Source organism: Parasteatoda tepidariorum, chromosome 1 (assembly GCF_982258835.1).
Source record: "Parasteatoda tepidariorum strain Cologne lab strain chromosome 1, Ptep-v5.0, whole genome shotgun sequence".
Taxonomy (NCBI): domain Eukaryota; kingdom Metazoa; phylum Arthropoda; class Arachnida; order Araneae; family Theridiidae; genus Parasteatoda; species Parasteatoda tepidariorum.
Window position 1 is genome coordinate 114,440,568 of NC_141755.1, and position 142,534 is coordinate 114,583,101.

A 142,534-nucleotide genomic window follows, 5' to 3' on the forward strand; every position below is an offset into this window, starting at 1 on the left:
GCGCTATCTATTGATTCATGGAGTACCTACATAGAATGGTTGATACCGAAGACTCAATTCAAACATTAAAATTCTAGTCTAGTAAATAACAAAAAGGAAGGAAAAAAAATTATCTTCCTTCACTGGAAGTTATGGATTTTTTTTTAATATATATGTTAAGGTGAATGACCGAAATCGGTGGTTGTTGACTTTCACCGGTGAATGTTGACAATCACATAGTCGCTTTGGTGAATGTCCGAAATATTTATTACATTCGATTTGATAGGAATTTATTCGTGGATATAATTACATTTATTCGATATTTTAACCCTACACTGATGTTTTTTTAAGGTTAAGTGCCACTGCTCGGTATATATATTTGCCCGATACTCCAAACACTGGTGTTTCTTCTAATCCATCGTCAATAAGTATTAAAATATAGAATAAATATAAATATATCAAATAAATATAATAATATCAACGAATAAATTAATATAAAATTGGATATAACAAATATTTCGGACATTCACCAAAGGGACTATATAGTGCCTTTGGGGAATGTCCGATTGTGACTGATGACATTCACCGGTGAGAGTCGACATTCTCCAGATTTCGGTCATTCACCGTAACATATATATAGAGCAGCATTTAAAACCAATCCAGAAACGATTTTGTTCTTGCATTATTACACTTTATATTGCTATGCATACTATTGTAATACATTTTTCTCGTTTAAGCGAATGAGAACAGACACGAATCAAAAGGGCTAACAATTCAAAAGGGTAATTTTTTTGTTTCAATATAAATACTTACTATTCTTGAATTGCACTTCTCATGACGAAAATGATCTATCGATTCGAATTTTATCTCACATAAATTTGCGAGTCGTTACCGGTTACCATATCGTATTTAAAAGGCGTAGTAAACCAACAAAAAACCTTCGAAAACACAAACGAAAAGCAAGTCACATTAGCTATGAAATGATATCTGTGGGGCTATCGCGGGCAGTATACGATAGGGGTAAACATCTTGCTGGCGAGTCGCCTGTTTTGCATCCGTATCATATAGTATATTATTTCTGGATCACTGACCCCTTTTCCCAGAATTATTTTTAAATATTTTTGTAATTACATACCCTAATCGATATTATCGGTTAAATTAAACTTTTTCAGTGTTAACACCGAAAAAGTTTTACTTAATTTACCCATTATTAGAATTTGTAGTAATGCTAAGACAACATGTTATAACAGTTTATGTTCAGCACAGCATTTTATATTTGTGCTGGTAAAGGTCAATATGAATAAAATTATATTGAGTACATAAATGACTTTCTCTAAATTTAAAATGTATCTGCGAGGCCTAGACTTGATTTTAAAACTTTTGTTCGGAGGTAAATGATGACACCAACACGAAATATTATTTTAATTACATCCACCAGTATATGATAATATACCTGCATTCAATATACTGAAATATATGTTCGAACTTATTATATATAGAGGATCAAGTTCATAATGAAGCAAATCAAATTCAAGCGATCTTGATTCTTCTAGATTCTAGCGTTAGCGTTGTCATTTTTTGTGAACTGATGATGAAACTTCTTTGAGTGTCACATTCCATTATAATTGAAGTATAAGGATAGAATTCTAATTAGCTCAAGGAAAAGGGGATAGTAATAGTTAATGGTTATTACTCAATTTATTTTAAACTAGATTTTCCCCTTAAATTATGTTACTTCATTGAATGACTCTACAGCTGTAAGCAAAGCATCACAAAAGCAGTCCCACAGGTCTGAGTTCCCTTGTTGTGTTGTTGTTGTTGTTGCTGGCCCACACGGTTAGCGGAGCTAAACCAAGTCCATGACTCCAGAGACTCTGAGCAAGTCTGTAACAAAAAGTGGATCTGAAAAGAGGTCCACTTTAGAGATATTTAGGCATTGAAGTATATGTTCAGGAGTAGCTTGTTGGTCGTTACACTTAGTGCAAACAGGGAAAACTCTTGAACCATTACTGAACAACATAGTTCTTAGGTGACCGCTTCAAAATCTTGATATAACCGTCTGATCCCGCCTGCTGCACTGAAGGGTCAGGCTGCCATCCCTTGTTGTAGACACTGTAATAAAAAGTACATTATTATTATCTCTTTATAACACATTTCTTTTTATAATTATGGAATGATAACAAAGGCCTTCGTTTCTAAGTAGTAAAGAGGAAGACGGTTCTTTTGTTTTTATATTGTAAATTTATTTACCATAAATTAAAACTATGCACCGAAAATAATTGAAATATTGCTTAAAATTCTCTAAAATATTTCTCTAATTTCTTTTTGTACATTTTCTGAATAAATGAACAGAAATTATAAATCATTTAACAATCTAAAATTTTTTGCTCTAAAACGAATCAATATTTTTTAAATAATATTTTTCTGCAGAATTAAACAATTCTATCTATATTAATTTAAAACTAAATTTTTTAAAATTTATAATTTTTTGAAACTGTAGATTGATTACAGAGACCTTTGTTTCTTATCAGTGAAGCAAAATCCAGGTTGTTGCTTTACTGATGTCTGGACATAAAAAAAGTTCTACTTAGTAGTAAACTGTTAAACACCTGCCTTAGCTATTAATGATCTCTCGTAGATAGTAAAAAAGGAGGATGGGTTAAATAAAGGGTTAATTAATATTGTTTCCTTCTGATATTTCCCAAATGTTATTTAATTATGATGCGTAAATGTAGATTAAATTCATTATAAAAACTTATAAATTCGACGTCATGTTTGGAAACAGAAAAAGTGTTCGAAAAAAGGTTGACCTGAAACTTCTTCTTTTCTAAATTGCTATAATACATCGATAAAAGTATCCAATTTAATAAAATTTCAAAGTGAAAATACAGAAGAAAAAAAATAAAAGCAGCGAAGTGATAAAAGAAAAATAAATAAAAAACAGCGTAATTCATATGAATGTTATAAGTTTGAAAAATAATATTTATTTTAGATAAGATTACTATACATAAAAGGTCATACATAATATTCTAACATCAGTATGGGAAAAAGAGATACTCCCGGAAGAATGGAAACACAGCACTGTTTGTCTTATACACAAAAAAGGAGACATTCTTGAATGTTCAAACTACCGGGATATCAGCATGCTCTGCACTGCATATAAAGTCTTTTCAAAAATTCTATTTAACAGACTTAGCCCCTATGTAGAAAACATCATTGGTGAATACCAGTGCGGTTTTAGGAAGGGCAGGTCTACAACTGACCAAATATTTTGCATAAGACAGATTCTGGAAAAGACCAGGGAATTTGGAATTGGTACCCACCACCTATTTGTGGATTTCAAAACTGCTTACGACAGTGTAAACCAGAAGCGACTCATTGAAGCTATGCGAGAATTCAATATCCCGGACAAGCTTGTACGACTCACCACACTTACACTGTGTAAGACCATGCAGAAAGTTAAAATCCAAAATGACTTCTCGGAACCAATGGAGGTAAAAAATGGTGTAAGGCAAGGCGATGCTTTGGCATGCCTACTCTTCAATTTGGCATTAGAAAAAATTATCAGAGATTCAGGAATCAATACCAGAGGACATATCTTTCATAAGTCTGTCCAAATTTTCGCTTTTGCCGATGACATTGATATCATAGCGCGAACACAATCTGACTTAAAGCAAGCTTTTCTATCCATGGAAAAAGAGGCAGAAAAAATGCATCTCACTATTAACCAGGAGAAAACCAAGCATATGCAATGCATCAAAATAACTGATTCTACAACTCACTTGCAAATTGGTGAATACAAGTTTGAAAAAGTAAACAGTTTTGTTTATCTTGGTTCTGCAGTCAACGTTAATGGCAATATCGCACCCGAAATACAAAGAATCAATAGTGCAAGTAAATGTTTTTATGGATTAAAAAAATATTTAAAATCAAACCTACTAAAAAGAGATACTAAACTGTTAATTTATAAATGCTTAATCAGACCTATCCTAACATATGCCTCAGAAACTTGGACAACAACACAGAAAGATGAGAATTCCTTGGGAATCTTCGAACGTCGGATGCTAAGATCCATTTTTGGGGGCAAACAAGTTGATGGTACTTGGTACAGACGTTCAAACTCAGAACTCTATCGGGCCCTTAGAGAGCCTGATGTTGTCAAATATGTAAAAATTCAAAGAATTAAATGGGCTGGTCACATCATTCGAATGAACAGAGAGCGTTCGACAAACATAATCTTTTCGGCTCAGCCCATCGGATCAAGGCCCAGAGATCGACCAAAGCTGAGATGGGCCGACTGCGTGGAAAGAGACATTTCAGTCTTAAAAGTCTCAAACTGGAAGACAACTGCCAGGCAGAGGCAGGCCTGGAGGAAGTTGATTGAGAAGGCCAGGGCCCACCCGGGGCTGTCGTGCCATTGAGGAAGGAAGATTACTTCAGTTAATGCAATTTTTAGTGAAAAATGTTCCTTCATTCAGAAAATTGTTATATAAATGAGATAATATCACTCTTTTTTTACGGATGATGCTATTTTTTCATTTCCATTAAAACCATTCAGAATTGCAAGAAAATCTGCAGAGTTTTTCTCATTAGTGATGCGAACAAATACTAAATTAAAACTAAACAAAAAAAATATGCAGGAAAAGAATTTTAAAATCATAAAATAAAAGTTTTATTTTAATTCAACAAAAAAGAAATCAAATTCTATATGATACACGAGAAACAATAAACTAAGACAATAACAACAATTAAACAATAAACTAAGAAGAATTAACATAAAATAAAAATAATTAAACTAAAACTAATTAAAAAATTCGTATAAACTTTCACAAAACTAAAATTGAAAACATGAAATAAAATATATATCAATAAAAGAGAAAGTAAATCATATTCTAACATTTAAGCAAAATTAATGGATCTATAAATGAATAGAAATAAATAAATTAATTAACTAAATAAATAAAATAAATAAACAAAATAAAATAAATAAGAAAAAAATTATTAACAAAAAGAAAAATAAATAAAAAAAATTATTATACTAATATTTTACTATAATTAATTGCAATAATACAAAATCATATACAATACAAATTTAAGAACTAATTTAAGTAAAACTTCAATCTAAAGATAAAAAAACTGTTGTAATTAAATAAATAACCTAACCTAAATAAATTAAATAACCTAAATAATAAAATTAAGTCGTGTTACAGCAGCACAAAATTACTAGAGAACTCAACAGTGAATTGAAACAAAACTACTTTTAAGTTTACTAAAAATAAGGGTAGAGTAATTAGAAGTATTTAAAGAAAAAAGTACAAGTGCACAAAATACTCTAGCTCAAAATATCACTTACAATTCAAAATAAAATTACATTTTTTGAATTAAACAATAGCACACAAATCAAAAATCTACAAGTAAAATAATTTAATTTTGCAATTGAACAAGATTAGCTAAAAATTTTAACAATATATTCTGACTACAACTAAAGTAATTCTTCAGTAAAACATTACAAGGATAGTAAAATTTTGACAGAACTAATAATTGGTGACAAATTTTATTTGTAGTAATATTCAATTAAACCTTATAAAACCTATAAAGTAACATCAACCTATAATAAAGTAAGAGGAATTCAAATTCCGAAAGTTAAGCAATTCAATTCTACCTTTAAATGACATTAAATAAAACTATTTAGAAATCGGAATACCAATTCTAAAGTAAAAATAATTTAAAAATCAGATTAAAATTTATTTTGAAAAAATATAAGTAACACATTTTGAAACTTAAACAAAAATAGGATAACAATAGATGGAAATAATAATAGTTCTATTAATGTAAACTACTTACAGTGAGTTGGAAAAAAAAGATATATCACCCTAAACAACTTTTGTTTTAATGAATAGTAATGCTTTAAATAAGCCAAATAATTAGTATATCTATTTCTAAAATATGTCATTAGACGCCAAAGTGTGTTTTCTCTTAGTAAAAATATGACAGATTTGAATTTTTAATTCTCAAGACACAAAGTAAAGGGTAGTCTAAATTTGGCACTGAAAAATAGTGGAAATGATAAATTATAAAAACATAAAGCACAAATTATTTATTATATTATTTATTTGGCAAAATAAAATGAAATTTAGTAAATTAAAGAAAAAAACGTAGAAAAAATAATTATTAATAAGTAATAATTATTTTAAAAACGAGTGAAAAATATGTCAAAAATATTAGAATATATAATCTTGTAAATCAAAAAATAAAATTTTATAGAAACTAAACAGTTAATAAAGATAAATTAATACTAATGGAAACTTATATTAATGGAGACTAATATTAATGTAAACTAATATTAAATGTTTTAACAGTAAACTACATTTAATACATAAATTAATGAAATAAAAAAAAGAGTTACTAATACGTAGAATACAAAAATTTAAGTATACTATTATTTAAATTCAAGTAAATCGAAATCTGAAAATTAAACAAATAAACATACTAAAAAACTAAAATGTAAATATAGTAATACTATTATAAACTTATGTGAAGTGTACTAATACTTAAATTAAATTTATATGTAAGTAATGTAAGAAAAAACTTTTGCATGCAAAAAAAAACATTAACATATTATTCATCTATCAAAAAATGCTGCAAATGCATAACAAACAAAAATGAAGGTATACGAGGTATTCATTAAACAATATAGATCAAATTCTACAATTTACAGTATATATATATATATATATATATATATATATATATATATATATATATATATATATATATATATATATATATATATATATATATATATATATATATATATATATATATATATATATATATATATATAAATATATATATTTTATACACAAAATAAAATTATTTAAACAGTAAAAAGGAGAAAAGGTTTAATATAAATTTATGCTTAAATTGTATAACAAAAAAAATGCAATTTACAAAAAAAAAACATTAATTGATAATAACTTATACTAAACTAAAATTAATTAAATATGAAAAAAAACGTAGTTAACAAATTAAAGTCTAATATGAAATATATATTATTTATACAGCTAAAGATAAAATCTGTAGACAGAATAATGTACGAAAAAATCAAAAATCAATATATGTTACAAAAGCCAAACGCAGATTATAGTGAAACTTTTGCATAAATAAAATCAAGAAAAAACTTGAAAAGGCATTAAACACAAAAAGAATTCTGTAAATAACTCAAAAAAGTGTATTAAAAAAACTCGACAATATTAACAGATATTACAGTTTTGAAATAATATTAAAATACGAAAAGATATTATCTAAAGACATGAAATATAAAGACAAAAATAATAAAATATGGATTAAGTAATAGAAAATCAGAATTTCGTAAATCACATAAAAAAAATTTTTGGAAGCTAAAATTAAATGAACACGAAAACTAATATTAATGTTTTATACTTAACATGTACTAATACTAAACAGAAACTTATAGAAAAATTAATGTAAATAAAACTTCAAAAATCATTAAAAAAATTACTAAACAAAAAAAAGTAAATTAAGAAAAAACTAGCACTATCGTAACCTAAAACTATTTTAAAAATTAAGGTAAGAAAAAACTTTTAAAAATCTTAAAATATAAGAAGGTGAAATAGTTTTAATGTGGCAAAAGAAAGTGATATTCTGTAAATTAAAAAGAAGTCTTCCAGAAAGAACAAATGTCCCTTTTTGTAAAGAAAATTTCACAATACTGTTAAAAATAAGAACGTATGTAAGTTCTTATTCTCAAAAGCTTCTTAAGCTTTTGAGTGATCACAAAAAATAAGGGGCCTCCACTAAAAAAAAGGGAGAATTGAGACCAATATTAGAAATAGCATCAAAAGAGTATTCCAAATACAAAAAAAAGAGCTTTTACACTCATTAAATTTAATTATAAAATAAATACAAAGCAAAAGACTTAAATAGCTGTTAGTGAGTGTTTCCTATATTTATTTCCAATTATTTTACACATTCCTATCAAAAGTTCTTTTTTACGCAATATCAAAAAAGTCGCGTGCAAATTTCGTAAAAAAAAAAGTAGTCGCTAAAAAAGTAGAAAAAAACATTAACATATTATTCGTATATCAAAAAATTTTGTAAAATCATAACATGCAAAAATGAAGTTATATGAGTATTACATTCATTAAACAATATGGATATAAATTCTATATTCTATATAATTCTAGATATAAATTATATAGATATAAATTCTATAAATTGCAAACAAAAAATTATGCATAAAAAATTAAACAGTAAAAAGGAGAAAAGTATTAATATAAATTTATGCTAAAATTTCATAACAAAAAAAAAACAGTTTACAAAAAAAAAAATTTTGATAATAACTTATATTTAACTAAAAGTAATTTTAAAAAAATATAGTTGACATTTTAAATTCTAATATATGAATATATATTATTTATAACACTAAAGATTAAAAAAACTCCATAGACAGAATAATGTACCAAAAAAATAAAAATAAGTAAAAATCAATACCAATGTTACAAAAGCAAAACACACACTAAAGTGAAACTATTGCATTAACAATATTAAGAAAAAACTTGAAAAGGCATTAAACACAAAAAGAATTCTGTAAATAACCCAAAAAAGAGTATTGAAATAACTCGACAATAAATTAATTTACAGCCATTATAGTTTTGAAATAATATTAAAATACGAAAAGATATTATCTAAAGGCATGAAATATAAAAACAAAAAAAAATATAAAATATGGATAAAGTAAAAGAAATTCAGAATTTCGTAAATTACATCAGAAAATAAAATTGGAAGCTAAAAATTGAATGAACACAAAAACTCCTGTACTAAAAGTGTACTAATAATGATAAACTGATACTTATAGAAAAATTAATTTAAATAAAACTTTAAAAATCATTAAAAAATATTTAAAAACAAAAAAAAGTAAATTAAGAAAAAACTAGCCCTATCGTAACCTAAAACTAATTTAAAAATTAATTTAAGAAAAAATATTCAAAAATATTAAAATATAAAAAGGAGAAATAGTTTTAATATAGCAAAAGATAATGATATTCTGTAAATGAAAAACAAAATTTACCAAACAGAGAAAAATGAACAAATGTCCCTTTTTATAAAAACATTTTCACATTGCTGTTCAAAATAAGGACTCATGTAAGTTTAAAGAAGCATTGGCGTGATCACAGAAAATAAGGGGCTGCCGTTAAAAGTAGGGAGAGTTAAGACCAATATTAGAATAGCTATGAAAGAGTAACAAAAAAAAGAGCTTTTACACACATTAAATTTATTATAAAACAAATACAAATCAAATGACTTATTAAAAATTATTTATTTACCTCAACAGATCTTGTTAAACTTAGAGCTCTTCTCCAAGGATGCAGATTTCTGTAAAAATAATTTTTATAAATGAAAAAATTATATTACTCTTACCTACAAAACAATATCATCATACAAAATGGGATAAATATATACGGTAAGGTAGATATGTAAAATAAATCAAATTTTTAAAGAAATTCTAATATAGACCTCCCTGCAAGTTCCAGATTATTTCCTTTACATGGCAAAATTTTCTCTCGATAGAACGAAATAATATAAACATCTCATTTAGATATACTATTAGATATCTCATTAGATACGATTAGATTTATTTTATGACCGTTGTTGAACAGTCGATCCAATTTTGGGTTTATGACTACTAATGTTTAACTCTGTAGCCTTGTTATTTTGAACCAATCCAGAAGACGAGGAAACTCCTGGAACAGTACCCCCAGAGGTCAGGGCTTGTTATGGGAACATGGAGGACTTTGTGACTCGACAGATTTAACGTGCATCGGTCACCAATTAATTCACGGGGAGTCTTCGGCTGGCGGGGATCGAACCCACTCTCTCTTAGACGTGGGACTACTAACCAGGCTATCCCAGTCCTGATATCATTAGATTGCATTATCTCATTAGATATCACTTGACCTTAAATATAGATAATTACTAAATATGGTTTTCTCAATTATAGGTAAACATAAACAAATAATTAAAATTCATGTTTACATTATCTACAGCCTAGAAACCTAGATGTAGAGACTATAAATTAACTGAAATATTCCTTAAAAACTCTATAAGTTTTCTAAATTATTCACTTTCCTCAGCATATATTCCTACAATACATTATTTTGATTAATTGCCGAACCAAAAGTCTTAGTGACGAATAAAAACATACAATCTTTTCTTTTTTACTGACTTTTGGTTTCCCATGACTTCGAAGTACCTTCAAAATCACGCTTCATAATATCGCTTCATAGGTTTTTCCGAACGTTCTTCGAGTTCTTTCAAATTTAAAATTTGGCATACTTTTTACCAATTTACGTTGCATTCATTTTCTTGGCCCTAAATTCTTATGCTCCTTTTGTAAAATTTAAGTGCCATTTATTGCTCATTTCTCTTGCTATTATTTTTTATTAGTCACTTAATTTCTTCGTCTTCTCCCTTCTACATTCAAATTTCTTCGCCCATGTCAATGTTCTCTTAACAGAAATGACATATTTCTTTCACTACTTTCTCCGTTTTCAGTTTTTACTATGGGTGTCTGATACCCACGTTATCAGACATCAGTTGTCAGGTATAAACAAGTAGAATCATCAACGAATTAATTAAAGAGTTACGGATTAATTTAATGCAATTGGAAATTACAATGGATTGTTTAAATATATAGATATATATATAGATATATAGATATATATATATATAGATATATAGATATATAGATAGATAGATAAGATATATAAGATATATAGATAGATAGATAAGATATATAGATAGATAGATAAGATATATAGATATATAGATAGATAAGATATATAGATATATAGATATATAGATAGATAAGATATATAGATATATAGATAGATAAGATATATAGATATATATATATATATATAGATATATAGATATATAGATAGATAAGATATATAGATATATAGATATATAGATAGATAAGATATATAGATATATAGATAGATAAGATATATAGATATATATATAGATAGATAGATAAGATATATAGATATATAGATAGATAGATAAGATATATAAGATATATAGATAGATAGATAAGATATATAGATAGATAGATAAGATAAGATAAGATATATAGATAGATAGATAAGATAAGATAAGATATATAGATATATAGATAGATAAGATATATAGATATATAGATATATAGATAGATAAGATATATAGATATATAGATAGATAGATAAGATATATAGATATATAGATAAGATATATAAGATATATAGATAGATAGATAAGATATATAAGATATATAGATAGATAGATAAGATATATAAGATATATAAGATATATAGATAGATAGATAAGATATATAGATAGATAGATAAGATATATAAGATATATAGATAGATATATAAGATATATAAGATATATAAGATATATAGATAGATAGATAAGATATATAAGATATATAGATAAGATAAGATATATAGATATATAGATAGATAAGATATATACATATATAGATAGATAGATAAGATATATAAGATATATAGATAGATAGATAAGATATATAAGATATATAGATAGATAGATAAGATATATAAGATATATAGATAGATAGATAAGATATATAAGATATATAGATAGATAGATAAGATATATAAGATAGATAGATAAGATAAGATAAGATATATAAGATATATAGATAGATAGATAAGATATATAAGATAGATAAGATAAGATAAGATATATAGATAGATAGATAAGATAAGATAAGATAAGATATATAGATAGATAGATAAGATAAGATAAGGTATATATATAGATAGATAAGATAAGATAAAATTCTTCATTAAGCCTCAGTTAAAACTCATTTACAACAACCAATTTGAAGTTTTTCAAACAAAAGTCAGCCTTCTTCGGTACTCAATTAAAATAAATTTAAAATTCAGATGGTGGTGCGTGTTTTTTCATTATTTCACAATGTTTCTTGTTTTTGTCTCTCTCACCAAATTTTATTCTTATAAGTCTTGATACATTTCACGACATTTTGGGTCTCAAAGGTTCAACAAAATTGTCTACTATATAGCATATTTAATTACTTATTAAATATTTTAAGATATTTGACTAAAAAAGTACGTAACATATATTTGATTTAATAACATAGTTGACATAAAGGAATGGATAATCTTAACGTATAATTTTTTTTTTTTTACTTAGCACATTGCATGTTTAACATTTTACATATTGTTTTAATATAATAGCATATTTGATTACAAGAAAGGATGGTGAATCCTTTTAGAAAAAGAAAGGTTCGGAACACAACAAAGCTTTTGGAAGGCCGCTACAAAAAGAAATTTATTGAAATAAATTAATAGTTATTTATTTCAAGCTGCAATTAATATTAATTTAAAGATGAAGTAAAACAGATAGAATATAATATTTACGTAAGATGTGTTTTGAAAAAACATTTGCAACGTGAAAGAATATGGCAAAAGGCAGCAGACATTTTCTTTTTAATTGCAGCAGATTTCAAACCCTTTTCTTTTTTTGCAAAACAAGCATGGTTTTAACTATGCAAGCCACACATACACTTAACGTATTTTTTTTTCAGTACGTGAGTTTTGAAATAAAAACCGCTTTTAAAAAATATTTTGATACAGCAGAACTACTTTAACTCCTTTAATATTTCAAATTGACACCTTACAATTGTAATATAGTTGAAACTTTATGTTTCATTTAAAAAGCAGTGGGGGGGGGGATACATTTGGGTCCTGGACAACAAAATGTGCAATCAAGCTCAGCAGTTCCAAAATTTTATTTCGCCGTCCGAAACAACTGCTACCTTTGTCATATTTTTCCTTCGTACTTATTTTGTTTTATAACCAACGTTGAACAGCCGACCCAATTTTTTAGGATTAAGATTACATTATGTTCGACTCCGTAACATTGCTATTTTGAACCCCATCTTGAAGACAAGGGAACTACTGCATCAAGTATTGGGAGAAATTTGCCTTCATGGAGGACTTTTTGATGGGACTATACGACATTTGCGTTACATGGAGAGGAAAACCACGAAAATCTCCCACGGTAAATCTGACGGAAAGGGGAATGTAACCATGATCCGTCTACCACTGAGGATATTTTATTTCACTGTGGTCGGTGGTAGCAGGGTGCGGAGTTCGAATCAACTGGGATCGAGCCCGGGTAACCTCATTGGGAGAAGAGAGCTCTATCCCCTGATCCACCCTGATAAGCATTGAACATTTTGTGTGGTACTATGTAAGTTTCAATACCAACCTTTCTAAAGTTTTATATCTTAATAATTGGATATCTGTTGCACAATAATTGTTTAATACATAGGTGCACATTAAAGTTATTGTAGCCCGAATTTTTATTTATTTAATATTTTTGAAAATATTATTAGTAACAATTAAGTATTTTTAAAATTCTACTTCTTATTTTAATTTGAAATTCAATACTTTTGCTTTGTACAACTTGGTAAAAATCTGACAGTAATATTTATTGTTCCTTCAAACATAAAAGAGCCCTACATAAAATTTTGATAAAGTTGCGGCCCGCCATTTGATTTGTGTTTTTAACCGGCCTCATGTAAGTTGGAAACCCCTGATCTATATGAAATAAAGCCGAAATTATTGAAACTCTTGATTGGTTTTCTAAAAATAGGATACAATAGTATCCTATACTTTAAGATCAATACTTTAAGATCAATAATACGAGTTATATTACAACTATTCAGTACCTATTGCAGGCAAACAGTTGTAAATTGTTATCAATCTGAAGATTTATTTAAATTCTTTTATGTCTCAATTAAGGCAGATTTTTAAACTTAAATAAAATTAAAGTGGTCGCCAATAATTGTCCGATTTCACTTTGCGATTATTATTTTTTTAATTTAATACTTTTAATAATTGCTGTTAATGCTTCTATTCATAATGCTTCTATTGGCCAAAAACCAAGAAAGCTAAATTTCCATGTTAGCAAATTTTGCAATCGTTTATTATTAAATTGCAGACAATTTAAGATAAAAAAATAACTTTGTGCTGACATAAAATAGTTTACTAATTTATTATTATACAAATGAATAAATACATCGATACTTAACATTTAGCAAAAGGTAAAATTAACAATTACCTCCAACTAGATGGCTGGATGACACTGCTAAAGATCTAAAAGTAGATAAACAACTGGAAAAAGTCGCCATGGACAGGAGACGTTGGAGGCTACGTGTGGTTGAGGCAGCCAAGGCCTGTAAGGGGCTGTCGTGCTGAAGAAGAAGAAAAAAATGAAGCTAGAAATAATATTTTTCTTCAGTTCACATAAGTGACAATTATCATGTGAAAAACTGCCTGATTTAGCAAATTAAAATTACTGAGAACATGCATTAACATTCCATTTCTCTTAAGTAATACTGTTTCGTGATTTATAGCAAATATATCATTAACATGACTTTTTAAAATATTCAGAAAATAAAATAAATTTTTACAATTGGAATTACTATGTTCATATTATAATATAATCTAGCTAGAGCCTTGTGAAACATACCAATGCCTGTGAAGTAGTAATATATCCTTGACATACAAAAATTGTTATTTTAGTTTGAAAAATTACATGATAATCAGCAACTGTTTTGATATTTATTTGATAAGAATTTTGCATTTTTTAGCATAAATAACAGCAATATTATTTTTTTAAATTTAGGATTTTGGTGCTGAGTTAATCAACTCTAATTCCAAAAAAATTTGAATCACATTTGAAATTATTGCTTTTGTTTGCTATATGTTCGCTCAATCCTTTATTTTTGTTTAGTTTCCGATTGCTGCAAATGCTTCATGTTTCACAAAACAAGCAAAAAATCCTTTAACAAGATCAAATTACGTGTAACGCAGCTTGTGAATGAGGGTGGCTCCAGTTGGGAAAAGTCTTGTAGTAATAGCAAAACTGACAGATTGGTGAATAATTTAGTCACATCTTCTAACATCTTTAGATAAATCCTACATTTTCTTCTTTGCAAGCACAGAATGCAAGTTTGTAATATATGCTCTACAGTTTCGCTGATGTTGCCTACATATAACTAATAATCGTCGATCGAAAAACAGTCACCTTTATAATAACTAATTTAAAAAAAACTTACTTTTTACAAGAATTGCGAGAGTTGATCTTAAAGTCGCGTGAATACACATTGCGATCTTGGATTTTAAAATCGCGTGAATATGAAATCACGATAATGGATCTTGAAATCATGTTAATATGAAACTCGATAGTCGATTATCTTTGAAAATCGAAAAATAATATAGCTAGTTTATTTCAACGGTAAAATTTTCTTAAAAAAGCGGAATATTTATTTTTTTTAAAAAAAGCGGAATATTTATTTTAAAAAAAAAAAGCGAAATTCTTAGAGAATCGGAGTTTTGATTAAAAGGCTGAAATTCGAGAGACAAAAGCGGAAAAGCGCATCCCTGTTTTATGTACAGTGCGCCAAACAGCAAAAATAAAAAAAGATATCATCCTGAATAACTTTCGTTCTAATGATCGGATTTTTTACAAGCTAAGCGTCAATCTTAATGGGTCTAGAGGAGGATTTCAAACATGCTAATTAACTAGTTTACGACTACTATTGTTCAACTGCATAGCCTTTAATTTCGAACCCAATCCAGAAGACAAGGGAACTAGTGGATCAAGTATTGGGAGAAATTTGCTCTCGTGGAGGACTTTTTGATGGAACTATATCCTCATTTGCATTACATGCAGAGGAAAATCACGAAAACCTCCCACGGTAAGCTTGACAGCAAAAGGAATGTAACCCATGATCCGTCTACCAGTGAGGATATTTTACTTCAGTCCTGGGGTCGGTGCGTGCCGGATGCGGTGTTCGAATCGACCAGTTGTCAATGGGATCAAACCCGGGTAACCTCATTGGGAGACGAGAGCTCTATCCCCTGAGCCATTGGGGCTCTAGTTCTAGTTATTAATTAATTTACAAAATCAGACACAAGAAAGTATTTTCTCTAAATAAAGGTATCTATATTTTTTTCATATTTTGATTCATGACCCAAAAAATGGGAGTGCAGATAAAATCTCAAAAAAATTGGGGTGCAAGGAAGCTATATTTGGTGCAGTCCTAAAATAAAACCAAGAACTTAGGAGGGGTAATTTTATAACAATAAACTAACTGTCTAATAGACAAGAGAGAAATACTTAGTATTTCTCCGTTGTTAAGCAAACGAAGTTGAGACAATAAAAAAATGAAATAAAAAATGATCGTATTGTGTTCGCTGAGATCGAGAAGATTTTTTAATAGTTAATACAAACTTATCTCGAAGTTTCTAGGCAACAGACATTTTTTGGGCTCATTTCTGTCCAAAAAAAAGCAAAGATTGCTTTCCTTTTTTAAAAAATTAGGTCAATAAATACATTTTTTATAATTTTTCAAGATTTTAGTATTTGAACACCTGATTTTTTTACATGGTACCATTTGTATTTTTTTAAGCTGTTTTTAACTTTTTTAAATTTTTTACTAGAACCAAATGTGCAGTAATTATTTATATCATTTACAGAGTTGTAAGGCAAAAAAAATTCTGTAAAAATATAAAGCATCTGGAAGAGATTATAATGCACATTAATAAGGTTTTATATATATAATTCACGATATTTCTTTTTTCTATTATTGAAAAAATTAGTTAATTATACATGGCATTTTAAAAGCATTGAAATACGAATGTTTAAGAACATTACATGATTCTTTTTTTTAAGAATAGTTTTATTTTGCCAAATATATGAGCTACGTGTCTTTTTTTTTCGTTAAAGAAAATTTGTAAATGGCATCCTAATGTTTCGATACATTCTAAAACGAATTTTCTTAAATTTTCCATGAAATGTTGCTCAACATGATCTTTAATTACGATCAGCTGTATTTATCCCCTACCGAATATTGCTACTATAATTTCTTTGCTTAGTTCTTTTTACTATAAACTTACATTATGATTCTTACATACATACATCTGATAAGATAGTCTCCCTTTAAACTTGAGTTCGTAAGGTCTTTAAGAAACTGTATAGAGGCAGCAAATGTATTTTATACGATAAATGCATTTTATTACATTAATATTCACAACAACATTCAATTATCAATTTCAATAATTCGAAATATCTGAATACAAAATTTTGAAATTTTAATTTAGAATAAAAGATAACTTGTGATAACGTAAAAAATAACTTAAAATTAAGATAACTTCTTAATTTTAATATAGAAGCAAAGGTTTTCTTAATATTTTAAGGAGCGCATCTGCTAAAATAATAATATACAGATGTTTGGCTTAGTCAGCTTAAGATTCTTATCAAAATAACGATTGAAACTCGAACGTTGTATACTAATGGTAAAAACTTCATTGTCTTTAAAAATATGAAAATCGTAATAAAAGTGGACATGTTTGGAGAACTCAGAAATAGAAGCCCATTCTTAAGAATCGCCATACGTGAGTGAACAAAACCAAAATAATTTTAAACAGTAAACGTGAAGTTGCCGGCAAAATATGAAAAAGAAAAAAGAAAAAAACTGGGAAAATCACAGTACCCAAAAGTGACATAGTCAACAAAAAATTGAATGAAGAAAAAAAAATAGTGCGTGGAGTCCCTCCGCGGAACAAGTTAAACTTCGTAACGAGCGACGTTAATTGTAGAAGAATCAGCAGTCGTAGAAGAATCGCTAGTTCTATTCAACGACTCTTTTTTCTGCTCCGCTCGCTTCCATGCTCTGTAATAACGGTAATATTGTGCATTTTTCCCTCGTGGACCTCTTGAACCAGTGGAAGTGCTTGTGGTTGCCTCATCGTCTCGCCATGGAAAATGTATTTGTATTAATAATGTATGTGAATGCGTCATAATGTAATTTCAAAAGAGTAAACCTAACAATCAATTGATATTCACAAGAGACGTACCTTGACATAACCTTAAATCCGTCGCATTGTCCATGGGATTGTTTTCACTCATTTTTTACAATTGTTATCCACTAAATTTGAAAATAAAAAATACTATCCTATTAAATTGTATGTGTATCAAATTAAACTAAAAAAAATATTTATAGAAAAACAATACTTTTATGACTTTTATTATTTTTATGCTAGTGAGAACCAAAACAATATGGAAATGAATGAGGGAAAACTGGATCCTACCACGTGATTTCCCGGCCAATAAAAATGTAGCGTTAAACGTTTAACGCAACCGTGTTGGAAGTCGCATAAGAAGTATAACTTGGAAAAAAACCACCAGAAAAACCGCAGTGACCGAGAGTGGTGGTGTATCAGGGCAAAATGCATTTTGACATGCTGTGGAGAAATGGTGAGAAACTACAAGGGAAATTAGCATTCGTAAGAATAAAATAAGATTCCTGAGTATCAAAATGAGCTGATGACACACGGGTAGTTATTACCATCATTATTTTCTTAAGTCAACCTTCTTAAAGTTAACGGGCAAAAATAAGTTTGAACGTGAAAAAAAAAGTTGCAGCTCGGTAATTTTTTGTCCATTTAAAAAACAAAGCAACCTTCTGGATACACATTTCGCGTTGTGCATATGGGTGATTCTCACGAAATATGACAATTTACAGTCTCTTGCTCCAAGATCTAATACTATACTACAAAAAGAACTTTTTTTTCTTTCAATTTTAATAAATAGCATTTTGCATTTAAATTTGCAATAGCTGTTTGCATTTTAAAATGACCTTGCACTAGCATCGACTGTTTTGTACATTTATCGAATTTAACTGAATTTCAAAATGTCATGTTTCTGGTATGTCACAAACAATATTTCCAATAATAACTAGTTTCAAAACTTCGCATAAATTTTTCAATATCTAATTTTTTTTTATCTCCACCGTTTCTAGAATATAAGCAGAGGGTATTATTTACAAAAACTTCGTTTAAAATAATTTTTTCTGTCAACAATTTCTTTGTCACATGAAAAACTGTCATTTTCCTGGCTACTTTTATTTAGTTTTTATGTTGTCATTTTCCTGTCTTCTTCAAATCATTAATAACATAAACTACATAGATCTATCTGAGTTATTTCAAGAAATCCTGCTGTTTTCTGAGGGATGTAAATGTCTTAGGCCGAAATGTTAAATTAAAGTAAAGGTAAATGCTATAAAATGGCAAAATGTCATTATCCTGGCTGTCATTTTCCTATCTTATGAATGCCAGGACATTGAAGTATTACCAGAATTTTTTTTAAACAGTATACTGTAAAGAGGGAAAGCAAATATTAACCTAATACCAAGCTTATGTATGATTTTAATATGCTTGAATGTAATCAAAGTTGTTTATTTATTTAATGATTCATTATTATACACAATTTTATTCTGTACATATCAGCAACAAAAACATTTTTGATTCTTTCAACAGTGGATAAAAGGAATTAATTTAAGCAATTTATGGTCCATCTAACATAAAGGCTTAAGTTGAGTTACATACTATTAACTTATAATGACTGTTTTTCTAACTTCTAAACTAATATGTCATTTTCCTGGCATTCAAGATTTGGTGAGTTTCTATTTTATTTAATTTTTTCTTGAGCAAATGTCAATAAACTGTTTGTAAGATATTAATAAATATAACTAAATAAGTAAACAAAAAATTTTTTTGATTATTTTGAAGACTTAAATTTGAAGAAATTTTTTGGTCCGAATTGTCATGTTTCCAAACAACCTATATATGCATTTACTTTTTATTACTCAAATAACAAAAAATCAAATGAAAAAGAATATTCATTTATTCATTTATTCATTATATTCATTTTTCGAAAATATAGTCAGCTTATTTAGATCGAGTAATTTTAAAGCAGCAGAATTTTTTTAATTGCTTAATAAGGTTTAATTTTCAACTAACTGGCAATAATTCTAAGCTTCTTTTATTAAAAACTTGACAATAATTTTTTTAAAAAATTCATGGTTTTCCTCTCCATGTTGTTAAGTAAATGCGGTTTGGTTAATTCCACCAAAAAGCCCTCCACGTAGACAAAATTTCGCAAGATGCTTGATAAAGGAGTTCCCTTGTCTTCTGGATTGGGTTCAAAATTTCAAAGCTACGGAGTTGAGCATTGGTAGACGTAAAGCTGAAAATCGGGTCGGCTGTTCAACGACAGTTATAAAATAAAATAATTTAAAAACGAAAGTTTAATTTAAAGCAGTGATTCCCAAAGTGGTCTACATCGACCCCTAGGGGTCGACAACAAACAGCAAGGGATCCATGCAAATTGAAAAAAAATTGGGGCTCCATGAAATGAAAATAGGGGTCAACGATAATGGATCTCATGTAGCAGGTCGAGACTTTTAATTTTGGCATTTCATGAATGCAATATTCAACAATCAACAAACTGAATTATTATAAACTAGGAGGCTTTGCCCCCTGCTCGCTGGCGCTCGCGAACCCCCGGAACTGCTTTCGCAGTTCATTTCGGATTGCTTCGCAATCCGATGCTCGCTTTGCTCGCGCATTGGATACGTTCTTAACGTCTAGCTTTTGTATACTTTTATGAACACTAAAGTTCCGAAAACTTTAACTGTAGAAAATTCTAAACCTGTGCATTTCAATATTAATTTGAAATTGTAAGCAGTTCACATATTTTTCTTAATCACACTATTCTAAATTTCAGTTGTTGAGAAAAGTAACTTTTGTAAGCTTTGTTTTAAAGTCTTTCCCACCAGAGGGCTAAAACCATGTGTTGTAAAACAATATGAAATAGTACTGAACGCCGGATATAAAGCATCGGCTTCGATGAAGATAATTTTGTGAGAATTTTTTTGATAATTCGGTGAGAATTCACCCGATTAGACATATGATATGCTCACTACGTGCTCTTGCGCTCCGAAGCCTATTAATTAAAACGCATTAGCGTTTTATATAATATAGATTAGCCATATGATGCTCACTGTGCTCACAAGGCTTCACCTGATCATTTGCTGACCTGTATGGGACTGGAGAAAAATTTTATTTTGGAGGATCCGCAGATGGTGTTTGATTTTCTGTCGGTGAACGGCCTCCTGGACTTGGTCTAGCCTTGTTCTGGGCCAAGAGGAATAAGTACCACCACCATGATGCTCACTACGTGCTCTTGCGCGCCGAAGCCTATCAATTAAAAATGAAAACTGTTGCCAACGCGAGAAAAGAAATATCATCGATTTTATTGATACATACGTATTAGCGTTTTATATAATATAGACTAGCAAATGCCTGCAGCTCCGGCAGCGTACGTTTTTATTTTCTTTGCGTGTTAGGTTTTATTTTGTAACAAAAAAGTATTTTTTTCGCTGTAAATTGTAGCCTAGCAAGTGCGTCAACTCTTTAGCTAGCTAAACCTCCAATTTTATCTGTGTACAAGGTCGCGGATATTTGTTGCTTAGTTTTTACGTGAAAACGTAATATACAGACAGACAATACACTACTATGGTTTTGTATACAAACTTATTTCCGCTATTATAATATTAGTAACGGAGTACGGGTTTTATAGTGCACTATTTTATTCTATTTACAAATTAATTAAATTAAATTAGTTTGAATTTAATTATAAATGTATAAAATGAACATGTGTTTTTTTTCCTAGGTGTTTCCCAGTACACTTCACTACAGTTAGAAATTTAAATTTTTTACAGTGAGTCGCACAATTCCAGCTGTCAAAAATACATTTGAAGTTGATGAATTTACAAAAGATCAAAGTAAGCAGGGGGTCTACCCAAAACTGAAAATCATGGCACGGGGTCTAAGAGACAAAAAAGTTCAGGAGCCACTGATTTAAAGAAAAACCTAAATTAAATTACTAAAACAATTTATTGGTATACTATATAGGTAGTAGTGTAGAGAATAAGATTTTGAAAATGTAAAAATACAATTAAATAGTTAGTAAAACAGTTAGTGGCAAAAACACGCACGGGCAGGAAATTAAGAGATTACGTTTCATAAATGGGTGCATTTTTAAACAAAAAAAATGCTTAATTAGTTTTAAAGACTAATGACGCTAATAATTAGTTTTATGACTAAAAACGCAAAAAGTAAAATTAACATTAAAGTGTCAAAACTTTCATCCGCTCTCCAGTCTGAACTATTAAGGTCACAATTTCCAGGTATCTCCCATATTTTAAATCCAAATATGAAAAATATATATATATATTCAGTGAAAGTACGATTTTGTGTCCCATTTCGTAACTTACTTAATACGTAGTATATTTGAGGTCACCCTTAGTAATTATTGAGATTGTCACTAATACTTGGAAATCCGATCATAAGAAAGGAAATCATATAGGGTGATATCTATTTTCACCCATTGGCAAAATGGGTCTTATCTATTTTCACCCATTGGCAAAATGGGTCTTATCTATTTTCACCCATTGGCAAAATGGGTCTTATCTATTTTCACCCATTGGCAAAATGGGTCTTATCTATTTTCACCCATTGGCAAAATGGGTATTGGTTTGAATTTGATGGCGTCCACACACTTTTCAACTGTGTTCAAGAGTAATAGTAAACAGTGCGCATGCGTTACCATGGCGACCGCTGTTATTTTTATTTTCACTAGCAGGCATTTTTAATGCATTTACATAATAATAATTTAAAATATTTTTATATTCTTTTTATTATTAACGTATAATGACTGGCTTTACCGGTGATTTCAATATAAATAAGAATGCTGAAGAAGGAAAAGTATTTTGAAACATAGGCAGGATATCAATCCCACGACAAACATTATTGGAGACCCATGATTTGGAATGTTGTGGCGTTTAACGGAGTCAATCCAGAAAGAAAAAGCATTTGAGCAATAGGTTACCAGTAAGGCCCGGATTTTGATGACATTTGCATTTTTTGGACATTTTTTGTCATTTAGAGCATTTTTTTTAGTTTTATAGGGCATTTTTCTTTAAATTTTGGGGCGTATTTTGCATTTTAATGCATTTTTTAAAGTTTTTTGTTAATTTTTCCAATTTTTATTATTTTTTATCAATTTTCATTATTACACTGGCTTCCAAACAATGAAGAAAATCTACAGAATATTAACAGGTGAAGCAAAATCTTTTCGAATTGAAGAAGTAAGTGAGACAGTCTTTTTCAAGTACGCACCTATAACATCAGTAGACGTTAAAAGAAGCTTCTGCAGGAATGAAAATTTACTTTCAGACAAGAGACGCTCGTTTACATTTCAAATTATCAAAAAACATTTAATAATCTAATGTAATTCTGATATTTAGTAATATTATGAGAAGGAAGTTGTTATATCCATTAAAGTTTCTATACAAAATAAAAATATTTTGGTGTCAATATATTTCCCTTTTTTGTTATTTTAGCATATAAAGCAAATTTCTCAAACTTTAATGAACGTAGAACAAGTATTGCATTGCGTTATATTTTTTAAATGACTCATAATAATTTTAAAGAGCAAAACATTTTTTTAATTCAATATTTTTACTTTATTTAAGGCATTTTTTGGATTTTTAAGGGCATTTTTCGCCCTTTTTAAGGGCATTTTTTTGCACTTTTTAAGGGCATTAGTTGAGATTTTTTAGGTCATCAAAATCCGGGCTCTAGTTACCAGTAATCGTAATAAGACGATCACAAATTTTATTTAGTATTTAAAAATAATATAGTCAAGAACATCCACGTATGTGGTACGTATAACTAAATTTATGACAGCGTTCAATAGTCGAGTGAAATCTCATAGAATTATGAGTATTTATGTATTTTTTTCTTTTGTACTTGAACACTACCATAAATTATGAATATAATATATTCCTCGATAAGTTAATTAATTATAGTTCACAAAAAACATAAATATTTGTTTAAATTTCGTAAAAACATAAATATTCGTTAAAAATTCTACCACTTAATTCAAATGTTCAATTAAATTATATTCGTTATTTAGAATAAAATACAGGGTTATTCATAATTCCCTTCGCCTGTAAACGCCATTTTTCTTTACTACAACTGGCTTCAGTGGTACATGTTACTGTCATCTACCGGAACTGCTTAAATTAAAACTTGAATACTTTCGGAATAATTTCATATGTTCTTTTTTGCCACATTCATCTTCGTTTTTTAAATATAACGCTTCGAAACCCCAGAGGGAATTATGAATAACCCTGTACATATAAACAGGTTATTTTAGTATGTTTTAATATATCTACATTCTAGTCCGTGCAACTCTGTTTCAATTAAAAGAATATTTCGATCTTATTAATTCAAAACTGAAAAGTAAACTTCGAATACAGTGTTTTATGATAATAGTGTTTTATGGTCATATGCTTTGGGGAAAAGAGTTAAAATAAGAGTAACTGAAAAATGGTTTCACACATAATAATGAAAATGATGATTGTTAATCGTTTTTTTTACAATATGATTGCTTTTGTACTTTTATTTTCACTTACTGTTTAAAAATTATTAAATTGGATAATAAAATTTGTTTCTAATAAAGTGATTAGAATTTCATAAATAACCTAGGAAATATTAAAACATTTTATTCAATTTAAAGAGATTTTAAGATGGTTAAAGCATGAAAATAAAATTCTTACCAGAAAAGTGGTGTTGTACACAAATTCTTCTCCTTCATAGAGACATAGAGGCTGCAGTTACTACAAAAAATACAAAAATATCCTGTAAAATACAAAAAATCCTGTAAAATAATCCTGTCCTGTAAAATACAAAATCATGCATAATCCTGTAAAATACAAAAAAAAGAATATTCAAAATTTCAAATATCACATTAAAAAAAAAATTTATTCAGGGCACTGTTAAAAACTACGTATTGAATATGTCACATGTGGCTAACTGTAAAAAATAGTAACTAAAAATAGCAGCAGAAATAGTATCCTCAGAAACAAATTATAGTAGACTAAATAGTATTTTGGAACGTATCAAGTTATATAAAGAAACAATTTTTTTTTTTTAATTTTTTTAATAAAACCTTTAATAAAAACTAAACCTATTCTCTAAAAAATCAACTGCTCTCTATTGCTCCATTAAAAACTCGTGCTTTCAATTTTAATTTATCGCGTTAAATGTTTTGTTTCTTTTATTCATGCTTTTGTTATCCAGATATTTTATAATATTTATAACTCCTTTCCATTTGGAAAAACTTTTCCATATAAAGCAAAGGAAAAGTCATTTATGAACTTATTTGTGTTCTTTAAACTTTAGGTTGAAACCAATGTATTACGTAATAATCAAAACAATTCACTTTTAAAACTAAATTTTCTAATTGTCAAATAAAGTGCAACATTCAATTTTTACATTAGAAGTGATGTACAATTATTTAACTTTGAAACTTAAAATTTCTAAATTATTTTTAGACTCTTGCAGTAAACATTAGTAGACAATTCATTAGTAACTCAATTTAGATATGAAACTAAAATATTCAAAATAAAATTAAAATGTAAATGAATACTATAATTTAACTTCACATAAAATAAATACAAAGAAATATAACAATTTACATATTCAATATCTAAAGACTGAAGCTAACCTAGATCTCATTTTTTATTTATCAAAATGCTTTTTTAAGCTTGATGCCACCAGTTTGAAATCCAAACAATATAGTTAACACTTTTTAACTTCACATAATTGGGTATAATATGAAAAAAACACAACTACTTCCACTCCGAAAATTTTACTAGGAATAATATTTACCTTTTAGCTTAATTAATAAGCTGAGTTTTAAATATGTTTAATTAATTCATAAACTAAGATAAAACAACAAAATAAATTATTTCAAAGGGAATTAGACTAATACATTTCCAACCTGACGAGTAGCGACTTATAACAACACACTTCGTTTAATGTTTACTTGTTGCTAGAAATCAGGCTCGCGGAAAATTCTGTTTACTAGTTAAAATTTAGTAGGAATAACACGACCTGTGACGTAGGCTATAGTATACCCAATTCGATCGAAATTCAATCTTATTAATATTTAGATACATAATTAATAAAAATAGCATAGTTTAAGAACAGAGTAACACTTTTCTCTAAAATCAAACTCGTTTAACACCTGTTTCATTAAGTATAATCCTTTTAAACTTTCTTTTGGATGGTTAAATTTCACAAACTTCAATAGTAAACTAATCTCTTAATGAGTTCATATTTTCCTTTTTTTTTTCAAAGTAAACCATACATATGAATAAGAAAATAAGACTAAATTGTACAAAACATCACAACATACTATTTACAATTAAGTAAATAATGTTTAAAACAAACCAAAGGACTAAAGAAATAACAAAAAAAAATCTTATTGCTTAAATAAAAATAATTTGGAGTGAAATAATTTACAAAACCTGTCTCGAATAATATTTAAACTCTTTTAGTTTAACAAAAATTAACCTATGTTTTAATTATCGTTATATTTATTTTTGGCCATTAAAGATTATATTTTCATTATCATTTTTACTTTTAACCTGTCGCCAAATTAGGGGTAATTAGCGAATTTCGAGATGCCATGATTTCTGTAGATGTTAATATTCTTTGACCATTTTTTTGCACTATCATAAATGAATGTTTTAGAATCAGGTTCCAGTATATTAGAATGTCCTTTTCTTTATAATACCAGTGCGACAATTCTTGTAATATTTTACAATAATTTTTATCTTTCAATAAATTTACTTTTCTTATATCATCAATAGTGTGTTGAGTACAAAAAAAAAAGAAAAATATCGAGAAAACACAAATTTCACCCAGAGTTAAAGATGGCTTCCTAAATGCTTCGAAGTGAATTGCAGCCTAACTGTTTAGGTCAGGGGTCGCCAAACTTTTTTGATTATCGACCCCAGCAAAAGTAATTTTCTGTTAATTAAAATAAAACTCTATTAGATACTGTGTTAGTACATTTATTTTATGATTTTAAACATTTATTAAAGTAATAGTACATTATGTAACAATAGTTTTATGAAAAATATATTAATATTGAAATTTAAATACCTTATTATTAAATAATAAGTAATTATGCATAAGTAGATATAATAAGTAAAGTAACTAAAGATTTACTGCTTCTTGATCAATAAGATGGGTGGGCCTGGTGTTTTTTTTGCAAGGTTCGCTATATTGGGTTCAAAATTGGTCAATTTTAATTTTCGTCAAAATTGGTCAATTTTGTAATTTTCGTAAAAAAATACTAAGTGTGCTATAGTTTTGTCGCGGGCTGTACTAATCCATATCATTAATGCTTACCTTCTTTTTTGTGCATTGATAATTAAAATTGATATCTAAACCAAACGAATAGTTTTATCAAAACAATAACTAATTATCCAAAACTATAAAAGTTTTAATAATGACACTGCAAATATTCAACACAGTTTGCAAAGATAGTTGAAACTGCGTATGATATTTGCATTTGTAACGTCAATAACGTCAATATCACTGCACGGTGGTACGTACATACTTGTTTCACCCCAATAAATATACGTTTATTAATTTATGTTTTATAAAGAAACTGATATTGAGTCAATTATAAAAAAAAATCACAAATTTTACATACTTAATTAGGTATGTGTGATTTGCGTATTGAGAACTGTTTCTTTTTTCGACCCACAATTGACCCTTCCGATTCAGATCGACCCCCATTCGCCCCCCTGTCTCAGATCGACCTCTGCTTTTGTTAAATAGACCCTTGGGGGTCTATATAGACCACTTTGGCGACCTCTGGTTTAGCTAAACTATTCTTGCCAGTACAAGTGCTGCTGTTAGAAAGCTCTGTTGTTGCATTAAAGGATGTTTTTGTTATTAATATACTATTTTTATAACTGATGGGAGTATGCAACAGTCATTCATGACTGTTCTGTTAGGTCAGGTTTAACCTATCTTTGGCCACGCCTCCTATGCTAATTCTGTAATTGACATAAAACATCAATAAGGAGGAAAGTCACCGTTTTATTTAACTCCATGTTGCATTATCTGAGCTATAAAAAAATGGCAGAAAAATGAGAATAAAGTATTGATTTTCATTTAAGTGGGAAAATGTCACGAAATCGGTGATTTTTTTTAAAGGATTTATGTATATATTAGAGTTATTTGTCCGTTCTAAGGACCAGATAATTCAACATGGCATGATGGTATATAATTTAAAATCGCAGCTTTCCCTCAAGTGTAAAACATTTAAAGTATAGCTTTTTTATTTCCATTGATGAAAGAGCTTCAAAAAACCATGTTTTGTTTCGAACACATCAAAGCTCGAAATTTTTTTTGAAGAATCTGAAATTTTTGGCATCTTAAACTATTATTCCTGCATTTTGCAACTTCAATATTAAAATTTCGTTGTTTTTTATTTAAATTTATAAAAATTATTTTGTAAGACACTCATGAAATTTCTTATGTTGTTTTAACCGATTCCTTTTTAATTTCAAGTCAAATAGTCATCATTACGATGGTCGCAGTTTGTACTACATCCCCTACTATAAGTCAAGAATTAAAAAATATATTTAGGCAATAAAAGCAATTAAATTTTTATCCGTCGAATACAGTTCTGAAATTATAATCTATTTCAAGCATACTTAAAAAAATTATTTTATTTATATAATAATGCATAATAAAAGTTATTAATATGCTTACCTGATTTGTACCAATAGTAAACAACAGATGAAAGAAAGAATATTAAAATTAAGCCAAGTATTTGTAGTCTTCAATACTTCTGTTAACTAAAAGAAAAACTAAAATATTTATGAGTTTTACCTGAAAAGGAATAAATAAGATATACGTATGGCTTAAAAGTAGTCTTATGGGTTGTATGGCTTAAAAATTTTGTTTAAAGGTATTTTGATTAGATTGGGCAATTATTTATTATTCAAAACTATTATTCAACACTATCATTCAACTTATTTTCAAAATATTTTTTTTCCTTCTTACAAAACTAAATTCACTATTTTATTTTTTTCTTTGGGAAAAAGGTCTCTTTGATGGGGGCCATTAGAAAAACTCTACTAATAGTATAGGGAATTCGTTCAATTAAGTCCTTATTTTGGAAATTTTTTTAAAAACTAATGGTTTGTTCTGGCTTTTAGAAAACGTTACCTGGGATTGCATTGAAATTTTTTTAGCATCTCTCAGCAAGGCTTAAACAGATAATATTTTGACTTTAAATGAAGGTTCTTACAAATATGAACAATAATAACACAGGTTAGAGTACACAAACTTAGGTCCATTTACATCATGGTTAACACCATTTTTTAATTGTAACAACTGGAAAACGAACTCATTATTTCTTTTATTACTCATTATATATACTATTTTTCATCTCATTATTTCTAGCAAATTCTTTTTTAAATAAAATACAGTTATTTTTATAACCTTAAAAAATATAGTATCTACTTTTGATATGCAAGCAAATCTTCCTCTCACATTCTATTTTATTATTTATGACAACAGAACAAATGTAGTACTTTAAATTATGGCAGTCATCAACTCTCATTCCCCTCAGTTAGAGTATTTTTAAAAAAAGTATACTTCTTCTAAATAAAAAATATTGTGAAGAGTGAGTTTTTCAGATAATATATTATCTGCAGAGTTTGTTCACGGTCTTTAATCATTAAATTAACTGCTCAAAAGTCAAACTTTATCTTAACTAAACAAAATTAAATAGAGAAGAACAAAATTAAATAGAGAATTTGAATTTAAATAAACAAAATTAAATAGAGAAGGTGGATATAGTAGCGAAAGGTTTATTATTTTGCACAAATTATTTTGCACGCAGCTTACAGAATGTTAGTAAGTCTCATATTACTTTAATTTATATTTTTTTAAGTATTTAAATTTTGAATATGGAAACTAATTTGCATACAATAACTTAATCATTATTTCTCTTGATCAGAAGGTCAAGCTAAATTAATTAATAATACTCTCGATATAAATTATATTACGTCCTGATTATGATTTAGAAATTATGTGTCGTTATCGGCACGGCTGCTATCGTGATAGTAAATATTTTTTTAATAACTATTCTCCTTTGTTTTTCCTTTTTTCTACTAATATTTTACTGCTCAAAATTGACTGCTCAAAAGTCAAACTTTCATCTTATTAAATTGACTGCTCAAAAGTCAAACTTTTATCTTATTAAAAAAGTTTGGGAATGTAATTGCACAAAAAAATAATCGATTTTATTTTTTATTTTTAAAAAAGCATTCCCGCCTCATTATTTAAATGGAAATTTTTTTATTGCAAGAAATAAGACACAAAAACAAAAATTTAAAGAAAAAAAATATTATTGCCTCGACAGCAGGTAAACTTCCAGTGCCCGGAAGGCGGACAGGTCCTAGATTAAGAAATTCATTGCAACTACACTCTGCAGATGAATTTCTAAATCGTTACTACGGCCCCGGCAATACAAGCACATAGATCAAGTAATTCTTTTACCGCTAGCGATACAGAATTACTCAATCATATTCCGGACTTTCTGGAAGACATACCCCATCATCAACCAGTTCATCACTCGAACTGGTTGGGGCATAATAACTAGAAAATTCATAGAAAAGAAAAAAAGCAAAACAAAGAAAAATGTTAGAAAAAGTAAGCATTATTACCTCGACAGCAAGTAAGCTTCCAGTGCCCGGAAGGCGGACAGGTCCTAGATTAAGAAATTCATTGCAACTACACTCTGCAGATGAATTTCTAAATCGTTACTACGGCCCCGGCAATACAAGCACATAGATCAAGTAATTCTTTTACCGCGAGCGATACAGAATTACTCAATCATATTCCGGACTTTCTGGAAGACATACCCCATCATCAACCAGTTCATCACTCGAACTGGTTGGGGCATAATAACTAGAAAAATCATAGAAAAGAAAAAAAGCAAAAAAAAGAAAAATGTTAGAAAAAGTAAGCATTATTACCTCGACAGCAAGTAAGCTTCCAGTGCCCGGAAGGCGGACAGGTCCTAGATTAAGAAATTCATTGCAACTACACTCTGCAGATGAATTTCTAAATCGTTACTACGGCCCCGGCAATACAAGCACATAGATCAAGTAATTCTTTTACCGCTAGCGATACAGAATTACTCAATCATATTCCGGACTTTCTGGAAGACATACCCCATCATCAACCAGTTCATCACTCGAACTGGTTGGGGCATAATAACTAGAAAAATCATAGAAAAGAAAAAAAGAAAAAAAAGAAAAATGTTAGAAAAAGTAAGCATTATTACCTCGACAGCAAGTAAGCTTCCAGTGCCCGGAAGGCGGACAGGTCCTAGATTAAGAAATTCATTGCAACTACACTCTGCAGATGAATTTCTAAATCGTTACTACGGCCCCGGCAATACAAGCACATAGATAGTAATTCTTTTACCGCTAGCGATACAGAATTACTCAATCATATTCCGGACTTTCTGGAAGACATACCCCATCATCAACGAGTTCATCACTCGAACTGGTTGGGGCATAATAACTAGAAAAATCATAGAAAAGAAAAAAAGCAAAACAAAGAAAAATGTTAGAAAAAGTAAGCATTATTACCTCGACAGCAAGTAAGCTTCCAGTGCCCGGAAGGCGGACAGGTCCTAGATTAAGAAATTCATTGCAACTACACTCTGCAGATGAATTTCTAAATCGTTACTACGGCCCCGGCAATACAAGCACATAGATCAAGTAATTCTTTTACCGCTAGCGATACAGAATTACTCAATCATATTCCGGACTTTCTGGAAGACATACCCCATCATCAACCAGTTCATCACTCGAACTGGTTGGGGCATAATAACTAGAAAAATCATAGAAAAGAAAAAAAGCAAAAAAAAAGAAAAATGTTAGAAAAAGTAAGCATTATTACCTCGACAGCAAGTAAGCTTCCAGTGCCCGGAAGGCGGACAGGTCCTAGATTAAGAAATTCATTGCAACTACACTCTGCAGATGAATTTCTAAATCGTTACTACGGCCCCGGCAATACAAGCACATAGATCAAGTAATTCTTTTACCGCTAGCGATACAGAATTACTCAATCATATTCCGGACTTTCTGGAAGACATACCCCATCATCAACCAGTTCATCACTCGAACTGGTTGGGGCATAATAACTAGAAAAATCATAGAAAAGAAAAAAAGCAAAAAAAAGAAAAATGTTAGAAAAAGTAAGCATTATTACCTCGACAGCAAGTAAGCTTCCAGTGCCCGGAAGGCGGACAGGTCCTAGATTAAGAAATTCATTGCAACTACACTCTGCAGATGAATTTCTAAATCGTTACTACGGCCCCGGCAATACAAGCACATAGATCAAGTAATTCTTTTACCGCTAGCGATACAGAATTACTCAATCATATTCCGGACTTTCTGGAAGACATACCCCATCATCAACCAGTTCATCACTCGAACTGGTTGGGGCATAATAACTAGAAAAATCATAGAAAAGAAAAAAAGCAAAAAAAAGAAAAATGTTAGAAAAAGTAAGCATTATTACCTCGACAGCAAGTAAGCTTCCAGTGCCCGGAAGGCGGACAGGTCCTAGATTAAGAAATTCATTGCAACTACACTCTGCAGATGAATTTCTAAATCGTTACTACGGCCCCGGCAATACAAGCACATAGATCAAGTAATTCTTTTACCGCTAGCGATACAGAATTACTCAATCATATTCCGGACTTTCTGGAAGACATACCCCATCATCAACCAGTTCATCACTCGAACTGGTTGGGGCATAATAACTAGAAAAATCATAGAAAAGAAAAAAAGCAAAAAAAAGAAAAATGTTAGAAAAAGTAAGCATTATTACCTCGACAGCAAGTAAGCTTCCAGTGCCCGGAAGGCGGACAGGTCCTAGATTAAGAAATTCATTGCAACTACACTCTGCAGATGAATTTCTAAATCGTTACTACGGCCCCGGCAATACAAGCACATAGATCAAGTAATTCTTTTACCGCTAGCGATACAGAATTACTCAATCATATTCCGGACTTTCTGGAAGACATACCCCATCATCAACCAGTTCATCACTCGAACTGGTTGGGGCATAATAACTAGAAAAATCATAGAAAAGAAAAAAAGCAAAAAAAAGAAAAATGTTAGAAAAAGTAAGCATTATTACCTCGACAGCAAGTAAGCTTCCAGTGCCCGGAAGGCGGACAGGTCCTAGATTAAGAAATTCATTGCAACTACACTCTGCAGATGAATTTCTAAATCGTTACTACGGCCCCGGCAATACAAGCACATAGATCAAGTAATTCTTTTACCGCTAGCGATACAGAATTACTCAATCATATTCCGGACTTTCTGGAAGACATACCCCATCATCAACCAGTTCATCACTCGAACTGGTTGGGGCATAATAACTAGAAAAATCATAGAAAAGAAAAAAAGCAAAAAAAAGAAAAATGTTAGAAAAAGTAAGCATTATTACCTCGACAGCAAGTAAGCTTCCAGTGCCCGGAAGGCGGACAGGTCCTAGATTAAGAAATTCATTGCAACTACACTCTGCAGATGAATTTCTAAATCGTTACTACGGCCCCGGCAATACAAGCACATAGATCAAGTAATTCTTTTACCGCTAGCGATACAGAATTACTCAATCATATTCCGGACTTTCTGGAAGACATACCCCATCATCAACCAGTTCATCACTCGAACTGGTTGGGGCATAATAACTAGAAAAATCATAGAAAAGAAAAAAAGCAAAAAAAAGAAAAATGTTAGAAAAAGTAAGCATTATTACCTCGACAGCAAGTAAGCTTCCAGTGCCCGGAAGGCGGACAGGTCCTAGATTAAGAAATTCATTGCAACTACACTCTGCAGATGAATTTCTAAATCGTTACTACGGCCCCGGCAATACAAGCACATAGATCAAGTAATTCTTTTACCGCTAGCGATACAGAATTACTCAATCATATTCCGGACTTTCTGGAAGACATACCCCATCATCAACCAGTTCATCACTCGAACTGGTTGGGGCATAATAACTAGAAAAATCATAGAAAAGAAAAAAAGCAAAAAAAAGAAAAATGTTAGAAAAAGTAAGCATTATTACCTCGACAGCAAGTAAGCTTCCAGTGCCCGGAAGGCGGACAGGTCCTAGATTAAGAAATTCATTGCAACTACACTCTGCAGATGAATTTCTAAATCGTTACTACGGCCCCGGCAATACAAGCACATAGATCAAGTAATTCTTTTACCGCTAGCGATACAGAATTACTCAATCATATTCCGGACTTTCTGGAAGACATACCCCATCATCAACCAGTTCATCACTCGAACTGGTTGGGGCATAATAACTAGAAAAATCATAGAAAAGAAAAAAAGCAAAAAAAAGAAAAATGTTAGAAAAAGTAAGCATTATTACCTCGACAGCAAGTAAGCTTCCAGTGCCCGGAAGGCGGACAGGTCCTAGATTAAGAAATTCATTGCAACTACACTCTGCAGATGAATTTCTAAATCGTTACTACGGCCCCGGCAATACAAGCACATAGATCAAGTAATTCTTTTACCGCTAGCGATACAGAATTACTCAATCATATTCCGGACTTTCTGGAAGACATACCCCATCATCAACCAGTTCATCACTCGAACTGGTTGGGGCATAATAACTAGAAAAATCATAGAAAAGAAAAAAAGCAAAAAAAAGAAAAATGTTAGAAAAAGTAAGCATTATTACCTCGACAGCAAGTAAGCTTCCAGTGCCCGGAAGGCGGACAGGTCCTAGATTAAGAAATTCATTGCAACTACACTCTGCAGATGAATTTCTAAATCGTTACTACGGCCCCGGCAATACAAGCACATAGATCAAGTAATTCTTTTACCGCTAGCGATACAGAATTACTCAATCATATTCCGGACTTTCTGGAAGACATACCCCATCATCAACCAGTTCATCACTCGAACTGGTTGGGGCATAATAACTAGAAAAATCATAGAAAAGAAAAAAAGCAAAAAAAAGAAAAATGTTAGAAAAAGTAAGCATTATTACCTCGACAGCAAGTAAGCTTCCAGTGCCCGGAAGGCGGACAGGTCCTAGATTAAGAAATTCATTGCAACTACACTCTGCAGATGAATTTCTAAATCGTTACTACGGCCCCGGCAATACAAGCACATAGATCAAGTAATTCTTTTACCGCTAGCGATACAGAATTACTCAATCATATTCCGGACTTTCTGGAAGACATACCCCATCATCAACCAGTTCATCACTCGAACTGGTTGGGGCATAATAACTAGAAAAATCATAGAAAAGAAAAAAAGCAAAAAAAAGAAAAATGTTAGAAAAAGTAAGCATTATTACCTCGACAGCAAGTAAGCTTCCAGTGCCCGGAAGGCGGACAGGTCCTAGATTAAGAAATTCATTGCAACTACACTCTGCAGATGAATTTCTAAATCGTTACTACGGCCCCGGCAATACAAGCACATAGATCAAGTAATTCTTTTACCGCTAGCGATACAGAATTACTCAATCATATTCCGGACTTTCTGGAAGACATACCCCATCATCAACCAGTTCATCACTCGAACTGGTTGGGGCATAATAACTAGAAAAATCATAGAAAAGAAAAAAAGCAAAAAAAAGAAAAATGTTAGAAAAAGTAAGCATTATTACCTCGACAGCAAGTAAGCTTCCAGTGCCCGGAAGGCGGACAGGTCCTAGATTAAGAAATTCATTGCAACTACACTCTGCAGATGAATTTCTAAATCGTTACTACGGCCCCGGCAATACAAGCACATAGATCAAGTAATTCTTTTACCGCTAGCGATACAGAATTACTCAATCATATTCCGGACTTTCTGGAAGACATACCCCATCATCAACCAGTTCATCACTCGAACTGGTTGGGGCATAATAACTAGAAAAATCATAGAAAAGAAAAAAAGCAAAAAAAAGAAAAATGTTAGAAAAAGTAAGCATTATTACCTCGACAGCAAGTAAGCTTCCAGTGCCCGGAAGGCGGACAGGTCCTAGATTAAGAAATTCATTGCAACTACACTCTGCAGATGAATTTCTAAATCGTTACTACGGCCCCGGCAATACAAGCACATAGATCAAGTAATTCTTTTACCGCTAGCGATACAGAATTACTCAATCATATTCCGGACTTTCTGGAAGACATACCCCATCATCAACCAGTTCATCACTCGAACTGGTTGGGGCATAATAACTAGAAAAATCATAGAAAAGAAAAAAAGCAAAAAAAAGAAAAATGTTAGAAAAAGTAAGCATTATTACCTCGACAGCAAGTAAGCTTCCAGTGCCCGGAAGGCGGACAGGTCCTAGATTAAGAAATTCATTGCAACTACACTCTGCAGATGAATTTCTAAATCGTTACTACGGCCCCGGCAATACAAGCACATAGATCAAGTAATTCTTTTACCGCTAGCGATACAGAATTACTCAATCATATTCCGGACTTTCTGGAAGACATACCCCATCATCAACCAGTTCATCACTCGAACTGGTTGGGGCATAATAACTAGAAAAATCATAGAAAAGAAAAAAAGCAAAAAAAAGAAAAATGTTAGAAAAAGTAAGCATTATTACCTCGACAGCAAGTAAGCTTCCAGTGCCCGGAAGGCGGACAGGTCCTAGATTAAGAAATTCATTGCAACTACACTCTGCAGATGAATTTCTAAATCGTTACTACGGCCCCGGCAATACAAGCACATAGATCAAGTAATTCTTTTACCGCTAGCGATACAGAATTACTCAATCATATTCCGGACTTTCTGGAAGACATACCCCATCATCAACCAGTTCATCACTCGAACTGGTTGGGGCATAATAACTAGAAAAATCATAGAAAAGAAAAAAAGCAAAAAAAAGAAAAATGTTAGAAAAAGTAAGCATTATTACCTCGACAGCAAGTAAGCTTCCAGTGCCCGGAAGGCGGACAGGTCCTAGATTAAGAAATTCATTGCAACTACACTCTGCAGATGAATTTCTAAATCGTTACTACGGCCCCGGCAATACAAGCACATAGATCAAGTAATTCTTTTACCGCTAGCGATACAGAATTACTCAATCATATTCCGGACTTTCTGGAAGACATACCCCATCATCAACCAGTTCATCACTCGAACTGGTTGGGGCATAATAACTAGAAAAATCATAGAAAAGAAAAAAAGCAAAAAAAAGAAAAATGTTAGAAAAAGTAAGCATTATTACCTCGACAGCAAGTAAGCTTCCAGTGCCCGGAAGGCGGACAGGTCCTAGATTAAGAAATTCATTGCAACTACACTCTGCAGATGAATTTCTAAATCGTTACTACGGCCCCGGCAATACAAGCACATAGATCAAGTAATTCTTTTACCGCTAGCGATACAGAATTACTCAATCATATTCCGGACTTTCTGGAAGACATACCCCATCATCAACCAGTTCATCACTCGAACTGGTTGGGGCATAATAACTAGAAAAATCATAGAAAAGAAAAAAAGCAAAAAAAAGAAAAATGTTAGAAAAAGTAAGCATTATTACCTCGACAGCAAGTAAGCTTCCAGTGCCCGGAAGGCGGACAGGTCCTAGATTAAGAAATTCATTGCAACTACACTCTGCAGATGAATTTCTAAATCGTTACTACGGCCCCGGCAATACAAGCACATAGATCAAGTAATTCTTTTACCGCTAGCGATACAGAATTACTCAATCATATTCCGGACTTTCTGGAAGACATACCCCATCATCAACCAGTTCATCACTCGAACTGGTTGGGGCATAATAACTAGAAAAATCATAGAAAAGAAAAAAAGCAAAAAAAAGAAAAATGTTAGAAAAAGTAAGCATTATTACCTCGACAGCAAGTAAGCTTCCAGTGCCCGGAAGGCGGACAGGTCCTAGATTAAGAAATTCATTGCAACTACACTCTGCAGATGAATTTCTAAATCGTTACTACGGCCCCGGCAATACAAGCACATAGATCAAGTAATTCTTTTACCGCTAGCGATACAGAATTACTCAATCATATTCCGGACTTTCTGGAAGACATACCCCATCATCAACCAGTTCATCACTCGAACTGGTTGGGGCATAATAACTAGAAAAATCATAGAAAAGAAAAAAAGCAAAAAAAAGAAAAATGTTAGAAAAAGTAAGCATTATTACCTCGACAGCAAGTAAGCTTCCAGTGCCCGGAAGGCGGACAGGTCCTAGATTAAGAAATTCATTGCAACTACACTCTGCAGATGAATTTCTAAATCGTTACTACGGCCCCGGCAATACAAGCACATAGATCAAGTAATTCTTTTACCGCTAGCGATACAGAATTACTCAATCATATTCCGGACTTTCTGGAAGACATACCCCATCATCAACCAGTTCATCACTCGAACTGGTTGGGGCATAATAACTAGAAAAATCATAGAAAAGAAAAAAAGCAAAAAAAAGAAAAATGTTAGAAAAAGTAAGCATTATTACCTCGACAGCAAGTAAGCTTCCAGTGCCCGGAAGGCGGACAGGTCCTAGATTAAGAAATTCATTGCAACTACACTCTGCAGATGAATTTCTAAATCGTTACTACGGCCCCGGCAATACAAGCACATAGATCAAGTAATTCTTTTACCGCTAGCGATACAGAATTACTCAATCATATTCCGGACTTTCTGGAAGACATACCCCATCATCAACCAGTTCATCACTCGAACTGGTTGGGGCATAATAACTAGAAAAATCATAGAAAAGAAAAAAAGCAAAAAAAAGAAAAATGTTAGAAAAAGTAAGCATTATTACCTCGACAGCAAGTAAGCTTCCAGTGCCCGGAAGGCGGACAGGTCCTAGATTAAGAAATTCATTGCAACTACACTCTGCAGATGAATTTCTAAATCGTTACTACGGCCCCGGCAATACAAGCACATAGATCAAGTAATTCTTTTACCGCTAGCGATACAGAATTACTCAATCATATTCCGGACTTTCTGGAAGACATACCCCATCATCAACCAGTTCATCACTCGAACTGGTTGGGGCATAATAACTAGAAAAATCATAGAAAAGAAAAAAAGCAAAAAAAAGAAAAATGTTAGAAAAAGTAAGCATTATTACCTCGACAGCAAGTAAGCTTCCAGTGCCCGGAAGGCGGACAGGTCCTAGATTAAGAAATTCATTGCAACTACACTCTGCAGATGAATTTCTAAATCGTTACTACGGCCCCGGCAATACAAGCACATAGATCAAGTAATTCTTTTACCGCTAGCGATACAGAATTACTCAATCATATTCCGGACTTTCTGGAAGACATACCCCATCATCAACCAGTTCATCACTCGAACTGGTTGGGGCATAATAACTAGAAAAATCATAGAAAAGAAAAAAAGCAAAACAAAGAAAAATGTTAGAAAAAGTAAGCATTATTACCTCGACAGCAAGTAAGCTTCCAGTGCCCGGAAGGCGGACAGGTCCTAGATTAAGAAATTCATTGCAACTACACTCTGCAGATGAATTTCTAAATCGTTACTACGGCCCCGGCAATACAAGCACATAGATCAAGTAATTCTTTTACCGCTAGCGATACAGAATTACTCAATCATATTCCGGACTTTCTGGAAGACATACCCCATCATCAACCAGTTCATCACTCGAACTGGTTGGGGCATAATAACTAGAAAAATCATAGAAAAGAAAAAAAGCAAAAAAAAGAAAAATGTTAGAAAAAGTAAGCATTATTACCTCGACAGCAAGTAAGCTTCCAGTGCCCGGAAGGCGGACAGGTCCTAGATTAAGAAATTCATTGCAACTACACTCTGCAGATGAATTTCTAAATCGTTACTACGGCCCCGGCAATACAAGCACATAGATCAAGTAATTCTTTTACCGCTAGCGATACAGAATTACTCAATCATATTCCGGACTTTCTGGAAGACATACCCCATCATCAACCAGTTCATCACTCGAACTGGTTGGGGCATAATAACTAGAAAAATCATAGAAAAGAAAAAAAGCAAAAAAAAGAAAAATGTTAGAAAAAGTAAGCATTATTACCTCGACAGCAAGTAAGCTTCCAGTGCCCGGAAGGCGGACAGGTCCTAGATTAAGAAATTCATTGCAACTACACTCTGCAGATGAATTTCTAAATCGTTACTACGGCCCCGGCAATACAAGCACATAGATCAAGTAATTCTTTTACCGCTAGCGATACAGAATTACTCAATCATATTCCGGACTTTCTGGAAGACATACCCCATCATCAACCAGTTCATCACTCGAACTGGTTGGGGCATAATAACTAGAAAAATCATAGAAAAGAAAAAAAGCAAAAAAAAGAAAAATGTTAGAAAAAGTAAGCATTATTACCTCGACAGCAAGTAAGCTTCCAGTGCCCGGAAGGCGGACAGGTCCTAGATTAAGAAATTCATTGCAACTACACTCTGCAGATGAATTTCTAAATCGTTACTACGGCCCCGGCAATACAAGCACATAGATCAAGTAATTCTTTTACCGCTAGCGATACAGAATTACTCAATCATATTCCGGACTTTCTGGAAGACATACCCCATCATCAACCAGTTCATCACTCGAACTGGTTGGGGCATAATAACTAGAAAAATCATAGAAAAGAAAAAAAGCAAAAAAAAGAAAAATGTTAGAAAAAGTAAGCATTATTACCTCGACAGCAAGTAAGCTTCCAGTGCCCGGAAGGCGGACAGGTCCTAGATTAAGAAATTCATTGCAACTACACTCTGCAGATGAATTTCTAAATCGTTACTACGGCCCCGGCAATACAAGCACATAGATCAAGTAATTCTTTTACCGCTAGCGATACAGAATTACTCAATCATATTCCGGACTTTCTGGAAGACATACCCCATCATCAACCAGTTCATCACTCGAACTGGTTGGGGCATAATAACTAGAAAAATCATAGAAAAGAAAAAAAGCAAAAAAAAGAAAAATGTTAGAAAAAGTAAGCATTATTACCTCGACAGCAAGTAAGCTTCCAGTGCCCGGAAGGCGGACAGGTCCTAGATTAAGAAATTCATTGCAACTACACTCTGCAGATGAATTTCTAAATCGTTACTACGGCCCCGGCAATACAAGCACATAGATCAAGTAATTCTTTTACCGCTAGCGATACAGAATTACTCAATCATATTCCGGACTTTCTGGAAGACATACCCCATCATCAACCAGTTCATCACTCGAACTGGTTGGGGCATAATAACTAGAAAAATCATAGAAAAGAAAAAAAGAAAAAAAAGAAAAATGTTAGAAAAAGTAAGCATTATTACCTCGACAGCAAGTAAGCTTCCAGTGCCCGGAAGGCGGACAGGTCCTAGATTAAGAAATTCATTGCAACTACACTCTGCAGATGAATTTCTAAATCGTTACTACGGCCCCGGCAATACAAGCACATAGATAGTAATTCTTTTACCGCTAGCGATACAGAATTACTCAATCATATTCCGGACTTTCTGGAAGACATACCCCATCATCAACGAGTTCATCACTCGAACTGGTTGGGGCATAATAACTAGAAAAATCATAGAAAAGAAAAAAAGCAAAACAAAGAAAAATGTTAGAAAAAGTAAGCATTATTACCTCGACAGCAAGTAAGCTTCCAGTGCCCGGAAGGCGGACAGGTCCTAGATTAAGAAATTCATTGCAACTACACTCTGCAGATGAATTTCTAAATCGTTACTACGGCCCCGGCAATACAAGCACATAGATCAAGTAATTCTTTTACCGCTAGCGATACAGAATTACTCAATCATATTCCGGACTTTCTGGAAGACATACCCCATCATCAACCAGTTCATCACTCGAACTGGTTGGGGCATAATAACTAGAAAAATCATAGAAAAGAAAAAAAGCAAAACAAAGAAAAATGTTAGAAAAAGTAAGCATTATTACCTCGACAGCAAGTAAGCTTCCAGTGCCCGGAAGGCGGACAGGTCCTAGATTATGAAATTCATTGCAACTACACTCTGCAGATGAATTTCTAAATCGTTACTACGGCCCCGGCAATACAAGCACATAGATCAAGTAATTCTTTTACCGCGAGCGATACAGAATTACTTAATCATATTCCGGACTTTCTGGAAGACATACCCCATCATCAACCAGTTCATCACTCGAACTGGTTGGGGCATAATAACTAGAAAAATCATAGAAAAAAAAAAAAAAAAAAAGAAAAATGTTAGAAAAAGTAAGCATTATTACCTCGACAGCAAGTAAGCTTCCAGTGCCCGGAAGGCGGACAGGTCCTAGATTAAGAAATTCATTGCAACTACACTCTGCAGATGAATTTCTAAATCGTTACTACGGCCCCGGCAATACAAGCACATAGATCAAGTAATTCTTTTACCGCTAGCGATACAGAATTACTCAATCATATTCCGGACTTTCTGGAAGACATACCCCATCATCAACCAGTTCATCACTCGAACTGGTTGGGGCATAATGACTCAAAAGAAAGTGAAAAGATATCGAACTGGCAGGAACATAATCGTATATAAAAATATTAGTAGAAAAAAGGAAAAACAAAGGAGAATAGTTATTGAAAAATATTTACTATCACGATAGCAGCCGTGCCGATAACGACGCATAATTTCTAAATCATAATCAGGACGTAATATAATTTATATCGAGAGTATTATTAATTAATTTAGCTTGACCTTCTGATCAAGAGAAATAATGATTAAGTTATTGTATGCAAATTAGTTTCCATATTCAAAATTTAAATACTTAAAAAAAAAAAAAAGTAATATGAGACTTACTAACATTCTGTAAGCTGCGTGCAAAATAATTTGATAGTTAATAAACCTTTCGCTACTATATCCACCTTCTCTATTTAATTTTGTTTATTTAAATTCATATTCTTCAAAACTTAATAAACACATTTCTTGGTATATAAATAATAAATCAATTCTGTGAAGAAAAATGCAGAATAGTGTTTTTTTAATGTTGCATGTTCTAAACTATTTTAATATTTAACTGAGAAATTAAGGCTTTGTTTTTCCAAATTTATAAAAGCATTCTTTTTTTTCTCTTTTTATCCTCTTTTTGTTTTTATTGTGCTTATATACAATTATATTTATAAATGAAGTAAAATAAATATCATATATATATATATGAGAGAAAGAGAAATAAAATCAAGCTATAAAATCGGTACTTATCATTTTTTTCATCAAAATTCTTCGAGCTTATACTCTGATTTCCTTAGTTTCATGACCTTGAAAGAGAAATTTGATAATATTCATATCAATATTTCACACATCAAAATAGCAAGCATATAATCTATAGGAGATAGCAATCAGCAAGCGGCACGAAGGTACTGTATATATGCTGTTTAACCGAGCGGTTGTGAAAATATCAAAAACGTTCAATGTTACTTACTAAATTAGAAATACAATATTTATTTCTTTTGTTTTTTTATTTCTGTGTAGAATATGAAAAAAGTAATTAAATTGCTTTGAACTATTCCTATTATAGTGTTACAGTTCTTCGGATAAGCTTTATGGCCCAAATAGTAAAAAATAAAAATAAAAAAATAATTAAAAAAAACGTTGAAAAAAATTCATCAATATCAAAAAAGAATTGTTCTAAGAAGGGATTAACTGAGCTGGAGAGTTGGAATTAAATGTAATTCTTATCAGGGGTCTGTCCAGACATTTTGTAAAAGGTCCGTTTTCGTAAAATTGTGAAAAAATTACTCGTTATTAGTGAATATAAGATAAACGTTAAATCACATTCTTTCAATCAGGGTCCGCTTTTGTGAATTTGTGCAAATAGGGTCCGTTATTGCAAAACTTTTTCAAGGAGTTTTTAAATTGTAAAGACATACAAGATTATGTTCAACACTGTAAATATATAATTTAAAAAAATTAAATTTTAAAAAATAAAGAGCAATTACAGCTACTAATTTAGCGATGCAACATATAAAACAATAATGAAGATAAACAAATTTGTGAAGGGTCCGATTAAAAGAAATTATTTTGTGAAGGGTCCGTAATTTCTTCTAAACAGACCCCTGCTTATGAATCACAAAAATATTGATTGCAGAAACCGGGGTTTGCTCTTTAAAAGCGAACTAAGTTCCAATTGGGTCTACCAACCAAGTATTTTTGCTTTCTTCGTTAAATCCGGCTTCTCATTAAATCTGGGTTCATTATGAACGATTTCGACTCTACTAGAGAGAAACGGTTAAATACTGCGCATTCGTACTATGACTGACAAAGCGTAAGGAGAAAAAATTATTACATTTTATGAAATAATAAATCTATTGTGTAAAGTATAAAAAAATTTACCACACATAGAATTTTTTAAACAATCAATAAATACAGTAAAATTTAGATTTAATCTCTACCTTTGCGATTTTAAATACTTCGGATTTCTAATCCATTTTGATATTTTCTATCCATTTTGAGTTATTGATATCTAATAAATGACGAGAGGTAAGACAAATATATTGCCAAATTAATAAGATTTTAAATATACGAATATATCTGGTAGCTCTTTAATTTTTCACAACTTTACATGTTTTTGTATAAAAGTTGGATAATCAGTTTCCTGTTTAAGCAATCTAATTAGCTGGCTTCGTAACTTTAAAAAAAAACATTAAAAAAATTATATTAGCCCAATAAATTCTAAATTGGCAAGCTAAAGTGAACAAAACATATATTGAAATTAATTATTAAATGCATTTTTACTTCTATGTAAAATGATGAAATAAGTGTGATTTTTTAGAAATCAATGTCTTAGTTTTTGGGGAAAATTAACACTAGAATTCTTTATCATTTTGCATTTGAAGCACAAAAAATTTCTGTTCACAGCATTTATTTGGGTTTATGTTTTCTTGCTTTTTTGATAAGGAATGAAGATAAAATTTCAGAACTGTCCCGTTTGAAAGTGATTAATAAGATTTCTTATCTTTTTTTTTTAAATTTCACATTTCTATAAAATTATTTACAATATTTAATCATTTAATGTATTTAGATTTGTTAGAAGAGTAAAAAAAAAAAGATAAGTAAATGAGTTGGGGACAACAAAATTTCATAGTTCTAGATCAGTGATTCTCAACCACTGTGCCGCGGCACTTTTGTGTGCCGCCAAATTCTTAAAATGTGCCGCCAAATATTAGAAATGATACAATAAAAATTAATGCTTTTTTTATTACAAGTGAAGTTTAAACTAAAGAAAAGTGTATAGATATATAATATTATATATATACTTTTTATAATTTTTCCACGCTTTAACCACGTGAACATCTCTTTGTGGGCGATTGTCTTGTCTCTGACAATCTTAAAATAAGAAGGAAGTGTTTAAATTGTCTTTGACACACAATTTTAAATAATGTTGAAATTAGTAGGAAATTTAATGACTATTAAAATTATTAATTAACAAAGGCTAAAACAAGCTAAATACTAACTTCCAAGCGAAAATAAAAGCTAATCATTAAAGTAAGCTATGCAATTAATAGTTATAAAAGCAAATTAACAAAGGATAACTAGCAAAAAAAAATAAGCTAACATAATTAGCAAAAAACTAACTAACAAGAAGTCACAAAAAATAATAATTAATGTAAAAAAACTAACAGTTAATAACTATGGAAAACAAGCTAACAATTAATAACTAGCAAAAAAAACTGTTACTAACAAATAAAAAATTAGTCGAAAGAAATAATTAATCCCTTAATAAATGTGCTTTTGTAGTACATATTATTTTATTTCACATTCAAAACTATTATCACAAACTATTTAACACAGTGTATTATAGGTAATTAAACAACTTTTAAACTAATTTTTTTCATTGTGTGCCGTCAATTTTCGAAATCTTTAAAAGTGTGCCGCCACAAAAAAAAGGTTGAGAATCACTGTTCTAGATAGTTAGGAGGAAAAAACTTATGTTTAGCAAATTAGTATGGAAATTATCAAAATCCGTAATATTTATACCGTCATTTTGGTCATAACATCGTAATAATTATGGATAAATCTAAATTGTTTGCTCTATTATATATATGAAATGCTAATTCACTTTCAATTTTTGACATGGAAATAAGGACTGTTTCTTAAAAAAAAAAACTTTTTTTTTTTCTTTTACATTTTCCTTTTTCTTTTTTTTCTACTATAATCTAAAAAAACATTTAATAAAATTAAAGAAAAGATTTGAAACTATTTATAATTTTGAAGAAAAAAAATTAAAAACTGCACATGTTATGAGCATTTTAAGTAGTTTTTTTCATGCTGCGCATGCGCAGAAAACTTTAAAAAAAATTTCGCAATATTTACTTTTTTCAAATAAATAAAAAAAATATATTATTCTAATATTATAAAAATTTATAAAGTTTGAAGCAATTTTCTAAGTAGTTCGTGTATTTTTTAAAAGAAAGCTCAAAATTATCAGGGATTATCCACAAATGTCATTTTGTAGCATTGCAAATTACATAATACAAATCATGATACAAAACATATAAAATGAAATTTGTAGAAAACCCTCTATCGTTTTGAGTTTTTTTTTTTTTAAAAAAAGTAGTAAAGTGCTTAAAACTTTTTAAATTTTTACAATGCGAAAATCAAACTTTTTTCATTAGTTGCCAATTACAATTCACTACAAAATTATGAAAATTTAATTTTTTTTGCGCATGAGCAATATAAAGAGATACTTTGAATACTCATATCTTGCGCAGTTACTAATTTTTTTCAAATTTAAAAACAATAATTTTGTAATTCATTTTAAAATTCTCCGAAATCTAATTTAATCTCATTAAATTCGGGTTCAATGATCCCAAATGAATGGGACTTTAAATTTATACACAAAAATAAAAGAGGTAATGATTTGGTTCTTTTTTCTGGTATTTTTTTCCGAAAATTTTTACACATATATATCCGATACATTACTTTGAATTACAGTTTGTGAGTATACAAAATAATACATTAAATACAGACAATGAAACTTTTGACCACCATAATTGTTCAACTTCAAAAAATATATATATATATTTTTCTTTAAAATTAAATATTTTTTAAACTAATTTTTTCATTAAATTCCATTATTAAATACTATCAAATACTCAGTCTTTAAAATTAATACTTTAAAAAAAAAATTTTTTTTTTTGATTTTATAGACAATAACTAAAATTTACCTTTATGGTCTAACAGCTAACTACTTCAAAAAAAATTTATAACATTTTTTAAATTTTCAGTATGTCCTTTAATGTAATGTTTGGAACTCAGATAAGAAAAATTAAATATTCTGTAAATTCACAAATGATCAATCAAATGTTTTATCACGAAAAATATGAATTAAATCAACTGAGCAAAAAACATGCATTTTTTTTTATTTTGATCTGTAAGATTAATTTTCGCTTTATTCTTTTTGTTTATAGAGTATGTATACATGGTAAGAACTTTAAATAAATAGGAAATAGTAAGTTTTGAATTAATGTCACATTTAAAAGAAATTAGAATTTCCTCCAGTTAATTCCAATTGATTTATTTATTTATTTAAATAATTAAAAACGTTCATTTTGTTTATCCAACAAATTTCTGCCATGTAGCTTTCATATAAACAAGTAGTTTTCATATTTTGAAGCTTTGTAGCAAAATATGAAAGCCATGTAGCTTTCATATTTTGAAATTTTATATTTACTGAAATGTGCTAATTTTAAATTTAGAGGCATTACTTAATATTAATTAAAATGCTTCCATTTGAAAAAAAGTAAATTAATAATTTTTATCACTATTTCTATAATAAGTCAACAAAATTTTTATTTGTGTATTGAAAGCAGAAAAATAATGTATCACATACTTAAAATTTTCAACTCGATCATTTTAAATAATTAACTAAAAACAATACCAGAAGTAACATCTCTGATATTAAACCGAACACATATGTTAATTATCACATTTGTCACGCTTTTTATTTATCATTAAAAAAAAAACAATTTATTATCTGATCAGATTAAATTTGAATATTGAATCCAAAATACAATTCAAAATTGTTCCGAACGTAAAAAGAGCTCCATTCTGGAGGAACTGTTTGTTAAAAGCGTCTAAAGATATACACATCATTTTTCTTTCGATACGACAAGAAAATCAATAAAATACAAAGATTTTAAAATAAATATTAGTAAAGGGGAATTATTTAGCAAATAAAATATATCGTGAATAAAAAGTATATTAAAATTCTTCATTACCTCTATCATGGGAATTGCCAAACACGAAAAATCACCTTCTTAAGCACAGCGCGCACACCGTTCTATAAATTGTTCATCACCTGATGATTTCATTTCATTTTCGCCTTCCTACACTCTTACCCCCTACACTCGATAACCAATCAAATCGAAGGACGATTCAAAGAAAATTTGCATTTGCACAAATGTTCGCAGAGCGAAATGAAAACTCTTCTACTCTTTTTAGGGTTGCTTAAAGTTAATTTTTTACAGATAAAGGAAAAGAAATTGCTAAGTCAATGGCGGGAAAGAGAATAGAAATTTTCAACATGACATTTTTAATTTAAAAGGCCTCGTTCTTCTTTAAAATGAATGATATTTATTTATTGTTTCACATGCATATGCAGGTTTGTGTGCTCATTACGAAGTACAACTTTCATTTTATGTAGAAAAGTAGAATTTTGCAAAATTCTAATTTGCCTCATTTCTTTCCATTCATTCTCCAAACTGGCGTAACGTTTAGAAAGCGGGGAAGGAAGTGGAAATACTGTGATGATTGAACTAAAAAGTGTTTGTTTATGCAGTATGGTGAGATGGAGGGGGGGGGGGACAAAGGAAAGTAGAGTCACTCTATCCTAATGTCAGCAAGGGTATGAATTTTTCGCAGCTAGATGAGAATCAGAAAACTGCATTCTGCATGATGAACATGAAATTGTCAATCAATAAAATGGATGGAATGATATTTCGTCTAGCCAATGAACGGGGGAGGGGACTTTATAGCTATTAATAGGTTCTAGTCAATTTTCTAGTTATGTTATCTGTAATGAAGTGAAAAATTTAAATACCTCCATAAAGTTCGGTTCTTCATTACTGAAAAAGTGAAGCAGAGGGGGGAACCCAAAGAAGTTTTTGCCCCGGGCCCCTATTAGGCAAAGTCGGGCCCTGTTTATGGATCCCGGGGCAGATTTTATTGAGGGCTACACATAGAGTCATAAAGTTTTAGAGACCCTTTATTCAAAAGTCTAGTTTAAACAGTTTATAACGAATTCTCGCCTTCTAAGCCTTCATTGTAGACAGGGCCGAATTAAGCAGGGCCGTAGGCCATACAAATTTCTGGGGCCCTTAGATTAAATTTTTTTTTCTCGTATATTTTTTATTTATTCAAATATAAAAGCATTTATAAATTTTTTCATTTGAGAAAGCCTATTTAAAATAAAAATATATAATAATAAATTAAATTTTACTTTATTTTGTTAAATTAGAACCGAAGAAATTATCGTATTTCATTAATATATATTTGAAATTGATAATTTTTAAGAAAATCATTGTTTTTCTTAATTTTTTTTTAATTTATTTTTAAAATTTTTTTTTAAGGGGGCCCTTAATCATTGGGGGCCTCAGGCCATGGCCTAATGAGTAATCCGATTGTAGAAATTCTCGGATCCAACTACTGTAATTTTGAAATCGGGTATATTTTGAAAGGCATATTTTGAAATCGAATCTCTAGTGAAGAAGAAACATTAAAACCTGTTTGATGAAGTTCGAAGGTGTTGGGAACCTTTAAACTACACTCTACAATGCGAAAAAAATAGGGTCAAAACTTTCAGAATATGGTAAAATTTACCATGTTCCCGGCTCTATGTTAGCACCAAAGAGCTCAATAATTTTAACCGAAACGCTAAGAATAATTTTGACAATTTACCATAAAATATGGTTTTACAATGTATGCTAAAATAAGATAAATGTTGTTAAATTTGATTATTTTATCACGAGAATGGCATAAAAACCATTTATTTGGTTAAATTTACTTTTCAGTTTTGTATGTGTGGTAATATAATGTCTTTTATTTTGAAAAACAGGTGAAAACAGATCTTTTATTTTGAAAAACGGTAAATCATTACCATATGAAAGGAAAAATTACCGAATGAATTACCTTACATTTTGGTTTTTATTACCAGAATTACGTTCTTTCCCTTACTGGAAATGCCATTACTAAATTACTTAATTTCACCAAAAAAAAATTTTTTTCTCCGCGTTTTTTTTTTTCTTCCCGGTTATCGAAACAAGTTGTAATTTACTCAGTCCCACCTTCACGATTCATAGGATTTCGATAGTGCGTTTGTTTTCCTCGCTGAAATATTATTTTGTTAATCCTAATTTTGTCTAATTTCTTTTTTTTTTAATAAGAAATCTGAGAATCTACTTTATTCAATTATGACAGTAATAAGAGATCTCACTCTATCGACCATAATGAAACATACTTGGTAAAACGTATTACAAATATTTGAAGGAGCATATAACTTTTGTATTAATTAAAGAAACAGCCGGCCTAACCGTGTTGTAAATGGAGACTGGTGCGCACTGAATGTGTAGGGTCACAAAGTCCGCAATGTTCCCATAACAAAGCATCTGGGTGTGCTGAATTGGAGATGGATCGTTCTCTGCTTCAGGTCACAATTACGATCTTTAGATGTATGATTGAGTCCGCCCTATAAACGGGTGTGACGTATGGGTGTTGAAGAAGTCGAATTCTTGGCCATAGATGGCGTCACTGGAAAACAAGAACAATCGCACTCCTTCTACTTTAATGGCCGACGACAAAATTAAAAAATAAAAACATATTTTTAGGCGACAGAGAGAAAATTGCCGAAATCTTATTTTTTTAAAAAAGTTTTTAACCAAAAATTATTAAGGCGTAATAACAAAGTTTGTGCGTTATTTTTTTTTTAAATAAAGCTTTCAAAGAATTATTAACAGTGTCATAACAACGCATTAAAATATTTTTTCCCTTAAGCTAATTTAGATGCAAACAAGTTAAGCTTTAATTCTGAAAATTTATCAGATTTCACAGTATTGCGAAGAATAAGGAGTAATACTGATTATTTATTCACATTTTATTCAAACTAGTAACCAATTTAATTATACATTTATATCATACAAAGAATTAACTAAGATACAATACAACATACAATATACTACAAAGATAACTAAACTAAGGGACAGCTTATTCTGATTGAATGTGAAAATATATATACAGTGAATTCGCGATAACTCGAATCTGATAGGACTGACGAAAAACTTCGACGTATCGGAAGTTCGACTTACCGTTAGTTTCGGTTTTGGACTTTCAAAATATTGTTGGATTATTTAATTAATGCTTATTAATTACAAATCTTTTAATTGCTTACAATATTTAAGATTATTTTTCTGACAAGCCATTTACGATAAGACTGTTTGAAGCACTTTATGATACCCTGGTCCATCGGCTGCAACTTTGCTGTTGTGTTTGGCGGGAGAAACTGCAAGTTTACTGCTTTCAAATTAGGTAGATCACTATGCGCTGTGCATTTATTCATAAAGAGTATCACTTTCCTTTTTTAGAGAAGAATTTCCGATCGAATTTTCTTACATAGTCTTCAAATAAAACTGATGTCATCCAAAACTTTTTGTTAGACTTGTAATCCAAAGGATACGTTTTTACATTCTTGAAACATCGGGGATTTCGTTTTTTTCCGATAACAAGTAAGGGCAATTTCTCTGTTCCAGACGCATTTCCTCCAACTAGGACAGTCAAACGTTCCTTGCTCATTTTACCCCCTGAGCAGTTTTCATCCTTAAACATCATAGTCTTATTTGGAAGACATTTAAAAAATAAACCCATTTCCTCAATATTGAAAACATCATTTTTACTGTATCCTTGAAGTAAATTTGGTAACGTTTCATTTAACCACTGTTCACATACTTCAAAAGGGACAGCTTTAGCTTCTCCATGAAGAGTGCGAAAGACATTGTGCGTGTGTTGCAAAAGAAGGGGCAAGATATCAGCTCCTAGGTTTTTTTTCTTGCTTTAAGAGATCGATCTTGCTTTAAAAAATCGAGCTAAAGGGAGTAAAATTCGAGTAATCGAGAATAATTAACATGAAATTGAAGATAAAAGGGTCGGGGCCTCATAAAAAAAGTCGAGTTATAGTAATATTCGAGTTATCGTATTTCGAGTTATAGCGAATTGACTGTAACAACAAGGAAAAAATACTATAGTCGTGAAAGTAAAGTTAGTTTGATCACTTCATCGCTACAGTCATGTTGTTGGACACGAAAGTGTGGATCATGTATCAGCATGATTCTCTCCTCTGGCTAACAACAGGCTGTTGAGCCATGTGAATACCCTTTTACGGGAAAATATGGTACACATTTTTAATAACTTAAAAATTTAGAAAAAAAACAAAAGCACATTTTGATCACTTGATGTTTGAAAAATGTTTCTTAAAAAAATAATAATTCTGTAAAGTTAAGTAAGAATTAAGATACCACTTTGTCCAATTATAGATATAATCTATTGCCATTTTAAAACTGTAAACAATTTCGAATTAAATTACGATTAAAACTGTCTGGGTGCATTATCTGTAAAATCATGCTCACTGAAAATCCATTTTTGTCGTGAAATTTTATACTGTAATTTTTAAAGAAATATTTATATTATTTGTCAGATTTTATCCTTCAGTTTAACATTAATTTGACTTCCCTTATGCAAATACTTTTGTTTATTTCCGATTTAAAAAGACTTGTACAAAAATTTATTAATAAGGCTGTAATTTCCAAACTCTTTTTAGAAGCTGTTAATAAATATTGAGTTAAATTATTATATTAAATTCAAATATAACATTGATTGATAATTATTTTTAATTTTTAAAATAAAACAAAAAAGGAACATTTGTTATCATGAAATATACCTTCCAAAATTATTCTTATTTTTTAAAATTTTTGAAACCCTGTTTACATACTTTCCTGTCCTTTTTAAATCCTAGTTTTAAATAATTCGTATTTTACGTTTAGAACTTTAAACAATAACCCTATCAGAATCACTAAAATTGATTTTGAATGCTTTTTAGCGAAAAAAATATATTACTTCGAAGAGTTGGTTTCGCCAAACTATTGAGAAAAAGATTCTGTCACAAATATAGAAGCCTGAAGAAAATCACATCTGCTAATTTTAAACGCGAGAATAAAACAAATAAGAAAAAACTTCCTCACCTTACCTTTTCACAAATTAAAAAAGCTGGCATGCAGCCAAAGAAGTATTAAACTCTGAATTTAAAAACAATATAACTTGATATTTCAACTTTCTTGGTTGAGGGGAGGGGGGGGGGTTTAAAAGAATCTGGGAAAAAAAAGTCTTAATAGATCATTCACTGCGTTTGAAATTAAATATATTTTTTAGTATTTTTCAATCAGTGAGTCAAAATTGCTCTAAAACTCTCTGTTTTGAGAGAAGAGAAAAAGGTAATATCAAACATAACGCCGCACATTTTGGTTAAATTAAAAATATTTAAAATTATTTAATGTTTTTAAAATTATTTAATATATTTAAAATTATTTAATAAATTTCTGCTACTTATAAATTTATGATAAAAAATTTCTGCTATTTTTATTATTTAATATATTTATACTTCTTTTTATCTTTTATATCAAAATAAGGGCTCATCTATATTCAGATCACAAATGTAATTAAAAAAAGAAGAAAAAAACGCTTTAAAATTAAAGAGTAAAATTTGAGATTTGATCCATAACATGTATTTTGTTTCCGAACTGCTGGCATTCGTTTTTTTTAGAATCGTGTAACATGTGTCAAGATTAGGGGGGGATTGTGAAATGGGATACTTTGTGACAAAAGGTACAGGGGTGTTAAAAAAAAAGGTGTAAATTAAAATAAGTTATGTTCCGCACTGCTGCAAAACGCTCTTTATCAACCAGTTTCCAAGTATCACGATATGCAAACATTTATCGGAAAATTTTCCAAAATAATTACAGCTTAATATTAAAGGGAGTTAGACGGACTTGAAATTTGAACCTTTTTCCCGCCATTTTATTTTCTACATTTTTCATACATTTTTTACTAAATACATTTTTACCTAGCACATTTTTTACTGAAATTATATTTACGCCCGACCTTGTCAAACAACGCAAAGTTAAATCTCTAAGAACTTCAGAACTATTTGTGCTATTGAAAACTATTATAACTACTAGAGCCCGGATTTTGATGACCTAAAAAATCTCAACTAATGCCCTTAAAAAGTGCAAAAAATGCCCTTAAAAAGTGCAAAAAATGCCCTTAAAAATGCAAAAATTGCGCAAAAAATGCCTTAAATAAAGTAAAAATATTGAATTAAGCAAATGTTTTGCTCTTTAAAATTATTATGAGTCATTTAAAAAATATAAAACAATGCAAAACTTGTTCTACGTTCATTAAAGTTTGAAAAATATGTTTTATATCCTAAAATAACAAAAAAAGGAAAATATATGGACACCAAAATATTTTTATTTTGTATAGAAACTTTAATGGATATAACAACTTCCATCTCATAATGTTACTAAATATCAGAATTACATTGGATTATTAAATGTTTTTTGATAATTTGAAATGTAAACGAGCGTCTCTTGTCTGAAAGTAAATTTTCATTCCTGCAGAAGCTTCTTTCAACGTCTACTGATGTTATAGGTGTGTACTTGAAAAAGACGGTCTCACTTACTGACAATTCTTCTTCAATTTGAAAAGATTTTGCTTCGCCTGTTAATATCCTATAGACTTTCTTCATTGTTTGGAAGCCAGTGCAATAATGAAAATTGATAAAAAATAATAAAAATTGGAAAAATTAACAAAAAACTTACAAAAATGCATTAAAATGCAAAATACGCCCAAAAATTTCAAGAAAAATGCCCTATAAATCTAAAAAAATGCTCCAAAAGGCAAAAAATGTCCAAAAATGCAAAAAATGCAAAAAAAATGCAAATGTCATCAAAATCCGGGCCTTAATAATTACTATTTTAACTCTTGAAAACTCGAAGGTAGTAATTTAGCCGCTGATACTAAAATTCGTTTACAAATTTTAATTATTCCGTTAGGCAGAAATGTTTGGAAAATGTTTTTCTCGCATAACTTCAGCATTAGCTATTGTTACAAATAAAACTCTAGACTGTTCTGTTTCAACTTATACTGCACATTCAATTATTTTTTACCAGCTCAAAGATCACAAAGTTATCTGAAACCCCGAGTTTGCTTTGTTTATGTTTGTGCTTTTAAAACGCGTTTCGATAGAGTGAAACAATTTTAAATTAATGTTAATTTAAATAAATAAAAATAACAAACTAAACATTAAAATCAATAGATAAAATTTCTTTTTCGTGCAAATCCATAAAAAGTTTGATATTAAAATTATATTTGATTTTAAAATTGTTGTCATTCCCTGGAAAGGATTGCTACGAAGTCTTTTTCTTTTTATACCGCCAGATAGCGTTCTTTTTAAATTTGTATGTGTTTGTTTGCTTTTTTGTTAATAAACTTTTACTTTCTGTCTGAATCTCGATCCACGGACTACAGTTGGCAGCACGGCCGTGGCTTTGAAAATTATGACGCAGTAAAAAGTTTCACTTAGTTTCGCCGTGATTTACGTCGTTTGGATTCCAAAATCAAAATGAACAGGGATCTGCCGAGTATCCCACTGCTGAACAGTGAAAACTTTTACTAGTGAAGTATTAAAGTCAAGGCTTTGCTGACACTTAAGAAAATTGTAAATGTGCTAACTGAAGAAGTTCCCGTTGATCCAAAGTTGCTGGAACAATGGACATTAAACAATGATGACATACATACAACATCGCTTTCTGATGACCAAAGTCTTCAGTTCGCAAATGAAACTAACGCAAAAATTCTATGGGAAAAAATTCAAAGCACATTTACTGGTAAAACAGAAGATCGAAAAAATAAAAAATCTAGAAATGAAAGGAAATGAAAATGTGTCAGACTATATTGCAAGATCACGAGGACTTCAAACGAAATGTTCATCACTTGGACTGCAAATTTCTGAAAGAGAACTTGTTTATTATACTGTTAGAGGATTAAGAGGAAAATTTGCAAAAATAAGAGAAATTCTGAAAACCCAACGCGAAAAACAAATGGAGGAAATTTTAGAAATACTGCGGGAAGAAGAAAATAGCTTATCAAAATTAAAAAATGAAATTCCTAGACGAACAGAAGCATTTGGAGTAAAATATAAATATGAAAATAGAAGCAGGAAGAAATGTTTCGTCTGCCATAAAACGAATCACCTAGCTAAAGACTGCTATTTCCGAGACAAGAACGAGGGAAATCAGAACCAAACATCACAAGAAAAAAGAACATTTACGAACTATAAATCGGGTATGAACAAAACCAAAAACAATAACGCTCATTGTGCATTTGAAAATCAAGATCATTCTAGTGAAAATTTTGCACTTACCGAAGAACAAGAACAACACCAAATAAATTCAAGTGCTATCGGTAAAAACAAAACAGTTTTTATTCTGGATTCTGGTACTACTTCACACATGGTAAAAGATTTAAACTTTTTTGAAAACATTAATCATGTTAATGGAATAATACAATTAGCAGGTAAGAAGTCAAATTTAATTTCTAAAGGAAAGCTACAACAACAGTTGATAATTGCAATAAATTTCTAACAATATACGATGTAATATATGTACCAGATTTACGAAACAATTTAATTTCAGTGTCTAAATTAATTGATAAAGGTTATAAAATAGAATCTAATGGTAATGATATTTTGATTTTAACTAATGATAATCGCAGTGCTTTAAAAGCTGTAAAAGTAAACAATCGTTTTGAAATTCTAATGGAACCATGTAATAACATTTCACCAAAATTTTTTGATTATAATGATGTAAATAATTCTGAGTTAGAATGTAATGAAGTAAGTAATTTGGATACTTATAATATTTGGCATAAAAGACTATGTCATTAAAATACACAATACATGGTTAAAATGCAAAATGTTATTGGCATAAATTTTAAAGATTTTGAAAATTATCATTGTGAATCTTATGATATAAGTAAAGTAACTCATAAAAGTCATCCAACAATTAATATTGCACAAAGTAATTCTATATTAGAGTTAATTCATACGGACCTAGCAGGCCCAATAAATTGTGATTCATTAGGGAATTCAAGATATTTTTTAGTTCTAGTAGATGATTTTTCTAGGATGTAGGTACATTGGAATATATGCTATTTTTATAACTGCCGTGAGTTTGTAACAGTTACTAATGACTGCCAGGACAAGTTTGGAACGTTAAAAATCAAAATTCTAAACTTCCTAAGGCTTTAGCAAAACCTCAATTCAGAGAAAAGCTGCAGTTTAGCCAAAATGAAATGCGTTTGTGGTTTTATTTCTTTTTTAAAATTTAAAAACTTCCTCCAATGCTGCATTATCTGGGGTCATAAAAATTTAAAAGAAACTGCGAATAAGGCAGTGATTTTGATAATTTTCATCAATTGTCTATTAAATTGGCAATTTTTAAGTAAGTTTAATAATTTTCAAAATATTTAAACTATTCGTTCGTTCTAAGGCCCAGATAATTCTTCACAGCATGATGATATATATACATACCCTCCAACTGCTACGGAATTTCCGTAGTTTCAGAAATCTTCTTTTCAGACGGTAGCAAAATTAATGTCTTAATATTTAAAAAAAAAATAATTTTAGCGTAACTTGTCCACTATTACTATTTTTAGCGTAACTTGTCCACTATTAAGTGCAGGCCATATGGCTAGATTCTTAAGTTCTGATAAAAGTTTTATGAGAGATCCATTTGCTTTAAAAATTTCTACTTTGGTTCGCTACCACTAGAAAGAATTATTTTCAAAATCTTCATAAGTTGGAGGGTATGTATATATATTATATCCGTTTGAACAGCCAACCCAATATTGGCTTTACGATTACTAATGTTTAACTCCGTAGCCTTGTAATTTTGAACCAATACAGAAGACAAGGAAACTCCTGAATTAGTACCCCCAGAGGTTTTGATTAATGCAAAGAAAGAAAGAAGGGGGGGGGGGATCTTTTTCAAAATTGTTTATTTAGTTAAGGCAATAACAAATAGTTTATGGCCTTTAAGTTTTTTTTTGTTTTTCTTTTTATACTTCTTTCTTTATTTTGTTATTATGTGTTATTAACTTGTATCATATTTAATCTTTGTATTCTTTAAAAATATTGTGACTTTGTACAGATCTAAATTCTTAATAAATTCTTGCTGACTGGGCTCGTTCCTAGGCTGGAGTGGAGCCGGAGCAGTAGCCAAACTTTGGACTATATGGTAAAGGGTCCATAATGACCTAGGTACATGTCCAAAGCTTGGAGAAGAGAAGAGAAAGAGAGAGGTTTTGATTTATTGTGAGAACATGGAAGACTTTGCGACTCGACAGATTTAACGTGCATCAGTCACCATTTACTACTCGGGGAGTCTTTGGCCAGCCTGGGATCGAACCCACGAATTCTCGGACATGGGCCCAGTGCCCTACCAACCAGGCAATCTCGGCCCTGAGATGATCTATATATATAGTTTAAAATAATCGTTTTGCTTCAAGTATAAGGCACATAAACTGTAGCTTTTTTATTTTCGTAGCATAACTTTTACTGCTGAAGCACAACTTTATTAACTTTCATCCAATCTTTCAATTGAAACGAGTAAATATCGACACGAAATTCAAAAATTTACAGGTTTGAGAGAGGGCCTCCCTGATTGAGTGGTCTTGCCAATTCGGTTAGCTTGGACGTGGTGGGTTCGAATTCCGTCATAAACCTGTATGATATCCGTTTGATATCAATCCTGTATCTTTATGATATCTTTCTCTTACTTGTACTATCTGTTCTTCAAGTTGACATGCTCTTATAAGTCGTACTTTGTGATGAGCATACAAGCTTGGATATGCATTCAAATAAATGAATAAATACAGACCCATGTGCTTAATTCAAAAGAAAGAACAGGGAACAACAAGTTACTAATTAAAATCGTATAGTAAGAATGAAAGATACATTCTGGATTAAAGTGGGAACCCAACCCACGACCCTTACGCTTTAGAATGTTTAGCGGATTGACAATACTCAGTGGCCATGAAGACCTCAACCATTTGTTTATAGTACATGCATATTATTTATTTGGTTTATTGGATTTACATACATTTGCAGGCATGTGTGCTCAATTTAGACTTATAAACCTTTGTCAAATAGAAGGACAGCAAAAAGATACATCCAGTGTAACAGCGGGATTCGAACCCGCTACCTCCACGCTTTGCACAGCTTTTGGCGAGTGATACCGCTCTGCAAGGGAGGCCCCAGTTCATACATAATCAGGGTTATGAGCTTATATATACAAAGAAATGCCTTATAAATTCTTGTAAAGTGGAAAATCAGAAATCACAAAATAAGGAAGTTCAGTCCAGAAATACAACCAGGTTACGGTTGGATTCGAACCTACCATCTCTATCCTTCACAACGTTTGGTGGAAGGAAAATACCATTAGGACAAAGAGACTCTATCCATATGAAATTTCACTTATTAAGCAAAAACCAGCAATCGGAAGTAATTTCACGCACAGTTTTTTTAACCTATATAAGAGTGCGATATTTAGTTTTTCGTCGCCTACGAGTCGATTTTTTAAGGCCTCAGTTGTCCAGTTCTATTACAACGAAAGAGTCGATTTTTTCGGTGTTACGAACAAAAGTAAATACTATGTCTGTGATTTGAAGTTTGTGTGCCCTACTGCAATTGTGAAGTTTGATTCGATCAGGTAAGTTTACTTTCTTTATTTTAATGTATGAATAATTGCGCCTAGTAATTTTTAAATTAGCCAGACGGAATTTCGCTTGATTATACTTTTAAAGTTGTTTAATGTATTCTTATTCTAAAATAAGTAGTCAATAAAAACTAACACGTAGCACTCTTTGTTCTAGGTTTTCCAATGTAAACCCACCTAAACGTTTTGTTGAGCTTGAAATATTTAATCCTATATGTTCATATGTGCATCGTATTTCAGAATATAATAATATGAAGTAGCTGTAATACTTAATTTTAGAATCCTTGAATGCGTTCGAGATACGTTATAGATTTACTGAATTTTATGTTACAATTTTATAAATTTTTCAAATTTTTAGCATTCTGTAATTTGTAGGAAAACTTTATTTTGCAAAAATTCAAAAGTAAATTTATACCAATTTCTTATTTTCAAAATTTTGCTTTCTTTTATAGTATGGTCAAACTAGTTATTTAAAAATATTTTTTAGGAACTGTTTATTCAGAACAATAGATTATAATATTAGGATTTTAATATTTTACATAACTGAGTATTTTTAGTCCTACTTTATTTACGTTCTTAGATGCTTTTTAATGAAAGGAAATTCATTGAAATTTAAGGATTTTCTCTTGCTGCTATGATAGCAGTACAGTTAAAAATATTTTTTTCTAAATCTAATTTTTTAAGGATTGGAGACCGGCAACCACTAGTTTGGCATACGGAGCAATGAAATTCAATAGTTTTATTTTTTTCCACAAGTGTATAGAATCTACAATTTATCTACCACTCTTGTTAGTTTTAATTTTGTTTATGAGAAAGTAGGTAATGTCCTTGTTTACAAGTCTACTTCGCATTTAGGGTTTTAACACTATTTCTAAAAAGCCTTCAAGACTCATTTCAAATTTTTATCTTCAAGTTATTTTTAAAGTTTAATTATTTATCAAACTGTACTACTTTGCGTACAATTAAGTTTGCAGGCTCCTAGCCAATCCTGGATATTATAATGTGAATATGGTATACAAATTTTAACCACTCTGTGTATTTTGATACCTTAATGGATTTTATAAGTGTATATGAAATTAATTTTTAATATAAATGAACAGGTTTGCTACTTAGTATTGATTATAAACACTAAACAGAATCTAGGGTTTAGTCTCTATGAAAAAAATAAAGAAATTATTACAATTTTTTAAAACCTCTTAAAACCCAGTTCCACTATATTGAGAAACTGTAGAAACAGTTTTATTGCTGAAAATTTTAAGATTTTGATTTCTTTGTGTCTGTACAAAGCATTTATTTATGTAAACTTTTGTATTTACTTTCGTTGGTTGGAAATCTTAATTATAATAAAGACTTTAAGAAAATTAAATTTAAATAAATTTACCTTTTGGTCAATTTTATGCCATGCATATCGTAAGTCTAGTAAGTTTGTTTTTTTGTGTGACCAGAATACAAAGAAATACACCATAAAAATATCCAACATTATACAAAGAGTGCTAAATTTTTTAACAATTAAAAAGTTAACACAATTTTTAAGTTTAATTATTCGAATTTCTAGAAATATATTATCACCCTTGTGAGTTTCCAAATGAAGCTTTCATTTCTGCTATTTTGAATTCGGGTAGTTTAATTTACACAATGTTTCACTTTAAATGCAGGTACTTGTAGCGTTCACTTCTAAAACAGATTAATAACGTTGTGCTTCTCATAACTGTATCAAAACATACTATACAAATCATGAATAAGTCCCGAAGTGGACTGATCGTCAAGACATGATTCCCAATATAACACTGAAGTTGAGCATCAATTGTTGCCGTCAGTGTGCGGGTGGGTGACCACTTTGATCAGCCTGCAAAGAGACAGTGTGCTGTATCGGTCATCATTAAACTGTTCAACCGAAAAGTGCTCGACTTCGCATGCTGGTTAGCTGGCTATCGAAGCAGGGGAGCTATCCCCTCTGCGGTGGATCAAAATTGTGATGACATTTCTTTGGATCTTCCTCAAGGATGTACAACTCTAGTGTGACGTAAACCAACAAGAAACAATTTGAAAACTTTTTGGCAATAATTGTGGGGGTAATGCTGGAAGGACTAAATTTTTTTTAAAAACTTTATTGAAGTTTAATATCAGAGCAAATTTTTTACTTTTTTTCAAATGCTCGAAAAGTTCTGATTTTTGTATTTTTATTCTAATTACGTAGATTTAGAAAACTCAAACTTTTGAACAGTTCAAAATGTTTCTCTTTTTAAGAAGTTTTTAAGTATTTTTAATTTTTTCAAGTAATATCACAATCTCTTACAGATATTCATTCAGATTACATGGAAAATATTTGGTTTTATGGAGAATATATCTAGATATGCGACTACAATGATGATGGTGGAAACGTTTGCCTAAATGCATGAAAAGACCTACTCTATTTAGAGATGCGACTACAATAATGACTGGAAATATTTGGCTAGATGTGTAGGTGTATCTGGAGACGAGACAATGAAAATATTTGACTGGATATGCATCTAAAGTGTATATGAAGAAAAGGGTGAGTTTTTTTCCTACATAACTTATATTTTAACCCTGGATACCTTTACGTTCTTATGATAAAATTTCCTCAGTTTGAAGAATTAGGGTTGTTACTATAACACTTAATAATCTTCAGGTTCCAAACGTTAAAAACAGGATAGTTCGAAAATAATATAAGCTATTACAAACGGCTATAACTATTTAATGAAAAAGTATAGATAAAATTTACAGATTCTGGAAGGAATTTCAACATTTTATATAATTGCACCAGATTTTTCTATGCAACTTAAATTGGTCAACTAGACCCCATCTAGGCGGTAGTCCTTTCTTGCCAAATTCTCTGAGGTAGGTGGCCTTCCACTATTTTTTCCTTTGCACAAACTTCCCGTTTCTTGGAGCATCTTATGCCATCTGCGTATGTTTACATTTGGAGGTTCTTGATTGTAACGCTGGCGAAATCTTCTCTACACTGTGATAACTAAATGGCAAACTCCAAACAGTTAGCATTCTCTTTTAATTTGCAAATACTGGTAAATTTTAGTCTCAACCTAAACTTTAAAATATTTTTGCTCAGTTGAGAAGTCTTTAATTTGATAACTTGTTTAACTTTCTAAGAACTGGCAGCAAAGTTTGTTTCTTTTACATTATGTTTAAATTATTAGAATTTTAAAATTTTTTAAATAGGCTTAAAGTTCTCTTTTTTTCAGTTTGACTTGTAAAATTTGCTATTGATAAATTTACTTGTGTATTAGTTTATACCAAAATAATGGATTCTAATGTTTGTATATTAAATGGTTAGTGAAAAATGATTTAAATTCCGTTAGGTTGATTAACGTCAAGTGAGTAATTCACTTATTCAATTTCTATAATTTGTTGATTAATTGATTAGTAAATAGTTTCTTAACGTGTCAGAAAGGTTCCTGGAAATTAAAAGTACGCTAGGTTTGAAAGGGTGATTCAGCAGCTATACTTACATTTTTAAATTTATAAAGTTTTATGCTTTCATATTTGTTTCTGCGATATTTTCAAAACATATTGATCATTGAAAAATGTATAACATTTATTATATAAAGAGACTCTGTCCATGTGAAATTTCACTAAGCAAAACCCAGCAGCCGGAAGTAATTTCACGCACAGTTTTTTAGCCTATATAAGAGTGCATTATTTACTTTTTCATCGCCCTCGTGTAGATTTTTCGGTGTTACAAACATAACTAATTTATTTGTCTATGAGTTGAAGTTTGTGGGCCCTGAGTTTGAAGTTTGATTCTATTAAGTAAGTTTACTTATTTTTAATGTATCAATAATTGCGCCTTGTAATTTTTAAATTAACCAGACGGAGTTTGTATTACCAAATTTTGTTTGCTTATACTTAAAAAGTGGTTTCATGTATTCCCGTTTAGTTTTCTAATAGTCCAACAAGCGTAAAATAAGTAGTCAATAAATAGTTACACGTAGCACTTTATTGTTATAAGTTTTCCAAGGTAAACTCACCTAAACGCTTTGTTGTGCTTGAAATTTTTAATCCTAATATTAATTGCTAGCGTTGAAATGTGCATTGTATTTCAGGATTTAATAATATGAAGTAGCTATAATACTTAATTTTTAGAATCCTTGAAAGCGTTTGAGATACGTTATCAATTTACTGAATTTTTATGTTAGTTTTATAATTTTTTTTACATTTTATCATTCCATACGAAAATGTTTTTGCAAAAATTCTAAAAAGAAAATCTATGCTAATTTTTTATTTTCCAACTTTTGATTTTTTTTTAAACGTAAGGTTAAATGATTTATTTGCAAAATATTTTTTACTTAAAACTGTTTATATCCAAATATTTTAATCTGGTACTCCGAATCAATATTTTATATAAATTTTTAGTATATTTTATATAAATTATCAAAACATATTTTACAAATTATCAAGTCCCGCAGTGAACTGATCGTCAAGACACTGTTTCCAATAGAACAAAAAAGTCCTAGTCAAACTGTTCTACCGAGAAGTGCAAGACTACGCGCTGGTCGTCAAGAGCCATCAAAAAATTGGAGAAAATTGGAGATTGCATGTGTTTGGATCCTAATCGGGTATGTTCCCCAGACCGTCGCCAATAGCCAATTGTGCAGCTCTAGTGCGACGCAAGTCAACAATAAGAAACAATTTAAAAAAATTTTTTTGGCAATAATTGTGGTGGTAATGCTAAGACTTCTTAAAAAATATATATATATATACATAAAATAAACTTTATTGAAGATTAATAGTGCAAATTTTTATTTAGTTTTTTCAAATGTTCGAAAAGTTCTGATTTTAGTATTTTTATACTAATTACATAGATTTAGAAGACTCAAACTTTTGACCAGTTAAAAATGTTGATCTCTCTTTAAGACGTTTTTAAGTATTTAATTTTAGTTTTTTAAAGTAATATCACAATCTCTTACAGATTTTCATCCAGGTTACATGGAAAATGGATGTGGTTTTATGGAGAATATATCTGGAGATGCGACTACAATAATGATGGTGGAAATATTTGCCTAAATGGATGGAAAGACACTTTGTTTGGAGATGCGACTACAATAATGATGGTGGAAATATTCGGCTAGATGTTTGGGTTTATCTGGAGACGAGACAATGAAAATATTTGGCTGGAAATGCATCTAAAGTGCATATGAAGAAAAGGGTGAGTTTTTTTCCTACATAACTTATATTTTAACCCTGGATACCTTTTTACGTTCTTATGATAAACTTCTTTCTCCAGTTTGAGGAATTAGGGCTGTCACTATAACACTTAAAAATTTTCAAAGAGTGCAAACGTTAAATACAGGGTAATTCAAAATTAATCCCAAATATCAATGTTTATTTTCACTCAGCAAAAATCTTTTAATGTAAACCTGAAAAGGTTTGTTATGCGGTTTACGTGTAAACCTTCTAACCTCAAAACTAGATCTGTGACAATCTGCTCTATTCTATGCTCATTACCCTAATCCAAAACCTTGGAAAACAACCTTCTATATTAAAACCTTAAATCGAGGTTGACGTTGGGTTTTCAAGCGTGAAAAAAATTCCATTTACATCAGGGGTTTCCAACTCACAAGAGGCCGAAGGCCGTAATTAAAAACATCAGTCAAATGGTTGGCCTCAACTTTATCAAAATTTTATATAGGACTCTTTTTATGCTTGAAGGAACACTAAATATTACTGTCAGATTTTTATCAAGTTGTACAAAACGAAAGTATTTAATTACAAATTAAAATAAGTAGATTTTGACTGAAATTTTTTTTGCACCGTTGGCATGTTAAATTTCACAGAAACGAAGAAACTAGGTTTTTTTAACAAAGAAAAGTACTTTAAACCCATATAAATTTTTACGAAAATTGTTCGCAAAAATGATAACTAATATTTTAGTTCACGGGCCACAAAAAAAAAACGCTTGGAGGACAGCCAGTTGGTAACTACTGATCTACATTCTATGTTAATCTTCTAGATGAGTAATTTTTGATTAGTAATAGCTGTTTATAATCGCTATATTCATTTAAAATTATAATTTATCTATATTTTAATCAATCTAGACTGACTTGTTTAACAAAAAATAAATGTAACAATAATAAAGTAGTGAGTCTACTTTTTAAGCCTCTTCAGATCTAACACAAGGTATACCGAATATTAACTTCAAATTTATTTAACTTTAAGATTGCTATGTTTTTAAGCCTGATTTCCTTATCTAATTTTCTGATGCAGTGGAATCTTATTTTGAGTATTTTAATTTTAAAGTTTTCTGCTTTGGGGAAAGTAATTTGCTTCAATTGCGTAAAGTAAAAACTGCACAATTCGCTCTGGTGACTGTTAACTCATAATAAATTCTATAAAACATTTTTAGGGCTTAATTCGTAATTTTTAGAGGTTCCACAAAGTCCTAAAATTTATTTCGAAAACCTAAAATTTTGCAAAACTGATCTGTCATAGATTCTTATTTTCAAATAAAGGTTATCTTTTTATTTTAAACTCTTGAAAATAAAATAAAATTATGCAAGTCGGCTGCCTTTAAATTTTAAGTATGATTAAATTAAAATGACAAATTTTTTTAACGCTATTTAACTTTTTAAAACTGATAAGTATTATCTGAAAATACTTTTATAAAAATTATAAATTATTGTCCCATAAATATTTGAGATCGTTAAATTTAATTGTTTGTGGATATTACATAGATTCTATTCGAAATAGAGTGAAGAAACTTGTATAAATTAAATTTATAAAGTTTTATCTTGATAATTTAGGAGGCATAAAAATAAGGTGCTGATAGTCGTATCTAGAACTTAGTTATTCGATCAAATTTTAAAATTATTTGAAGGAATCCCTTTGAAAATTTTTAAAAATCCTCTATCTAGCTTGTAAACAATCATAAATTTAAACTCCAAACAATTTGCATTCTCTTTTAATTTGCAAATTCTGGTAAATTTTAGTCTCAACCCAAACTTTAAAATATTTTTGCTCAGTTGAGTCTTTAATTTGATGAATTGTTCAACTTTCTATGAACTGGCAGTAAAGTTTATTTCTTTTTCAATATGTCTAAATTATTAGAATTTTAAATTTTTTAAGAATAGGTTTAAAGTTTTTTTTTTCAGTTTGGCTTTTAAGATTTGCTACTGATAGATTGACTTGTGTATTAGTTTATACGAAAATAATTTCTATGTTTGTATATTAAATGGTTAGTAAAAATTATTTAAGCACAGTTTGGGTGATTATTGAATCACAAACGTTGAATAATTCACTTATTCAATTTTAAGATTTGTTTACTAATTGGTCAGTAAATAATTTTTAACGTGCCCGAAAGGTTTTTTGAAATTAAAAGTACACTAGTTTTGAAAGGGTGAAACCACAGTTAGACGTTCTTTTAAAGTTATGTTTATAAAATTTTATGTCTTCATATTTGGTTCTGCGATATTCTCAAATTATTGACCATTGACAAATGTTTAAGATTTATTATATAAAAGAATATTATATTGAAATATTAAATATTTACAAAATGTTCACACGAATGCTTCACCTTGAGGAAAAGAATCTAGTTAAGGTAAACAAATAAAACTCTTTTTGAATTAAATAGTTTCTATTGAATATGCTTAAGACTCCCACATTTAGTAGTTCATGAACAATTTTAAAGCTTATTTTATATATCTTATCGTAATGAGTAAAATTTTATTCCGAGACAGAAGTATGTATGGCGCTTCACTACACCTAAATATAAAGTCGTAGCCACAATTTTTTGAGTTTAGATCACTAATTTTAAGGGTTTAGCATTTTTTCCTTGCTTAGGAAGTAACAAATATTTTTGTTTTCAGAATGGCAGATAGGAACTACTGGTTTCATGTATTCCTTCTACAATAAACTACATGGCGATTTCTCTGCTACACCTCTGTCATAATTGCAGCGTTCAGGTCCTCAACATTTATTTATGTTCTATTGACTGGTCTCGTATCTTCGGTGCTTTTCATTGCAAATTTCATTGTTATCTATAAGATGTTAATTTCTGATATACAAATTTTATCTATAATAATTTCTCTTGGTTTTGAAAAGTAAATTAACTATGTAAAAGTTTATGATTGATAAAAATACTAGGTTAAAAAAATTAGATTTTGGCTTTAATATTTTAAAAAAACTTTTGCTGGAATTTAAGGTATTCGAGAAAGTTTTAGTCTCAATTTTTTTTACAAAGATTTACTTTTTAAGCCTTCTGCGCAAACTTTCAAAATTTCTAGCAAAATGTTTTAGGTACATTTCTGTTAAATGCAAAATAATAATCTGCCATATTTCTATCTTCCGCAGGCACGACGCAGTTTTCCAAAACTCTAAACTGTTCTCGTCGTTTAACTTTATTGTATCACTCCATTTTTTAAAAAAAACTGTCGCCGCCATGATACTAGTAATTTAAAACATTTGTACTAGACATTCACCTTGTACCAAGAAAACTTGTGAACCATATTTTTTTAGAATGCTTAAAAATTCCGTTATAAAAAAAGTTTAAATTCGAACTTTAGTTGTTTATTCTTTTACGAGGGGTAATTTGGCTCATATTAGCGTGAAGTAGAATGGGGTTTTCAATCAGGAACTCCTATACCAAAAAGAATAGTTCACATTGTATAAAGCAAATTCTAAAGTGAATAAATCGTAAATAAAAGTGTGTAGAAATATTCGTATTATAGTTTCGGTACTACAATGCTAGAGTGCTTTAGAATGATCTAAGCTTAAATTTCTAAATTTGTATTTATTTGGAGCGTAAATTTTGGCACAATTTAATTTTAACAAAAACCTGACATTCAAACTTCGAAAAAGTGACTTAAATACAAAATTTTTTAAATTAAACAGTTATTGCTATATCTAATTGCTTAATTTATGAACCTTGTTTTACAGTAGTTCACAAACTATTTAACTTTTAGTATTCATGCTAGAACATTCAAAAATAAAATCTCGAAACAAATTCGCAGACATGTCTCGTTTCTTCTTTATTGATGCATTAATGGTTTTGTAATAAATCCCTTTAACTGAATTTAGACGGATCCACACAAACTCTATACATCAAAATTGTGAGAAATGAAATTTCTAAATATCCTCCACCCCTGCACCTTTCACGGATTCATAACTTGGAATCATAAACTTGACAGTGAACACACACAAATCATAATGTGCTATAGTATTCTAAATACAAATTTAATAAATTTAATTTAAATTTTTAAATACATTGAAAAAATATATTTGTATACTGTAATATAAATTTACCTCTCGTGTACAAAACTAGATTTATAGCTAAGTAAATTTTTGAAAAACAAAGGAATTCAGTTTTAACTTAATAGAAGTATGTTTTACTCTCTAAGCAGAGGGAGATATTATAAAGGTGCTCATTAAGAGGAAAACGGGATTTCAAATTTTAGGTTTCCTAAATTAATTGTATAATTCAGCATATTTTTACTGTTCTACATGCTTTAACTTGCAGTTAAAATAATTAATATACAAACTCTCATGCAAAGGTTTATATAGACTTAGTGTAGTTAAGACCGATTATAAAATTTAAATATAAATTGTTATCGAAGTAACTGCTTGTTTTTACATTAATAGTTAAAAAGTCTGGATGTATTATCTGGATAATTTAAAAAAGTTGTAGCCATTTACGAGTTAGAAGGGGATAAAATTTTCACAACTTACGAAACTTATTTTTTTTAATGAATGAGTATTTTTGTTAAAGTACTTAAAGGCTGTAACGTTTATATATTTAAAGAAAAATAAAATTCAAATATTTTTGGTTGGCAAATTTTCAGGGAAGTTTAATGCCACTTATTTTTGCTGCTGAAGTAGAAAAATAATCCGTAATTTACTAATCACTTAACTTACCTTAACATTTTACATCTAACACTAACTTGCTGCTTCAGTAGTGGAATAAGTTTCTTTAAATTCCCCTAAAACAGCAAATATTATGCAGAATTGAGTAAAGACTTAAAATTAACGGTATAAAGAAAATTTCGCAAAAAAAATCTATAAAATGTAATTTTTCCCGAAACTTTTGGTTTAATAATATTCCCGTTTTGCCTAAATTTTAAGTTTTTCTTTCTAAAAAGTAAAATATTAGCATGTGGAACAGTTTTTATTTTTTACGAACACAAAATAGTGAATTCCTTCATAAAATACTAAACAGCAGTTTAAAATCTTTTAAAGCTTATTAAATTTTTAAATATAATTAAATGAAGTGATTCTCTTTAAAGAAACTAATACTTGAAAGTTTACAAATTTATTATCGTGTAGTACATTTTGTACCTTTCCTAATTGTTTGTGATTTTTTTCAAATTGCATCTTCGTAATATCTTGCCTGATGTAATATTTTGAGTATTTTAAAGCGTTGAAAACAGTTTCAAGATAAAAATGCAGTTCTATCTTAAAGTTCTATTAGTTAATTTTAACTGTAGTACGGAATTTTCACTAATAAAAGCTTTAAAATTCTTAAAGAAAAGGTAAAAACAAAATATTAAACAATTATAAGAAGCACATATAAAACAAAATGCAAATATAGCTGTCTACAAGGACTACACATTTTCTTAATCGTCTGCACCCCTCGTCCGATACCATATTTTCCTCTAATACACAGATTTTTACTATTTTCAACTCTGCAGAAAGAATCCAGTTCTAAAATTTAAAGCATTATTAGCAATCAATGAATTATACTGTCTTCTGTCTTAAATCTCTATAAATTTTTAAAAAAAATAAGGATTTGTATTAAAACAGATTGCTGCGTTTTAATATGAAAAGTTATGAAAATGCTTTTATTAAAGTTTTCCCAAAGTTTTCAAAATTTCTAAAAGGCTGAACAAAGTTATTATGAGCTAGTATATTATGTAATGGGAAGTAGAATAAGCTCTGGTTATATAAAATTTCATAACAGTTAAATTTATTTTTAAAATGTGCCTGCTCTCCTTAAACATTGAAAATTTGATAGAATTAAGGCCGCTAGGCTATATTTAGGAAATTACTGCTCTTTTTCTATTCCAGTTTCGTAGCTCAATCCCAGCATGAGATCAGTTGACGAATGATAGAATTTTATGTCGTTTTATTCTGTAGTAATGTTTTAAGACTACCTGTTCTGGAAATCTGTGTGCCTGAGATGTTAAGTTGAAATTGTGTACTACTAGAATAGGTAGGCAATGTTTTTTAATAAAGGTATGAGTTATATTTATTAAAATACAATTTGACCGAAATTTTAATTTCAGTGAAATTTAAGTTAAACGTTTAAGTACTTTTTACGCAAACGTAGTTAGTTTTGACAGATAAGCTTAAATTCTATAAAATAAACAGCCAAATTACAGGACGATTACTGTTCTTAATTTAAATCGAAACACCAGGATTATACACAGTTGTATAGACCTTCATGAAGGGGGTTTCGAGCGAAAGTAGTATCATTCGCGCTCCAAATATTAACTGTCAGTTCAAATTAATCATTACTCAAATCTACAATCGCAATTTGACATTTTTAAAAAGAGTAACCGAAAATTCTCTACGCTACTAAATTCGAGGTTAAAACTAAATTGAGATTCGTAGACTTTTAAACACTATTAATTTAATTACTATTAATTTTTCGAAATTTTTCTGTTTGATTTGGAGATTGATATAGCGCTAACATGAAAGCTTGTGTACGACGGAAAATTTTGAAATTTCTGAGCAAGTATGGAGTTTGATTTGGTAGCGGTTGGTTACGTTGCTGTACGTAAAAACTCTCCGCTCTGACGTACTTTAATTTAGAACAGTTCTTTATCGGTTTTTTTAACAGTTCGTTCAGTTCATACAGAGCATAATAGGGGGAGGTTTTACTTGTGAAAAGCAGGTATTATGAAGGTGCTTCTTGAAAGGGGAAAAAATTCAAATTCTAGGTTTTCTAAATTTAATTTCGCATATTTTTACTGTTCTACATACTTTAACTGTCAGTTAAAGTAATTAATATACGAACTCTCATGCCAAGATTTATATGACTTAGTGTAGTTAACGCCAAATATAAAATTTTAAAAATTCATGTAAAAACAAGTGATGATTTTTATTTAAAAGTCTGGTTACATTATCCGGATAATTTAAAAATGTTGTAGACATTTACGTGCTAGAAGGGAAAAAAATTTCAACAAATTAACAAACTATTTTTTTAGCATTTTTTTTTGTTAAAGTACTTGAAGGCTATAACATTTTTATATTTAAAGACAAATAAAATTAAAATATTTTTGTTTAGCAAATTTTCATAATTTTTAGGACGTTTAATGTAACTTAATTTTGCTGCTGAAGTAACAAAATAATTCCTAATTTACTAATCACTTAACTTATCTTAACATCTAACATTAACTTGTTGCTTCAGTGGTGGAATTAGTTTCCTTAAACTCCTATAAAGCACCAAACATTATGCAGAATTGAGTTAAAAAAAATTTTAAATTAACGTTGTGCAGAAAATTTCGCAAAATAAATTATAAAATTTTTCCGAAAATTTTGTTTTACTAAATTTTCAGTTTTGCCTAGATTTCAAGTTTTTAGTTTAAAAGTAAAATATGGTATGTAGAACAGTTTTTTTTCTTAGATGGATAGGCAATGTTTTTTTCAATAAAGGTGTATGAGTTATATATCTTTTTTAAATACAATTTGGCCGAAATTTTAATTACAGTGAAATTGAAGTTATACGTTCAAGTACTTTTTACGCAAACGTAGCTTGCTTTGACAGATAAGCGAAATTTTAAAAAAATAAACAGCTGGAAAACAATTGCAGGACGATCATGATTTTTAATTTAAATCGAAACACGAGGATTAAATCAAGCTGTATAGACCATGAAGGGAGGGGGGGGGGTTAGAGCGAAAGTAGTATCATACGCGCACGCACGCAAAATATAAACCGTTAATTTGGTAGCAGGAATACTGAATAAATTAATCATCGGTGCATTACTCAAATCTACAATCGCAATTTGACATTTTTAGAAAGAGTAACCAAAAATTTTCTGCGCTACTAAAATCAAATAGTTTTAAACTTTATTGAGATTCGTAGACTTCTAAACACTATTAACTTAATTACTATTAATTCTTTGAAATCTTTCTGTTTGATTTGGAGATTGATATAGCGCTAACAAAAAAAAAAAACTTGTTCAAAAATTTCGAAATTTTCCGTTCTATACAAGTGTGGAGTTTGAAATGGTAGCCGTAGACGGCCCTCTTCGTCCCCCACACTCGTTCAGCAGCTTCGAAAGTTTCAGATTCCCTAGTGTACGTTGCCGTACGTAAAAACTCTCAAAGGTTATACTTTAATTTAGAACTCTCTTTTCGTTAAGAAATTTAAGACGTCAAAGTGATATATTGTAACTTAGAAAATAAGGAAGTGAGAGCTGTATTAAAAAAAATGTTTAGTATTCAAAATTAACTAAATTTTAATTTTTAAGTTGTATGAAAAATGGTTTATAACGACTCGAGATAACGGTAAACTAAGATGTGTATGCTAAAAGTGCGTAACTGTTAAAGTTATCGTACTTTCTCTATATTACCTTATAATCGGCTTAAAAATGGTAATAAAACTTTTCTGGAGATCTTGAAATTTTAGCAAAGTGTCTGTGAAAACGAAAACTTTAACAATTAACTCGTACTTTTATTAAAATTTTGTGAAAACAAATTCAATTACCGACCTGAGTGAGTTTCATTAAATTGCATTTAACAGTTTTGTATATTCAAAATTCTAAGCACTTAGAAAATTTCTTTAAACTAGCGATTTATTACATAAATAATAATTTTTAGGTCAATTTTAATATTTTTGGATTAGCATATTTTAAAATTGTGTTTGGGAAATTTTTTTACAAACAAGAGAAGGCTATGCCGTGCATTAAATTGTAAAGTGTACATTTTATTTAATACTATTTTTAATTAAATTCTACTTTACGACAATTATTCAAATTTTAAACTTTTTGTTTTTCCTAAATATTTTGTATCAGCTAAATTAACATCGACTTAAACTGTATATTCCACTGCTTTTTAGGCTTTATGTAATCAGTCTTGTCTTAGATATCGAATGCGTAATCTATGTGTATAGCATAGAATGAAATTTCTATTATAAAATATGTACCTAACGGAATTTATAAATTATAATTTTTCATAATGTAAATGTCATTGATGTATATTGATGCTACTGTGATGTGTTGGATAAGAAATTTATGTATTTTCATTTTTGAAGCTCATTAATTTGTGAGCATTTGACACTAAAATTAATCTAATGCGTATATAAGAACATTATTGGTGTAAAAATCCTGTTGTAACTTATACCAAACTATAAAGTATAAATTTGAATATAGAACTATATTGCTTTAGTATATTTACAATAAATCCAAATCAGTTTTGCATATTTTTAAAGAAATATTAAAGATGCCAAAGTTTGAATAATCAGCTACCAAAATGTAAAATTTTTCTGAATTTCTGGGAGTTTACTTAATTTTAAAGTGTTGTCATAATCGCAGAGTTGGTTTTATTTATATATCTAGATTGCGAACGTTTCTATTTTAATAGAATTAGTAACAGAACAAATTCACATTAAACACTGTTAGTTACATTAGCAAGAAAACTACGTTTTATTTGGATTTAAAATTCAATGAAACTGAATCTATAATTCTGGAATCTATCACTTTGAATGAATCTAAGAAATCTCTTTTTCAAAGTTTAGTTTATACTAATCAAAATTAAATTCTAATGGCTTAAAATTTAATAATAACTTGAACTGCTTGGAAATTTCTTCCCCTCTGCTAGTAAAATTTCTGAAGTTTGATTTTTTTTTTTTAATAACATGCTGTAAAACTCTAGTCAACAAAACAGTCCTTTTACAAAGATCTAAAATGTTTAATTTAAAAATTATCAGATTTAGTTGCAATATCAGGATTATTAGATCTAGTTGCAATATACAATATTATACTATTTATTAATCACCTGCTTTTAGTAATGTGGAAAATTTATCATAAACGAAATGAAAACGTTGTCATTTTTAATACTAAATTTTTTCCGGGACAAATTAGTAGTAAATGTTTAAAGAAACAAATTAGTGGTAAATATTTACATTGTATGATTGTATTGAACTAGTGTTTGAAACTTTTTACAGTAATTAAAAGAAATTTTACTCTGATATTTGTACTATATATCATAAAAGTATTTTGGTTGTAGATTTTTAGTTTTTTGTAATGCTAGACTATATTAAAAGATAAATTGTAAAAATCTTATCTGTACTGTGTATTTTATATTGAAAATAAATTAAATTTTTGGTTAAAAATTTTTGTTTTTAGTGTGGTTTAATTTGCAGATTAGGAATCGGGATTAGAAAAATTCCAGTATTTAAAACTCTCGCACAAAATGGAATTTTTACGATTCTACTAGAAAGTTTTTTTCAAATGTATAGTTTGGGCAAACTTTGAAGTTAAGTGTCTAGCTGTGCGGCTCAGGATGTTGGTGGACTAAAGATTACGAGGGCACCTTAAATAACTTCTATAAGGAACACTAGTTTTTGACATACGACCTTAGCTTAACTGATTTACAACGAAACATATGGGGGCAGGGGCAGCTTGGTCGGTAGGCCCATGTCCAAAGATCGTGAGTTGGATCGCCGCCTACCGAAGAAATTATTAAATGGTGACTGGTGCACGTTAAATCTGTCTGGTCACCAATGTTTCCCGAACTAGTTCCATGTTTCCATAACAAATCTTACTTCTGGGGGTAGTGATTGGAAATTGATCGTTCTCTAGTTCAGGTCAAAATTACGATTTGTGGATGTGTGAATGGGTCCGCCCTCTAAACTGGTAGACTAATATGTGTGGCAGTAGTAATATTCTTGGCAATGGATGACGGCGCTGGAAAACAAGCGCACCCCCATTGCTTTAATGGTATAAGAGAAACACTAAATATGTTTAATTCTAGTTTGAAACTGTTCAAAAAGTTTAGATTTTTCATAAAATGAACATTTTAGATTCCATCGAAATTAATCTAAGCATACTCTTTGTCAAACCAGAAAAAGTGTTTGCATAACGAAGAGTCCAATCAAAAGTTTTGGCACTTGTAATCTCTTTAGCTAATAACTTTTTGATTTTTTTTCAATAGAATGCAAGCTTCTAAATTCTCTTATGAATTTTAATTTTTTCTCGGTTAAAACTTGTCACTTGTACGTAAGTCCAATTACATTATCTTTGATTTTTAAATACAAGGTCAAATTTGTTTAAAAATTTCTTTAGTTTAATCTTATAAAATCCTTTTTATAAATTATTTCTTGTGAAGTTCTGAGTTAAATTTCCAGCAAACATTTCAGATTTAATTTCTTACATAGTTCAACATAAATTCAAATTTGTAAACAGATTTTCAAACTTAACTAAAGGTCGGTTAAGAGAGAACTTTTATCAGTTTTGAGTAGTTGAGGTGTTTTTGAAAAATTTTAATATCTTCAAAAACTGCAGATTTTATCAAATCTATATTTTAATGGCATATAATTTTTCTTTAAACTACGTTAGTTTGTTATTATTTTTAACCTCTCCTTTAAAAAATTAAATTAAGGTATAAAAATTAGCAATTTGTGCGTTCATTCAATATTAAAAGCTCTTTAAAAATGCATAAATGTTTGAAATATGTAACTGCAATGTACACTTACCTGCACTGTAAAACAAAAAACGATGTTAGGATATTTTCTTCCATACTGAGCTTTCTAAACTCAGTCTTAGGCAATTTGTCCCCTTTGCAAGCTTCGATGCTTTATTTCAAATAAGAGTTAGTTTTTCAATCAGTAAATACTTTTTTCCATTATTTTGTTTGCATAGTTTGTATAAAATTAAATCTCGTTATTTGCTTAATTAAAATTTTCCTTTGGTTGGTTAAATCAAATGAAATACATTTTTTCTGAAAGTGCCGTCTTCACACTTTAAGATCTAAACTATTTGATTAAACTTTATTTACATCTTCTGATTAGCTCTTTCCAATTCGGAAGTTGTCGTCTAAAAATGAATTCTTCCGTTCTTTTTAAATTGAAAAATACTATTGTTTTCTCATAAATTTACAAAGTTGATGCTTTACTTCGAACACTAGTTAATTTTCGAAACAATAAATGCGCTTTCATATCATTATTTGGGTCGTACATTAGTTTGGTTGGAAATTATTTAAATATATCAAAAAATAATAATAATTATATAACTTTTTAGATATAGCTTGCTTCCGATCCAGAAATTAAGTCAAAAATGAAAAGAATTCACTTTTATTACATCAGATGAAACTGAGTTATCAGCAATCGTGATAAGCTTTGTTTGCATATTAAATTAAAAATATATTTAATAATCACATTCCAATTCCCTTCTGGCCAACAGACGGGTTTTGATCTTTTCTGGTCACCTTTCTCAGAAAGGATTCATTAGATTTTAAATGTTTTGCTTTTTCTTAAGTCCAATATATTTTTAAGATTCTAGCCAATGCATTTTTATGGCTACAACTTTGACAATAATTCTTAAATATGCACATTAAGAGTGCTTTAATCTCTGGTTGAAAAATAAAATTTGTGAATCTATGCCATCGAAAAGTGAGCATTTGGTCATCTCTGTGGCAACACATGAGTTAATAGTGGAAAACTTTCTGCATCTCTCGATGATAATTACAATATACTGAGCCGTAATGGCTCAGGGGATAGAGCGTTCGCCTCACAATGAGGTGAACCGGGCTCGAATCCCAGTCGATACGAATTCCCCATCCGGCTTACACCGATCAGAGTGCTAACGTGAAATATCCTCAGTGGTAGATCAAGAGTTAGAGTCCCCTTGCCGTCAGGCTAAAAGTGGGAGGTTCTCGTGGTCTTCCTCTCTATGTAACGCAAATGCGGGTCAGTTCAGGTTTTATAATAGAAAGTGGAGGAATGTAATCTGGCCAATTTCTGGGTTGGGGTGTAGTTTGTCGGAAAAATATGCCATTAGGTTTAGTACGTAATCTTCCTTGTCACTCTTTAGGTCCTGCTCTCCATTGGTCATGCGGCTGTTTGTTTAAAGAGTTCGAAGTCTTAAATGGTCGTTTCATAAACGGTTTCATGTGGTGTGCTTTCGATAGTTGCCATTGCGGTTTTGAAAGCGAATCTTGCCATTTCGGCTTGTACATTGGAGATTGCCACTGTGGTTTGGACTGTGGGTTTTTCCAAGGCATTTTTCCAAACCTGGAAGATGGTCTATTCATTGAACTTTGCAACTCCAGATCTCCGCCTCGATTGTTGTGGTTCTGTGCAACCCATATTGAACTGGGTGAATAATGCTGATAGTAATGCCTATTCCAATTTTGATCCTGGCAGTACACGGTAGTCAGAAAGCAGATCACAATACTGAGAATCATTCCCCCAAGTCTAAACCAATGTATCTGCAAAAGAAATTTTATCAGGTTAGTCGGATGCAAAAATTTATAATTTTTTTTTTACATGCATTAGGAAGTCAAAATTCTTGATGATCCCATCAAAACATTTTGATGGTTTATGTTAGTTTCAGTGCGATTCATGATGGTCCAACATCCAACATTTTTCATTATGAATTCATGCTTTTTGATATGCCAGCAAACTTCCATCATTCAACTGATGGAAAGTACCTCAATACTATAATGGTTAACCATCAAGACAAGTTTGATTCTCATGGACCATTGGTCCATGATGGTTCCAATTATGCATTTCCATGATGGTTTAATGGGAATTCTCCTTGGTTCTCTGGAAAATACCATATTTTTTTTTTTTTTATGTTAACCCATCACAAATCAGTCCCAATTCCTGTAGTAGGATGATGGTTGTTCAGAATCATTCCAACATTTGATTTCCAAGAAATTATGATGGAAATTTCTGATGGTTTAACATGAACAAGCCATCCTAACAAGTTGCTATTCTTATGTTGGACCATCATAAATAGGTCTGAATTTCTACATTGGGGGGATGGTTACTTATGTTGGCTACCATTAAAAATAGAATGGCTCGTGATGGAATTATTAATGTTTGCTATCCAGATTATGGTGGACCATCATTGAAAAACCATCAAAAATTATGACTTGGGTCGGCGCGTAATACAAATGATAAATTCTACCCTAAAAATTAAACCGGACCACGAGAACCTGCCACGGTTATTCTGACGGCAAGGGAACTCTAACCCATGATCCGTCCACTGCTGAGGATATTTTACGTCAGCACTGTGATCTGTGCAGGCTGACTGCGGAATTCGTATCGACCAGCCATCGCTGGATTCGAACCGGTTCATCTCATTGGAAGGAGAAAGCTCTATCCCCTTAACCATCACGGCTCAATTTTCATACACAATAGAAGACAACGCACAGAGAGAAACATTCATTCCGAGATCGGAATTCGAGCCCGCAGTCTGGCCGCTAACCACTCGGCCGGCCTTAATCTCAGAGAAGTGAAGGTTTAAATTCTGAAAAAAAGTTTTCAAAATATCAACATAGAATATTACAGGATTGCTTCTTCATTGCTTTATCCTGAGAAATCCTGCCATAATTTCTTTACATTTTGATATTTTGAAAATGATTTTTCAGCACTTAAAACTTCATGTCTTACTCTAGGTTTAACCTAAACTCACTTTTTGATGCCTTTAATTTTAAATTACTTACGCAGGTGAAAGAGATTTTACCATGAAAGGGTTTCGTCCCCCTGCTCGCTAACGCTCGCCAATCCCCGAAAATTGCTACGCTAGCTTATATGGTTTGCTTCTCAAACCAAGCTCGCTTCGCTCGCTACTAACTTAGGTACATTGCAAATGCACAGATCATTCAAATCAGCAATCATTCAAATCCATATAAAAACTTTTTTTTAAAAAAATTACATCTTTTCAGTAAATACTAAGTCATTAAAATAAATTTGAGTTCAAATAAATGACATGTAATTCGTTAAACCTATTAGAAATGTGCTATAGTATAATTCGTGATATAAATCAAAAATCGTTAAATAAATTCGTAATATATAAATTCGTGAAAAAAGGCGCTTTCTACAAAATACTAAAATAGAGATGTATCGACAAAGACAACTCACTTCTGCCTAGATTAATAGTATGAGATTGCCGCAGCTGATGCTCTCTGGTTATTTCAGTTTCCGTTTTTAAAAGCGCTATATGTTGAGCCACATCAGCTAGATTTGGCATGTGACATTTTTTGCGGCAATCATTGGTCGATTCGCCGTGTAAAAGAAATAGTAATGTAAACAAAACAAAGCAAACGTTGCCACCGGCAGAAAAGAAATACAGCCAAAATTTGGGAGCCACGTAAAACAATTATATATATTAGATAATGATGATAAACTAGCAGAATTTAAATTAGCAGCTGAAACAGAATTCGCCACAAAGTATTTCTCTCACAGTAAAGCGCAGCTTTAACTACAACTCTCTGTCTCTTGAAGAACTGATTTTTTCCTAAAATTGAAATTTTCTGGTGAATGTGATTATTTAATATACGTTATCCATCAAAATGTCTTGAATAGCTGGTGCAGCTACTATGCGAATGGTTGAGAAAACTCGTCGGATGCCTACAAAACAAGCTCTGATTTTAACCTCTTCGGCTGTCAATCGTGTGTAGCAACGTATAAAAAGGAACTTATGTTCCATAAATCAAAGCATATATGAATAGCAAATGATAAAGTTTGAAAAATGTGCAAAGTAACAAGTCATAAATAGCAATGAGTGATTAATAAATCACCAAAATGCAAACATGATTCTTTGATTACTTTAATGCAAAACACAACACAGCTATTTAGTAATGATTTTTATGTAAAAAATAATGCATAATCTAGTAATCATTAAATACAAAAGGAGATTCATAAATTACTTCAATGAAAATTGCAAACAGTAATTTATAAATCCCTTTAATGCTATTTTCGATAGGCAAATTTTAAATCCTTCTAGCACAAATCTCAGTGTGTGAATTGTAAATCACTTGAATTAGAATCGTGATGCATGATTCGGAAAAAAACGTAATAGCATGTATAATACTTAACTTAGCAGGATTCAGGAAGCATTTCGATGCAGACTCTGATGAGTTATTTAGAAATCACCATAATGAGACACATAATTTGTAAATTACTTTCATGTGAATCAGTATGCTTGATTATTTATTCACAGAATATTTACCTATGAGGGATAAAAATATAATGTATAAAACTGAACATAAAACGATAAAAAAGTGAAATGAAGTTAACACAGTGATTATATTTAAACTTCGGGAAAAAAAACACTGCATATTAACTGTTTTTTGGGTGGCGACCCGCGCTACCCTCCCTTTGATCCCAATAAATGTACTCTCTTTGTTCTTTTTAGAAAAATAAGACACCCTTCTTTAGAAACTATGTCTTTTTATTCAGATTCTATTTTGAAAAAAGAATTAATTCATTGTCTAAATAATAATTACATTGGTAAAATTATGTGTTTATAGGTTAAATTCAGATTACTTTTACAAACATTTACTTTGTTTGGATTATTCTCAACTGGTGAACATTCTATAATATAAGTATCTTTTTGGGGGCAAGTAGGAGGGGGATATTATTTTTTTTAAGTAATTTAAATATTTTTATTTTTTAAAAATGCATCTTTAAAAGTTTATTTTCTTGTAATTTTAGTTAAAATAATTGATACAAGCTTTCTACTTGTTTATCAATTAATCATTTTTTGTTAGTTTTCTTTTATTGAAAAAAGAAACCTGCACAGAGAGTGCCATTAAGCATACCTTTAATTATTTTTATACTATACAAATTTTCTCATATTTTGATAATGAAAAAGAATTGAAATATACTCATTAGATAGTATGAGAGGGTAATTTAGAAATTGTCTAGGATAAATTTCAGTTGTGCATAATATTACTCAATTTAAAATCTTTGATGTGAGCGCCCTTCCAAAACTGATGAAGCTTTTTTCAGAGAGGAAACACCCTGCCCTTTTTTTAATCACAAGAAAAGCTCTTTAATACAATATATGTCTTATTTATATAGACATAAGTTTGAAGAGCTTTTTTTTTTAAAAATAAAAATACAATATATTTCTTATTTATATAGACATGCGTTTGAAGAGCTTTTTTTAAAATCTCATTTGATTTAAATTCATATTAATAAATAAAATTCATAGGAATAAGTCACGAAATGAATCAAAGTAAACTAACTAAAAGGAGTTTTAATTGTTATTTTGTTTTTTGTATGATCAACTGTTTTTTTTCTTTCTAAGTTTTTTCAACAATTAAAACTAGTATAGTTTGTCCAATACCGCTCAAACAAGAGCACAGAGATTGTGTTTTCAATTTGAGTGGCAACCTTATTTAAATGCACAACTTCAGATCAATTTCATATGGTAGTCATACACAATCACCAAGTTAAAATTATGGAGCACATGTTAAACAAAGTTGTCATTTTTACGTCATTGTTTTAATATTGACTTAATTTCAAGACTTTCCTATGTTTAATTAAAATAAAAAAGTTTTTTTTCTGATTGAATTTTATCATGAATACTAACAATAGCTATGATACCAAAATGGTATTTTTTTGGATCCATAGACTACTTAAGACCATGCTTGATTCCAGTGGCCCCCATCCCCCCCAAGCTCTTGGGCAAATTCTAAATCCCCCCCAAACTATTCGTTTTATTTAGTGTAAAAATCTCCCCCCCCAAGCTTTAAGTGGGCGCATCGTGCGCCCACCTCCCCCCCCCCCTGGTGGGGGCCCCTGCTTGATTCCCCCACGGCAGAATTGCGGCGACATTGTCGTAGAACGTTGCCGAGTTTTTGCAGAAAGATTTTTTATTTAGGAAGGAGAAAATTTTGGTTTTCCTTTTTGCATAATTTTTTGAAAAATGCTTCTTTTTCTGCTGATTTTTTTTCCAAATATTCATTTTTTGTGCATCAGAGAAGAGGAAAGAAGTAATTGTGATTTTTCGATTCTCATTTTGGACTGAAAAAAAAAAGTCTGCAATGACTGGTTTCAGCTAGAATTTCAAATTAATAATATAAAATAAAAAATTCAGAAATCGCGAAAGTTTAAAAGATAGTTTGCTCTAGAAATGATGTTCTTCCTTTTATTATTTTTTTTTTTTCCTTAAAGAATTATCTTTAATTTTATTTCATATTTGAGTATTTCTTTTTTAAAGATTCATGCGATTTCGTCGTCGATCTTTGTTTTGAAATTACTGCTCCGATTTTGCGATTTTTAATTTATTTACGAATTTTAATGTTTGTAATTATTTACAAAATTCAAAAGGAGATATAATTATAGTTCATTTTTCTGAATACAAAATGCGAGAAAGTGCCTATAATATTAGAATTAATATAATATTTCTCTGACAAATAAAACTCTTTATGTGTTTTATTCTGTACTGTGAACACAACATTACTTTAAATTAGTAATTGCTATAATTAAAATGATCTTAAAGCAAAATATTAATGCTAGGGAAATTTGTTGCAGAAAGCCTGAAAAAATTCTGCCACAGAGCTTGATTCCTCTATTCATCTTAAATGGCAGGCCAAATTTGAGATGGATAGATAGACTTAAAAGAGACCTTTTGGTCTTTAAAACTGGAAAACACTATCAGGAAAAAGATTAGCCTGCCTGGAAAAAACTTCTTGCAAAAGCCAAAGCCCACCCCGGGCTGTCAAGCCATTGATGTTGATTATGAGTGATTTGTTTTGCGGTCCTCTATTAAAGAGCTAGTAGAGAGATAAGAAAACATTTCAAAAACCTAACACACTAGTGTATAGTGTGTCTTTCTCTTAAGTAGAAAAATTGCCTACTCCAGTGAACTTTAAATGACACTTATATTTTATGATACTAACACAGACAGCTTTAATTACAACTGTTTATTGATTGTAAAATTGAGTTTAATTAATCAAAACACTACACTATGCATTAAATACTATTAAAAAGTAAAATATCACAAAAATGTATAATTTAAGATTCAACAAAGCACTCCCCTTTTAATCGAATAACCTGCTTAATAGAGTTGGCTGGAACAAATGGTATTTCTTTAAGCGGGATTGACTGTAATTTTAAAAACATATACCAAATAATAATATAACATTTATTTACTTTGGTGAAAAAAGTCTTCTTCTTCCCCAACTATTAAATGCACATTTACTTATGCATAAAAGTATTTCGTTCATAGACATTACAGAATGCATTCATTTTGAAGACTTTTTAGTGACTTATTGTGTTCTTTTCTCATATGGTGAATGGTTTAATATAAATTGCCAACAAATTGTTATTTTATTTTCAGAAATGAACAGAATGAATGAAATACATATTTTAACTCAAATTCTTATATCTGTGTCCCCGTGGCCAAATCATGGTGACATTGTCGCAGAACATTACAGATTTTTTATTTAGGAAGCAGTTTCACTTTGTTATCCACACAATTTTTAGAAAGATTTTTTTTCCTGCTTTCCTTTTCTGCAAAATTATTTTCAGAAAATGCCTTTCTTGCATATCAGTAATGGAAAAAACGCTCTTATGTTTTGTTTTTTTTACTTTCCTTGAAGAATAAAAAATTTTTCGCAATGACTGATTAATATTACAAAAAGTAATTTCCAAATCGATAAAATTTTAAAAAAGTTAACTACACAAATATTTTTGAGAACAGGAGAATATCACCAATAACATCAGAAATATGTATTCTAATATATATATATACAGGGTTTCCGCACACCTGGAAAGTCATGAATTTCAGTATTGAACAAAATTTGTCATGAAATGCATTGATTTTTGCTATTTTTTAAAAAAAATCATGGAAAGTCATGGATTTAGGTCTCCCAGTGTTGCAAGTGCTTCGCCGATCCGTGAAAATTGTGGAAACCTGCGCCTACATGCTCCAAATTGAAGTAGTGGGCTTAAATTGTGCCAATCTACGCCAAAAGGGATATTTTCCCCTGGGTATCACCAAGTCACAATTTTGCGGCAACCCAGCTACTGCCATGTAGGGGGTTGGGAAGGATTCTTGCACTCTCATGTGCAACTCTGCTTCATTTTGCAAGATATTCTCAATTTCAGATTTCCATTTTTCACTCTCTGAAATGGAACCGAAACTTCCCTCGAATTTTTGGGGACCAACTAAACATTGCCAAATTTTAATAGCAAAAGAAAATTTTATTTCTCTTGTTAATTTCATCGTTATTGAAGTGCCATCGTCTTCGTCAATGGCAAGCTAATGGCCTTCTTGCTCTATTCTATTTATAGAATAGTACCCATGATTTTGGAATTAACTTGGGGACCATTCACTATGTACATGCTTTCATGTTAATCCTCAGAGCAGTCAAGAATCACATGCTTCAAAACCTCAAAATTTCCATCTCCCATTTATTCATTTAATTTAATAAAGATAGAATTAATTGAGTATCTTAAACGTAAATTTTTATCTGAGCCACCATCCACTAATTGCATATTGTTTTTAAACATTTATTTTACTTTATTACTTTTTTTTTACTAATATTTTTTTTTACTTATTGCATTTTATTATTGTGTTATTACTTTCAAAACTTTCAGTGCTCTTATTTTGTTTTAGGAAAAAACTTAATAATATTTAGAGGTAAGATTTTAAATAAGTATGAAGAGAGGGGCTTACAGAATTTTTAAAGCAGCAAAAAATCTTATGTTTTTTAAATTTGTCATTCAAAAACAATTTAATTCATCTCTTAATGATTTGATTTAAAACAATTGATGTAAAAAATTTTAATTATCCCAGATTTGTTATATATTATGAGTGTATGGACAGTATAATAATTTACTTCTGACAGAAATTTTTAGCTTCAATACTCATTGTATTTGCATTTAAAAATTATTAAATTTTTTTAATTAAAACATTAATGAAATCCTGTACTAGGTAATCAATTTTAATTTAAAAAATTCAGGGGCCATTCACTAATTAACATTTGTAATATAAATTTATTAAAGTTTGCTTAATTCCTTACATATTTTTATAAATTCAGTATGATCAATATTTATCTTGTTAATGTTCTGTTGAATATACTACTATAAATAACATTTATTTAAATTTTAAGAAAAATATACTCAATAACCTTTAATAGTTAAATTAATTAGAGTTTTAAATTACCTTTTACAGAATTAAATAAAGTAATTATTAATTTAAAAAATAGTATGAGCCACTCAATATTGAATTTATTTAAATTGCTTTTGCCAAAAGCTCATTTTTAAGAAATATTTCGGCTATTTTAGATAAATTTTTAGGTCTTTTCCAAACTGAGACACCATTGATTCACTTGCTGTATGATGAAGTGGTGGTGTCTCTAGTTTAAGCATGGTTAGGGCATTTTTTAAATAGCTCTACTTTTCTTAGTTTGACAGGAAAGGATTTAAAATCTTTGGATGCAGAAATTTGGCAAAATTCAAATTTAATAGATGTTGGACTAGATACCACAAATGCGATGACATCCTTATCTTCTTCAGAAAAAAATTCTATGTCCTAATAATTCTATTCCTCTTTTCTGAGGCTAAGTCGAGGATAACAGAATATTTAACAGCATTGGAAGATACCAAAAAGAAACGAAACTTAATTTGTTTATGCAAGGAACTTCAAAAAAAGTGTAAAAAATAAGATATGTTATTAATGAACAAAAAATTCTTGTTATTAAATTCTTGTTTTAATTCTTTTTTATTAAGTATGTTCCAAATCTTTGTTTTGTTGCTCCAAAATTGCTTTTTTCTTGTTCCAAAACCATGTTTTGCCACTTGCACCACTTGCAAAAAATCTCATTTTTAAAATGGAATTCCCCCCCCCCCTAATTTCATCCTGTTCCAAATATCTGAACTCCTAACAAAATCACCACTCAGGCATATTTTATTAGAATATAAAACTATTTTATCATGTTCTTTAAAAATTATGGTGTTTTTTCAAAAAAAAATGAAAGAAAAAACATCATTTCTAGAGGGAATTATCTATTAAACTCTTCTGTGATTTAAAATTTTTTTTTCATTCCGAATTGAGAACAGAAAAATCAGGAGTATTTCTTTCCTTTCTGATAAGCAAGAAAAGTTTCTTTAGAATATAATTCTATAGAAAAAAAATAATTTGCTTTTGTATTTTTTTCAGCTATTTTATTGTTTCAACTCTTTCTTTACTCTGTTTTTGACCCTACAACATACCCTATCTTAAATGGACCCCTCAATATAGGGTGACATTTCTGGTCATGAGTTGCTGGAAAATTCTTATGATGTGCCCAAACTTCCTTCCACGTTCTGTCCATCTTTTATAAATCACTCTATACATTAGTTCAAGTGTGAAATTAAATTTACAAATCTGTTGATCAAATTTTGTATTTTTTAGTACTCAACTAAGAATTTCTTTTGTGAAAATAAGATGAGAATAATTAAATCAACTAAGAACTTGTTTCGTGTTATTAAAATGCATTTATTGAATTGAAAAACAAATATTATAATAATTGTAAAATTAAAAATACAAATAATGAATTTGTTCTATATGATGAAATTTTAATTTACAGGTTTGATGGACAGTTGTTACGTTTGTTAGTGTGCCACAATGAAAAATTTGGTACTCAAATTCAAAAACATGTTAAGGAACTTGTTGCTCATGAAATGAGTCCCACATTATATCCGATTCTTTTTGATCAAATAAAAGCTATTGTAGAAAAGTTTTTTGATTTGCAGGGTCAAGTAAGTTGTTTACTTTTATTTCTCTATATAATTAATAAATAAAATCAGTCTTTAAGAGTCAATTATTTGTGATAATGTCAGATTCATTGTAGAAAATTTTGAAACTTGATGACCTTAGTTAAGTAAATGCTGAGGACTTATAAAAAGTGCATATATTTAAGAAGCCTCAAAAAAGTAACATAAAGCTAAAATCGTTGATTGTGGGGGTTGTTTTCAGGAAGTAAATATACTTCACCGTTAACACCAAAGGAGAAGTCTCTGTGAGTCCATGGGCAATACGAACTATAATCTTGAAGGTTTCACTGAGGTTATTCGTTATTTTTATGTTAAGCTTTGTTTCAGCAGCACGTCTTTATAATGTCTGCATCAGTTTAGAATACCGCCAGGTGTAAAGTGTATTCCATGATAAGTTTTCGTCATTCAAAAGGTTACGTATGGTAATAAGTTTATAGTTAATATATATAGGTAATAGTTCATGTAAGCAAAAGGCGTACTATTCAAAACAAGCGCTTGATGACATAAGAAGTTTGCTTGTTGTATGACAGCACTCATTCTCACACTGTGCAAGAGTTTCAAATGGAAAATTTCAGGTCATCCATCATACATCCTGTGTCTTGTATCCAGCTTTCCAGCCCAGCAATTATTTCTTTACTGGAAAAACATATTTTGCAGGGCAAAACTTTCACAGGGATAATGAAATTATAACTTACGTTGAATTCATGGTTTTTCAAACAGCAATATATGTAGCAAAATTATCCCTCTCCAAGAACAAAGACTGAGTTTATATATCTGGAAAAAAACAAGTATTTATTTACACCTAAAATAAGATAGTTCAAAACTGAAATATATTCACATGTCAAATACTTATTAAATTTCTAGTTTTGTAGATGCATAAATTGAAAAAAAAGGCTATAAAATGAGATAGCCTTTAAAATTTATTTACATGTTGTGCGTGTTTGATGTGCACAAAAAGTATGATTTTGTTTATAACACGCAAAGATGTATTTATAGAATAAATTTCCCTCTTGAAGAAATACATAAATGTAAAAATCAATGAAGGATGATCTCATATTAATAGCCATCTCACTCACACTTGTCACATCTCAAGCACAATTTTGCATTTGACGAAATAATAATATATCTGAAGAAGTGACTCAAAACAGACTGTCATCCCCTCAACAAGCCTTAAGTCATGGAGGAATGTTTGCTTTTGCATAATACGTGGCAAAAATCGACATGGTAAAGAAGAATCTCATTTTCGAAAAGGTTAAACGAAAATCTTTATTTGATGTCAAAATGTGCAATGGCAGGTGATAGCCAGCGGTAACTCGAGTGAGTAGAGCATGGTTTTTAAATGGAAATATGTTCACGCAATCCCTAGTATTAGTATTTAATAATAATATTGCTGGCGTATACCTGTGAAGGCAGTGCGATTGTTCTTTTTTTTTCAGTTTAAATTCCTTGTTTTCCAAGAATTCGACTTCTGTCACACCCCTTTACAGAGTCGACCCATCCACAGATCGTCAGTTTGACCTGAATCAGAGAACGATCCAATTCAGTACACCCCCCAAGAGGTATTGATTTGTTATGGGAACATGGAGGACTTTGCGACTCCATAGATTTAACGTGCATCAGTCACCATTTACTGCACGGGGAGTCTTCGGCCGGCGGGGTTCGAACCCACAGACTCTTGGACAAGGCTATCCCGGACCCTGGTGTTTAATGTTTATTCATTAAAATGTAGAGAAAAGGCAACAATAAATATACTAAATAAAATATATTTACTCCTCATAATAATGCCTTTTCCTTTTGTTCATTCCTTTTTCATTGACTGAATAGAATATTTATAGGATCATTAAATGAAAAATACATGTCAGAACTACTTCATTTAAGTAATATATTATTTAAGCAATAATGCAAATAATACTCCAAACCACTCCTACTATGTCTTATCTACTGTCTATTCATTGTTTTTAAGAATGCCTTATTTTCATGCATTGAATCTTCAGAATTTCATGTTTTTATTTTTAAAAATTCTCTTGAAATTTTATATTTATTTATAAAAATCTAGGCTTTTTTCATTAATTACATACTTTATAAAACATTAAAATGTCATGCAAAAGTGATGTAAGATGATTTTTTTTTCATAAATGAAACTTACATTTACACCATTGGGACGGTATAGCCTGGTCGGTAGGGCGCTGGGCCCATCTCCGAGAGTTCGCGGGTTCGAACCCCGCCGACCTCCCCGTGTCATAAAATGGTGATTGATGCACGATAAATCTGTCGAGTCGCAAAGTCCTCCATGTTCCCATAACACATCAAAACCTCTGGGGGTACTGAATGGAAACAAAAGTGTACCATGCAAGAAATAGTCTGGTCGAAAAATTGATTGCTACAGAGTGACAACTGATGTTAAGCAGAAAAAGATTGAAAATCCACCAAAACAGTTGAGACGACAGTTTGCTTAAGCAAATCGAAGTAAAATTAACGCCTAGTAATGAAAGTAGTATTTACGAAGTAGGTTGCTGTATAATTTAGAAAGTATTATCTGTATGATATGGAAATAATGTACTTGCTAAAAGTGAAGCATTGGTAGATAGCACGATGAAAAAGAAAATGGAAAAACAAGCGGACATAAGCCAATCAGCGAGAAAATGGCATCTAGTGACATTATATATGAAGTAGAAAACGAATCAAACATTAAGATGCAGGAAGATGTCCGCGAAATCTTGAATCGCTTCTCGGAATCTTGGACACAAACTCAATTTCGACAATGCTTTAATTATTTTCACGCAGCTCATCTTGATGCCCTGGAATCTTGTTTTATTCGTTGATTCCTTTGTTAACGACATTAGTTCCTCTCCATAACGTGTGGAAATGCATTTTATCCTGATTTGCCTTTTTGTTCTCTTTTCATCTTTTTTTCTAATTTTGTTTATCAGCTCTATTTTTCCATTATTCGCTGGCAACATTACGTTTTTATTTCAAATAACCTTTTTTCTTTACATTCACTTCTTGCAAGTCTTGAAAATGGGCGCCTATTTTTAAAGTGCTTGAAACGTGTCGATTATTCTTCATAATTCTATATTTTAAAAGCGAATAAAATTTTCCTCAGGCAGGTAATATGAGGACCCCATTATCTTTAATGAATCATGAATCACCCTAATTAATCTGTATATTAGCTATGTTAACCTGTAGAATAACTAATTTCGACACTATAACGGTAACAGAGCCAAAACTATAGAATAATCTATCCTTTGATTACAAGAAAGAGCGAACAAAAAATCTGTTTTATTCTTCGATTTTGGGATATTCGAGATTCCGCCGCGACTTTGTAACACTCTTAGCGTTCTAGATATTAACGTCTATTAATTGTATGAACTTTAACATTAATGAAGCTTCAAAAACAGAGGGTAATCGGAAATAGGAAGTGTGACAAAGAAAAATTTGCTTCCTGTTTGGCTATTCATTCAAGAAAACTATTGATGCTCAACAGTTAATTTTAAGATCCGCTCCTCCTTGTGTCAGGTAGTTATTATTATTTTTGTCTAAGAATGTTTCCAATTAATTCCTTAAAAATCAATTAATTATAGAGTAGTTAAACTACTCAGCTTTTAATAGGTGCCGTTTAGTTTTCCAGTTTTGCGCAATATAGTATTGTTTTCATTAATTTATTGCATTTTAATAACTTTTGGCTGTTAATTTGATATAAATAATGGTTCTAAATTAATTTGATTTGCTAATAATTGGAACGTTTTAAATTATAATTTATTGACGCGATGTGTTTGATATTACTTAGCGTCTCAATTGCGCATAACTGCAAACTCTACAATTCTCCACAATTTTGAAAACGTTTCTATGAAAGTTACTGAAATGAATTATTTCTGATTTAAAACAAGACAGACAATCTAATCACTTATTTTATTTTTAATGAGTTTGCAATAAATAAGTGTTATTTCCGGGATCGTTCATGTAGTAAAATTTTGTGCGGTGTTTCCAAAGTAGTGAACTTTCTGATTGAAACATTTTATATCTTCGTCAAATTCTGAGGGTGCAGTGTATTTCCAGGGGTGGCGTAGCTCCTCGAAATGACGGTATTTTAACATAATTATTTGGAGAAAAATTTCAACTTGATTTCGTTAAACACAAAATTTATAAGAAAATTGCAGTTTTTTTCTGAACTTTACAACCAGAATATTTCTGGCTGTTCGTATAGTGTTCTCGGTGTTGACATTTGGCGCGAATTTGTTTTGGCCAATAACGAACAAAAAACTAAATTCTGATTTCCTTTATATGCACATTATGTTTCACCTGATAAGGTGATAAACAATCGACATTTGATTTCTTTTTTCTTACGAGACGAAAGCGCTAAACATCATAATATTCAAAAAAAATTTCCTACCCAAGTACCACAAAGCATCAGGCAATATCTTAATGATATCAGAGAGATATTTGAAATTTTCAGGAATTGAAGCATGACTTTTTTTTCATTTTTGATCTTTCATGAAGAAATTAAATTTTACATGCATCATTACATTAATAATAAACATTGCATTACATTAATGAATGAAAGTAATATTTTCCTCATTACATTATAAGATAGCAAAAATCATGCTATTAACCACTAACTACGAAATGCTCTTTCACAAAACTATGATTGTTATATATTTTTTTAAACAAATGATCTTTTAAAAAAATAGATAAAAACAACAATTAAAGAGAACAATAAAAACAGAGATAATCAAAAGGCAACTATAGTTTGTCTGCGGTAGGAACTCCCTCCGCCACAAGATCTGAGGCTGCCTGCTGCTATGGAAACAAGAATAGCCCATTTCAGGGAGGGCAGCTTCTCTTCACTTTAGGGTTGACACAATAGACTGAAGAAAAAGATTCCCTTTCTCTCGCCAAACCCAGTCCTAAACAATCACCCCACACCCCTTCAAGAAATTATTATACCTCGTTATCATGGTCACCGCCACGGGTCCAGACGAATGGCAAGGGGAGTTCTTACTTTAGACAAACAATACGGGGGTTGGTGAGTGGAGCTAGATAGTAAATCAAATGGATACTAATATACTTTTGACAATAATATGAAGTGTTGATAAATAATCATTACAACTAAAAGTATTATGTTGTTTTCTTAATTAAAATAGCCACTGACTACAATTGCAATCTAAAAAAATAGTACCTAAATTATGTTTCATCGAAAAATTGATTTATAGTTCTTAAATTTTGTTTCGTTGAGTTCGAATTATAACAACTTTAAATAAAAATTTACTTGTTTTTAAGACAGCCCTTACAAAAGTGATAATTATGAAATTATTTAGTTAAATTATGTAATAAATTATCGAAAATTTTTAATTTTTTAAGGCTTTTAAACAATAAAATGAAAAAATAGCTGTTTGGGGTTTTGGGATTTAAGAAAACAGTAACTTTTAAAAAAATTCTGAAGTTTAGAAAAATTATTGGGGTGGAACGTATCTCCCCCCCCCCTCTACTCCAACTCTCTCTCTCTTATAACAGTTTTTACTGAAAATTTAGCAGTTTGTGAAAGGGGCAATTGTATCTACCGATGCTAAAAATTATCCAAAAGATATTTGAACTATGGAATTTTTTCATTGGTTTAGAACTAGCAATTGAGTCTTTGGAACTCGAGAAAAAGTATACCTGATTAGGCCTAACCGTGAGATTTAAATCATATGGTTAGATCTAATCACGTGGTTATGCATGGCGAGTCAACGTAACAGCAATTAGGCTTATTGTTGTCACACTGAATCAATTTTTGAATTAGATTTGACTGGATGGATGCAATAACCGACGTTAAGCGTGTGTCGAATTCAATTGACTTCTAAGTCGTGGCATAAAGGAATTGTCCACGATGAAGTCGCATGCTAGTATCCGATTGATAAAAATGAAACTGCGGACAATTCTGTTTTTTTTTAAAGTATTTTAAAGATTACATCGATAACATTTGCTAGCTTATAGCTCTCTATAAAAAAAGGAGTTTACGGCACAATTTTTTAATATTTAATTATTTCTTGTTCGTTATGTGCGATAAGCTCAATAATCAACGCTACCTTGGCAGCTTAGGGGGACTAGGTTTCCAAATTAGTATTCCTGTAGTTACATAAGCCACATGCTTATTTTGTTTATAGTTAAGCACCAAAAAGTTATTCCTATTAAACTAAATAATTTGAAATCAACTGTTTTTGAAATAAGAAAAAAGTTACTTACTGAAAAGCAAAATTAATGGAGAAATAGTACTAATTCGCTTAGAAGAAACGTAAAAATTTCATACACGAGTACTATTATTGTCGGCAATGCTTGATTAATTTCGGCAATAGGTACTAATAATTGAAGTTAAAAAAATAAGCCACGAATTTTATTCAGAAATGGTTATTGAGGAGAAGCGTGAAAAATCGCTATACTATTATTTACGCCAATAATGCTTTACTAATTTGGGTTTTGAAATAAAAAATAACAATTTATTGACTAAAAAACAAAGTTAATGAAGGCGTTTAGGGAGGAGGACTGTAAAAAATCGTCATATTATTATTCACGCCAACGCTGTTCAATTAGTGCTCGCCATAATTGAAGCAAAATTAATGGGAAAATATTTAATAGAAGCTTAAAAAAAATCTCCGAACATTTATTTACCCAATGATGCTTAATAATTTTGGGGTAATAGACGCTGATAATAGTCTGGCGTAGATTAAATGGGTACCAAACATACTGATTTTGCTGTGTTATGTTATGCTATAACTGTATCATTATGATCCCTCGAATGGGATCTTCAGTTGGTCACAGAATCACACTAGAAGATAATCATTGATGAGATAAATTACTAAAAATGTATTATCTGATAAGGTAGATGGCTCAGGGAACCGGACTCGAATATCAGCGATGGCTGGTCGATACGAATTCCGGCTTGCACCAACCACAGTGTCGATGTAAAATATCCTCAGTGGAAGACGGATCATGGGTTAGAGTCCCCTTACCGTCAGGCTAACCGTGGGAGGTTTTCGTGGTTTCCTTTCCTTGTAACGCAAATGCGGGTTAGCTTTATCAAAAAGTCCTCCAAAAAGGCAAATTTCTTCCAATCCTCGATCCTGGAGTTCCCTTGTCTTCTGTATTGGGTTCAAAATGACAAGGCTACTGAGTTGAACATGAGAAGTCGTTAAAATTGGGTCGGCTTTTCAACAAAATAAAATGAAATAAAATCTGATAAGGTAAAGGAAAAACAAAATATGGTATTAAATAAGATAATTATTAATTGTCTTTCAGTTTTGAGTATGATTTAGTAGTGTTGTTCAGCAATGATTCACGAAAAAGTATTCAACTAGTAGGAATTGTCGTTATAACCACTTATTTAATGAAAACATTTTGGACAACTCTAAAGTAGACTCTGTAAATTATAAAATGTTTTCCAAATCATAAGACACTAATTGATTGCAGCGAATCATTACTAGAAATGAAGTTCTTCCAGTTCATAGAGCTCACAGCGACAGAAAAACATTTCTATACAAATACCACGTCCGGGTCACCAATGTGGGGAGTGCAGATAGGAACAGTGTCAACCCTCATCTATGTTAAGGTACCCCAACATAGAATTGAGTTAACATGTCTTATATACTAGGGAATTGGAATTGTAGCTTTGTAGTGGTAGATACACTACAGTACTCCTCCACCCGAATTTTATCCGTGATAGATTTCAATGAAAGGATACCATCAGCTGATTCACTGTTGTTTCGTGAGAAGCCGGGAGAGCTGTATTAAGATCACCATAATTTCTTGAGTGCTGATCGTGAGAGCTGTATTAAGTTCACGGTCGTGGTGGCTTCCGTGTTACCATTAGTAGTCGAGTGTATACGTTGTACGCTGTGTGTGTTCGAGACTGAGAAGCAACAGCGTGAGGAGGACAGTGCCGCAGTCACAAGTAGCAAGTCAACTGTCCAATGTGGATCATCCATTGGTTTAGGCGTGTTCAAATCGCAGTGGGCGTTTCTGCCAAGGTAGGCGTGTTCACATCACGTCCGGGTCACCAATGAGGGAGAGTCACATCAACCCTGTTAACTCGATTCCATGTTGGCGCACCATAGCATAGATGAAGGTTGACAGGGTTGATTTGACTCTCCCACAGATCTTTCTCAAAAAAGAATCATTTTTAATTGTTTACGATTATGCGATTTCTCATACTTAACAATGAAGTTTAAAGCTTTCAGAAGTTTGAGGGAGCAAAAAATAAATTACAAACGAAAAATAGTGTTTTTGAACACCCTATGCCAAAAAATGTAGCAATAAATTTGAAACAATTACTTTGACGATAATTGCCCAAAATTTTTTCAAGCCTAGATTTATGGAGATATAGACATTTTTATAGAAAAGTATTATTATTTTTTTCTTCTCTTCAGTTTTTTTTGCAATAACTTTAAGAATATTCAATAAAATTAAACAAAATTTTTAGGGTAATTTTAAATAAATTACAAAACTATTTCGTTAAAATTTGTTTCAAACAGTGCGTGATATGAATAATTAAAGTAGTTTTTTTATACTGAGCAGGGGAAAAATTAAATTTGTTTTTTCTTAATTTGGTAGTGAATCGTATTTAGCAACTAATGAATAAAGTTTGATCCAAATATCTTAAAATTTTAAAAAGGTTCAAGTAGTTTTCTAAGTAGTATTCGTACTTTTTAAAGAAAGCTCAAAATAATAAGGGGTTTTTCTCAAATTTTATTTCTCTACTATTAAACAAGATTTATTAAAAATGACACTAGAAAAATCATCCTCCATCAAAGTATCTCTTCTTTTTTGTTTGTATTCCTTCCTCATACGAACAAATTTCGGTGTATAAACATTTATTGTAGTGTATTATCATTTGTTACTTAATTTGGTCTTATAATTACAAATAATATTCTTAGAAAATCCCATATCATTTAAAAAGTACAAAAACTTCTTAAATTGCTTGACACTTTTTAAATTTTTAATATTTTATTTTATTTTATAACCGTTGTTGAACAGCCGGCCCAATTTTTTGGGTTTACGACTACTAATGTTCAACTCTGTAGCCTTGTAATTTTGAACCCAATCCAGAAGACAAGAGAACTCCTGGATCGAGTATTGGGAGGAATTTGCCTTCGTGGAGAACTTTTTGATGGAACTAACCCGCATATGCGTTACTTGGAGAGGAAGACCCACGAGAACCTCCCACGGTTATCCTGACGGCAAGGGATCCCATGATCCGTCTAACACTGATGATCAGCCCTGTGGTCGGTGCAAGCCGGATGCGGAATTCGTATCGACTGGGATTCGAACCCGGTTCGCCTCATTGGGAGGCGAACGCTCTGTCTCTTGAGCCACCGCGGCTCTAAATTTTTAATATATTCAAATCTGTCTTTTTTTTCATTAGCTGCCAAATATTATTCACTACAGGTTTAAGAAGAAAAAAAGTTATCTTTCCGCACATGAGCAATATAAAAGAACTTCTTAAATTACTAATTTTTTTTCTCAAATTTTGAAACAATAATTTTGCAATCTATTTTAAATTGCTCCAGAAATTTTGTTTAATTTTATTGAATAGTTTTAAAATTAACGCAAAAAAAAAGCGAAAGACAAAAAATATTATAATTTTTTTATAAAATTGTCCATTTCTCTATTACTCCAAAAATATACATTATTTTAAACATAACGTGCAATAATTTCGTGTAATTATTGCACATTACATTTAAAATAATTGTTACAAATTTATTGCTACATTTTTTGGCATAGGGTATACAAAAACACCACTTTTTTCGTATTTTATTGTATGAGAAATTGCATAGCCTGAAAACTTAAAAATTTATAAAATGAAACTTTTTTTGTATTTCTTCAGAAGTATGAAAAAATGTTTTAGTGTAAAAGTGTTTCCATTATTTCGTCCAACCCCAAGAGAACGATGGCGGCAACGTGATTAGTAACGCGCACCAGCCGCCTTGTTTCCTAGATAAGTTTGTACTAATCGATCTATAGCTTCAATCCACGGTCGGGAAATAAGACCTTCACAATGACAACTCTTTTCTTTAAAGACTTCAAATCAGACTGTTTCTCTATGTGAGAGGATGTCTAATTATTTTGTCTGATTTCTTCACCCATTAATAAGAAGATAATAAGTCATTTTCGCCATTTTGCTAAGGTTAGGCAATGGAACCCTATTATGTCTCATTGTGGGATCCTTAATTCGTTTATAATTTTGCCACTTGATGTGATAGTCTAGTAGGTTATAGCGATATATCTGACCAAGTTTCAAAACTATAGGTTAATATTAAGAGAAGATACAAATAGGCTCGCTGAGCCCAAATGATTCGTCTATACAGGGGTGTCAAACTCAAAAGCTAACTTGGGCCAAATAAACAATGTTTACTTTTAGGTGGGCCGCAAAAAAAAAAAAATAATCAGTGTTAATAGAAACAAATATTTTTATTTTGAATAGTATATTGTAATAAACATATGTAAAGTAAAATTATTGTTTGATATTTGACATATCTTCTCTGCTACTATTTTTCCTATTTCGGGCGAAATTTTATTTGCCGAGACAACTTTCAAAGTTGACCCAACGTGAGCTTTATTAACACGGTTTCGGACAGGAGATTTATTTCCATTCATAGCAGAAAATAGTTACTCGCACTGATAAGTACTTCCGAACATGGAAATAATTTCATATGCGAATTTTCGAGTATTTTCAAACCTAGCAGGTAAATATTTGTAAAATTCCGGAACACTCACTTCAATGAATTTCGTTTTCAAATTTGAGTCGCACTGAATCTCAATCACTTCCATTTGCATATTACTGGGTACTGAGTCTATATTTATTGAGAAAATCGAAGAAAACAAACAAAATTTGTCTCCCAAAGAATTAAAATCTTTAAACCTTGTTTCAAATTCTGTTCTAAGATTTTATTTTATTTTATAACCGTCGTTGAACAGCCGACCCAATTTCATGGGTTTACGACTACTTACGTTCAACTCCGTAGCCTTGTAATTTTGAACCAATCCAGAAGACAAGGAAACTCCTCGATCAGTACCCCCAGAGGTATTGATTTGTTGTGGGAACATGGAGGACTTTGAGACTCGACAGATTTAACGTGCATCAGACACAATTTACTACACAGGGAGTCTTCGGCCGGCGAGGATCGAACCTACGACCTTTTGGATATGGGCCCAGCGCCCTACCGACCAGGCTATCCCGGCCCCCTGTTCTAAGATTTGAAATTTTTTCGGCGTATTTTTGATACGATGCAGTATCCCTGAAATGGCAGTTGCCGCAAGCCAATTAGAATTTTAAATTTTCGCGCGTACAATTAAAATGCCGTATAGTTTATAAATAAAGTATATTATAATTTTACATGCTAGTTTCCTTCCTAATTAACATTTCTATTTTATTTTTACTTTGCGTCGGATATATTGACTGGGCCGCAAAAATGCTCATCTCGGGCCGCGAGTTTGACATCCCTAGTCTATAATTTTGCAGTTTGGTCTCGTGTTTAAGTATATCGAAATAATCAGGGCCCGACTTAGCCTAATCAGGGCCCGGGGCAAAAGCTTCTTTGGGGCCCCTCTCTGCTTCACCACTTCAGTAATGAAGAAGCGAACTTGATGGAGGTATAGTTAAATTTTTCGCCTCATAATAGATATAAAAACAAGAAACTAGACGTGAACCTAAGGTAGTAAAGTCCCCCTTCCTCCAATGGTCAGACGAAGTATCGTTCTGTCCAGTTCATTCATTTTCTGACTTTGTCACCTAGTTGAGAAAATTTCATATCCTCGCTGGTATTATCGCAAAATGAAGCCAAATCTTGGCATTTACGATGGCTCAATAAAGCCTATCAGAAGAACCTTATTTTTGTAAACATAGAGATTTGTAAAAATACAGGCTTTTCATTGGCCAAATTTGCCCGTCGTCATTGCGAAAATTCAGCTGAATTCCGTCCTAGATAGCGATGGATTTACGAAATGTAGATTTTTTGTGTTCATACGATAGACTAGTGAAGAAGCTTACGTGAAACTGACTGATTTTACACTGTACTGATATTTCGTTTTAAAAAAAAAAGTTCATTAAAGAAGGAAGCGTAAAATAAACTTTTTGAAGTTATACTCCTTATGCGACTTCCAACAAGGTTACGTTTAACGTTTAACGCTGCATTTTTATTGGCCGGGAAATCACGCGGTAGGGTCCAGTTTTCCCTCATTCATTTCCATATTGTTTTGGTTCTCACTTCTCACTAGCATAAAAATGATAAAAGTCATAAAAGTATTGTTTTTCTATAAATATTTTTTTAGTTTGTTTTGATACACATATAATTTAATAGGGTAGTATATTTTATTTTCAAATTTAGTGGATGACAATTGTAAAAAATGAGTGAAAACAATCCCACGGACAATGCGACGGATTTAAGGTTATGTCAAGGTACGTCTCTTGTGAATATGAATTGATTGTTAGGTTTTCTCTTCTGAAATTACATTATGACGCATTCACATACATTATTAATACAAATACATTTTCCAGATGAAGCAACCACAAGCACTTCCACTGGTTCAAGAGGTACACGAAGGAAAAATGCACAATATTACCGTGATTACAGATCACGGAAACGAGCGGAGCAGGAAAAAGAGTCGTTGAATAGAACTAGTAATCCTTCTACGACTGCTGATTCTTCTACAATTAACGTCGCAGGTTGCGAAGTTTAACTTCTTCCGCGTGGAGGGACTCCACGCACTATTTTTTTAATTTTTTTATTCTATTTGGGAGCCCCCTCTGATGTGGGTATGCCTTAGTCAGGTTCTGGAAATAATAAATTGGACCAAGCTTAAAAATTATAGGTTAATATAAAAGCAAAATATAGGCATTTATGTATACGCAAATATTTTTTTTTTTTTTGTGTTATTATTTTGAGGCAGATTTCTCGTCGTTATATCGATCTTTTACTGCTTTATTAATAAAACGCTTCACGCAAACAAAAAGAAAAAGTTTTTTTTATGAATGCATAGGGGAAGTCTCATATTTATTGCACTTAAATTGTCATTTCGATTGTATGAGGGTTAACAAAAGATTTCTCTTGCAGTATGAAGATCGCTGGCTTCTATCTTCTTCTAACACTAACTCTATCAATGTAAGTAATCTCTTATTTTTATTTGAGAAATTTATTTTCCACTGCATACTAATTAACATCTTTTTTTTTAATTAAATGAAAAAAGTGTATAAACAAATAATATGATGGAAAGAAGCAATAACAAAATATTATTGTTTTGTTTTTTGAAATTATCAATATTAATCGCATGAACCGTTGTTAAGAAACCAAATACTGCTTTTTTGAGCGAAAAACAATTATTGAGGAATACGGTGAGCAAAATAAAAAAGTTATCAAAAGATATAAAAGATAGGTTTTTTTTTTTAAACAAGTACCGGTCATGGTTAGTGGGGGTGTCGGGAAATAGGCTAATTAATTAGCGCTAATTATTAATTAAGTATCAAAATCAGACACGAAAATGCATTGTCTCTGTATAAATATAGATCTCTTTTTTTTTCGACGCATTTGGATTACTGCCCCCCAAAATATGTTAAGCGAAGCAAAAAAAATTTGCACACAATTAAAAAATCCATTCATCCAAAGATAATCTCACGCAAAAAATAAAATTTGATAATTATTTATAATATTTTATTATTTATTTAACAGTAGTTGAAAAAAAATTTTAATTAAAGGTTTACAAAGTTTTACATCAGTTTAAAAAATGTTAATTTTAACTGCAAACTACGAAGTTTGAAAAAAATCGGTTGAATAGTTTTAATTTAAATTAATCAAAATTTAAGTATATATGACTTATTTAAAATTTGATGATTCAAAAACAATTCGAGCGATTTTGTTGAAATTTTGCCACTTAAAATTATATTTTTTAAAACGATGTATAAAATGTATATACCTTACAATTCCAGTTAGCAGTTCCCCCCCTAATAATTTGATAATCAAAAATCCAAATCCGTTGAAAAAAGGCTCGGATTTATCAGAGAAAGTACGTTTTTGAGTCACCGTACTACAACGTCAGCTAAAACGTCCTTGTGGACGTTACGTCATTCTTCCAGGATTGTATGACAGCACATTTTGCACTATTCTTTGTTTTAAATATTACTTTTTACAGCTTTTCATTCAATAGAAAAATCCTCTCTTGTTTCCGTCAATTTGGAATATTACTTTTGGGGAAAAGAGACTTTTTTTTCTTTCTATCTGACTTCCTTCGTTTCCCAGCAGATCACCGAAGTCAAGCATCACTGGCTGCGGTCAGTGTGCGGGTGGGTGACCACTTGAATCAGTCTGCGTAGGGACCGAGGGTGTGCGGTATGGGTTTTCGTAAAACTGTTCTACTGTAAAGTATTCGACTTCGCGTGCAGGTCGTCGGACTACCGAAGCGGGGGCGTCATCCCCTCTTCAGAGGGTCAAAATTGCGGTTTTTGTCAAAATAAATAAAAGGTTATTAACTCAGGTTAAAAATGTATGATATAGTGAATGTAGGAAATTTAATGGTGACGAAATATTTCGTTTAAAAAAAATCGATTTATGAATGCAGTCATTCCAAACATATTTTGTTAATACATAACAAATAAATATTATGGTTATAATAACAATAAGCATATGACAAATGCATTAGTACAAAAAACGACATAATTAATTTAGGTATTTCGTTAATATATTACATAGACAAAAAATATTATCGATACTATGTTCGTTAGTACATGATGCAAAACAGAATTAAATCAACTATTTCGTCAATATGTAAAAAACAAATGATATAATGGGTGTAGTTGATACAGAGCTTATTGAATAGTCTTCAAATAAATTATTTCCTCTTCAGATATGCTTCTTTTTCTGAAAAATAAAAGGAATTTTTTCTGTAAGTGCTTTATATTAAGTGACCTTTCATAAATAACACACGTTAATTAAGCGTACGTTCATAAATACTAACCTACATTGCATGTACGCATATGAATACATACGTGCATTATATATATAGGTACATACATACGCAAATACATACGAACGTACGCTGTATATGATTAGATACAAATGGTTACTTTGCATGTTATTGTATGAACTCACATTGTTATTATATAATTCATTCATACTTAAGTACGCATGAGTACATTGTACCGATCGGATGTCGAATGGAAAAATTATTTGTATATACAATCTATGTACAGACTAATTATGTATGTGCGTGTATATATATATATATATATATATATATATATATATATATATATATATATATATATATATATATATATATATATATATATATATATATATATATATATATATATATACGACAGTAAACGTGTGTATGTTTGTGCGTACGTATGTGTGCACATACGAAATACATATGTGTACAATTTATTTATGTTCAATATATGTACGCGTGTATGCATGCGCTATGTACTGACTATGTATATATACTTATATATAAACATTGCGCAAAAAAGGAAAAAATCCTGAATAACTTTTGTTTCAATGATCGGGTTTTAACAGAAATATGAAATTAAAGTTCCAAGTAAGACCGAACTAATGTTAAAACTGATTTTAACGCAAATACTCATTTACCTGGTTATGCTATCTTTTGGTTCTTAAACAGCACCAACAAGCAAAAAAAAAATTTTTTTTTTTCAACTTTACTTTTAGTTTAAAATGTATTAATTATTGTTTTAGATTTGGGTATTTTTCTAACTTAGAAAATTTATAATAGTTAGGGCTCGTTTCATTTTAGCGGGAAAAAAACCCTTCCGAATAAAATCGACAAAGTGGACAGTTTGATTTTGACAAAGTTTTTAATTTGGTTTAGGATTTTGATTCAATTCTTAATTTGAATGAGCGTCAAAAGATTAAGTAGGTAATTCGAGAGATGAAACAATTTTTGGCAATTTAATGAATTTTTTTAATCGTTCTTTTAATCGCTCATAGTCTTCAAATTTGGAATGTCAAAATTGCTACACATGGCCAATAGCAAAATTTCCCATTTTACATTATTAGCTACATAATGGATGGAATAACAGATTTTTATCTACCCTATTATCAACTAACATGATCCAAATATTGAATTCTTCTGTGTGAGCATTGAGGGATTTTTATTTTATATATAAATTTTGAGTATTACAATAAATAATTGCATTAAGTAATGAATTATAAGTAAATTGGAATGAATATAATGAAAAATTTTGTTCCTAATATTAGTTGTGAAGAAGACTTTTATTGTGAATGTGATGATGAATGCCCTGAAATGGAATACTGCGAATTCGGTGAAGTCCCTGACGTCTGCGAATGTTGTTTCATGTGCGCTAAGGTAAGTAAGTGTTCACAGGCTGATAAAAGTATGCAAGAACAATTTATTTAAGTGCCAGAAGTGTTGTTCATCACCCAGCGAGTAGCCTAAACACGTTCTTTGGGTGGATCACATTCACACAATAGAAGAAAAAACACATAAAGAGAGCTGGACCCACAACCATTGACTTCGCAGTCAATAACCAATGGAATACGTGCAAGTGATGTATCTCGATCCTGATTGGTTGTTGAAACGCGACACATTTCTTTACGTTAGCAACTGTTCTTTCCATTCTATTTCGAGTACGTCAAGCTCGTCAAGTATCAATTAACTTAAGCACACATTCTATATTCTTTCACAAAGATTTCTTTTTTTTTTCACAATATATTTCTTACTTAGCACAAAGTTATGTAGAACATAAACAAACTAATTATGCATTAAAGTTGCCAGGTCCACAAAGAAAAAAAAATATCACGTTACAATAAAATACATAAACAAATATTAAATCTAAATTCGATCGAGGAAGAATAATATTTTTAACAAATTCGATGCGGCGCTGTATTTAATTAAATTCACGTTAATTAACATTCTAACTTATGTGGATAAACTTAGCCCAACTTTGACACACCATTTCGCTTATAAACGATCCACTGACATCAGAGGTCATGTGCGGGTATCAGTGATCTTCTTTTTGAAGTGCAAGCACACAATTAAACCTAAATTGAGATATAAAAATTTAAGAATGAAATAAAAGAACCATGAATGAATTACAATTTATTTTTGCGCTGTGATTCAAATGCGGGTCAGAATCTAGAGAGCATATTTAATATTGCTGAACTCAGTCATCTTCCTCAAAGTACAGTCACAAAAAATTGAACTGACTAACTTATTATATAATGATCGAATTTTCATGTATTAAGAAACAATCGCTTTAGGGCCCAACTTTAAATAGTAGGGGCAACCTGGAAAATGTGACCCCGAAGTTTAGGCGTGAGAGATTATAATCTTTTAATGTTAATCTCATGCTTTACGTACTTAGCTACATATCAAAAAAAAATTTAATATTTTGTTTCTCCAAAAATGATTCCATATAAAAAAAATAATTTTTATAAATACATGACAGGCATCGTATTGGCTGAAAATAAAACTCAGGACAGCATCTTGCAAAAAAATCTAGGATTTGTTTTAGAATAGAATAAATATAACAGACTACTTTTTAAGGAAGCAAACGACAAAGTATAATTTTCTCTATTTAAACTTTTTTTAGTATCTATAATAAAAGCTAATTTTATTGGAAATAATAATAAAATAAGCTCTTTTTTATGCAATTATTTTCTTTAGAAGAAATAGAAAGTTTCCAGTTTAATTTTATTAATAGAGCACTGAACATCTTTTTTACTACTTTTAAATCAATATACAAAAATTTTAAATAGCATTAAGAGGCTTCGTCCTCTCTATGGTTAGCTCAACAGCCCCCATATTTGTTTCTCATTATTTGTTCAAGGATGCATTCATCATTGTTTACGCTCTTAAAAGTAGATTAAAAACAATATAATTTTGTTTATAAAATATATTATAAATTTTTATGTAAGCACATTTTGAAAACACGGTAACTGAAATAAAATGAATGAATACTGCGAGTACGAGAATTACGAGGGTCGTTTTCTAAGTAAGGGCCGTTTAAAAATAATAACCAAACAAAAGAAAATTTTCAAGAAGCTAATTTATTTTCAGATTCTACATGCATTTCTCTTTTATTTTCCAGCATAGTTGCCAAGTTTAAGCACTTATCATACCTTACAACTAGATTTAGAATACCCTCTTCATACAAAAAACTTGCTGCCTGCTCCGTTAACTAAGAGGTCACGGCCGTTTTCACGTATTCGTCATCGTTGTAATATTTGCCGCCAAAATGATGTTTGAAATAACGGAAAAGATGAAAAATCATTTAGCGCAAGGTCTGGGCTGTAGGGAGGGGTGTTCCAAAACTTCCCAATAAAGCTAGCGATCTGAGCTGCGGAGAGAGTTATTGTTATAGAGTAGCAAATTTCCCTGTCAGGGTATTTTGCTACTTCACAAATCTGCCAGTGAATGTATGCAGACAGGTTCTTTTCTAGACTCGCATCACTGAAAGTATCTCAATCGTGGCGGACGATTTGTTAAATGTGAACATTTTAAAGACACAGAACTAACCTGCACAGTTGTTCCCAAGGAATGCCGGGACACGACACACGCGTCACCTAATAGTGTACACAACAAAACATCCCTTACTTTAAAAAATCACCCTCGTAATTGGACAGTCATTATTTAAAGCGAAAAAGTGAGGGAAAAAATCGCACTTTCTTTTTTTTTTTTTTTTTACACAGGCATTGAACAGCCGACCCACTTCTGACGACTACCAATGTTCAATTCCGTAGTCTTGTAATTTTTAAACTAATCCAGAAGACAAGGAACTCTTTTTATCAAGTATTGGAACAAATTCGCCTTCGTGGAGGACTTTTCTGATGCAACTACTGGAATACTGACGACTACCAATGTTCAATTCCGTAGCCTTGTAATTTTTAAACTAATCCAGAAGACAAGGAACTCTTTTTATCAAGTATTGGAACAAATTCGCCTTCGTGGAGGACTTTTCTGATGCAACTACTGGAATACTGACGACTACCAATGTTCAATTCCGTAGCCTTGTAATTTTTAAACTAATCCAGAAGACAAGGAACTCTTTTTATCAAGTATTGGAACAAATTCGCCTTCGTGGAGGACTTTTCTGATGCAACTACTGGAATACTGACGACTACCAATGTTCAATTCCGTAGCCTTGTAATTTTTAAACTAATCCAGAAGACAAGGAACTCTTTTTATCAAGTATTGGAACAAATTCGCCTTCGTGGAGGACTTTTCTAATGCAACTACTGGAATACTGACGACTACCAATGTTCAATTCCGTAGCCTTGTAATTTTTAAACTAATCCAGAAGACAAGGAACTCTTTTTATCAAGTATTGGAACAAATTCGCCTTCGTGGAGGACTTTTTTGATGCAACTACTGGAATTTCCATGTACCGCATTTTCGTTACATGGAGAGGAAAAGTATGAAAATCTCCCATGGTTAGCCTGACGGCAAGAGAACTTTAACTCATGATCCACCTACCACTGAAGATATTTTACGTCAGCACTTCGGTCTGTACGAGCCGGGTGCAGAATTCGTATCGACCAGCCATTGCTGGAATTCGAACCCGGTTCACCTTATTGAGAGGCGAGCTCTCTATCCCCTAACTTTCAATCAAATAATGATTTTGAAAACTCGCGTCAGGCTTATTAATGAAAATAGTACTTTCAGCACACCAAATTTTAACTCTGTATATGTATTTCTACAAAGTTCATAGACATGTATTTTTTACAAGTTTAATAGCAAATAATTTTCGAGCCAATTATCGAATGTTAAATTTATTGATTCCTTTGTACTTCTACATACCTCGCGCAACGAAATAAAATGTAACGTAAATTTGAACACTCAAAATAATGATGCGAATATTACTTATTTTTAAATATACAGGGTGCGTAGCCAAATTTTTCAACAAGAAATAAGCACCTTTTGAGCACTTTTCAAGCACTCAAAAAATATTTTTAAGCACTTGGAAAAAATATCATAATTAGATAGAGTTGGCAAGTTTTTGACAGTTGATGGTTTTATTTGCTTGCCATTGAAGAAGACGATGGTGCGTTTCCAACGATGAAATTAATAAGAGAAATGAAATTTTCTTTCGCTAATAGAGAAAAAAATTGACAATGTTTAGTTGGTCCCAGTAATTAGCAAAAATTCGAGAGATTTTTTGATTCTATTACAAAGGGCGGAAAATGAAGTCTGAAATTTAGAATCTCTTGCAAAATGCAACAGAGTTGCACATGAGAGACAAAAAATCTTTACCACTGAATCCAGCTCAGTATACGCAAGTGTGGACAAGCAAGTATTTCATCAAGCGTGTACAACAAATGGTGTTTTCATACACTACAGACCGACGGTTCGCCGAAATAGATTGGGGTTGAATAAATTGTGAAAACGTTGAATAGGACGATATCTTTTTGCATAATTTGGGGCGAAAACCAACAAGGTAAAGAAAAATATCGCATTTCGGAAAAGGGAAAATTAAGCACTTTTTAAAAACACACATGGAAAAAAGCACCTTTAAGGGCTTTTAAAAAACGAAAATCGAAAAAAAGCACCTTTGAGCACTTTTTAAAAACGCTATGCTCCCTGTTTAACTTGAAAGTCAATCCGCTTCAGCTAAACACTTTATCACTGAAAAATAAATAGCCAAAAAAAAAGTAAAAAAAGAGTCAATACAATTAGCCGAAAATATTTATTTACAAAATTTAGAATTCCAATGGTTATGAGCAATGTAAAAGCAATAGCACAAAGTTTAGCTCTAATAATACAGAACAATTAAATAAAAGTATTTACAAAGTCTTTCAGTTCGAGTTAACGCGTCGCAACACTCATTTTCAAAATCATTTTGGGAAATTTTTTCAGGAACAACAACCATAAAGGCATTTTTTAAATGTTCTTTCAGGTTGTAATGCTTGGTAGAAAACGCTTCCGTTTTTCGTTGCAAATCGAGATGTAGAGAAATTTCCGCAGATCTTCAAGCCATAATAATTTTAGTCCTTGCAATGTCTCTCAAAAGTCCAGAGAACATCTGCTAACGTGTCATTGTTTTAAGCCATTATGATGCTTTTTCACTTCAGCCTAAGAGACTGTATTATAAGTTTCCTTTGCCACCGGGAAATGTGGATTTTTTAGTCCTTGCAGTGACTCTCAAAAGTCCAGAGAACATCTGCTTATATGTTATTGTTTTTAAATCATTACTCACATAGAAGTTTAAATTTCACCCACATCAGTTGGGAACCACTCAGAATCCATCGACGTCCATGTCAACCAAGCCTCCTCTTCGTAATAATTACTTTCACAACAACAAAAATACCCAAAAAAACGCCGAACTCGTTCAAACACTCTCATGATAAAAATTTGCAAAATTTCTTAAAATAAGATGTATTTCTCTCTTTAAAGATAACTTTACAAATGACATAAACTCTAAAGTTGTAATAATTACTCTTTTAAACAATGTAATTGAGAGCATTGTTGAAAGAAGAATTATGCATGATTAATGAACGAGTGTTATCATTTATATGTGTTTTAAAAAAGTATTGTTACAAAATATAAATAAAACAATTCAAAAAAGTTGCTACCGCTAAGACCATTTTTAAAAACAGAATCCTATTCGAAGCGTTGTTGTTCAGATATATTAACGTTTTAAATTTTTCAAATAAAGTAAAAGCAGTGATTTCAAAAATATATTACCGCATGGAGTTAACGCATACTTGTTTGCAGCTGTCTAAAATACTAAATATTATAATTATTTAATTTTAATATAAACACAAGAATCATAGAAAAAAATATCTATTTATTAGATATTTATATTGCCTATTTATTAGATATAATCTCTTTCAGTTAAAACAATGTTTAAAAATTTATTTAACAGCATATCGCTATTATTACATTTACCCTTTCAGGGTGCGTAGACAAATCTCTCAACAAAAAATAAGCACCTTTTAAGTACTTTTTAAGCACTATGTACATTAACAAATTGCAAAATAATTTTCAGACTTTTACATGATCATGATAAAATAACTAGTTTTAGACAAAAAAAACTCTTTTCCTGATTATATTAGCCACCATAAAAAGATCAAGAGATATTTTTCGCTTCGATTTCTGAGGGTGAAAATGAAGCCTGGAATGGAGAATATCTTGCAAAATGCAGCAGAGTTGTTGCACACGTGAGTGCAAGAACCTCACCGAACCCAGCTCAGTAGACGAACATGCGGACTCGCAAGTATTACATCAAACATGTAAAATAATTAGCGCTTTCATACGCTACGGACCGACGGTACACTGAAATGGATTGTGGTTGAATGAATTGAACGAAAACATTGAATAGAACAATGGGAAAATCATGCATTTTGCATAATATGTGAACGAAAATTGACATACTAAAAAAATGGGAAAATTAAGCACTTATTAAAAACACCCAATGAAAAAAGCACCTCTAAGGGCTTATAAAAAACAAAAATCGAAGAAAAGCACCTTTAAGCACTTTTTAAAAACGCTACGCACCATGATATAGAGAGACTTCCATTAAAAAATAGTCACTGTCAATCTGTTAATATTCCCTTATACCAATATTTAATTAAAATTTGTAATAGACTTCTAGATAACTTTAATAATCAAATAATTTTAAAAATAGGGCTTCAATAATCTCAGAAATACAGTAAATATAATCTTCTAGTGGGAAAATAGTTTAGCGGTTAATCCCTCAACAAAAAAGCTTTTATTTGGAAACGATCATGTTTCAAAATAACATGTAAGAGACAAACTAATAATCGTGAGCTTCCCAATAAAATTTGCCACTGAAAATAATAAATAAGTACCCTTAAATACATTACAATAAGTTCAAATTTAGTGATTTTTACTTTTATTTATTATTTTGTGATTTTTACTTTTATTTTTTGTTGTTAAATTCTTTTCTCGTTTAACGATTGAAACTCTCATAAAATGCATAAATAATACTTAACATTATTCAACAACAATACTGCAATTAAAACTACACAAGTAATAATAAAAATTTTAATATTATAATTTAATTATGGCAAACTAATTATTGAATAAATGAAGTCAAGTACTTTTTTCTTTCTAACTCAAAAATAAATTGTAGACAGAGAGTTAATTTTCAAACTAAAAGAAAATTCATTTAGATCAGGAAGCTTTTTTAAATTAAATTATTTTTGGCAGAACAAGTTTTTATTCTTTAATTACAAATAGATTCACTACAGATTTTAAATTACTTGCATTAAAATAAGTATGAATAAAATTAAATATGTTTTAAATTAACTATTGATGTATATATATTTACTGGTAGTGAAACAGCAAATTATTTTACTTGAGCACATTAATATATGAAAAGAATAATGAAATATTGTCATTTAAAAGTTACATTCTTGTCTACTTTCTCACAAATGGGCAATAATTAAAACTTTTAATACGATTAATTTCTATGACATCAAAGCTGAAATCATGTCAATATTTTTAAAAGTACACTCGTGATATAAAGTATCATTAACTGAAATGAAATTAGGCATATTTAGAAATATAAAATAAATAATATATCCAAGGAATAGGAAAAAATATATCCAAGAAGAATGTAGGGAAAGCTATTGCTTACAAATAGGGATAAGTTGGTGCAAATTTTCGAGCTCTTTGACCAGCAAAATTGTCTATTAAAACAGAAAAATTCTAAGTTGACAGATCATTCTCAACAGTGCCAAAGATGAAAGGCAATCAGATCTCAAATATGTTTCTATTCCCGGGCATGGCTGGCTGATTTGAATTCAGCAGGGCTGACTTAAAACATCCTCAGTGGTTAGACGGATTACGGGTTGCCGCCAGACTAACCGTGGTAGGTTTTCCTCTGCATGTAACGCAATTGCGGGTTAGTTCCATCAAAAAGTGCAACGTAGGCAAATTTCTCCCAAAACTCGATCCAGGAGTTCCGTTGTTTTCTAGATTGGATTAAAAATCAGAAGGCTACTGAGTTGAGCATTAGTAGTTGTAAATCCAATAAATTGGGTCGGCTGTTCAACGACGGTTATTAAATAGAATAAAATGTTTATATTAGTTTTGATTTTTTTGTTGCTCATTTACGTCGCACTAGAGCTGCACAATGGGCTACTGGCGACGGTCTAGGAAGCATCCCCGAGGATGATCCGAAGACATGCCATCACAATTTTGATCCTCCGCAGAGGAGATGGCACTCCCGTTTCCGTATCCCGACGACCTGCACGCGAAGTCAAGTCTTTCAAGGTAGAACAGTTTAACGAGGACCATTACCGCTCACCCTCGGTTTCTACGCAGACTGATTCAAGCGGTCACCGACCCGCATACTGACCGCAGCCAGTGATGCTTGACTTCGGTGATCTGCTGAGAACCGTGTCTTAACTATCAGTTCACTGCGGGACCTATTAGTTTTGAATATGAACGTTCTTTAGTAGTAATGGTCACAGGAACAGTGATTCTTCACAAAATTTGGCATATCATTAGTAAAATTGCTCCACAATAGTATTTACTTTTCTTCTTGAAACCTTGACAGTAGCAAGATGAGTGAAGATGTCTTGTTCACTTATATGGCTATAAGATAACTTTTTCTACAGTGAAAAAGAGGTAGAAATAGGAGTGTAATTTTTTATTTTATAACCGTCGTTGAACAGCCGACCCAAATTTGAGTTTATGTCTACTAATGATCAACTCCGTAGCCTTGCAATTTTGAATCCAATCCAAAACACAAGGAAACTCCTGGATCAGTAGTACAGAGGTGTGATTTGTTATGGGAACAAGGACTTACAGATTTAACGTGCAACAGTCACTATTTACAACAGTGGGAATCTTCGCCCTCTTGGACATAGGCCCAGTGCTCTACCAACCAGACTATTCCGGCCTAGAAGTGTAATTTATAAAGTTTTTTTTTTCTTCAACGGTGCTAGAAAGTAAAGGGAAGAAAAAAATTGTAGCATTGTATTAACAAGTTTGGAAATTTTGGCGGACCTGTAGTAAAAAGAATGAAATTGTTAGATGTGCCATTTTAAATAACAAAAACAGGTTGGGGAGTTTTTATGTAATCCAAGTTTAAAAATTCGTTTATCTAACATTTTGATTTATAAATACAGTCAAACCCCGCTATAGCGAACCTTCAAGGGACCGAAATTTTGGTTCACTATATCCGTTCCGCAAACAATTTTAACTAATGATTATGAACTCCTTTTAATTATCCTTTATTTAAATAAATGACCCATAAAATGAAATACAAAAATGACTGAAAAGTAATACGTAGTGTAACAAAAATTGTGTGAACTTGCTTTTGCTTATTACTCTTCGTCTTGTGTACAAAAAAATTATTTTTTTAACTTTAGCAGTTGCAAGAAAAAATTTGTCCATGCATTTGCTTGGGTTGGCCTTGTTTAGGAATGGAAAAGTGTGATAAAAGAAGCAAACAAGAGAAAATGCTTACCCACGCTATAGATGGTTTTAAAAATCAGTATAAGTATTTATTTTGATATAGACATTTCAAAATTATTTTTAAAAAAAATCAGTCGAAGACAGAAAAAAGTTCATAACATCCAACATTATCACTTTTTTAGTTCACAAAAAATAATATACGTGTATATCAAGGCACGGGACCGAACATTTCGTTCACTATAAACAGTGTTCACTATAGCGGGGTTTGACTGTAGTAATTTGTGATATTTTTTGTTAGTATGTAAAAAGCAGATTCTTTGTTTTAATTATATAAAAAGTCAAAAATATGTACAGTAATATATTTATAATAATTTTCAGGGTGAAGGGGAGAGCTGTGGAGGGATGTATGGCCTGGCAGGTACATGTGCTTGGGGACTCTATTGTCAAGCTCACCCAAAGTATCCACAGCTACCCGGTCTTTGTGTCTCATAACGTATCCATTCATTTTAGTGGTATTTTTATTTTAATAATAAATTCAATAATATGAAGATAGAATTAAGTCGTAAATTTGCAAAGTATTGAGATTATTTTTCAAGTGTTAACTAGATTTGACGACACTCGCTAGTTGGGCAATACTATATATATTTTTTTAAAGTCTTCTTTTATACATAATAGTAGAAATCATCCCCTCGATTTTAGTAACGAATTGTCACATCTTAAGTCACCAGTGGAGACTTTGAAACTTGAATGGTAATACAGCACAGCACTAGATCTTAAATTTGAGCTCTCTTGCTACTCAGAATTATTCATGTTCAAGTCTATGTGTAGAGATTAGAAGACACTAACTTATCATCCTGCACAGAGCTCCGGATAAAGTTAGAGTGCTTCTCCTACTCAGAAAATGTCCAGAGTTACAATAATTCAAAACGACTACCTGGAAAGTATATACAAGTTCAATTCCAAGATTGCCATGGATTCCATATTGCCATGGATACACAATAAAAATTTGTTTTTTAATAACCAGAGCTGACATTTAAACTTTTTTTTTTCCAACTTACAAACTGTGTTGATTTTCATAGCTCTATCAATATGGAAAAACGAGAAATGAAAACTTAAACCACTTTCTACAAAACTAATTAAACATTTTTCAAAGTAAAACTAACCTTACTGTGACAGTTGAAACAAAAGCATGCTCTCCATCTAGTTTCCAACATAGTTGGAAAGCAATATCATACGATTTTCTGCACTAGAACATCCAACATATTACAGAATAAACCCTCAAACGACTAAGATGGCATCTTAGTATTAGAAAATAAAATACCTCGATAGAAAATTATCCGGGTACTTTGCTCCCTGCACACAACAAATCATTTAAGAAGTGTTCACAAGAGTCAATATTATTCAGAACCCTCACTGATAATAACTTTAAAGCTAATTTACAAAATGCTTTTAAATTGTACACAAGTAAATTAAGGTATACACAGTCGGACCTCTATTCAACGAAATCGCTAAATCTCGATAAAAAGTTACATGGAAAATTCGTTAAATAGAAAATCACCATTTAAAATACTTAAACACAAAACAGGTTTTAAATTCATAAACACAAGACATAATTAAAATAGCAATTAAGCCACCTTTATCTTGTAAATTAATATCTACTTTTGAGTTACTTAAAATGATTTTAAAATTTCTTAATCTTCCTCAAAATTTATTGCTGTATTATTTTTCACACTGTCCAAAATATTCAATTCACTTAATGTTTTTGTGGTTGCAAATCAGTACATCATAAAAATTTCTTCTAAAGGAATGTCATTTTTAGCAAAACACAAACGAAATGGGATTTTACTGCTTCTCTAAAAGTTGCTGCGAAAACCAATTCGCCATTTCCCCCATAAAATGCTTTAACAAGTTTGACATATTTTACGAAATAGGGAAAGCGGATCTTGAAGAAAAGTCCGTTAAATAGAAAATTCACTTTGTTATAAGGAAGTTACATTTGGAAGAAATTTCAAAAATGTTCTCGGTTCCTTGAAAAAATTCGCAAAATGGAAGTTTTTTAAGTAGAAGTCCAACTGTAATTACTACTCAGCCTACAGTCAGGCTTTGACTTCATGAGAGTTAATGCTTTTCATTGCAGCATATGTGAACTAGCTGAGACTTAACAAATAAAGACAGTAGTTTGAGATAAAATACTTTATTTGTCTAATTTCGAAATGTTTCATGACATAATATTAACAAATGATTGGCATAAAAGAACATTTTTGAAGTAAATTTATTGGTCAGGTATGAATAAATTTTTGTCAAAAATGTGAGCTAACCTTTGATATACATTAAATAGAATGATTTGTTTCTAATGATGATCTAACGACACATTAAAAGCCTTAGAGAATGAATAATTAAATAAAAGAGAAAAAACATATAAATTAAAAATCTGCATCGAGGGTGAAAACATGATCTTCTTTGTTTGACATAACTCCACACTTTTGGTATTCTCCAACTTTCTTCTCAAAGAAATTGGTTTTGCCCTCAAGACTGATATGTTCCATGAAATCAAATGGATTTTCAACATGATACACCTGATGAAAAGGAAAAATAAGAACATAAGTTGAGTTGAACAGTACAATATCAGATTACAATAACCCAAACATAAAATGCATCCAGTACGGCAATTCACCACTAAGATTTCACATGTCATTAAATGTTTTTGTCAAGATTATTTGAAAAAGGATGTTTTTATTTCACCGGAATCATAGTTGAAAGTACAGTTAGCGATTTGCGAGCTAAACTTAAAAATGGAAATTTTGTCTTTATGAATGGCATTCCATTCTAGCTATTCAATCTTGTTTTATGAGGGGGGAGGGGGGGATTAAACCAACTTTTACATAAAAATTAACAAATGCATAATTGCCAACATTGGAGATATAGAATAATGTAGATTTTACTAGCGAAATTTTTTAGGCTATGAGTAAAAGTTTGATACCTCATGCATAATCATAAAAGTCAAAAAGAGAAATTGAAAATAATATAAGCACTTACATGTACCTAAGTAACAATCATGTATATAAATCTTAATCTAAAGAAGATTTTTTTAATACCATTATTTAAAATTACTTAAACTATAAACACTCAACATACTGCAGTACTGGCAATAGCACCATCTGTTGAGAAATAACAGATATTTTTGCCATTGATGCGTATTTTAATGAAAAGAATTTTTTTCCCAACAAATACGGAGAAATTTGAGAATATACGGGTAAACAGGAGAATAGTCGTAAAATAGAGGAGTCTTCGTTAAAAAAACAGGAGACTTGGCAGGTATGCAAACAAGCAGGGAAAACAGAATTCTCCTTAACTTAAAAGAAAACTTCAGCTTCTACCTCAATAGATAAAACTATTCATTGAACAGTGCAGTTTTGCCACTGAAGTAAAACTGAAAATAAGTCCTTTTAGTTTCTTCAAATACAAAAAATAGTATGTCTCTCCAGATTAACAAATTTAAGAAAAAAAAGTACCTGCACTAGTGCTGCAAATTAATGAAAACCACACAAAAATGTTGAGTTGAAAGAAATGTCGCACTAAAATCTGAAAGCCATGCCCAATTATAAACCAATGAAATAAAAAATCAGGTGGCTTTATTATTATAACATGCATTACTGCATGTGAAACTACAAGAATTCACACAAGATTAGTTACTGCATTTGCTAAAAATAATAAATAAGCATATACCAGAATTCTCAATGTCAAAAATTCTGATAATACAAAATTTTTAATTGAGTTTCTTTTTCATAATGAATCCTGTGGGTAAGGATTTATGCCTCAACTTGTGTATATATCAGTATTCTCAGAAATCAGGAAAAATCTGTTCAATCATTGCAATAAAATATTTCATGTTTTAATTATGAGTGCATTTTTATTTTTAGTAGCTAAATGATAAATTTCAAAAGAGTTTTTTCCCAGATTTTAGTGAAAATAGTGATAATTTTCACAAATTAGTATGTTAGTGGCAGCCTTGTCAGAGATTCTGCAAGAATTTATAAACCAGGGATTTTTAGGACCAGAACATCCTATATTCCAGGTTATTTTTTACTAGAAGTGGGCGCCTATTTGAAAAAATAAACCTACCATCAAAAGATTTAGCACATAAAACAGAGATATTTTATGATTAATGAAAAAAATGTGATTCGTAATAGTTCAACAAAGAATTGAGATTGAAATTTTTTCTTTTTTTCTTTAAGAGATCAAAATCAGATAAATTTTTAAAAGGTACAGAATTTTTCTTTGCTATGTACTAATTCATCATGCAGATTAGATAAGCTAAAGGAACACTTTGCAAAAGGTAGACTAAAATGAGTATTGAAAGTGTAAAGTAATAAGTCATGTATGCAAAATATTCTAGCAACAACTATATTAGTTATTTTATGGAAGAGAAACAAGATTTACTTTCACTTCTTTATTTAAATTTGTCTTCACATATTCTGTACCTTGTATTAGCATTTATCAACTATTTAGTCAGCACAATTTATTACAAAAGACAAATATTCTGTATAAATTTATTACAATAAAACACATATTCTGTATAAGTTTATGAATTGAAAAATATATATAACAGTGAAATAAAATACTAAAAATAAATGAACATTAAAAAGAATTTTTTTTAAAAAAAAATAAACTAGTAAACACAGGAAAATTAAAAAAAGTAAACTTATGAATTTTCAAACCTTCACACAAAAAAATACATACATAAATTTTTTTTTAAATAAAAATTCCTTTCAAAATTTTTGGCATAATGAAAAAATTATTCTATAAACTAAAAATAGTTTGGACTATAATTAATTCATAGGTATCAATCTGATATTTTTGTATAGGTTATTATCAATGTAAAAAATGCAATCATTTAATAGAATACCCGATGGTGTTCTTAGGTTAAAAATAAAGACTAGAGTCATTATATAGTTTGTCAAGTCAGTGAATTTAATGCATGTAGGATTTTCAACCCTCAGTAGAAACCCTCAAACACGACTGTGGACATTGTCTATCTTTTCCCCCCCATTGTTAAAAAAAAAAAAAAATTCTGAGAAAGGGAAAGATAAGACTGATCTAAAAAGGAAGATATCTACAAGTTGAATCTGATCTAATATATATAGATTAAAAAAAAAACTTGCAATGGAGAATATAACTCCATAAAATGCCTAGGCAACGTTTGAAATATTTCATACATTAACATACATGCCAAGAGAACATTTTTTTAAGCATTTATTGCATTTCAAGAACACCAATCCTAAAACAAGTTAATATTAGTTTTGTAATTTTACCCTTTCCTACAGACCATATCAAGAACATTACTTCACAAGAACTAAATTTAACACAATTATATTTATGTTTTGAACCTATCTCTAAAATTATATTCTAAAAGTTTGAAATGCAAAACTTTAATTTTACAACTGTTACTACAAATGAGTAGAAATAATTGTAAAATGTATTGCACTAATAAAAATAAGACATAAGCATTATTATTATTATTTTTTACAGAAGGAGGAAGCATTTTGAAAGCTATGCCTTAGAATTCAGAATTTCTGTGCCTCACTTTATTTTTTAAAGCTTTCAGATTTCACAAGCATTTCTGATGCTGCTAAAATTCAGTGTTCTGCAGACATTACAGTAGAAAATTACTTACTTTTTCACAACCCAACTCTACAAGCAACCTATCTGCAACAAATTCAATGTATTGTTTCATGAGTGTGTTGTTCATTCCTATCAAGGCGACAGGTAGAGCTTCTGTGAGAAATTCCTGTTCAATGGCAACTGCATCTGTCACAATCTGTGCAACTCTTTTTTCTGAAGGCTTGTTTAGTAGATGACTGAACATGAGGCAGGCAAAATCACAGTGAAGACCCTAAACAAAATTCACTTATTCTCAGTAAAATATAATTCGAAAGTGAAAGCAATATATCTAATTGCAGATAATAAATAAAAAAAATCAATTATTGAACTAATTCTAAAGACGCATAGACATTTTATTTTACCAAAAAACAAGTACCTTTTCATAAGTCAAGAAATATTTTCAAGCAATTATATATATATTTATACAGGATACGTGCACAAATAATTTTTTTTCTTATCTTGGTAGAAAGTTTTTCATGTATGAATATATATGTAAATATTTATATATCTGGACAAATGTAACATAAAAAGCTTTTATAAATCTTTATTTCCCTTTATTTCATTATTAAAAATGAAACTTGTTCTTACAACAGAGTAGCCACTCAAATCTGTATAAAAAACTAAGTGTTTTCCCTGTACATTATACGCAATCAGACCTGCCAACCTTAGAAAATAAAAAAGCAGGAGACTCTTTCTGTATCACGACATAGCGCAATATTGAAAATTAAACCTGATTCACACTTCCTACAAGAAGTTTATTTCAAAATATATTATTTACATTACATAAAATAGACCACAATAAGATTCTGACACTGACTAATAAAGATACGTGTTCTTACTATAAAATATAAGGTTCTATAGAATTATATTAAAACATATCTTTTGATTTTTTCAAATTTAGGAAGAAGTTCAAAACTAACAAAATATGTCAATAATGAATACAATACTTTATAAATGCATTTCTTAATTTTTTTTTTAACTGCTACTGTTTTAAAACTGCAGATGTAGCTGATTTAGCATTATTTAAAAAAAAAACTGGCATCTATAGAAAGTAAAAAAACATTTTGCCTAATGGTGTCCAAGATATCTTCGATTTTGCCATTTCATTGGTTATTGCTGCTGTTTTGGTTCACACTCACCATAATTTTTAGTGATGTTACGGGGCAAAGTTTTTCTAAATAAATGCCCAGCATGATCTGAAGCACAAGTTGGGAAGGAAATTGCACAAATTGTTGTTTTTTTCCTCTATCTTGCACTAAATAGAAAAAAGCAGGAGAAAACACCCTGAAGGCCTGAGGGCGAAGATTTGAGACAAAAGCAGGAGACTCCTGCTAAAAGCAGGAGAGTTGGCAGGTCTGCGCAATATATTAAGAGGAAACACAACAATTACTGCACTTTTGTGTGAGCTATATTGTACTAACTATACTAAATTTAATTATCGGAGAAACTTAGAGGGGAAAAAGGTACAGTAGAGCATATCTAAAATAAATAACGCTAGAGTAAATTAAATACTTTAGAATATCCTTAAGTATGCCATAGACTGAGCTTTGAGTGGTCACCATTTTTAAAAAGACAAAAATAAGAAACAAAACTCCCTGTATTTTTAAAGAAAAACTCAATATCCCCGTTGGATGGGGCAACCCTGCACAATTAATAATTCTCAATTGGAAATTAAATTCTAAATTTAGTTAACCCCTTAACGATCAGTTAATTTTCAAGAAATAAAAGTGCTAATTTTTTTTTTTATCCCTGAAAATTAGATAAAAATATGCGTATGAACAATATATATATTCATTTTTAATGTTTTTAGCTTGAAATTTTAAATTAAATTTTTTTGAAAAGCCAACATTGACTATGACTTAATGTTGGTTTTCCAGCAAGCAAGGAAAATTGTAAAAATATGTGTTCTTAACATTAAAAAAGAATTTTACTAAACTGACATATAATATTAATAAAGATTATTAATTTCTTCTTGTGTGATAAATTTCAAAGCATGAGATAAGAGACCAATGTCACAATCTGGAGAGTAGTACTGAGTTTCCTTCCTACCTCTCTTATATTAGTGTTGACATCTAGATTAAAATAAACTAATTATCTAAAATTACCTTTAAAATATCTTCATACTGTCACCTGGTGAGTAAAATGAGAAATAAAATGTTTCCTGGGCTAAAGAAATGAATTAGTTTTATTCTTATTGGACATTTTAAGTTTTTTCCCCCTTAACCAAAAGAGAAAAGAAATCCCTCAAGCTATTTTTTTCAAAATGATATATTTAAAATGAATTTTGTATAATTAGGATGTTTGCTCTTTTCACCAAAATGCCTAAATAAAGAGTGATCTGCAATTCACTGACCTCGTCTGATTTAGTGCATTGGAGAAAATCACGAGAATATCAATAATAACTGAGCAAAGAAAAATCCTGATAATTTTCAGCGCCCAGTTATTTTTATTGATATTCTCGTGATTTCCTTTTTAAAGATGGATATTATTACAGCATGCGAAGTTTGAATTGCAGATTCAAGGAATCACTCCGACTCGGTTTGCGCAATTATTGTTATTCCACGTGGTGTTTAAATCGTTCTTTCGATAGTTATTGCTGCGACACATTTTAAAAAATTCATAAAACCCTAATGTTTTATTACACAATGCATGTAGTGTTATGATAGTATTTTCGGTAGTTATTGATTTTTAAATGGTATTTAAATATCATGATATATTTCAGACAATATGGGAAGTTCGAATCCTACATTTAAGAAATTATTTTTTAACGCAATGATTCCATCCATTTTTCCCCCTTCAGTTCTTAAAATCTGATAACAATAAGACATTTATTAAACAGTTGAAAAGAAAAATGTATTTGAGTAGGCCAATCTGCAAGATTTCGTAGTCTTATCTTTCTCGGTAGTCACTAATATTAAGATAAAAATATTACACATTCAATTAAAAAACATATATAGTTTTTATCATTGCAAACATAGAACTTTTTTTTTTACTATAAATTAATAACATACATATTCCTTATTCAAAGTATCTCACAGAAAGATATTAGTGCTAAAGAAAAAATTCTGTTATAGGAGAAGAGGCTAAAAAAATAGACCAATAAAAAATTCATCCTAAAAATATTCTACAGATTTACTTATATCGAGATTTTTCCTAATAATACAATTATTTATAAAAATTGTTTCGGTAGTTAGAGCTTCTAAAATATTGTTATAATATAGTTTTAATATTAATTAAACATTTATAAAGTGTTTTTTAATCATAAATCTGAGTTCTTACAGTCTACTTGAATAAAATAAATGATTTTCCTTTTAAAGAAAAAAATCAGGAATCCTGCTAGAAAACATACCCCTGGAGTTTGTCTGGAGTAAGAAACCCTCCTAGCCATTCATCTGGACCCGTGGCAGCAAATATGGTAACGAGGTATAACTATTTTAAGTAGGTGTGTGAGGTCATTGTTTAGGACAAGGTTGGGCTTTGGTCGGGGAGAGAAAGAGAATCTTTTTCTTCAGCAGGGGTGATTGTGAGCCCAAGTCAAAATTCCGGAAAATTTCTTGAGTAAAAAGAAAAAATTTAAATCGAAAAATTAGAAAAAAAATCTAAACAAGGTTTTTTCCTTTTTCTCAATATTTCTTAGTTTACTTAAAATATATTTAAAATTTTACACATACCTATGATGACTTGGAGAAGTAATTGAAATTTACAAATATGTCTTTCTTTCGTGAGTTTATGATTATAATAACTATTTACTGATAAAAAATGAATATTAATCTCGAATATAAGCTTATAAAGTAGCTCTCCTTACAAACAAATAAAATAAACCGTGTTTTTAAGTTCCACCATTGAAAATTTGATTTCCGAAAACTTTTGTGATCAATGATTTTTTGAAACATCTGAACCTTCGATCTCCGGAAACTTCCAGATCACGGTTAGCGGAAAATCCGGATTTTTTACGGAACACAATCAGCCCTGCTTCAGTCTATTGTGTTAGTAATAGACAGAAGAGCAGCTATCCTCCCTGAGATGCACTATTCTTGTTTCCATAGTAGCAGACTGCCTCAGACTTCGTGGCGTGGGGAGCTCTTACTGTAGACAAACTATACTTTTAATTTAATAAACAAACAGGAGTAAGTAAATTTATAGTCTTTTAAATTCCAGGATGACCAAATTTTTCACAAAACTTTAAAAATTTTTTTTAAAAAGTGACAATTTTGGGCAAACCTTTTTTGCTTCAATAAAATTTCCAGTTATATTATCATTTTGTTAGGCTTAATAAATCTATTCTAATTGCAAAAATCAATATTATTAAGTTTGTCAAAAATACCAAGACAACATATCAACTTCAATATTTAAAGTGTCTTGTGTATTTTATAGAATAATCATACGTACTAAATTGTTCAGACTAATGGATAGTCTTTTTTAAATCTTTCAGCTAAACTAATACTGCATGAATGTCTGGCAGTACAGACTACTTTTGCAACATAATAAATGGAAAGTTGATGATGATCTCATATTAAAATATGCATAACTGCCAACATGGATAGGAAAAAATCCAGTAGATTTTATGAAATAAAATAAATTTAATGATAATTGTTGCATAATGTACTAAATATTTGACACATAAGAAATTTCAGGGATTTTTAATTTATTCAAAATAGGAAAATTGCAATATTTCCCTATGACATTAAACATATTTGAAACGTTATGTATTATGTTAACTCATAATTTCGAAAATTGATAGGCATTTAATTCATCAAGGAGATAGCTAAATTTTTTTAAAAATTTAAAAATAGTTTTAAATAAAAATAAACTGAAAATTTTAGAAGAAAAAGTATTGAACTGATTTCTATAAATGAGGATAATCTGTAAAAATTTTTTTTTTCAATTGGGATTTTATCTATGGAAACTTACTCAATTTTAGGGAATTTTCTAAAATGTACAAAAACCAGGAGAATTTTAAAGCAGTAGATCGGCATAAACTAGCAAAATAGAGTAGTATATTGGAAAATCAAGAAGAGTTGGCAGCTATGAATATGGATTGATTAGAATTAATTAAGTCATAAATTTACCTCATCTCTGCTGATTAATTCATTACTGAATGTGAGACCAGGCATAAGACCTCTCTTCTTCAACCAGAAAATAGATGCAAAGGAGCCAGAGAAAAATATGCCTTCCACGGCTGCAAATGCAACAACTCTTTCTCCAAAGGAAGCATTCGTGCTACTGATCCAGTTCAGCGCCCAGTCCGCCTTCCTTTTAACACAGGGCAAAGTTTCGATCGCATTGAACAGCCTTTCCCTAAAATGGAAACAAATAGTTTTGAGTAATGACTATGATCAGAGCTTATAGAGCAGTAATTTAACTAAGAAACTTTTTATGGTCAATCAGGACTGGTTAGTTTAAAACATTGGTCACCAAATGGTTTAAAGAAAGCAGTTTTCTTCATAAAAAAAAATATATATATACATACATACAGTCGGATCCCGATTTAAACCGACCGGAAATTTTATTCGTTAAAGCGGGGTCATTCGTAAAATCTGAGTTCAAAAAAATAATTGTTTTTTGTACATATGTGTTATTAAAAATTACTAGTTATAAACGACTATCTAAGATAGGAAAGGAATTTCCTGTTTGACTCATAGTCCACGTGACAAGCCCCCGGAAAATGACCGTGCAAGTGTAATGTCTTATTGACTCTGCCCACCTACCCACGCCGAATTTTGTTTTTCCCTGTTGCGGGCTTTTCTTTTGTTTGAGACGAATATGCACCTTTAGAATCTGCCAATTACAAAAAAATGCAATATTTTTCTGATCAAAATTAAGGAAAAATATTTTTTCCGGATGCTGAAATAATTCGTTAATTAGGGATTTTTGACTCTGTTTTTGCTGGGGTTGAAAAAAATTCGTTAAATAGGGGTTCCGACTATATATATATCATTTTGAAACTTCATTTTCTACTAATTACATACTTTTATTTTAAATAAATGAAAAAAATAGTAAATTTTCACATAAAATTTTTTTTAATCTATTTACGTATTATTGATCTTTTGTAAAAACATGTTTATAAATTAATATGATAATTTTAAAAAAAGTCATAATTTTCCATAAGTTCTTTTCTGTATTCTATGTTTCATAGGATACTTGAAAAACATTTTAAGGAAATGGCAGTAAATGAAAAATGTTTCATTTTTCAGGGTTTAATTTATATATATAATATAAATTAAATATATATTAATACTCCATATAATTGAACTATAAGATCAATTTATATGGTGTTAGATCTAACTGCAGCTTAATACTTAAACTTGTAGATACACAGAAATTTTTTATCTTATTACCAATATCAGATAGAAGATTAATATAGTGGTTTTGCTGTCCTACAGTAGTTATAGTTACAATTTCATCTTCGTACCCTGCGGTAATATTAAATCCCCTCAAAAAGAAAATAACTCTCAGATCCAGCAACAAAAAATAGGGGCAAAATTGGTTTCATGAAATTATTTATGAAACTAACGCTTATTTGCATCACATGGAGGAAAATTAACCATGGTAAGTTAAATCCAGAGAAATTTTACTAGTCTTGGAAATTGCATTTATTGAGCGATAATGTGTATAAAACAAGCACCACAATAAAAATTCTAGTTTAAAGTCGCTGATGGTCAATTATTCAGTCATGCATTGTTTCAATATTTTTTTATATAAATAGAAATATAGAAGGTTAATTTTGATTGTAAAAAATAAAAACTATCTCAAAAATATTTATTTAACAACTTTCGATTAAGCACTTCTCAGCTTTAACCTGTGTTTTAATTTATTACGAAATTAATCTTTAAATGCTTAAATTGGTAAGAGCATTAGAATAATCAAAATGTTATTTGTAAGAAAATTTATTCATATTCCGCTTGTAACTGCTGCCTTTTATAAAATGCTAAGCCTACAAAACAAACCAAAATAATAAAACATTGCATTAAATCATTTTCTGAAAACAAATTTAGTATGAGAATAATACACACATATATATATACAATGACAGTATACATTACTTTAGCTACCAACTTTAAAAATAAAAACATTAACACAAAGGCTAAGCCAATCCCGGGTAATTGTGACACAAAATTTTATGTACAAAATCAATATCAATTTATATACCATACATGTTTCATATTTAACAAAATGTCTTTAATAAATATTTTTAATTTATAATCACGCTTTCATATAATTAATTTTTTTAAAAACTTACAAGAATAGAGATATTTGATTTTAAAAATGCCAAAATACAAATTGCGATATAGAATTTGTAAATTGGTTAAATACAAATCAAGATGCATAATCTTAAAATAAGGTGAATATGAACCAGGGGGAAAAATTGATGTCTGATATTAAAACTGTAAATACAAATTTTGATATGCTGATTGATATTGGGCTTTAAGAACACAAATAATAATAGGGACATAGGATCTTTAAATCGTGGAAATCTGATTCGTGATGAATGATTTCTATATTGCGTGAATATGAACCACAATGTACAACTTTGAAATCAGGTATATATAAAAATCTTTGATATTGAAATCACATTAGTAAGAATTGTGATGCTAGCAGACTCCAATGCAATTCCAGGTAATTAAAATGGCCAAAACCTACCAAACCAGAAGAATTAAATGTACTTAAACAGCTCGTTAACAGGATTTAGAAAAAGTCCCAAAATTTAGTCTGGTTTTAAGTCTTTGATTTGAGGCAGTCTGTGAATTAATGGTCTTGAGATACGCAGAATGTTATATTCACTGAAAAGTCACATGACAGGCTTCCAATTTTTAGACATGCCCTGAGTTGAAATAAGGAGTAAAAAGGTGTTATACAGGAACAACAGTCTTGCAATTTAACAATTTCTTTACAATAAATTATTAAATATTATTAAGTTTTAAAAATATAAACTATAAATGCAATTTAATATAAACAAGTTTTTTAGTTTTTACGATACTTTGCTACAATGTTTATGATAACATAAAAAGCAAGTACCCTAAGTTCAGCCTACAATCTGTAGGCAAAAGGAGTCAAATTTAAAACACGTTTTAGTAGAAAAGAGATAAAAGTGCCTATTTTTTTAAAAAATAGATATTTAAATATTAAATACATGGGTTTGGCTAATAACAAGCTTAATTTTTGGACTTAATGTATAAGCAAAGAGAACAGGAAATTTACCTTTCAGTTTTGTCTTTAACATATGTATCAATTAACAAGCTGTACATTTCTGAATGGACATTCTCAATAGCTATTTGAAAACCATAAAAACATCTGGCCTCTGTAACCTGAACTTCTTGACTGAATCGTTCCACCTGGATAAAGATAGTACACACCACTGAGTCAAGTATAAACAATTTATAAGAACTTTAATTTACGTATCCAAAATAGATTGCAATAGAACTCTTAAAGAATTTTAAGTAAGAATTCGATTACTTGACCGAATATAACAAACAGCTTTAGGTGAGTTTTAAGAAATTGTTTAGTTTTTTTTCAGAAGCTCATACAAGGTTATCACTGTTGGAATATTTTAAGAGAAATCTACACACAGGTTTCATAGTGGAGAAGGACATTTTTCAAAAATATCAAAGGATCCACTCACTTTCAAAATTTTTTATTAATTTTTGTATCAGGTTTTCTATCAATTTGTGACAAATAAAAAAGTTTTGAATCTGATTATTATTTTTTTGCAGTAAGCAGATATAAATATCAGTTTTTCTTTTAGAAAATAAAGCAAAGAAAAGAATTATAATAATTCCATTTTCCAGGGAAGAAAAAAACCCTTTTAAGATAAAATTGCTTTTATCTGTAATTATTGTTTTAAAAGAAAAATTTTAATAAAAACTAGGTCTTCATTTCTTCAGAAAAAGATTTTCTTTTGCACCCTTCAACATTAAGAAAGAAGTGAATAATAGTTTCTTTTTTCCTTTCTTAAAAGTAGTGTTTTTTCTTCTTTAGCCTACTTAAGAAGTCTGCAATTAACTAGAAACTTAATGCAAATTTAAATAAAATGAAAATATCCTAAATCATTTCAGTATATTTTTTAAAATTATAATTACATCATCTAGCTAGTTTTATATGTGTAATGTTATGCAATAACTGAATTTTAGGCTCAACAATTTTTAAATTATCCTCATACTATTTTATGAGTATATTTCAGATGGTAAATCTATCTCATTATCAAAGTAAGATAAAAACTTTAAAGGCAATCTAAAAAGCAATCACTGAGCATATATTATTTTCAAACAAAGTAAACTAGCAAAAAATGAATAATCAATAAACTTGAAAGCCTTTTTCTATAATTTGAACTGAAAATTATGAGAAAATGATCCTTTAAAGATTCCTTTTTTTTAGGATTTTTTTCTGTTTTCTTAAAAAAAGGGTATTTAAAAATAGTTTTAAAATCACTTAAAAAAATTTTTTTTATATCCCCTTTAAAAAGAGTTACTCTAAAATTTTAACCAGTTGAGAATAATCCTATCAAAGTAAATATTTCTAATAGTAATTAGAATTAAACCTATAAACACAGATAATTTTACCAGTATCTAATTACTTAAAAACAAGGAATTTTTTTCTTTCTTTCAAAATGGAATCTGAATAAAAAGGCAGTGTTTTAAAGGGATGACAGATTACTCTTACAAAGCAGGGCAGACTGTCCTTTAAAATACTTTAGTAAAACAATGGCTGATTTATTTATCTTTACAAGCAAATTATAATACCTAAACAATTAAATATTATATATTTAGGCTTCTATACTTAGTATATTTACTGATTTCCATCAATATTTAAATTTAAAAATGGAAAATTTTGAAAAATTGAATTTTAAAAAAGACTACTTAAATAATAAATTAAAAAACTAGGTTTGGTCTTTAATTTTTTTCCTTCAAAATATTGGTTTATATATTTTAAAAATTTCCTTACACTAGATACAATTAAATTCGAAAATACCTTTATAAGTAACACCTTTATAAGTTTTAAAAATTAAAATATCAGCTATTTTCAACAACATATCGATTAGGCATGCATAAATGCAGCATGAAAAAACAAAAAAATAGAAGCAAAGCTTACCAAGTTTTCATTTACAATTCCATCGCTTGCAGCAAAAAAGGCTAAGATATGAGAGATGAAGTGTTTTTCTTCTGATTTCAGTTTTTCCCAGTCAGAAAAGTCTTTTGATAGATCTACTTCTTCTACGGTCCAGAAAGACGCCTCTGCTTTCTTATACATCTGCCACATATCTTGATATTCAATGGGAAAGATAACGAACCTACGGGGATTCTCCCTAAGAAGAGGCTCATCTGTAGTCTTTGACACAGATTTGATGGCTTTCTTTTTTTCAGATTTTAACACAGTTTCATGCTGAAAACAATTGATCAAATGAGAAAATACATCAAAATGATAAAGGATTTCTGAGATAAGGTATTATGTCTCCTATGTTACCTTAGATTTTTACTATAAATAATAATTTTAGTTTATTATTTGATTAAAAATTATAATCAATTAGAAATATAAATGATACTTTTTAACAGGAGACCTAAATTCCTTTTTTGTGCTATAAGTGACCAAGACTTGGGCAATAAATTTTTGTGCATAATTATAATTCACACCTATAAAGAAACAAAAGAACTAAATTTTTTTTAATAATTTAAAACAGAATTTTTGAACTAATAACAGTGTTTTCATCATAGAAAAAAAATGGGTGAGAATTTCTCACCCTTTCTCAAAAACAGGGTGAGATTTCAAAAACTTAAGTGAGATTTCTAAAAACTAAAAAAACACAAAAACTCTTGAAAAAAAAATAATTTCTTTAATTATAATACTTTTTTAATGTCTTCTATTTTTTAAAGCATTGAATACTTTTGGTGCATCATCATAGAAGATTTTGCCTTTACAAGGCATTTGTCCATCTTACATAAAAAATCGCACATAAAAAATTTGAACGTCTTACATGAAGAAACCTAACCTACGGTAAACATGGGGTTGCAGAGAAATGTGTTCTGAAAGGGGTTCTGTGGTTGAGTTCTGTTGTTCGAAAAGGTTTTGAACTATACTGGTAAATAGGGAAGGCAGATAACGGAGCAGATGTTGAAAATAATGAAAGGTCCAGGAAAAGTGAAACGGATTTTATTCTAAATGGCTTAATTCTAAGCTTTTTTCGAAAATGCGAGAAATTCGCGAATTTTGAAATTGATTTATAGAATGCGGGAATTTCTCGCGGTAATAATTTTTTAATGCGAGAAAAGAAAAAAATATGCGAGATTCTCGCGTTCTCGCGCTGTAGTGAAAACACTGTAATAATAGGTTGTATTATTTCAAAAGACCATTAAGTTTTCATTTAGCAATTTTGCCATATTCAATTTTATTCATATAATAGATTCTTAATTTTGTGCTCTTTTAGATAATGCAGTGTTTTCACTACAGCGCGAGAATGCGAGAATCTCTCATATTTTTTTATATTCTCGCATTAAGAAATGATAACCGCGAGAAATTCGCGCATTCTATAAACCTATTTCAAAATTCGCGAATTTCTCGCATTTTGAAAAAAATTTCTCATTTGCGCCATTTAGAATAAAATCCGTTTCACTTTTCTTCCTGGATCTTTTATTATTTTCAAAATCTGCCCCATTATCTAGCTTCCCTATTTACCAGTATTGTTCAGAAACTTTAAGAACAACAGAACACCATCCTTCCGAACCACGGAACCTCTTTCAGAACGCATTTCTCTGCAACCACGTGTTTACGGTAGGTAAGGTTTCTTCATGTAAGATGTTCAAATTTTTTGCTCGTTAATGTAAGATGGACAAATACCTTGTAAAGCCAATATCTTCTACTCCGAAACAGACAAATGAAAATGAAACAAATGTGGGTAGAAACGATAAAAACGAAACAAATAAGCATTTGAGCAACCTAATGAGAATAGCTGATGAAAAGGTAGATGTAGAACATTTTCCATTTGATGATGCTGCAAAATATTCAATGCTTTAAAAATTAGAAGATATTAAAAATGCATTATGATTAAGGAAATAATTTTTTTTCAAGTCTCTTGGTGTTTTTTTTTTTTTTTTTTTTTAATTTTTGAAGTCTCACCCTGTTTTTGAGAAAGGGTGAGAAATTCTCACCCATTTTTTTTCTGAGATGAAAACACTGGATAATGTCACTAACATTTGCAGAGAAATGCAGACACAGAGAAAGAAGAAAACTTATGAAAAATAAAGAATGTAAGAGAACACAAGATTAGCAACAAAAAAAAAAAAACGGCGTACAAAGAAAGCAAAACAGTTCGCAACTTTTACCCTCAAATGTAAAAAAAAAAAAAAAACTGGCAGTGGAAAGTAAAAAAATGAGGCGGAATAGAACAAAACTTTATAAGGAGAGCACATATCTTAAAATAGAAAATAAAAAAATTAAGCAAAGGGTAGAAAAATGAAGAAATAGTGTGTATAGAGCAAAGATTACAAATGGATATGAGAAATGTAATTTAACTCCATGCTCTAAAACTAAACAATTTATGATAAAAAAAAAATCTGGTATTAATATATCTTAAATACAAGGTTTATACACAACTTTTTTTTAAATACAATGCTCTAACCAGGGTTTATACAGAGATCAGAAGAAGAAATGCAAGGAGTCCAAAATTTTAAGGACTTATCAAAAATTTAAAAGCTTTGTACAAAAGATAACTAGACAATTTTTTTTAAAATTAAAAAGCAGTTATTACAAGGCACTTGCAAAAATGTATAGTCTGCATATTTTTTCTAGCCCTTTTGCAATAAATTTTGACTTTGTCAAACTTCATCAAGAAAAATAAAGTTATCACTTTTACACATAAATATATTTTCTAGTTTCAAATATTTTAATAAATCTTGTTAAAGTACAGATGCTAAAGATTAACATAAAAACCTACCATTCTTATATTTTTAAATATGAATACATAAGAAAATATAAGGCATTTTATACAAAAAAAAATCATGGTAAATTATTAAGTTTGCTTGTAACACATAAAATTAAAATTATTCGCTGCTATTTTTTTCTTCTAACTCTTGCAATTCATTTTTTTTTCTTTTTACGTTTCTCTTAAACTATTAGATTTTGACAGCTAAGTCATATCATTTAGTTTCCCTGCTTGGACAGCAAATTCATCAGCAGAATTAGTAAGTTCATGTATGCAACACAATAACCTAAGGAGTTTCTAAGGACTAATTTGGAAATCTATGTAGTTCCAAGTACTCCTTGGAGACTTTTTAATTTCCAAGGAGTTTCTAAGGAGTATTAGGAGTCTGAACGCACCCCGGCTCTAACACATTGCATGTCACCACAGTGCAAAAGTTAACAAGAAAGAAAAAAAATTTAAACATTGTGACAAATTAGGTGATAAAAAAGTACAGGTTGATGAGAAAAATGGTTTCCGAAGCTTTAGGTTTGAAATCCGAAATTCGCAAAGCTATTCAGCAGATATATATATATATCAATAAAAATTAAAATTATTGAAGATTTTTAAATAAGAGATGATATCAGTAGAGCAACTGCAGGAAAGAAGGAAACTGTAACAAAGAATTCAGAAAGGATACCTATTAGATACAATGAAAAACTAACAAACTAATAACATTAACCATCTAATTGAAGCAACAGTATGCAGCGCTGATTCAAAAGATTGGATGTATAAAGAATGTCCATCTTGTTATGGAAGGAATATTCCTTTTAATGCAATAAACACAGATGCACAAGCCGAATGGAACTATAAAAATGAGCTTCATGAAAAAGAGGGAAAGAAATTAAGTGTAAAAAAGGTTTAAAAATGATTAGGACTCAGTTTCTATACTAGCAAGTAAATTCGTAAGAGAATTAAACCTCTTCAAAAAACATGCATTCAACATTCAGAAACCATATGAAGCATACAGATCGCCAACTTAATGAAGCTGTTACACATGTAAATTCTGGCGAGAGCCAAAACTTCCAAAATATTATGAAAAATAAAATATATAACACGTTTAAAATTGTTTAATTGTTGGTCCTAAATAAGGATGTCCACTTTGTTACTTTAGTGTCCTCTGTGTTCATGTATTCTTTACCTCAAATAAGACAAAAACATTTTCATTAAATGGATAAAAAGAAATGTTTAATGTCTTACAGGTGACAGTAATGAATTTTATAAATTTCTCAAATCAATGCATTTTTCATTAAACAACGAAAACTTTTAAGTTGTCAAATATTAAAGTAGTAACATGGGGGACATAATTTGCTTATTTAATGACAGATAAACATGCATAAATAAAAATTTATCTGCAGAAAAGAATATTCTAAGTGTTACCACAGCAAAATTGTTTATTTTTCCATTTAAAAATGGGATGATGATTTAAAATTTGGTAACACAGGAGATATTTTTCAGTCTTAGTTTTAAAGTCTAGTGATTAACAATCTATTTTTCTGGAATGGCCTTATGTATATAGATGGTTACAACGCAGTATTATATAAGCAATCGATAGTTCTTTCTAACTAACCAGGGATACTCAGAATATGATCTATTGTTAACATTTATTGCTCAGGAGTTTACTAATTTCTCAGTTATAAAAACTCAAAAGTAAATGCGTATTTCATTTTCTAAGTATGCTAAAGTATTGCATCACATAGTTAAGACTACCTAAGTCTTTTAACTTAATAAAAAGATATGGATAGAATGTAACATAATAAGTTCGTTACCTTATTTTCTTTGTCTTGATTATCAGTTATTTTCAAATTCACGTAGTTTTCTTGTAATACTGAATTCATATTTCGAGTTTCAAATTTTTCAAAAAAAAATTACCAATTCGTTAAGGAGTAAAATTAAATTTTTTAATACGTTTAAGTTAAAAAGAGTTAACAGCCGATATTACGCGCCTTCAACTAACGAGACAGAGATGAATGACACTGTTAAAAATTCTGGCGCGATTATACCTAAAATGCGCAATCTATTCCCGCTAAAATTTCTACCAATCATGAAACGTTTTGAAATATTGCCATATTTTAAAACAATCATAAATGACCTCTACTTCCTTTTTTTCAATAATGCTTTTAATTTAGTAAACGATTGCATAATAATTGGCATCTTATAATAAAGTATAAAAAAAAATTAGGTTTCATTTCGTATGAGGTTTGCGATTTTTAAAGACCATTTTCGCTTTATGCAATTCACGATCTTAGATCACGGTCAAGAGAAAATAATAATCTGATTGGTGAGTCTTTTACGTATAGTGCGTGAATTGTATAAAGTGTGAACATTATTTAACAGAGTGCAAAATGCATTTTCACTGCATTCATTGGTGAACTGGAAGTGGTAACGGAATAAAGTGAGTTACAGGTTAGGTAAATCGATTGCAACCGTAATTCATGATCTCCGAATGTCATCGCCAAACCATTGAAAGAAAATTATGTCCCCAAAATTGCAGTGTTGTGAGCATAGATATAAGGGCACCCCTATATTAATCCCTGGTTGTGAGATAACAAAAATTATGTCAGGGTTTCTCGATGAAATTTGGATTGAAATTATCTTCGTTCCCAGCAGATCACCAAAGTCAAGCATCACTGGCTGCGATCTGTGTGCGGGTGGGTGACCCACTTGGATCAGACTGCGTAGGGACCGAGGGTGTGCGGTATTGGTCGTCGTTAAACTGTGCTACCGTAAAGTGCTCGACTTCGAGTGCAGTTCGTTGGGCTACCGAAGCGGGGGTGCCATCCCCTCTGCAGAGGATCAAAATTGTGATGGCATGTCTTCGGATCATCCTCAGGGATGTTTCCCAGACAGTCGCCAATAGCCCATTGGGCAGCTCTGGTGTGACGTAAATGAACTACAACAACAACAACAACATTAACAACAAAACTTCTTAGTTCATAAGAAATAATTTTTGTTATTTGGTCAGTTAGTATTATTTCTACCTGAGTATTATTGCTCATTAGTATTATTGCTACCTGATTCGTTTCTGCTCAATCTCTTAAGATATAGTAAAATATGGTTAGATAATTGTAAAATCTTTAGCATGTAATGTATAAGTAGTAAATAAATTAAATAGTGATTTTTATTTGAATTTCTACATAGTTTTCCCATCTGAAAGTTAACACATTCTATAAGTAAATATAGATTTTGCTAATCTCCAGAGAACCAAGCTCAGCCAAATTTTTTGACAGAGTTTTTGACTATTCTCAAAAACCCAAAATTTTGGTGTTAGGATAATTATTGCTATTATAAATAAGAAGTATCTATAAATAAACATACAAATAATATTACAATTGATCAATCAATTATGTTTGATTATTTTGACATTGAACTCTCTTTTTATTTCGACAATTGCAAAACTCATATTTTGGTTGAGAAATATCAAATAATTACAAATAAAAACATGCAAAATTGCAATTTATCCAATTCATTAATTTCTTAAATTATTGAAAAAAAAATCAGCTAATAAAAAAAAAACCACTCAATAATCATCTGATTCATTATACGCAAAATAAATTTTCATTTATTCTCAATTTAACTTCTTGAAAGGAAAGCTTTTGGGGGAAAGGAAGCTTCCTTTCCCAAACTTACGATTACAGATAAATAGTTTTGAAGACCTCTTTACTCCTAGTTAATTTTTCACTTTAGTATGAATAAGACCGAAATTCGGAACTATTATAATAAAATAATATGTAACTAGGAAATTCATTCGAATAACTACCTTAAATATTAATGGTAATTTAATTAAATTGTTGAATTGGTTGATTAAAAAAATTATTAAATCATTTAAGCAAACGTTTCATATTTTTTGTAAATTATAATTAGTTCACTGATTAGGGAATATATTACAGTCAATAATCTGCTTCACTGAAAATAATCAATAACAAATATTGAGGAAAAAACAATTATAAGTTGAGATTAGACAATTAATGGAAAACACTTTAATTTTATTTAATCTAAAAAATTTGCCTAAATTATAATATTAAAGAATTAAAATCAATATTTAGATTACTAATAATTAACAATTCATAGTTATGTGCAATATAAATCGAATAATTAAAAAAATGGATCTAAAGTACACTGGTGGACAAAATTAAGAGATGGAAAGCATTTTCGCACATTCATTCGCACATGCAACATATCCGCACACCGCTCCATGTGTTTGACAATGGTTCGGCGAATGCCCAGAGGTACAGGCAGGAGGTTCTAGAGCACTATGTGCGTCCTTTCAGGGGCGCTGTTGGCCCTGAGTTTATTTTTATGGGCGACAATGCGCGACCACAAAGGGCTCTCATGGTTGATGAGTATCTGGAAAGCGAGGATATTCAAAGAATGGATTGGCCAGCCAAATCCCCTGACCTGAATCCTATTTAACATGCTTGGGATGCTCTTGGGAGAGCTATTGCGATGCTTCAACCTCCCCCCCAGAACCATTCTGGAGTTAAAAATTGCTCTGGTGAAAGAATTGGAGGGTCTTCCAAAAGTCCTCCTTAGCTCCCTTATTAACAGCATGCATACTCGTTGTGCATGCTGTCTATCTGTCAGGGGTGACCATACAGCATACTAGAAACAACACACACTGTACAAACCTCACTTTTATTGTCATCTTTTATCTTTAAGTTCAGACTACATTGGATTTATTGGCAATAGGTCTTGCCAGTGAATGACGCTTTCATTTTTGTTTTGCACACTTTATTATCATGGAATAAGCCATATCCATACCAAATTTCATTTATTTATATTCAGTATTTTTTGAGATATTTGGGAAAATGTCTTCCATCTCTTAATTTTGTCCACCAGTGTATTAAGAGAAACACATTTTTAGAAGAACCAATTGATATTTACAATAATATTTGGCTGCATTCTGTATATGTGACATATAATATAAATCATATTTATAGTAAAAATAAATGTCTCCAGTGACAAAAAAAAAAAAAAAAAAAAAAAATTGGTCCAGGTTTTTGATTGTTTTTATTAGATTTTGACAGTTTTTGATACTTTTCGACTGGTTTTTATGGTACCTAACCCTGCAGAGAACACTATTGATAGTTCTTTGTATAATTTAGGTAATGGGCATTGCTTCCAGTTATTTATTTCATTACAATAATAATTTTAATCCTTAGAAAAATTTATAAAACTGTTCTACATTTTATATAAATATCTTTTCGTTTTATCTCAGTGTAAAGTTGTCTAGGAATATTGTCCTACAGACTTGTCTTTCATAGCTTTTCTGTTGGATTTAATGTCCCTGGACTTGTTGATCAACTTATAAGGAAAATAAAAATGACTCCTTTCCCTATAGGGAAAGGAGTCAGCCATCAGCACAATGCCCTCACATTAAAAGCATTTTGTAAGTAAATTTTTTTAATTAATAATTCAGGAAGTGATTGCTAAATAATGTATAATTTATTACAAATTATTTATTTTGGTTAAGCACATTATTCGACCCTTCAATTTAATTTCAGAACAAAATTAAGTTTCCTAGTTTGAGAATAGCTTTAAAGTTGAGAAATAATAGCTTCCTTTTTCTCTGAAATTACCAATTTTACTTGACTTTGTCTTGGCGAATGTCTATATATCTGAAGGGGCGAAGCACATTATGCATAAATTTCAGAGGAATAATTTCTACCCATAAATTTCAGTGGAATATAAAGTTCTCTATTAAAAAAAAAGTCATAAAAATTTTAAAAAAAAAATTTTTTTTTTTTCCCTCTGAAATATCCAATTTTACTTGACTTGAGAGTATCTAAATTTCAGGGTGGGTAAAACAATGTGTTTGCCCCCTCACTTAAATTTCAGAGGGGGTGGCTGCCCCTCGGTTGGCAATGCTCTAATTATTTGGTGTAACGAAGTAGTAATAGTCTTTCATTTACGTCACACTAGAGCTGTACAATGAGCTATCAGCGACGGTCTGAGAAACATCTCTGAGGATAAACCGATGTCATTTCAATTTTGATCCTCTGCAGAGGGGATGATTTTACCACTTTGATTGTCTGACGATCTGCACGCAAAGTCAGGTAGAACTATTTAACCAAGACCGGTACCGCACAACCTTCACAGGCTGATCGAAGTGGTAACCCACACGCTCATTGACCGTTTCCATTGATACATTATTTATCAAGATGTCAATAGGCAGTCGTTTACTTGATTAAAAGGTAGCATTCTACGAATATGGATGGCTAAAATAATAATTCATATATTAAAGAATTATAATAGCCTTATCAAATATGTAAGCTTTCATTCTAGCTGTTTTTAGTATATGAATAACTATTTCCACCGACGAAATAATGAGCAACGCAATTTGTAAATTAAGCAAGATTTCGATGAATTCATCACTTTTTGCTTCTTCCAGAATTCGATAATTATCTCAAATAAAGCAGTTAGAATAATAAAAAAAAAAAGGTTAATATAGATTCTTTTCGACATCATTATATCTTGGATTTTTCGTTCATTGCTTTAGATCAGCAAGAAGATTCTTTTAAGTATTTTCATTTTTAACTTTTTAATGCATATTCTACTTCTGATACACTTTTGTCCAAACTACATTTCTGATACATTCCTAAAAGTTTATTTTTATAAGCATATTTTTCAAAGTTATTAAAAATATTAAAGTACTATATTTTAAGTCCGAAAAATTTGTTTCAACACATTGCTTAGCAAGTGTTAAAAACATATATATTTTTTTGCTTAAAATATCTGTAGACAAATGTTGACTTCCAGAGAAAGGCTTTATTAAAAACAATTGAGTAAATAGTGAAGTGTCATGTTATAAAAATGAATAATAATTAGGTAGTTTACGATAAAGTTTTTATAATTCGATCTGAACATCATTTTCAGACATTGGGCGATCATGTCTGAAAGTGTTTATGGGCTACACTAGTGCGAAAGGAAGGGGATAAGCCTAAATCAGTGGTCAGAAGTAGCCGCGATGGCTCAGGGGATAGAGCGTTCGCCTTTCAATGCTGCGAACTGGGTTCGAATCCCAGTCGATACGAATTCTGCATCCAGCTTGCACCGACCACAGTGCAGAAGTGAAATATCCTCAGTGGTAGACGGATCATGGGTTAGAGTCCCCTTGCCATCAGGCTAACCGAGGGAGGTTCTCGCGGTCTTCCTCTCCGTGTAACGCAAATGCGGGTTAGTTCCATCAAAAAGTCCTCCACGAAGGCAAATTTCTCCTAATACTCGATCCAAGAGTTCCCTTGTCTTCTGGATAAGGTTCAAAATGACAAGGCTTCTTAGTTGAACATTAGTAGTCGTAAACCCATAAAATTGGTTCGGCTGTTCAACGACGGTTATAAAATAAAATAAAAAGTAGTGAAACTAAGGCCGGGATAGCCTGGTTGGTAGGGCACTCGGCCCATGTCCAAGAGTTCTTGGGTTCCATACCCGCCGGCCGAAGACTCCCCGTGTGGTAAATGGTAATTGATGCACTTTAAATCTGTCGAGACGCAAAGTCCTCCATGTTCTGTTCTCATAACAAATCAATACCTCTTGAGGTGCTGATCCAGGAGTTTCCTTGCCTTCAGGATTGGCTCAAAATTACAAGGCTACGGAGTTGAACATTAGTCGACGTAAACCTGAGATCGGCTCGACGGTCCAAGGACGGATATATATATATATATATACATATATATATATATACACTGGTTATCATAAATTAAGGAAAATTCACAAAAATCGCAATAACTCAAGAAATTACACATGGAATTTTATGAAACTTACCCACAATATACAACACATAGTAAGGTATTAAACAACATAAAAAGAAATTATCAGACATTAATAGTAGTATAGAAATTAGCACATGTATAAAATAAACAAATTGGAAGTATCGGTTTGCAATAGAAAAAGTACCTTTAATATGGAATATGATTGCCTCTAGAAGCAATACAGCACAAACAGCGATGTGTGATGCTTTCAATTATGCGGTCTATCAGTTCAATAGGAAGTGAGAGCCATTGCTCTTGTAAAGCAGTTGCAAGCGTGGCAAGGGTCTGAGGGGGCGGATTGATGGCAGATACACGCCTCCCTAGAGCATCCCAAACGTGCTCGATAGGATTCAAGTCCGGGGATCGAGCTGGCCACTCCATGCGAGTAATTGTTTCCTGTTGAAGATAATCATCAACAATGCGAGCTCTGTGTGGTCTTGCATTATCGTCCTGTAACAGGAAGCAATCACCAATTGCCCCGGCATATGGGCGCACATAAGCATCAAGGATGTTGTCTCGATAAACCTGAGCATTCACGGTTCCCCTTGGAAAGACATGGAGGTATGTGCGCCCTCCTAAGGATATGCCTCCCCAAACACAGACACTGCCTCTTCCGTATGCATCTCTTTCACGGATGTTTGATGGATGATAACGGGTCCCAGGTTCTCTCCATATCAAATAACGTCTACTGTCACTTTCTAGACTAAACCTGGACTCATCCGTAAAGAGAACAGGCCTCCATTGATCTGACGTCCAGTGGACATGTTGTCGGGCCCACTGCAAACGGTCTCTCCTATGGCGTGATGTGAGCGGCACGCAAATGGCTGGTCGTCTCGCATACAGACCACCTTCGTGGAGCCTTCTGCGCACAGTTGACGTTGACACCAACCTTCCGGTGGCTGCAGCAAGAGAGGATCTAAGATGTGTCGGAGTAGCGGTTCTATTCCTGCGTGCACTTAATGTCAAATATCGGTCATCGGCACTGGTCGTAACAGTTGGCCGTCCTTGACTGAACCTCCTAGATGCCGAATCTGTGGTTTGAAATTGCCTCCAAAGTCTATGAACCACAGATGGACTCACATTTAGCCATCTGGCCACTTCTGATTGACTCTGCCCTGCCTCTAGTCTCCCGATGGCTCTCCATCGTAGTTCTTCAGGCAAATGATGCCTAGAGGTCATTATTACGAATTGGCTATCTCAGATTTTCAATGTCGCAATCACAGTAAAATTTGTGTGCTTTCTCTCAAACTTGGACTTTTATGCTCCAGGCAGATGACGTAAGCCGAGTGCAGCGCCACTAATTTGCATATTGCAATTTTACTCAGCTACTCTTAGTGGACAACATATGCAAATTTTGCACGGTTTGGCTTACTTTTGAAAGAGTTATCGCTATTTTTGTGATTTTTCCTTAATTTATGATAACCAGTGTATATATATATATATATATATCAAGAAGTTAAACTAAATATCCTCAGTGTGTTAGATGAATAGTGTAGAGGGCTCTTGCTGTCCGCTAACCGTGGGATGTTCTCGTGGTCTTCCTCTCCATATAACGCAAATGCGGATTTGTTTCATCAAAGATACTTGATCCAGGAGTTCCCTTGTCTTCTGTAATGGGTTCATAATTACAAGGCTACAGATTTGAAAACTAGTAGTAGTAAACCGAAAAATTAGGTCGCCTACTCAACGACGGTAATAAAATAAGAAAAGTAATGAAACTACCGTAGTCGCTACTTTTTTGTAGTTTTAGTGTGTGAGTTAGCTTAGTAAAGAAGCAGGGTACTAACACAATTAATTTTACTTTGATGAATACAAATCTTCGCGGGTCTGTCAATAAACGCAATTTAAAATTTTTATATAACTGTGACTTAACAAAAATTGAGTATTTAGAGTCAAGTATAACTAATATTTAAGTCAGTCATTACGAATAATAAATAATTTATCTCATTGATCACACTTTCACATGAGAAAGTATACTCCTGAAACATTGCTTTTATTTCAAAGGGTATTTTCGATAACCTTAATTTGTCTTCGCGAAATCGCAAGTATTTGATAATTTTTAAATAAAATATTCGCTGTCAAGAAGAGCATAAAGAGGTGGACACATTCGAAAAGAATTACAAAATGGCTAATGTAAACATGAATAAATATTTCTAAATAATTCTTCATGTTTAATATAAGCCAATTTTTTTATTCAAAATCATTTTGAACACCAAAGAACGGTTTCTTAAAGCAGTGACTACATTTCGAAAGTAGTTTGTAGTCAACTACATTTAAAAAAAAGTAGTTATAGTTAACTACATTTGTGACAAAGTAATTGTAGTAAACTACAAAAATAATGTAGTTTTTCCGACCACTGGCCTCTATATCCAAACAAATAAGGTATTTTTTCTTCAATGTGTGCTTTTAGACTAAATCGAAAGACCACACATTTATAGGACTAATTTATTGTTATCATGAGTTGTTTTTCATCCTTTCCCTTTATTGCCCAGTTCACATTTTAATCTATTTATTTATTAACGATACTGTAAAAAACAGCATCACTCTCACTCATAAATATCGATAATAATTTTCACGAATTTTTCTTCCTTTATGAATGTCTTCTAGACAAATGATTGAAGAATAACGGTTTTTATTATTGGTTAATGCATTGTGTATGTTATTTAGGTTTGCATGCGTTTTTGAGTAAAATATTTCACTCTAGACGTTTAAAATTTTGTTACAAGCCATTTTTCACCTGTATTATTGCTATACTTTTTTTTTAATATTCGTCGTTGAACAGTCGACTCGATTTTTGGGTTTACGACTCCCGATATTCAACTCCGTATCCTTGTAATTTCGAACCAATCTAGAAGAAACTCGGAGATCCCCTAGAGGTATTGATTTGTTATGGGAACATGGAGGACAGATTTAACGACTCGACAGATTTAACGTGCATCAGTCAGCATTTACTAGACGGGGAGTGTTCGGCAGGCCGGGATCGAACCCACGAACTTTTGGACATGGGCTCACTGCCCTACCAACCCTACCCCCATATTGCTGTACTTATAGTATTATTTTTACAATGATCTTTTTTTTCCTAAGGAATTGTAAGTAATATTTTAAAACATAACCACTTGAAATAAATGCAGCTGAAAATGTAATTGAAATAAGTATAAGATATTGATTTACATTTGACTATTCTTTAGCAAAAGCGTTAGATTAGAATTAAATGTTGTCGATTATCCTCTTAATCTGACATTTATCAGATGAGCCAGGATGTCGCTGACTTCAAGAAGCTACAAAAAGGGTATCTGATGTAAGATCCACCCTAGAAAGTCCAAAGCAAACCAGAATATGTTCCGGCAAAGATGGTTGAACACAGCATTTTTTTATCTTTCTGTCTTCCTCAAAAACACTTAAGATGGCCACTTGGCAAATCTGGCCTAAGCA

General features: G+C 30.7%; 2 protein-coding genes and 2 long non-coding RNA genes across 4 annotated transcripts; 2 read left to right on the top strand and 2 right to left on the bottom strand.

Moving 5' to 3' along the window:
* Positions 1 to 535: 535 nt before the first annotated feature.
* On the bottom strand, positions 536 to 33,593 carry LOC147816751 (uncharacterized). Its single transcript, XR_015429008.1, has 5 exons — positions 28,593 to 33,593; positions 24,572 to 24,653; positions 14,158 to 14,290; positions 9,327 to 9,375; positions 536 to 2,091 (listed from the first exon to the last, which is right to left on the bottom strand). It is a non-coding gene; the product is annotated as an uncharacterized LOC147816751 (long non-coding RNA).
* A 25,895-nt stretch (positions 33,594 to 59,488) lies between these two features.
* On the top strand, positions 59,489 to 72,821 carry LOC147816752 (uncharacterized). Its single transcript, XR_015429013.1, has 4 exons — positions 59,489 to 59,658; positions 61,963 to 62,197; positions 64,613 to 64,849; positions 67,506 to 72,821. It is a non-coding gene; the product is annotated as an uncharacterized LOC147816752 (long non-coding RNA).
* A 17,975-nt stretch (positions 72,822 to 90,796) lies between these two features.
* Positions 90,797 to 118,756, top strand: LOC107449544 (single insulin-like growth factor-binding domain protein-2). Its single transcript, XM_043052139.3, has 5 exons — positions 90,797 to 90,871; positions 100,438 to 100,485; positions 103,594 to 103,702; positions 113,123 to 113,256; positions 118,274 to 118,756. Exons 2-4 carry the CDS (start codon positions 100,439 to 100,441, stop codon positions 113,234 to 113,236), a joined length of 270 nt encoding a protein of 89 aa, XP_042908073.1. The 5' UTR covers positions 90,797 to 90,871; position 100,438; the 3' UTR covers positions 113,237 to 113,256; positions 118,274 to 118,756.
* LOC107449543 (ribonucleoside-diphosphate reductase subunit M2) lies at positions 114,923 to 133,725 on the bottom strand. The gene is made up of 6 exons (XM_016065097.4): positions 133,121 to 133,725; positions 128,492 to 128,782; positions 126,605 to 126,738; positions 123,475 to 123,703; positions 118,419 to 118,637; positions 114,923 to 115,320 (listed from the first exon to the last, which is right to left on the bottom strand). Exons 1-6 carry the CDS (start codon positions 133,187 to 133,189, stop codon positions 115,168 to 115,170), a joined length of 1,095 nt encoding a protein of 364 aa, XP_015920583.3. The 5' UTR covers positions 133,190 to 133,725; the 3' UTR covers positions 114,923 to 115,167.
* Between the last annotated feature and the right edge of the window lie 8,809 nt (positions 133,726 to 142,534).

What these genes read in the sequence shown, in the direction of transcription:
- LOC107449543 (XM_016065097.4), bottom strand. Translation starts at nt 133,189, where the DNA reads ATGAATTCAGTATTACAAGAAAACTACGTGAATTTGAAAATAACTGAT. An exon ending in GAATTGTAAATGAAAACTTG is followed by an intron (nt 126,739 to 128,491) that starts GTAAGCTTTGCT and finishes ATCTTTATCCAG; the next exon opens with GTGGAACGATTCAGTCAAGA. An exon ending in AATTAATCAGCAGAGATGAG is followed by an intron (nt 118,638 to 123,474) that starts GTAAATTTATGA and finishes AATTTTGTTTAG; the next exon opens with GGTCTTCACTGTGATTTTGC.
- LOC107449544 (XM_043052139.3), top strand. Translation starts at nt 100,439, where the DNA reads ATGAAGATCGCTGGCTTCTATCTTCTTCTAACACTAACTCTATCAAT. An exon ending in CTAACACTAACTCTATCAAT is followed by an intron (nt 100,486 to 103,593) that starts GTAAGTAATCTC and finishes TCCTAATATTAG; the next exon opens with TTGTGAAGAAGACTTTTATT. An exon ending in GTTGTTTCATGTGCGCTAAG is followed by an intron (nt 103,703 to 113,122) that starts GTAAGTAAGTGT and finishes AATAATTTTCAG; the next exon opens with GGTGAAGGGGAGAGCTGTGG.